Consider the following 123,815-nt stretch of genomic DNA (forward strand, 5'->3'; position numbering starts at 1 on the left):
CGAGACACTGAGGTAATCAGACTGGGTGGCAGAGTGGATGTGGAGGGAGAGGTTGTGAAAGGAGAAAGCAGAGGAGATAGAGGGGGTGAAGTGAAGGTTGAAGTCACCGAGAATGAGGAGGCGTTCCGAACAGAGGCAGAGGGAGGCTAGGAGGGTGGAGACATCAGAGATGAAGGTGGGGGAGATTCTTTTGGGGGAGAATTTTGAGGGAAAGATTGGAGGGCTGGTAGAGCGTAAGGTGCTTGAATGAGGGGAATGAGCCGGAGGAGTAAGGGGATAGAACAAGTGAGGTTGTGGAGATGAGGGCCACACCACCGCCACCGCGGATGGGACATGGGGTATGGTGGGAGGTATAGCCGGGTGATGTGGCCTCAGTGAGGGGCAACATGTCACCTGGGGTGATCCAGGTTTCAGTGAGGCCATGATGTCGATATTTTCATCAACAATGATGTCGTTGATGACAAGAGCCTTGTTGCAGAGAAAGTGGACATTTTGTTGGCCAGTGCGGAGGGGACAGTTGCCAGGGGAATGTGTGAGACTGGAGGAGGTGATGGAGGGATTGGCAAGGAAGATAGGAATGAGGAGGAGGGAGGAGAGGTTTGCCCCCAGGGTCTGGGTCCAGCGGGGTTTAGGGTGATAATGGGGAATGGGGCAGTCAGTGTGGCTGCTGCTGGACAACCAATAGTGAGTGCCACGGTGAGCCTGATGAGCCTTTATAGTGTGTAAACACATTAAAATGTCTGAAGTGATTCGCATATGTAACAACTATTTTTGTAGGCACCACAATAGCCATTTGTAGTAGGGTCTCCCAAACAACCATGATGTGAATGACTAAATTATTCAACAACAACTTGCATTTATATAGCGCCCTCCATGCAGGATAGCATCTCAGAGCGCTTAACAGTGGCGGAGCCTGACTCTGAACCGGGGGGAGGTGGCCATAAGCACGGTCGAAGAGGAAAGTTTTCAGGCGGGACTTGAAAGAGGGGAGAGAGGGGGCAAGGCGGAGGGATTGAGGGAGAGTGTTCCAGAGTTTCAGGGCGTAGTGGCTGAAAGCACAACCTCCGATGTTGGGTGGAGGACGCAAGGGATGAGCAGGAGGCTGGTGCCAGTCGAGCAAGGCGCCGGGTCATGGATTGGGGAATGAGTACGTCGGAGAGATAGGGAGGTGCCAGGGAGTGAATGGATTTGAACATGACAATGAGGATCTTGAAGTCGATCCGTTCAGTGATTGGAAGCCAGTGGAGCCTGGCCAGAACTGGTGAGATGTGAGTAAGGAGTTTGGTCTGAGTCAGAATGCGGGTGGCAGAGTTTTGAATGAGCTGGATCTTGTGAATGGTGGAGCTGGTGAGGAGTGAGTTGGAGTAATCTAAGCAGGAGGTGACAAACATATGCACAAGGGTTTGGGCTGCATTTGGGGTAAGGAACAGTCGGAGGCAGGCAATGTGGCGGAGGTGGAAGAAGGCGATCCTGGTCAGGGGACCGGATCTGGGGGAAAAAGGCCAGCTGGGGGTTGAACCGGACGCCTAGATTGCACACTGGTTCGGTGAGTCTGAGGGAGAACCCAGGGAGGTTGAGCAGTTTAAATCCGCAGGAGTGAAGATGTTGACTGGAGCCAAGGAGTATAGCTTCTGTCTTGTCCATATTCAGTTGCAGGAAGTTTACACTCATCCAGGCCTTGATATCTGCCAGACAAGCTGAGAGAACATCGGCGGACCTGGAATTGGTACTGGAGGAGGCAAAGTAAATTTGTGTGTCATTCGCATACTCGTGGAAGTTTACGGATGAGTCTTGAGTGTGATTCGTATCTGTGGAAGGTATTGCCAAGTGGGAGCATATAGATAAGGAAAAGAAAAGGGCCAAGGATAGAGCCCTGTGGTGCCCTGCAGATGACTGGGCGGGGATGAGAGGAGAAACCATTTACTGAGATGAAATGGAAGCGATTGGTTAAGTAGGGCTCAAACCATGTGAGTGCGGTTCCACTAAGGTAGATGTGGGAGGAGAGCTAATGGAGGATGATGCTGTGGTTGACTGTGTCAAACGCGGCAGAGAGATCCAGAAGGACGAAGAGGCAGAGGGAGTTCTGGTCACAGATGAGAGAGAATGTCGTTTGCGACTTTGACAAGTGCTGTCTCTGTGCTGTGGGCAGGGTGAAAACCAGACTACAGGGGTTCAAGGAGGGAGTGGAGGGAGAGGTGTGACTGAAGTTGACCTGCAACAATGCACTCCAGGACATTGGCAAGGAAGGGTAGGTTGAAGATGGGACAGTAGTGTGAGAGATTAGAGAGATAGAAGGTGGGTTTTTTGAGGAGGGATGTGATGACAGCGGTTTTCAGGGGTAGTGGAACAGAGCCTGAGGAGAGACACTGGTTGACCATGTCAGCCAGCAGCGGGGAGAGACGAGTGAGTTGAGTGACCAGCAGCTGGGTCGGGAGGGTGTCGAGGCAGCAGGTGGTGAACTTCATCTGGGTGATTGTGGTTGAGAGGGAGGAGGGAGAAATGGGGGCAAAGGAGTGTAAGGAGGGGGAGTGGCAGGAGCCGTGGTGGAGGGAGAAGGCGATGTGGATAATCTGGGTGGGGTGGAAGGCAACATGGTGGGGGGAATGATGGAACCAAGTGGACGTTTTCAATTTTTGAGGCAAAGAAGTCTAGGACCTCTTCGCACTTGGCATTTGACGTGAGGATAGAGGGGGCTTGAGGGGTTGCACGGTGGAGGAGGTGATGGACGATGGAAAACAGTGTCTTAGGATTGTTATTTACTTCCAGGATGACCTTGGAGTAAAAGTCAGTTTAGGCCTGTGAGAGGGAGGAGTGGTAGGTGCGGAGGTGCTCAAGCCTCAGCTGGCAGTGAATCGTGAGGCCAGATTTCTGCCATCTGCGCTTGAGCATCTGGGTTTGTGGGTTGAGTGAGCGGAGATGACTGTTGTGCCAGGGGGAGTGGGTGGTTTCAAAACAATCCTGGATTTCAGGGGAGCCAGGGCATTGAAGATTGTGGAGAAATGGTCATTCAGCAGCTTGACGGCTGCATCTGGATCGCTGCAGGTGGAGAGCCAGAGGGATAGGAGGTCCCAGGAAGAGAGGGCATTTGTGAGGGACTCAGAGGGAAGCTTTTTCCAGGGGCAGAAAAAAATGGTGGAGGGCTTGGAAGAGGGGAGGGGGATGAGGGAGGAGAGAGAGATGAGGAAGTGTCCGAGATGGCCTTGTCCACGATAGACAGGTCAGAAATGTCAAGGCCATGTGTGATGACGAGTTTGAGGGAGTGGCCACAGTTGTGGGTCGGCAAGTTGATATGGAGGGTGAGGTTTAGGGAGGAGAGGAGGGCAGTGAAATCCGAGGAGGTGGTGCAAGGAGAGTTTAGGTGGAGGTTGAAATCACCCATTATGAGCAGGTGTTCAGTGCAGAGCGAGAGGGATGAGAGTAGAGAGATGTCGGTGAGGAAGGAGCCAGAAGGTTTGGGGGGGTGGGGGGGGGGGCGGTAAACTAGGAGGATTTTGAGAGAGAGGAGAGATGGTGGAAGGTGAGGTGCTCAACGGAGGAGAAACAGCCAGAGGAATAGGGAGGTAGACCAAGGGAAGCTTGTGAGATGAGGCGGGAACTGTGGTGAAAAGTGCAGCCAGGAAGGGAGGCTTCAATGAGGGGGACAGGGTCACCGGGGAGAGCCAGGTTTCTGTAAGGCCAAGAATATCAATGTGCTCATCCAGGATGAGGTCATAGATAGTAAGGGCTTTATTGGAGAGCGAGCGGACATTTTGGAAGGATATGAGGATAGGTTTGCTGGTGGTATAGAGAGGATTTGGGGTCGTGGGAAAGAAGTGACCATGGAGTTTGAGGAGCAGGGAGAATTGGAGAGAGTATGGATGAAGGAGGGGAAAGGGGTGTTTACTTTCAGAGGTGGTTGCTGCGGAGAGTGAGCGATGGGACAGTTGGGGTAGTTGCTCTGGGACAACCAACGCCGGGAGCCACTATGGGCCTGGCGGAGGAGCCCAGGCTGGAGTAGAGGGAGGTAATGGTGGTAATGGAGAGAGAAGGCAAGAGGGCGATGGGAGAGAAGGGCAGAGTGGGAGTAACTCAGTGTGGGGGGTGGGAGCAGGAACATTTTCAGGGGAAGTGGCTCAGGTAGGCAGCCAAAACACTCATACAAAGACCAGGAGCGAGCGATCATTGGGGCAGCATCAGCCCACGGGCTACAGGCTATTCCAAAAGAAACCCCCTTCTTTTTTCAAACAGCATCATGGAATTCTTTGCATCACCTAAAAACAGGCAAATAGGAACTCAATTTAATATCCGATCTGAAATATGGCATTTCCGTCAACATCTTCCCACCTAAGGCTCCGACCAGCTCAACTTCTCTGGCCTATCCCGACGATTTACCTAATTCAAACTGTCAGTTATGTAACTAAACCAGTGAAGCCAAACAAACAAGTTAAATATTAAAATACAATGAGATATTATGAATATGGTTTTGCACGGCTGTGCATTTTCACTTGTATTAACCAATTATTCCTTCAACTATAGCATATTTAAACTAACTAAAATGTTCGCTGCTGCCATCATGTGCACTGTTTAAAAACTACAATTCTTAAATTGTGGAAAGGGATTTCAAGTGTTTAACTGTCTTAGAAGGCATATTAGAATTTCACTGTGAACGAGGAGTTTTAGAATTGCAGACTAAAAGAGCAATGCTATGTGACACAAAGGCTTTCTGTAAACTATAAACAAATAAGGACTTTGCAGAGAACTGTAGCTCAGTGGTTTGAGCAATAGCCTTAAGTGAGAGACCTGGATTTGATTCCCAGCAGAGCGAAATGTTAGGCAAGTTTCCTTACTCCACACGCCTCTGTTCACCTAGCAATAAGTAGGAACCTGGTTGTTAATCGATTGGTGGGTCACATTCCGGGGGTAATAATCCCGCGCCCCCGCAAAAATAATAATTTGGTCACTTCAATCCATGACTGTTTGTAGGACACTGCTGTGCGCAATTGGCTGCCGCGTTTCACCCACAAAATATAGTCAATTCACTTTACAATATATTCTGCAAAGCAGTTTGAGATGTCTCGAAGATGTGATAAGGCGCCATATCAAATGCAAGGATAAATTCATGTCAGTGCAATCAAAAAATGAAAGGCTATGTTAGAAACAAGAGTTTTTTCAATATCCTTAAGCACTAAAACTAAACATTCCTGTGCTTCATTCTAAATTGTCTTCCTAACTGGCATCCTGCAAAATTGAAATGTTGTAAAAACATGGGTTGCAATGAAGTCTTCATAAATGCCCACATATTTAGTACATATCAGTACACTAGAGATCCAAATCAGCATTTTAGAAAATACATTTATTTTCAAATGATGCAAGCAATTTCTTGGCATTTTTTTGTCACAGCAAAGTAAAAAAATCAATATCCACTCAAAATATCTTGTGAAAAACAGAGAACTCTCTTTCAGTTTCCATTATACAAATTACAAATACGGTCATACATTTTGATCTCCAACACCTGGCAACATGATCTTGACTTCGCCTTTCATTACAACCTTCTCAGATTCTTTTACGATACATGAAACCGCAATCCAGGCAATGGATCTTTTCACTTTAATTATTTCTGCAATTGCTGAGACTGGTTCACCTATATATAAAGGTGCTAGAAAACGGATCTCCTGGGACAGAAAAATGCACCCAGGCATTCTGGTCCCCAGAAGAGCAGACAATAATCCATTAACAAGAAGACCATGCACAATTGGCTTTCCAAACTTGCTGGCTTTGGCATATTCTTCACTCAAATGTACTGGGTTGGTGTCACCTGTTAATTCCGAAAAGCTGAGTACATCACTCTGTGTAAAAGCTCTCGTAAGCTCGGCCTTTTCCCCAACCTGAAAATTTACAGATCGAAGAAAGATATTCTGTAGATTTAAGGTATGGTCTGCTCGCCACTTACTCATCTTGAGTGAGCTCTTAAAAATATTAGGTACAATTATTTGATAGCTAAAAGGCATTTCTTTAAATTACAAACCAGCTTGTTTCAACAACGCCTTTTCGAGACTCTTGTTTTAAACATTAATTGTCAAAGACGTTAGTCAACAGCAGTTCTCTACTATCTCCTGATAGTGCAAGAAGAAATGGAGAGACCTGCAAAGTAGATAAGTTAAAAATAAAATCAGTAAACATTAACCATATTGAAATTATTTTCACAAATTCACCATTTAAGAGACATAAGAATGCAATAACAAGATTAGTTTCCTCTTTACACGTATTCCTAAGGTAATGTGATTTTTGATCAACATTGCTCAGCAAGGTTGTATATAAATTCCTTTCTATGTTTATAAAATGAAATGCTACTGTACTTTCCGTAAAATGTAAATGCATGTTCCATACTATAAATTTCTGTACTATTACACAAGTACAACACCCAGCAAATTTAACCAAATAACACCTATTGCATTTTTATTCTTTAAGAATAATTAGTTAATTATAACTATTATTTCTTGCATACTATACCTGTAACACTCTGAAAGCACATTTCTGACCCTGATAGCATCCCAGGAGTGTCAACGCACTCCAAAGCTTCACAAGACCCCTGTTGTGAATAAACAGCGATATTTTTACCATCTATCACATATTTACATTTAGTGCAGTATTTTGCTAAAAAGTAAAAAGTGAATGCAAGCATTCTTAAACTCCCAAAATGATACATGCAGTTCTCTTAAGAATAATGTATTTATTCTTGTATCAATGCTGGCTTAGTTGGTAGTGCTCTTGTCTCTTAATCAGAAAGTTTTGTTTTAAGCCCCATCTCACGACTTAAAATGGTTGATATGCATATCCCACCTGTTTTGTACTCTCAGAATGGCTGATAAGATCTCTTCTTCAAATGTCAGTACATCAACAGGCAAGGCAGCTCCAATCTGCAAAAAAAATAACAGCACTTTCAAAATAATAGTTTTTAATCTGTTACATACATTTTGACAGCATATTCAGGCTAACAGTTAAAACAGTCTTAATAATAATAATAATAATAATCCTTGCATTTGATATAGCGCTTTTCACGTCGGGAGGACGTCCCAAAGCGCTTCACAGAACACACTGTAAAGTGAATTGACTGTATATTTGTGGGCAAACGCGGCAGCCAATTGCGCACAGCAATGTCCCACAGACAGTCTTCTTAAAGTCATTGCGGTAATAGTAAGAAACCATTCAACAACTAGCTTGTGGTTATTCTCCATTTGAGCATCCATCCCTCCTAATCTCTCCCATATGCCTCTATTTACGTCATCCTCATGTATGCATCAAGTTATTATTATTATATCTTATTACTGAAGAGACATAATGAGTTGGTTAATATAATGATATCCTACAGAACATCATTTGGTCTGCATATTTTGTGGTACACATTTTTTCAATTACTTCCAAAAGTTAATGAAAACTGTGCTAATCTTAACAAAGGACTCACATTTAAATTTGTAAATGCATGTAAAAACAATTTGAAAGTATATTGTTTTATTCTGATAACTCATTTTTCCTATGCTTCATGATTTCACCTGAACTACATAAAATACTAAAAAAAATTATTGCCTCCACTACAAACCCGCTAAAGAAATGAAGTTTCTGGCTCGGGCCAGAACACACACACTGAGCTCGCACTAATTATCCAATATTACTGTGGGTGGGGTGGCTTCAGATGGGCAGGTGTGGTGCACCGCTCCACTCGGAGCTCCTGTTGTGTGATTGTCTGTGCCTCTCTCTATATGTGTTTGTGAGTGAGTGACACTATGTGAATATGTGTCTCTCCCTCTACTCGTTTGAGAGTGACTCTGTGTGAGTCTCTCTCTCTCCTCTGTATGTGCTTGTGAGTGTCTGTGTGTGAGTGTCTCTCCTCTGTATGTAGGTGTTTGTGAGTGTGTCTGTGAATGTGTATATGTGTGTCTCTCTCTCCTGTCTGTGTGTGGATATGTCTTATTGTGCTTATGAGTGTGTGTGTGTGTCTCTCTCTCTCTCGCTCTTTGAGAATGTGTGTCCCTCTGTGTCTGTGAGTGTAGGTGTCTCTCTCTGGGTCTCTATGTCTGTGTGCGGTGCCGGACCCTGAGAGGCAAGAGGTGGTGAGCTCCTGTAGCCCCGCAGTCAGGACACTGGTCCTGAGTGTTTTTTCGCGGATCTCCAGGTGCCCCCCCCTCCCAAATGGGCCACCCAGTTTTTGTTAAAATTAATTTTTTTGCAACAATCAGTACCTATGTTTAGCTTTTAATCAATAAAGTGAAAAAATGTAGGTTAGCTGTAAAATGTACCTCTGAATAGCAGAAATCAACACCCCCCTCAATTTTCCAAAAACCTGCCAAATTCCCCCGCAATTTTGGGTAAATAATTCCTCATTTTTCTATTGGCCCAGGTTATGACTGAATCATGGTCTCTGAGACAATGTCTGAGCTTTTCATAAATGTTCTCTCAACTGAAATTAATTAGTCTTATATTTACTTTCTGCTACCTAGCATACATAATGTTAAACTGTATATTTCAATTTCATAAAAGAACAGTTCCAATGACAATTAAAAATTGTGGTGAAATTACGTTGATGGAAGACTGAGGTGACCTCAGCAGGCAAAATAATGGCACATGAATCAAGGGAGAACACGATCATTTAGCAGTCTAAAGTAGAAGGAACTAACTCATTGTGCAAACAGGGTAGTGCTAACTAATCTTTAAACAATCCTGTCAAATAATTTATATTACAATTGCTGTTTTTTTTCACAGTACAATACTTAATCATAAATAACTAAATGAAAGAAGGTGGCCAGTGAATCCATCAGTCATTTAGTAGTACAATAGTAGAATAATATCACAACAGCCCATTTGTGGAGGGTACCATTATTTGCTGCAACAGAATGCAATCCAATAGACATTCACTCAAGATTACCCAAATGGTAAATTCTTGCCAGACATGCTATTTGGGGAGCTATGAACCGAAGATTAAGGGTTTTGATTACAGCAAACGAGAGCAGGGTACACAATGCTAATGCTGTGAATTCTTTGTTAATTATATGGTGATGACATGACCTTCATGTGGTGTGGCAAATTTGAATGGAAAAATTAATGACTCACCTCTCCATGCAAATCTCTCAGCGCTGCAACGATCAGGTGTTTGAATTGGACAGCATTCAGTTGGACACTAGTTTCATCAAATTCACTAAATTAAAAAAAAACATCAGTGATGAATGATTCGAGGAGTTAGAGCTGCCCTTGACTCTGTCTCAAGTCGGTCTCGGTCTCAAATTGTGGAGTCCTGTAGCCTTGCAAGCGAAACACCTGGGTTCAATTCCAGGCAGAGGGCGAAACCTTGGGCAAGTTTCCTTACTCCACACAGAGCCTAATAATAATCCCTCCAAAACCAAAAACAATAATAAATTGGTCATTTTCAATCCACGACTGTTTGTGGGACATTGCTGTGCGGAATTGGCTGCTGCGCAATTTGCCCACAAATATAGTCAATTCACTTTACAAAATATTCTGTGAAGCACTTTGAGACGTCGAGAAGACATGAGAAGTGCTATATCAAATGCAAGGATTATTATTATTATAAGTCCCTCAGCACAGCCCCGTGAGTTGCTGCATTGTTGGGAGTTACTGACATTTCGATGGGATGTTAAACTGCGGTCGGCTTGTTCTGGTGAATGACATTGTAGGTAAAGAGAAGGCAGTTTCTCCCGGTGTCTTGGCCAATAAGCCTCCAGACTAGTAATTTGCCTCATGGCTGGGAACTTGCCACCGACAACAAAATATCGTGACACTTGACTTGTGAAGCACTTTCAAGCATTTCAATGTAATAAATGTAATAAAGCACTTATAGAACGCGTTCTTTTTCTCAAGGAACTAATGCTCTGTCCCATGTCCCGATGTGTGATCCCCCCCCGGACCCCCTCCCCCCCGACCGCACTCACAGCCTAACTTTCATGTACTGGTAGTCAGACAAGTTCTTATAAACGCGCCTTTCGTAGCTCTCGCCCTCCTCTGAGCGGATCATTGTTACATTAAACACAAATATTCATCGACTTTTTAAAAAAAAAGCTTAACTCGAATTCTATTTAAAAAGCCCGTCCGGTTGCAGTGACGCTCGGTGCCGGCGCTGCCCCCGGGGCTCGGCTGTCGGTGAATCCGGGTCCCGCCGTCTCCAGGCCCCGAGCGGTGCAGCAGCGGCCCCGCTCCCCCGGCAACGGCAGCCGCGACCCCAGCGGCCGCTTTCACTGACGCTTCTGTCTTCTTTACCACCATTTGATAAAATTGCTGAAAATAAGTCGCCACTTGTGAACTGGGAGATATTGCGGTGCTGAATGCTGTAGAGGAACTGTTGTGGCAAATTTATTTTAGCTTTGATTTTGACACCTTCTGGCAACTTTCAAATGCCTCCGCACTCTCGTCCCTGACCTGACCTGACCTGACCTGACCCGGTCCAACCTTCCTCCCCCACTGCCTCTTCCTCTCGTTTGCTCCACATCCCCCGAACCCTTCCTCCACCTCCTCCTCAGCCCTCTCTCTGGAGGGTTCTCCCTCAATCTCATCTGCACAATCCACTCACATTGAAATCCCACCTTAAAACCTCCCTCTTTGACTGTACCTTCAGACATCTCCTGTCTCTCACCTACAGGGCCACAATATGTTATCATACTGCTCTCACCTCTGACCCCGAGCACTCAATTTACATCTTTTTAACACCGACACTTTTTTTTAAAGTTTAAATATGTTGTCATAACACCTGACCTGGCAATTGCTTGTGATGGTTACTTAATGAGAATCATTCAGTAGACTATTTTGTCCAGACATTTCCCATTAAGAAGCTTCCCCTTGAGTTAAATTATTTAAATGCACTTATGTCATTTGTTCATAGAAGCAGAATTTATTTTGTTGATACCACTGGAACAGCTTATAACTTTGGAGCTACGAAAGGTACATTAGAAAGAAGTGAATATGCATTGACCTGCGTTCAAATCCTTTCAAGGATTCCAACAGAACTCACTGAGCAGCAAAACTATTTGAAGCTGCTGCTGCTCACATTGGGGCAGCTCGAGTGAAAGATTATTACGAATATTTCATTTAGAACACACGACAATCATGTTGGCATCATTGTTGCTCAAGCATCTTACCGTTCTCTCAGTTCAGCTTTCATTACCATTCTACCAAGTAAGGATTTATCCCAGTTTGATGTTTAGTTTAACAGTATTAACATTGCCTTCATGGTAGTTTCTCATGCTGGTATGAATCTGAAGCTGTGGATTTACACTTCAAAGTCAAAATTATCAAATTTCAATGAGATTATTAGGCACCATGCCTGTGGGCTGACACTGCCCCGCTGATTGCTCTGCTCCCAGTCTCGGTGTGCGCACTTGGCTGCCGCCCCTGACCCGAGCCAACCACTCCCAAAATGCCCCACTCCTACTCCCCACCCTTTGTTATTCCCTCACGCTCCTTTCCTATTGCTCTCCTGTCTTCTCTCCTTCCTTGCTCTGCTGTAGTCTGAGCATCCTCCGCCAGCCTTACCGTGGCACTCGTTGATGGTTGTCCCAGAGCAGCCACCCCGACTGCCCCATCGCCAATCTACTCCACAAAGCCTCCCCCACATCCAACAGGTAAATCCCTTCTCTCATCCACATCCTTCCCAACTCTCTCACCTCATACTTGACAGTTGTTCCGCCTCCCTCAAACCCTGCCCCATCTGCACCCCCATTCGCATTGGCCTCCAAAATGTCCGCTCCTCAAATAAAGCTCTTATAATCCACAACCTCATCCTGGACGAGCAAATAGACATTCTTAGGCTCACGGAAACCTGTCTATCCCCAGTGACCCCGTCTCCCTCCCCCCCCGCTACACTTTTCACCACACCTCTGGCCCCAATCAACGCACCTGCGGGGTGGCCCTCATCTCCCAAACCTCCCTTGGTCTATCCCACTATTTCTCTGGCTGTATCACCTCTTTTGAGCACCTCACCCTCTAACATCCCTCCTCTCCTTCAAAATTCTCCTAGTCTACCGCCCCCTCCAAAATCTCCTCGCTCCTTCCTTGTGGATATCTCCTGTCTCCTCTCATCCTTATCCCTCTGCATAAAACACTGCTCATAATGGGCGATTTCAACCTTCTTCTCAATTCCCACTGCCCCATCTCCTCTGACTTCACTGCCCTCCTCTCCACCCTAAACCTCATCTTCCACGTAAACTCCCCGACCCACAACCGTGGCCACCACCTCAACCTCATCATCACCCATGGCCTACACCTCTCTTATCTGTCCAGCATATCACTCGCCCTGCCTCCAAGCCCTCCACCATCTTTTTCTGTCGATGGAAACATCATCCCCCACCTCCCCCCGCGAGTCCCACACAAATGCCCTCTCATCCTCGGACCTTCTCTCCCTCTGGCCTTTAGACCCGCAGTGATCCAGATGGAGACACCAAGCTGCTAAATGATCACCTCTACTCAACTTTCAATTCCCTTGTCCCTCTGAAATCCAGGACCATCTCCAAACCTATCTGCTCTCCCTGGTCGAACAGTCATCTCTGCTCCCTCAAATCCCAAACCCACCACCTCCTCCACACCCCCTCTCAAGCACCCTCGATCCTTCCCCACTTCTGATGCTATGTGCAAAGAGGTCCCGAACTTCTTTAGCTGTAAGATAGACAACATCAGCCTAGCTAACTCTTCCCCCGCCCCCATGCCTCCTCATCACCCTCTCCTTCCAAGGCCCCCACCCTGCACTCTTTTGTCCCCATCTCTCCCTCCTCCCTTTCCTCCACAATCACACAGATGAAGCCTGCTGCCTCAACCCCCTCCCCACCCAGCTTCTGGTCACTCAACTTCCCCTCCTCTGCCCACTGCTCGCTGACACAATCAACTAGTCTCTATCCTCAGGCACTGTCCCACTCCCCCCTCAAAACCACTGTCATCGCTCCTTAAAAAAACTATCCTGATCCCTGCAACTTTACAAACTTCAGACCCATCCCAAACCTGCCTTCCTCACTCAAGTTTTGGAACGCATCGTTGCAAATCAACTTCGCTCACACCTCACCCTCCACTCCCTACTTGAACCCCGTTCATCCTGTTCACAACACAGAGACAGCGCTCGTCAAAGTAACACATGGAGTCCTCTCTCTCTCTGATCAGGGCTTCCTCTGCCTCTTCATTGTCCTGGGCCTTTCTGCTGCATTCGACACAGTCGATCACGCTGTCCTCCTCCACCACCTCTTCCCTCCACCACCTCTCCCCCCTCATCCACCTTAGTGGGACCACACGCGCATGGTTCAAGTCCTACTTAACAAACCGCCAATACTTCTCGACAGATGTTTTTTTCTACCCCCCCCCCCACCACCTGGTCACTTATGGGGTACCCCAAGGCTCCACTGTTGGCCCCCCTTCTTTATCTGCATGCTCCCACTCGCCAATGCCATCCGCAGACGTGGGGTCAACTTCCACATGTATGCGGATGACACCCAAATCTACTTCTCCTCCAGCTGTGATTTCCAGTCTGCTGATGTCCTGTCAGCTTGTTTGATGCAGCAAGGCTGCAAATTTCCTGCAGCCGAATGTCAGCAAGACGGAAGCCATACTCTTTAGCTCCCATCAACTTCTTCTCTCCTGTGGGTCTGAATTCCTCAACCTCCCAATCACTGAACCTGTGTGCAACTTAGGCGTCAGATTCGATCTCAGCTTTGCTTTCTACCCTTCTGTTCCTTGACCAGGACTGCTTTATTCCACCTCCATCACATTGCCGCCTCCGTCCGTACCTCATATCCACAGCAGTCGAAACCCTCATCCATGCCTTCGTTGCTTCCCAGCTGGACTATTCCAATGCCCTCTTCGTGGCTCTTCCCAGCTCCACCATATACAAAATTCAATTAATTCAAAACACCGCCACCCAAAATATACTCATTGCACAAAACTCCGTACCCCCATCACATCAGTCCTTGCCAGGCTCCACTGGCTCCCAATTAGCGAACTGATTGATTTCAAGATCCTTTAACTTGTTTTCAAACCCCTTCATCCACCTCCCTACCTAGGAGAAGCCACAAAATAAGATTCACTAAAAAGCAGCAATTCAGCACAATTGCAAAATTTACTAAGGCTTTAAATGTAGAGATAACACAAGGCCAGTAATTTCGCCCAGTCAAAGCCTGTTAGACTGCTTAGCATTAAAATTTAAGATTTCAAGGCAGAGAATTGTAGAAAATTCTTACATCGAGCCTAATTTGGAAGCTTTTTTTTACTTAAAGCTGAATTTAAGAATTTTTCTGAATTGTTTACAATCTTAAAATTTAAAACATGTTATAGGCCAAGACTTGGTGTAATCTCAGGGCGGGATGACAGTATTTGCTAAAAGGGCAGAAACCTGGATGTTAGCATGTGTTGTCATTACCATGAGTATCCTCAGGAATTTCATGCCCAAAGCCTACCAATTTTTTTTTACCAGTTCAATGCAAGAATAGAATGCGATACTGGCAAATCTAATTTTATGGAACAGGGGCAGCTTCTTCCATTAATAATAATAATAATACTTGCATTTGATATAGCGCTTTTCACATCGGGAGGACGTCCCAAAGCGCTTCACAGAACACACTGTATACTTGTGGGTGAACGTGGCAGCCAATTGCGCACAGCAATGTCCCACAAACAGTCGTGGATTGAAAATGACCAATTTATTATTGTTTTTGGTTTTTGGAGGGATTATTATTAGGCTGTGTGTGGAGTAAGGAAACTTGCCCAAGGTTTCGCCCTCTGCCTGGAATTGAACTCAGGTCTCTCGCTTGCAAAGCGAGTGCTCTAACCACTGAGCTGCAGGACTCCACATTAATAAGTTGCATGAAATAGGCAGCTCCTCCCATGTCAGTTGTGACCTTTGAATTAGCGAAAGCCTGTTGCTGAATGCTATCTGTGCCAATAATCAATAACAAACCCCCTCTACTTTGTCTCTTCAAATGATTTGCTTCCCACCCTTGCCCGGTCACCTGCGGCATACCCCAGGGCTCCATCCTTGGCTCCCTCCTCTTCCTCATCTACATGCACCTTCTTGGTGATGTCATCTGCAGACATGGGGTAAACTTCCCAGGTAAGTGGATGACACACAAATCTACTCCTCCTCCACCACTAGCTGCGACTCTAGGTCACTGACAAGGACCCCCTTCCTCCACCTCCTCCACGTTGTCTGCCTTCGACCGCACCTTACTCCAAACGCAGCTGAAACACTCATCCATACCTTCCGCCTCGACTATTCAAATGCCCTCCTCGCCGGTCTCCCCAATTCCACCGTACACAAAGTCCAGCTGATCCAAAACTCCGCCGTCTGCACACTGGCCCACTAAACTCTGTATCCCCTTCAAATCAGTTCTGGTCAGGCTCCACTGGCCCCCTATTGCCGAACAGATTGATTTCAAGATCCTCATACTCGCTTTCAAATACCTTCATGCCCTGGCACCTCCCTACTACTTCGATCTGCTTACTCCCCAACCCACTACCTGCAGCCTCGACTCAACTGATTCCAGCCTCCTGCAAATTCCTCATGCCCTCTGTTCCACCATCAGTGGCCGTGATTTCAGCCACTTTGCCGCAAAACGCTAAAACACTCTTCCTCTATCCCTCCACTTTCCCCCTTCCTCCTCCATCTTCAAATCGTGCCTGAAGACCTTCCTCTTCGACCGTGCCTATGGTCACCACCCCCCTGCCCCCGACTCGGTGTCGTGATCCGCCACTGTCAAGCGATAGGGAGGCTTCCCTGTGTGAGGGGCGCTGTGTAAATGCGAGTTGTTGTTGTAATCAACCCAGCAGAAATTAAATATTTGCTCAGGCCAACAGACTCTAAATACAGCAGCAAAATGTTGTCCACTTACACCACAGTGCAAGCTCCTACCATTTAGGAAGGAAGAGTACCTATCATACGCTTTAAACCCTTGTTACAGGAATGATTAAAAGAGATGGGTTCCACTGCTACAAAACGCTCTGTCCAAGATAGCGTAAATTATTTTCATTTAAGATATTCTTAAGAGACAAAACAATTTCTGCACAAATGGATATTTTTGCTTGTCAAGGCCATTCTTGCCTTTCATACAAGGATCAAGCTGGATTGGTGTGGAGTGCAAAGATATTTATGGAAATTCAAAGGTATTCCTGGAGGGTCAAGTGCAGTTGGGACTCCTGTTGATGCAAATCAATGCAGGGAAGCAGTAAGAGACCTGTGGAAGCGGTTTCCACCCACTAGCAGTACGTTTTGGCAATTTTGAACAAGGACCCTAGATGGACTACCTCCCTCGTCACCCCACAAAGATACAATTTGTATTGGGCCTTTATGTCAGGACATCAGAAAGGCGCTGGACAGTCAGGGATATTGACCGATGAGTGTGCAGCTCTGACTGATTCAGATCAATGCTAAAACTATTCTTTCTGGCTTATTTTCTAATTTATTTTCATTGTCTAACAGAAGGAATAAACTAACTTGAAGGGAGTTTCACATTACCGCAGATTAGTTTACCCTTTCTGTCCGACTATGAAAATAAAATGGAAATAGGGCAGGAATAAATGTTTACAATGCAGATTGAAAAATGCCTGTTGCAGACAGAAATCACTGAGTCTTTATCCGGATATCCGGAGTTGTTCGAATTTGGAATGATCTGCCTGAAAGGGTAGTGAAGTCCGATTCGATAACAGCTTTTAAGAGAGAACTCGATAGGTATCTGGGGAAGATGGGTTTACAGGGTTATGGGCAGAAAGCTGGTGATTGGGGTTAGTAAAAGTGACGCTCTGTCAAAGAGCCGACACAGACTCGATGGGCCGAATGGCCTCCTTCTGTGCCGTAAAATTCTATGAATCTATGAATATTTACACTCAAATTCACAGAATTCTTTACAAATTTTACAGCATTAATAACAACAACAAAAGATTCCACTTATAGAGCGCCTTTCATGTCGGGAGGACGTCCCAAGGCGCTGTACAGTTGGATCAGGACCCGAGCGGGGGGGGAAATGGTCAGGGTGAGGGGTGGGAAGGGAGGGAGCGAGGAGGGGGTAGAGAGTCGAGAGGGGAGCTGAAGGCACGGTCAAAGAGAAAGGTCTTGAGAACGGCCTTGAAGGAGGAAAGGGAGGAAGCGGCGAAGGCACTGGGGGATAGAGTTCCAGAGCCTAGGGGCTGAGAGGCTGAAGGCCCGGCCACCGATGGTAGGGCGGTTGGGGCCGGGGATGTGGAGCAGACCGGAGCCAGAGGAACGGAGGGTACGGGCAGGTAGGTAGGGGGATAGTAGGTTGGAGAGGTAGGAGGGAGCAAGGCCGTGAATGGCCTTGTAGGTGAGGATGAGGATCTTGAATTCGATCCTCTGGGGGATGGGGAGCCAGTGGAGGCGAGCGAGGGTGGGAGTGATGTGGTCCCGAAGCCTGGTGCGGGACAGTACACGAGCTGCAGAGTTCTGAATGACCTGCAGCTTGTGGAGGGAGGTGCCGGGAAGGCCGGCGAGGAGAGAGTTCCCATAGTCCAGCCTTGAGGTGATAAAGGCGTGGACCAGAGTTTCAGCAGCGTGAGGGGTGAGGTAGTGCCGTAGTCTGGCGATATTCCGGAGGTGATGGAAGGCGGTGCCAGTTGTGGCGCCGATATGAGGGAGAAAGGACAGCTCAGGGTCGAACAGAACACCGAGGTTCCTGACTGGCTTTGAGAGGTGGAGAGTGCAGCCTTGGATGCTGATGCTGTCAGCGCCTGAGGTGCGGAGGCGCTGACGTGAGCCAATCAGGAGGGCCTCAGTTTTGCGCACGTTGAGCTGAAGAAAGTTGTCTCTCGTCCAGGACTCGATGTCGGACAGGCAGGCTGTCAGGACATCGGTGGTCGTGGAGTTGAGGGTAGAGGAGGAAAGGTAGAGTTGGGTGTCATCCGCATACATGTGGAAGTTAACCCCATGTCTGCGGATGATGTCACCAAGGGGGAGCATATAGAGGGTGAAGAGGAGGGGACCGAGGACAGAGCCCTGAGGGACACGCACGAGACAGTGCGGGGTGGAGGAAAAGCCATTCGTGGAAACAAAGTGAAGACGGTGGGAGAGGTACGACCTAAACCACTCAAGGACAGTGCCTTGAAGGTTGAGGTGGGAGGACAAGCGGTGGAGGAGGATAGCGTGGTCGACCGTATCGAATGCTGCCGATAGGTCGAGGAGGACGAGGAGGCAGAGGGAGCCCTGGTCACAGATGGTCAGGATGTCATTGGTGACCTTGACCAGGGCAGTTTCTGTGCTATGGGCAGCACGGAAACCCGACTGAAGGGGTTCGAATAATGAATGGGTGGAGAGGAAAGAGCGCAGCTGGGAGGCGACAACTCGTTCAAGGACCTTGGACAGGAAGGGGAGGTTGGAGATGGGCCGGTAGCTTGATAGCTGCGACGCATCAAGGGAGGGTTTTTCAAGGTGGGAGTGATGGTGGCAGTTTTTAATGGAATGGGAACAGAGCCGGAGGAGAGGGACAGGTTGACGATGTCTGTGATATGTGGGGCAAGGAGGTGGAGCTGGGAGATAAGGAGTGGAGTGGGGATGGGGTCAAGGGAGCAGGTGGTGGGTTTCAGGGATAGGATGAGTTTGGTGACAGAGGGTGGGGAAACGGGTACGAAAGTGTGTAGGGGAGGATGGGTAGGAGTCGGAGTGTGGGAGGGAGGGGGAGGGGGGTGGGTGCATGTTGGTGGGGACGTGACGGCGGAGCGAATTCCCTTGATTTCGCAGTGAACGTTGGAGGAGAGTACCTGCGCGGGGTGGCGGGGGGGAGGGAGGATGAGTCGGGATGGCGTGGAAAACAGTAGCCTGGGGTTGTTCTTCGCCTCCAGGATTATCCTGGAGTAGAAGGACGACTTGGCCGAGGCTAGAGTGGAGCGGTAGATTTTGAGGAGGTCCAACCAGATTTGTCGGTGGACCGTTAGGCCAGATTTATTGCAGGTGCGTTCAGCGGCCCGCACCTGGCTCTTCAGTGAGCGGAGGTGGGTGGTGAACCAGGGGGAGGAGCAAGAGTAGGAGACAGTACGGGAGGTGATGGGGGCAAGAGTGTCGAGTGTGGAGGAGAGGGTGTTGTGGAGGAGGGTGAGAGGAGAAGAGGGGTCAGTGAGGGTTGAAGGCCAGAGGGAGAGGAGTTCAGAGGACTCCAAGGCAGCGGTTAGGGATTGTGGGGGTAACTTCTTCCAGGGGCGGTAGAAGATGGTGGTGGGTCTGGTGGAGGTGGGGAGGGGGGTGGAGGTGGTGAAGGAGATGAAGTGGTGGTCGGAGATGGCCTTGTCGGTGATAGTGACATCCGAGACACTGAGGCCCCGGGTGATCACCAAGTCGAGTGGGTGGCCGTGACTGTGAGTGGGGGAGTTTATGTGTAAGGAGAGGTTGAGCGAGGAGAGCAGGGAAGAGAAGTCTGAGGAGATGGAGCAGGAGGGGGTGAAGTGCAGGTTAAAGTCGCCCAGGATGATGAGGCGATCAGAGCAGAGGCAGAGATGTAAGAAGTGTCGAAATATCAGAGATGAAGGTGGGCGAGGTTTTAGGGGGCCGGTAGAGGAGGAGGATTTTGAGTGAGAGGAAGGAGGGGTGGGAGAGGGTGAGGTGCTCAAAAGAGGGGAAAGAGCCAGAGGAGTAGGGGGATAGGGCAAGTGGTGTCCTTGAGATAAGGGCTACACCACCGCCACGGCGGTTGGGGCGAGGGATGTGGTGGGAGGTGTAGCCGGGTGGTGTGAGGGAGCGGACGTTTTGTAGTCCGATGTGGAGGGAGCGGTTGACAGAAGGGTGTGTGGGAGGGGAGGGGGGTCCAGGTTGTGAGGCAGGGGTGGGGGAAATGGGGATGAGGGAGGAGAGGTTGGCTCCATGGATCTGTGTCTGGGGTAGCTGGCGAGTGCGGTGGGGAATGGGGCAGTCGGTGTGGCTGCTGCTGGACAGCCAACGCCGAGCCGCGGTGAGCCTGGCGGATGTTTCCAGGCTGGAACAGAGAGAGGTTGTGGGAGGGTCAAGTGGGGATAGAAGGCGAGAGGGACGGAGAGAGAGGACAGAGCGGGAGAGATGCAGAGGGGGGAGGGTTTGGGGGTAAAGAGGGAGGAGGGGGTGAGGGGGCTTGGGGGTCAAAGCGGCAGCCATAGTGCGCACGCGGGGACCGGGAGCGAGCGGTCAGGTGGATGGCATTATTCCACAGGCTGGGGCAGCCAACCCAACAGGACCATGGTGGGCTCTGATGTGAGCCCTGGGGGGGGGGCTCCTGAAAACTAAACTATGACGTCAGTGGTTCCCCCGCTCCGCCCCCACCCGTTCCCTCCTCAGCCCCGCCTAGCTGCACTCCCTGCTGCCTCGTGCTTAAGTACCTGGGTAGGTAGGCCCAGGCTCCTCCCCGCGCTGTCCTGCCGCCGCTCCCCGTGAACAAGTCACAAAATGTTTCAGCAGTTTATTTATTTGACCCATAACATGCATATTTAAGGTCCAATAAATTACACACTATGTTATTACCTAGATACAGGCAAAATGGAACTGGTACAAAAGAAAGTTTCAATCTGTTGCAATATGAAAAACCGTTATTAATATGCAATATGTTCCTATTTTCTCTCTTCAGGTACATCTCCTTGATTAGCCTGTGAAGAAGAATTCACTTCTTCAGAGTATCTGTTTAATACTAAACCAGGTCATGAAAACTAGAATACATGAAATATGCACCAGCTACTGTCACATTCACTATTCTATGCAGTTGGGACATCTTTGTAAGAATGGCTTAAATTCGTCCAAGAGGCCACAATCATAAAACACCTTCTTGAGAGTAATAACAACTTTTAGTAATAACTTATCCATAAATTCAGTCAACATGCAAGGCTTTTTTTGAGCATTTCAGCCACATTTCTCTTTTATTCACAGATCCATCCTGTACAAAATAACCAGTGTATTTGATGTAGGGCTATAATTGTTGTACAGAATAACAGCAGCTAGAAAAAGATTTCCATAGGTGGAAAAAGATCAGTGTGACCAGTGTTTATACCACACCGTTTTTCAACATCCATAATCAGGCAATTTTTCTATACTTGTGTACTATATCAATGCAATTTGTTGTTTCTGTGCTCATAAAGATGAAACAAATTGTTGACAAAGAACAAGTTCACAGTGTACAGCCAGTAACAGCATCAGAGACAGTCGGAGTGGGCATAGTCCTGCGGAGATGTGATCGAAAAGTGCCCTAATTCACCCTGACCATATGCCTGAATGCTGACAACAGTCTGCTTCCATCAGGAGTTCTCCATTACCTTGACTGCTTGTCACAACCAACCCATGCAAAATTGACAAAATAGTCATTGGAGGTGATGCATTTAGTGTTTGCTCACAATATCCCCTTGTCATGGGGAAACCCCATTACCTAAGCAGATCGGAGTGTGCAAAACTTACCAACAAATGTAAAATCACCCCCACTGGGTTACATTTGAGAGTAGCTTTGATGTTGGAACACCACTGAATTCAGCCTCGCTTTAATTCCCTGTACTTTGTGTCATTTGCTACTGAATAGAGGCGGCTGTCTTTGGTAGATTCAATCCAAGTCACAGAGAAAAAACTAAAGGATACCATCAATCATTACTAATATTACAATACTTCAAGCAAGAGTTAGTCTTCATGGTGAAGCCCTTTGTTATGTCAAGCTAAGAAAGATTATCTTGATCTGAACGTGTCCACTGACACAGGAATGGTATTTGAGTCTTGGTAATAATGTACAATATTCACAGTGAGCCAAAGAATGTATTTGTTTCCAATAATTGTGCTGTGAAATATATTATTTCTCACTACATAAATGAATGAAACAGTGGACATTGTCGCATTATATATTACAAGAACCAGGTTTATCATCATGTCTCCCACAGTGGATCCACAATGTCTCGCTTCTGCTCTCATGCAGGAGTGAAGGAAAGTCTACCCTGTGAATGGCTCTACCACTGTCCACATCATCTGAGCATTGGCTGGCTTGAAGCATGCTCTGTGGGTGCTGTGTGGCAAAGACGCAAAAGTTTTGTCTTCCACCTTAGAGCAACCATGACGGGAATAGTACTCAAATACTGTTTGTGCCTGTTGCTCAAACCCAGGCACTCCCAATGGGATCGCAGCGAACAATTACTTGGGCCGATTTCCATAGATGTTTCTTAGGCAACTTGCCTATCATCTAAACAGTCATGCATTATAAATGTTCAGTAACGTATAGCTATTACAATAACATCTGTGGAATTCACAGAATTCATTACTCACTGACAAAGTACTCCATGTTGAGGAAATGTTATTCAAATCTGAAAACTGTCACAGCCTATTTGTGCAGTGCTACAACTTTCCTATCTGTAATTGTATGCATTAGAGGCTCTGTAGACTTTCAGCAAGAGAAGTTCTTACAGCACCATGCTGAAGTGAAAGCTTAATGTGCAACACAAGCATAAGTCAGCTGAGCAACACACTCCGAGAATTTTATTTTACACTACGTTTGGACAATGGACTGAAGCGCACATATGTTGGACAAAAGAAGCATACTTATTTATAGTAATAATCCTTGAATTTGATATAGCGCTTTTCATGTCTTCTAGACGTCCCAAAGCGCTTCACAGAATATACTGTAAAGTGAATTGACTGTATACTTGTGGGCGAAACGCGGCAGCCAATGTGTCCCACAAACAGTCCTGGATTGGAGTGACCAATTCTATTATTGTTTTTTTCTTGAAGGATTATTATCAGGCGTGTGGAGTAAGGAAACTTGCCGAAGGTTTCACCCTGCTGGGAATCAAACCCAGGTCTCTCGCTTGCAAGGCAAGTGCTCTTAACACTGAGCTATAGGACTCAAGATAGCATAGCAGGCGATGCAGTATATTGGGGCTAATGTATCAGAATAATGTATTCTGCATTGAAATTTACTAAGGAAAAGCTTTCCTATTTTTCTTGTTGAACTGTTTTTCTCCTCCCCCACCCTTCAAAACTCACCTCAAGACTTACTTCTTTGACTGTGCTTTCAGTCATCTTTTCCCTCGCCACCATCTTGAGCTCTCACTCCCTCGGCATGAGTTCCCAATCAGTTGTGTAAAATGTTTTGAGACAACTTCCCAAGCATGAAAGGTACTATATCAATTATATTATATTATGTTGATATCTGCTGTAGATAAATAAATCGATTTAACTATTGCCTTCTTCACAAAATATGAAGATTGGAAAATGTGTGCTGCTGTGTTTTCACACCTCAAATTGATGCTCACAAAGTTACTACAATTTCTTGTCCCTAACCTTTTCTGTCTCTGGTAATTTGGTCGTAATGTGAGGTAATTCCCAGAACTGGTGCAAGCCACCTTTGTGTTAACCCTTTCGGTGAGAGTGATAAATATCTTCACAATATTTTACCATTGTGCAAATTGAGCAGTTTTCTAACGGAGGATTACCATAAGAAGCCAGGTGTACTGTGCTACACACAAATAAATAATATAAATGTATGAATGCATTTCCCATCCCACCAAATCTCTGCAAAACATTCATAATGTTAATTGTTCCCCTTCCAGTCACACCAAGTTACTATTGTGCCAAAGAGATTGAAAACCTTGGAGAATATCTCCAGCAGATTAAACAAAAACACCAAACAACCAAATGAACCACAGAATAATAATTTTGATGGACAAATACAAATGGTAGGTTCAGCAAATTATGCATATGCTTTGTGTAAGATTATAAAAACTGGAACCTAACAAAATCTGGAAAACATTGCTACTGCCAATATTTGTATGTTTTTTAAAGTCAGCATGAAAACATGGAAATATGACAATCAATATCAGTGCAGTTCTGTAATTTATCTTACTGCTCTCATACTCCAATGCTTTGAGTCTTCCAAAAGCGTGTTCACGGAATTTTACTGCACAACCAAATATTGTTAACCAGCTCTCTTTTAACTACTGTATAATCAGCACATTGTCCATTCTTAACATTCCCCCATTGAGAAGAATAACAGCGTCACATTTTTAATTAGGATATCTGAGGGGCAATAATGACGCAACTTCCGTTGGTAAATTTTAGGCTAATTTCTTATTGCTTTCTGATCTTAGCTTTTGCAGGGAAGATGAAAACTCCACCACAAGCTTAGCAGTTTTCCGAGGACGTTCCATCACCACGGAATGACCACAGCTTTCAAGGAGATCCACACGACAGCCAGAAATAGCTTCTCCAAGGACCTCAGCGCCAGAAACATCCAAAACCTGGATAAGGGAAAAGGACTGGAAGCAGATGCAGTAGGAAAACAACAGCAACAACAAAATTACATTTGTAAAGCACCTTTCAAGTCAGGAGGACGTCCCAAGGCGCTGGACAATCAGTGTTTCAGATCCGAGCTGGGGGTCAGGATCAGGGAGGGTGGAGGGGAAAAAGGAGGGTGATCGAAGTCTTGGTTGAAAAGGAGTCTTGAGACAGGTCTTGTAGGAAGCAAGGGAGGGGGTGAGCCGAAGGGACTGCGGTACGGAGTTCCAGAGGGTGGGGGCAGTGTGGCTGAACCCCCACCCACCAATGGTGGGGTGGGTGAGGCGGGGAACATGAAGCAGGCTGGAGCCCGCTGAGCGGAGGAAGCGGGCAGGCTGGTAGGGGGTTAAGAGGTTGCAGAGGTAGGGGGGAGCAAGGCCACGGAGGGCTTTGAAGGTGAGGACCAGGACCAGAACTATTTTATAATGCATCTCATTGTAATGCGGGTTTATTTATAGTGTGCATCCTGACATTTATTCACTCAATAAGTCCAAATACTAACAAAATAGGTAAATTTATTGAACCTACCATTTGCACATGGTACAGACACTTAAGTCACTAATTTAGCAAACGCATTGATCTCATTGATGGTTCTGACGAAAATTATTGACTTGAAACATTAACTAATTTTCCTCTTTCCATAGATACTTCCCAGCGACTTCTGTTTGATTTCAGATTTCCAGCATCTGCAGTATTTTGCCCATTGATTTCCCTACCTCATCCTGGATCTTAATATGTACTTCATTGAATGAACCTACCTGGATTCAAACCCATAACTTCCTAGTCCCAACGTCCGATACTCAAACAGCTGAGCTACACAGGACATTAAATACAGTAGAAGATTCAAATTGTTGATAAGTATTGTGGATTTTACCTGATCCTGTTTTCCCCAAATGACCTGTGTTGGAGCCGAGATCATACCCATATTTTCCTGTAACGTGTGCCTTGATTTCTCCCCTACTATTTGCAGGAACACTATACACAGAAGACAAAAATGTGCAGGAAGATTTTTAATGAAGTATCCACCGTTTACGAAGATATCTGCCGCGTTCACCCACAAATATACAGTCAATTCACTTTACAGTATATTCTGTGAAGCGCTTTGGGACGTCTAGAAGACGTGAAAAGCACTATATCAAATGCAAGGTTTATTATTGTTATTATTATTATCATTTCAGCAAACTATATCACAAAGGAAGGTAGGTCACCTCACACAGAGTTCACTTTTAAAAGCACCTATGCAAGTGATTCTCAGCAGAGTGGTACATTTACTGACTTGAGTGGCATGAGGTTATAACTATAAAAATCTCATTGTAAGGTCACACTGTCAAACGTAGGGTACAGTGGACAATCACCCCAATGTGTCGTCAAACAAACCTGTACAAAAATCACAGGAAAGTGTTTTGCACACAATAGCCACTGGAGGGAGTGGGTGAATTAATATTTCACAATAACTACTAAATTAGATTTGGAAAAAAAAGGAAATCAATCCCTGCCTTGCACATTGTCGGCCAATCTTTGCCTATGTTATGTTCTCACAACTCAAATGTAGAAATCACTATTTTATTCTCAGCTCTCAAAACACTATCCAACAATGCAACCAAAACCCCTTCAGTTAGTTTGCCTGAATCCTTGCTTTATACTTCCTGATCCCCTTTTATTGGTTCCCAGTTAATTGGTCATTTCTTCTTAAAGGGTTTACAACATATTCCCCTTTTTGGTTTCTTGTTTCTCTCTGTGTCCCAGTCTTGTTCAATTGATCTCCACATTTGTTTTGCTACTCTTCCTGAACTGGTGGTTCTCGATTTTTTTTCTTCTGGTTAACAAATCTCTAAACCATCTTGACATCAGTACTTGTGCTGGTGATTGTCCCTCATTGTCTTTTGGCGTGTTTCTATAGGCCAAAAATGCCAGGTGCTTTGCGTTTTCTGTCTTCTTCCACATTTTCTTTGTTGTCTGTATTTCCCACTCCACCATTCTACTCTGGGGATACCCGGGTGAAGTTGTTTTATGGTCTTCTGTCTCCACTCTCTGAATTCTTTGAGCAACCCCATTTCAATGATATTTTGCAGTCCAAGCAGAGTATGGGCTTTTAATTTTACAATGTGAAACTTTATCTTGTATGATCTGTCTTTGTACACCAACTCTATAGCTACTCCGCCCACTGTCTCAATTTCTCTTTATTGTAGGCCAATAGTCTGCTATTCCCCTTTTCCAATTTGTCTTTATTGGGTTCTCCCAGCTATATGTTCTCTTCTAACAACATTACCTGAGCCCCTGTATCCAAATTGCACCTTAACTATTTCCTTTCTTCTGTGCATTATACACTTTTTTAAAATTTTCTGTATGCACGGTCTTAATGATTTTTATTGCATCAATATTATACTTCTCTTATAATTGTTCACTCACTCCAGATTCCATATCAGAATTATCCCTTATTTCATATTGCGTTGATCTTATTTGCTTTATTCTAGTTCTCTGTGGCTTATTTGGTCTTCTGTAATCATTTTGTCCTGTACACCTTTTCTCTTGGGTTCCTCTGCCATAGCTCCTTACAGGTTCTCATAGTCCACTTCTGCATTGTCTTGCGAAATACCCATACCGATGACACTCATAACTCTCTTTTCCTTCCGTTGAACATCTCCGAAACAAATGCACTAATCCACTTCTTACATGTTTCCTCTATATTTGTTCACCTTTTTGGCCTGCATATCCTCCGTATTCCATATTCCTCATCTGAATCATCCCAGCCTTTTCTTTGAGCTAATTCATCAATTTCCATCTTCTGTTATGCATTTCTATCAATGTCCCTCATGTGTGTTTTGGATACTTCTTCCATATCAACTACTTCCAGAGCTTTTTGAAGCGTTAAAGTCTCCTGCTTTAGGAGCTTGCTGCATATTTTACTATCTTTCAATCCTATTACAGTTTGGTCCCTGATCATCTTCTCCTAAAGTTCCATAATTACATGCTTTACTTAGTGATCATACCGCACAGTATTGATGAAATCATTCCATAGACCCTTGTTTCTTTGTTCCAAATTTGTATCTATCTATTGTGACATTGTAATGTGCACAACATCTTTGCTACATGACTTCTATCATCGCATCTAATGGCATGTCCACATTTTTCTCTGCAGTTGCAAAGTAATCCCTTGCTTCTTCTCTTGCCACATTTAGGAAAATAGCCAACTGCTGTATTTTGACAATTTCTTCACATTTGTGGCTAGCGCAAATATTTCAAAATCCTGCTCAAATCTTTGCCAATTATGTTTTAAGTTACCTTCTAACCTCAATGTTCATAGTATTTGCATATATCTTGGTATGGCATCAGTTTCTGCTTTTCCACAACTCATTTGGTCTCATTTATTGTCCCTGTTCAATCTCGTAGTCTTTTCCAATTCAGTTCACTTTCACTTCTGACACCATTTTATGTCACAACACAATACAACCAAAACCCCTTCAGCTAGTTTTCCTGCACCTGCTTTATACTTCCTGATCCCCTTGCATTGGTTTCCAGATAATTGGTCATTTCTTCTTAAAAGGGTATACAACAGCCTGGGTGATACAACTCAATCTGGATTATAAAGCAGTTTTCTGGATCCAATATCTCTGAGGTTGCGCTATGACGAAGCACAAAAAATGTCCGACTTCCAGATCGTTGCTCACATCACTTCCTGTGTGCAAGAAGCTTTTGTGAAGTCACTTTCTTTGCAAAGCAATGTAGGCGATACATCCATGCATAGTGCATATGCTTTCAATGCAAAAGAGTGATATCAGCGGTAACCTCATGGGCCAGAAGATCGCCATTTTTAGCACAGGAATCCGGATTCACTGTGCTTCTAGTGGAGTGTGAACATTACATTTGTATAGGGCTTTTCACGTCAGGAGTTCATCCCAAAGTGCTGAACATAAGTATTTGCTAGGAGAAAGAAGACCAAGGTCCATCCAGTTCATCTTCCACCATCCTGGCAGTCACACGCACATGTCGTGCCCCAAACTATATACTGTATTCCAAGATATCCACAATGGACCCTACTGTCAACCGTGGCAGATTCTAATGGGGTCACTCTGCTGTAGCATGCTAAGGCCATCCTGGTCTGGGGATGGGGGAGGGAAATTTGCCATTGTTTCTGTTCCTGATCTAGTGTTCCTGATCCCATGACGCCTGCTGGAAACTTACTTTCTTGGATGTCAATTTCTTGGATTGAACCCCACGGCTGAACAATCTGCCAACACTTTTCCTGGCAGGGTCCCTTTGTTTTAAATGCAGATCAATATTGATTAACTTAATTAAATTATTTTATCTCAATTTCAAATATAATCGCATATCAAAGTTATTCATGTGTTTAATGACAAGGAAAAGTCAGCACTAAAATATTAATCTGACAATCCTAAAACTATTTTAAATTCACGTCTGATGTGAATTCAAAACATGTAGAGGATTCGTCTCACTCTTAATTCTTACTGTTGCCTTTTTTCCCTCTAGACAAGACATTATTGATAGATTGCACATCGATGGCCTAGTTGTTAATGGCACAGCCAAGACATTCACTGAGACATATGGATTGGGAGAAACAATTCCTGTTTTGGGTTAAGAGAGACTTTGGGCGTGGGGAGGGGGAGAAATCAATCAGGCTCCCTTCTCCTGATGAGTATCCAACATTCGCTGCTGGAGCCTGTGCTTGTGTGGATATCATGGGAGAAGAGGATCAAGATTGGCTACCATTGGTTAACGTGCCACCATTCAGTGTGGCCATGAATTGGAAGAGTCTTGGGCCTGGTATTAGGAGAGTCAATCCCATTCATACACATTTACTGTTAGAATTCAGACCAAAGTTCCTTAGCCTTTCCTCATTACCTGTGTCTGAAATCAACCTTATTATTTGTCTCTCTTCAAGACAATAATAATATATTACAATGAAGGTCTAAAATCTATCTGTCATGGAGGATAATGCTATCCTTGGGCACTAATCATAAGGAAATAAACAAACAGAATCTTTGGGTCAACATCTTCAGACCAACTCACTCGTATCTGAATTATGAACAGAGCACTGCATATTCAAAATACATATTAAATAAAATACACTTAATAAACACTACTTACATTCCTGGTAGAACTCATTGTGAGGCAGTCGCACATCTACAAGACCCTGAAGAATCTGTGAGAAAAATGTAGCGTTCATGAGTCGAAGAGAAATTTGGTCAGAATTAACTTTGTACGACATTTAAGAAGATGATTTTTTTTGATTGGTTACTGTCTTTGGTCAAATTGTATTTTACAGTAACACATTTTGTTTTCCCTGTTGGGTTTTGGGAGATGTAAAATCTGAAATACCATGAACGTAAAGTATTTCCCCACTGAGTCCCCATAGTGATCGAGAAGCTCTCTGTCCTGAGCAGCAGAGGTACTTTGGAATATTGAGGTCACATACCTGATGAGGGACTTTGAAGCGTACATAGGAACAAAGCTTCAGCATCTCTTCCATCTCTTCAGGGGTTGATGGGATTAGAGGCACTTTGCTGACGTCTCGTGTTTGCTCCAGTGACTTTAGTTCTTTCACAAACTTACTTTCATTCGGATATTGCAGACCTGCACCCAGGGGAGGAATTCATACGGTCAAAATGAAGCAAATTTGCATACTTTCCTGGTCCAAGTCAACTTTAAAGAAATATTTTCAAGTGTATTCACAAAGAGATAAATATATTAGCACAATAAGATGCATTTCTCCAGTTTTAAGGGTTTAGTTGGTAAAGGTTCCATCCTGGTGAAGGCCTGATCCATAGAGTGAAGTTTCGAATTCTGGTGGTTTGTGATATAAAATGGACAAACAATGTGAACATTGTTTCGGGATACTATCCTGCTGAAGGGCACTATATAAATGCAAGTTGTTGTTGAACAGACTTCTCTTCCTTGCTCTACTTGTAGTTACTGTGCTCACTGTACCTGGAAGCCAAGTGCATCCAGTAGAGTCCTGTAGCTCAGTGGTTACAGCACTCGCATCGCAAACGAGAGACCTGGGTTTGATTCCCAGCAGGGTGACATATTGGGCAAGTTTCCTTGCTCCACACGCTTCTGTTTATCTAGCAGTAAGTAGGAATCCGGTTGTTAGTCAATTAGCGGATCACTTTTCCGGGGGTAATAAATCCTTCAAAAAAAATAAAATAATAAAAAACTGGTCACTCAATCCACGACTGTTTGTGGGACACTGCTGTGTGCAATCGGCTGCCACATTTCGCCCACAAAATATAGTCAATTCACTTTACAGTATATTCTGTGAAGTGCTTTGAGACATCTCAAAGATGTGATAGGGCGCTATATCAAATGCAAGGATCATTATTATTATCTGAGAGAACCAAATTCAAGTCAGCTACTAAAAGACTATGAATGCTGGCATAACGCTATGTACCCAAGTCGTCAGGTTGCTTAGCAAGATGTTCCGAAAAACTCTTAAAACTGTAAGAAGAGGGAATGAAGATCAGTGAGCCACATTTTCTCAGTTTGAAACAAGAGTTCGGAGCCTGGAAGGGCTTACCTGCAGGACAGATGAGAGTTAAACCACAGATATCCGTCGGGTAGTGGGCTGCATACACTCCAGCTACATTGCCACCCATCGAGGTGCCAATCAAATGGAATGGTCTCCTGTTCAACCCGATGCATTCAACAAACTAAAACAAAAGAACCAATACTCAGGACACGGTGGGAAGATCTTAGAAACTGTGCCACAAGTTGGGGAGGACAAGTTTGCAGGGCTATGGGAAGAGAGTGGGAGAGTGGGATTGAATTGGATAGCTCTTTTCAAAGAGCCGGCACAGACACAATGGGCTGAATGGCTTCCTTCTGTGCTATAAAATTCTACGATTCTGGATCGATTTCTTATTGCAAAAGGGATTAAGGGATATGGGAATAAGGCAGGGTTATGGTATTAGCTGGAGTTAGATTAGAAGATCAGCCATGATTGAATGGCGGGGCAGGCTCGAAGGGCCGAATGGCCTACTCCTGCTCCTACATGTTATGTTATGAAGTTAAAATGATATTGCATGCTCACATTGTTAGATTCTTGGGTACTTTCAGAGTCACTCAAGGACAAGGGTTTGTAATAATACTGAAAAAACTTAATTCTTGTTTAGACCGGCCAAGTTTGGTTTGAGAGCTGGAATTATATTTTCAGAGAAAATCAATTTCCTGAAATAAAAGTACCCTTAGTTTTCAGGTTCAAGCCTGTGGTTTAGGAGAAGGGAAATACTGTTAACCATAGTAAAACAGGAAGTGACTTGAAATGAACCCTTGTTAGCCACAAAAGGAGTTCTGCATTTTAAATAATCACATGATTTTACTATCAAATAAATCTAGACCACTTTTGGATACTTTTTATGTGACAGACATTAAACCTAAATGGGAATTTAATATCAGTCTCTGCAGAGGCTCCAAAAATAGGATTACTGGGTAAATGATAGTGGATTCCTTGTGCATTTCTCTTTTGGATTGCCCTGAGTGTGTCCTATTATCTTTCTTTATTGGTTACGATACATGACCTTCAGCACTGTGAGACTCCACCAACACTTCTGCACTAGAACTATCATCATACTTTACTTTATTTAATACAAAAATACTGTGAATTTACAATAATAATCATTCAATTTGATATACTATATTCACATCGGGAGAATATCTCAAAAGTATTTCATAGGATTTACTCCTAATCTGTGTTTACTATAAATTATGTAGGTGATTGTGGCAGCCAATTTTTGTTGAATTTTTATTGATTTATGGAATTTTTTTCTTGACACAAAGTATGGAGAAACTATTTCATTGAGTTTGTCAAATATCTCATTCCTGCGGAGAGTAAGGTCAACAACAACAACAAGATTCCATTTATAAAGCGCCTTTCACGTCAGGAGGACGTCCCAAGGCGCTGCACAGTTGGGTCATGACCCGAGCAAGGGGGAAATGGTCAGGGTGAGGGGAGAGAAGGGAGGGAGCGAGGAGGGGGGAAATGGTCAGGGTGAGGGGAGGGAAGGGAGGGAGCGAGGAGGGGGGAAATGGTCAGGGTGAGGGGAGGGAAGGGAGGGAGCGAGGAGGGGGGAAATGGTCAGGGTGAGGGGAGGGAAGGGAGGGAGCGAGGAGGGGGAAGAGAGTCGAGAGGGGAGCTGAAGGCTCGGTCAAAGAGAAAGGTTTTGAGACCGGCCTTGAAGGAGGAGAGGGAGGAGGCAAGGCGAAGGCACTGGGGGATAGAGTTCCAGAGCCTAGGGGCTGAGAGGCTGAAGGCCCGGCACCGATGGTAGGGCGATTGGGACGGGGGACGTGGAGCAGACCGGAGCCAGAGGAACGGAGGGTACGGGCAGGTAGGTAGGGGGATAGTAGGTTGGAGAGGTAGGAGGGAGCAAGGCCGTGAATGGCCTTGTAGGTGAGGATGAGGATCTTGAAATCAATCCTCTGGGGGATGGGGAGCCAGTGGAGGCGAGCGAGGGTGGGAGTGATGTGGTCGCGAAGCCTGGTGCGGGACAGTACACGAGCTGCAGAGTTCTGAATGACCTGCAGCTTGTGGAGGGAGGTGGCGGGAAGGCCGGCGAGGAGAGAGTTCCCATAGTCCAGCCTTGAGGTGACAAAGGCGTGAACCAGGGTTTCAGCAGCGTGAGGGGTGAGGTAATGCCGTAGTCTGGCGATGTTCCGGAGGTGATGGAAGGCGGTGCCAGTTGTGGTGCGGATGTGAGGGAGAAAGGACAGCTCAGGGTCGAACAAAACGCCGAGGTTCCTGATTGGCTTTGAGAGGTGGAGAGTGCAGCCTTGGATGCTGATGGTGTCGGCGCCTGAGGTGCGGAGGCGCTGACGTGAGCCAATCAGGAGGGCCTCGGTTTTTCGCACATTGAGCTGAAGAAAGTTGTCTCTCGTCCAGGACTCGATGTCGGACAGGCAGCTGTCAGGACATCGGTGGTCGTGGAGTTGAGAGTAGAGGAGGAAAGGTAGAGTTGGGTGTCATCCGCATACATGTGGAAGTTAACCCATGTCTGCGGATGATGTCACCAAGGGGGAGCATGTAGAGGGTGAAGAGGAGGGGACCGAGGACAGAGCCCTGAGGGACACCACATGAGACAGTACGGGGGGTGGAGGAGAAGCCATTCGACGAGACAAAGTGAAGACGGTGAGAAAGGTACGACCTAAACCACTCAAGGACAGTGCCTTGAAGGTTGAGGTGGGAGGACAAACGGTGGAGTAGGATAGCGTGGTCGACCATATCGAATGCTGCCGATAGGTCGAGGAGGACGAGGGAGCTCTGGTCACAGATGGTCAGGATATCATTGGTGACCTTGACCAGGGCAGTTTCTGTGCTATGGGCAGCACGGAAACCTGACTGAAGCGGTTCGAAAAGTGAATGGGTGGAAAGGAAAGAGCGCAGTTGGGAGGCGACAACTCTTTCCAGGACCTTGGAGAGAAAGGGGAGGTTGGAGATGGGCCGGTAGCTTGATAGGGTCAGATTACAACAACAACAAAATTACATTTGTAGAGCGCCTTTCACATCAGGAGGGAGATTAACATGGATGCCATGACCTACTTCCTACGCTGAAACACAAATATGACCTGATTGAGAGAGACCAGTCATCTATTTAGGGCTCATTTGCTAAAACTGTTGTTTAGGCACACAGGGGTTATAAATGGCTTTAAAAAAACAGGGCAAATTGATGAACAATTCCTGCAATTTTTAGTGTGCAGGATTTTATAAAATGATTCTGAAGGATTAAGAGTGGCAATGCAGCTTTTTAAAAAAATATATTCTGGAGGATTCCTCTGTAACATTATCTTATTTGGAAGTTCTGTTATGTGTCTGTAGATCCAGGATTTTTTTTGCTCTCTTATTGAGAAAAGATCAAAGGATGAACTTAATCAGTTTACCTACTATTTGAGAACAAAATCGAATTATATAAATCTTTTAATTATCATGAGGGTTTAAAAATCCAATATAAGAAAGCTCGCTGCAGGTTTACGTCATTTTTTTAGAAAGACAAGTACATTGCAACAACCCCTAACTGCAGTCAGTAAGTGACTAGGTGGCCATAGTTAACCATTGAGATCAATCATAACAAAGGTCCCAATGTGAAGGAATCATCAAGAGAAAAATCCATTTGCAAATATTTCCTGTTTGGAAGAATCAGGACCAACACCAAAAACAACTTACACTTAAAGAGCCTTCCACATTAAGTGGTAAATGGGGGGCTTCTGCATCGTTAGGGTCATCATTGATGGCACTTCCTGTGCATCGCGTGTTCACAGCTCACAGGAAGTGACATCAGCAAAGTGCTGACCTGGAAGTCAGCTATTTAGCTTCTCACACACTAAAAATGGCGATCGCCTGGTCACCAGGTCACCAGCAATAGTGCTTTATGCTCAGGACACAGGAAGTGATATTGGCATCAAACTGAAGACCTGGAAATCAGTCATTCTTGTTAGCTCTGTGGCCGACTGGGACACAGGAATTTGCTTTGTTATAAGACGTTTTGGGATTCTATGGTCGCCTAACTCACTTTAAAACAAGACTTTCCTGTATTTAAAAGATGTAAAAGGTTAGAGATGCAGTAAAAAGCCACCAACCTGGTGAATCCTAGTCACTTGTCCTTCTATTGAATAATCGTCTATGCACGAACGGGTTGTGCCTTCATGGCCCGGCATGTCAACACAGATCAGGTGCATGGTCTTAGGAAGGAACTGTGAAATCATAATACACATCCTAAGCAGCAGCACCAAGAGAAGCAGTAATCTTAGTACTGTACCCAGTCACCTGTCTTATGAAAACTCTTCATCAAATTAGAATCACCACGGTAACAGAAGAATCACCTGATACAGCCTGGTCCACTTTAAATTTGGGGAAGACAAGTTTGCAGGGCTATGGGGAGAGCGCGGGGGAGTGGGATTGAATTGGACAGCTTTTTNCAAAGAGCCGGCACAGACACGATGGGCCGAATGATCTCCTTCTGTGCTCTATAATTCTATGAAATGAACACTTTAAATCAAACTGCTTCACCTTTACTGCTCTATGTTTTTGCCTTATGCTGCTTACAATTAATGTACTTTAAAAGTGCATCATACACTCTCCTCTCTTGCAGCAATGTTATTTAATCTTTCAACCACTTCTCGATTCCTTCCAACAAAAAGATGAAAACCCACCATGGTAGAGCAGTGTTAAGTGACACAGAACTATGTTCCCATGTTTGATCCTTGTTCTGTCCTGAGCTGGATGAGCACTGACTAGAAGTACTGCAAATTGTCCTCGATTGTTTCGGGGGAGGTGAGGGGATGAATTACTTCTAAGTAGGAAGTTACTGAAACACAAACCCATTTCGCAATATCATTGTGAACTCAGAAGGATGGTGCGAGGGCAGGTAGGCTGTTGAACTAGCTCTATGAAGACAAGGACCTTCAGGGAGATCTGCATTAATCCAAATTATTAGTAATGAATGGTTAACCTGGCGGTGTAGACAAATCCTCAACCCTGAGAGACAAACCCTGACACTTAGGGCACTTCTAGCTACATGAGTCTGTTAAAGCTGTGGTTTTGTTTTGAATTATGCTTGCAAAGAAATGTATTTCCCTGATTGTTCACAAAAGCTTGACCATTCTGTTCTTTGGAAATAGCCTCCTGCTGACAGATCAAAGTAAACCTCAGGTAATCTACTTTCCCACTCATAGTAGATTAGGTCTTTGGTAAAGTGTGGTTGTGACAGGCACTGACCTTGACTATAGACAGCCACATATCTTTGTGAGCGGAGAATCCGTGTAACATCAGAATGGAAGGCTTGATACTAGGTTTCCCACGAGATGAATAAGAGAACCGATAGTTGCCGTATTCGGCATATTTAACTTGCATGCCTAATGTCATCCTCCAGTACCTGTGCAAAACACAATGTACATGTCAACTGCAAGACCAGTGCTCACATTGCTACTGAGATTCAGAGACACGTTCTGCAGCAATGGTTCTGGTGTAACTGATTAGAACGCAGAGGCCTTCATCATGGATTTATTATATCAGTGTCTTTTTTGGGGGTCAGCCGAGTGTCTGACATACATGGAAATCCATCACCATGCTTAAGAAAATCCAAACCCAACTGGACATTCCACATCCAAATGCCACCTACACATGGAAATTGCTCTTTGTCTGTTTGCCTAGGATAGAGTGCACAACCTCTCCCTGGAGGGAGCATCACTTACCTAATTCCAGAAGGTACTACCATGCAGTCAGGCAAGTATTTTGAGTATGGGGGAAGTGTAAAGTGCCAAAGCTCTGCAGGTTCAATGTCCGTGTGAACTTCCTTAAACATTAGAACGAAACACACATTTGGGGAAGTTTGCAAACTTTGTCTTTTTAACACAAAGCCTTGAGGATTTTTTTTTACAATAACAACAACTTGCATTTATGCAGCGCCCATCATGCAGGATAGCGTCCCAGAGTGCTGACATTGGTGGAGCACGACTCCGAGCCGGGGGAGGGGGAGATGACCATAGGCACGGTTGAATAGGAAGGACTTCAGTCATGATCTGAAATTGGGGAAGGAAGTGGCAAAGTGGAGGGATAGAGGAAGAGTCTTCCAGAGTCTTGGGGCGTAGTGTCCGAAAGCGTGGCCACCAATGGTGGAACACAGGGCACAGGGGACATGAAGAAGGCTGGAGTCAGTCGAGTGGAGACAGCGGGTTGTGGGTTGGGAGGAAAGCAATTTAGAGAGGTAGGGAGGTGCCAGGGTATGAAGGAATTTGAAAACGAGTGTGATAATCTTGAAATCGACCCGTTCAGTGATGGGAAGCCAGTGGAGCCTGGCTAGATCTGGTGAAATGGGGGTAGGCATTTAGTACAGGTGAGTATGCGAGCGGCGGAGTTTTGGATCAGTTGGATCCTGTGCATGGTAGAGTTTTGGCGATTTTTTTTAATATCAATTGACCGGATCACCAGTTTTTGTTCTAAGTAAATGTGGTATGCATATATTTGAGAAGCATAGTGTTTACAATTACATCTTAAGTAGAAATAGTAAAGTATTCTCGTATACTGGGTCAGTGTTATCTGTAGCATCAAGTTTCTTTTGAAACTACTGTGACCATAAAATATTCAGAAAGAATTGAAACTAAAGCCCCGTAGGGCCTGAGAATATAAAGATCACTCAGCTGTCCGGCAGCTACAACACAGCTTATTTGTTCAGAAAGTCAGACATCAGCAACACCCGTGATCTAAATATATAGACCAGTGGGATATTCAGAGCAATATTTTATATTTGGAGGTATATTTTAATTTTAGAATTAGAGCAAAACTTTATATTTAGGATATTTTATATTTAGAATATTTTATATTTAGAATAATATTTTTAAATTAAAACAATATTTTATGTTTAGAACATTATCTTATATTTAGATGATTGCAGCAGAATTTAAAAAAAGCCCTGAAGTACAGGTTGTGAAGATACAAACATCTTTCAATAGGAAGACATCCAATATCTCACACGTGACAGCAATACTCCAATAATCCTACATCAAAATTAATATCAGAATATCAGGATGCTTCGATCACATGTAACACCCGTGCAAAATTACTAATATCATAACAATGCTCCGTTGTGTGTTATGCTAAAATAAGGACTGAGGCTGATTAATATATTTAAATCCCTTCTTTTATTGATGCCCTTTCCCTAAATAAAGTTCTTCTTTTATAATCACGTGAAAAGCATACATTCCTCTTGAGGACAAATCACTTGCCCGTAATGGGCAAATAGCATACCAAACGGCTGTGAAGAAGTGGACACAGCAGCTGCAACAGTCCTGAATGTGACCACAAGCCTTTACCCCAGATAAGCGCCTCCGTCAATCCATCCAACAGTCTGGTTTGACTCATCAGTTTGCCTCAGTAACAGAAAAAATAACATAATTTAATGAAACAGGAACTACTCATCCCATAATGAACCAAATAACAAATAATCTAATGTTCGCACTCTATTTAGCACCATCTCCTCCATGGGCCATCTGACAAAGGGGAACCAGAACCCTGCCAATAAACCCTGGATGAGTTGCAAACAAACTGCACAAAGCATCCCTAAGCACCTGAATTTCCTCCTCCTTCTCTGAACTTAAATAAATGAGCAAAATGACTGCAAGATTTTGGAATCAAATGCATGAAATTGTATATCAGAAGTGCGTTTACTTAAACACCAGCAATGAAAGCAAACTTACCAGTAATAGAATCTGATGAGTGCTGCGGGACACAGCAAAAAGGAGGCAACAAAAGCCAAAATTGGTATCGCCAGGGTACCTCCAGCTAAAACAAACATGTTCACTAAATCCAAATCCATATTCTCACTGTCACACACCTGAAAGAATAAAACATTAACAAAGAATGAGTGTGACAGCCAGAAAGGGGTTGTGGTTTGACTTAAGAGTCAGCAGTCAATTGATGTTAGACACTGTCATGTATTCCCCATGGAGTACAACAGAAGCTCATTGTGAACATGAACCACAACTAAGAGCATTAAGAGAGCAAAAGAAGACTCCTGAAGTAATAATAACTTATGCAGCTTCTTTTTCAAAAGCAAGATACTTTTGCTTTGAACTGGTGAACAAATTACAAACATTCACAGTTCTGTAGCCCAATGCTTAAATGCACATGTTATAATCAGTAAAGAAAAGCACATCCAGTTAATATCTGCACTGTAATATAATGTACTTTTCACAGTGCTAAGAATTTCTTGGGTGGTTGGTGCACTGTACAATTCTGAGCTCCCCTTAGACACATGCTACACAATAACTGGATTAAATGGATTATGGGACTCTGGAATTTGGATGGTGCCTGGTTCTTTGAAGCAGACGTTGATGGGAAATTTCTTGCTTTTGAAGGAGCCCCTGAATCTCTGGAGTGGATAAGGCATTCCCCTCCGTCACCCCAATGGCCTAATAGGTAAAGACATTGCACACACTGTAAGTCCTGCTCTGTCCAGGTTAGCACAAAAGAAGCCATTGCTAGATACCAACCAAAACTGGATTCCAGTCTCCCACTTGTGGCCTGACCAAAACACTGCTATTCAAGTGAACTTGAGAAATATTGGGGTCTAATGGGGTCTAATTAGCAATATTTCTTAATGGGATTTTATTCCCGTTGATTCACAGGAATCAACATCAGCATCAGATTGCATGGGAGCGGAGCACAAGACACAATAGCACTTGGTTAAGGGAAGGAGCCCCAATTCTTATTTAAGGAATTAGAATCCCGTTGAGAAATACCATTAGTTTCACCCCATTAATTACACTTGTAACCTGTATTACCCCTTACTTGAAGAGGTAATCAGAAAAAAAAACTGTTTAAACAGAAATCAAACTTCATAGAATTGATGCAACCCTAAGCACATAACTCTGAAACAACTTCAACAGCTCAGAGCTCTGTGTTCCAGAATCTTCTACAATTCAACAACAACAACTTGCATTTAGAAAGCGCCCCTCATGCAGGGTAGGATCCTAGTGTGCTTGACAATGGCGCAACCTGAAGAGGGGGAAGCAAGGGGCAAGACGGAGGCGATAGAGGACGAGTGTTCCAGAGTTTTGCGGGTTAGTGGCTGAATGCGCGGCCATTGATGGTGGAACGAATGGCACAAGGGACATGCAGGAGGCTGGAGTTAGTCGAGTGGAGGCAGTGGGTAACGGGTAATCAGGTCAGAGAGGTAGAGAGGTGCCAGAGTATGAAGGGATCTGAAAACAAGTGTGAGGATCTTGAAATCAATCCGTTCGGCAGTAGCCTGGCTAGGACTGGTGTGTTTAGTACTTTTAAACATGAAAAGGATAATCATGCCATTAAATGAAAAAGACGTAACCTTTGCCTAAACACTAGATACCAGCTTGCTTTAATAATAAATTATTGTAAGCACATTGCAGGATGGGCTTCAGCCCACATTCATTAGCTGTCTTGCCCCTCCCAGCTTGCTGGACATTAGCTTGACGTTTCCACTTCCATCCGTCCGCTTATTATTTTCCCAGACTTGGCTGATGTACTTTGCAGACATTAGCGTGTCAGCATTGCCAGGCTTCACCACCAATATACAAATAGATGAACATCCATCAATTTGGACAGACGACTCAAGACAACAAAAAAGGTCACTGAGTCACTGGCACCGAGCTGGACCTCTGGGACTCAATGGAAAGGATCAGATTAGTTTCTCACCTCAGGAATACAAATGAGTAGTGATGATTTCCTGGAACAACAAACAGCATATTCTACAGTGGTGGGACCACTCTTGTGTCTCAATTTATTATATAACTATATGTCTCATCCTCAACCACCATCCAACTTCTAGATCATTCCAATGTCAGAACAAACAGATTTCTGACCTGACAGGGCCACGGCAGCTCAAAGAGCAGAAATTCCTCTTGGTGTTAACATAAATCCATAAATCAGTCCCTCTACTCAGGCTCAGTCCCATGTCCCTTCAAAACAGTTGTCATCACTCCTCTCCTTAAAAATCTACTCTCGATCCCTTCAACCTCATGCACAATTCCATGTTAAACCTGCCTTTCCTGGCCAAAGCCTGGAACGCGTTGTTGGAAACCAAATTCGCTCACACCTCGCCCTCTACTTGCTACTCGACCCCTTCAGTCCGGTTTCCACCCAGCCCACAGCACAGAGAAGTGCTCGTCAAAGTAACAAATGACATCCCCTCTCTTTGTGACCAGGGCTCCCTCTGTCTTCTTGTCCTCCTGGACCTCTCCGCTGCACTCGACACAGTCAATCATGCCATCCTCCTCCACCGCCTCTCCTCCCTCATCCACATTAATGGGATTGCACTCACATGTTTTGAGTTCTACTTAACCAACCACCAGCAATACATCTAGGCCAATGATCTTTCCACTCATCCCCACCCAATTATCTGCAGGGTATCCCAAGGCTCCATCCTTTGGCCCCCTTCTTTTTCTTATCTATATGCTCCCTCTCGGCAATGTCATCTGCAGACGTTGGGTCAACTTCCACATATATGCGGATGACACCCAAATCTACTTCTCCAGCTGTGACTCCACTAATGTCTTTTCAGCTTGTTTGATGGACATCAAGGCCAGGACGAGCGCAAATTTCCTGCAGGTGAATGTCGGCAGGAAGTCATAATCTTTGGCTCCCGTCAACGTCTTCTGTCCCATAGGTCTAAACTCCTCAACCTACCCGGACTCTCGTTTAGACTCTCCAAACCTGTATGTAATTTAAGCGTTAGGTTCGATCCCCAGCTTTGCTTTCTACTCCACATCCATTCCCTGATCTGGAATGCTTTTTTCTGCTTCCATCACATTGCTCGCCTAAATCCGTAGTTCACAACCGACGCAGCTGAAATCCTTGTCCACGCATTTGTCACTTCCCTGCTGGACTATTCCTATGCCCTCCTCGCTGGTCTCTTCAGCTCCACCATACACAAAATCCAATTATTTCAAAGCTCCGCCGCCTGGATACTCACCTGCACAAAACTCCGTACCCCCATCACACCAGTCCTAGCCAGGCTCCACTGGCTCCCAATCACCGAACAGATCAATTTCAAGATCCTCTCACTTGTTTTCAAATCCCTTCCTGCTCTTGCACCTACCTATCCAACCTGCTTATCTCCCACTTCACCACGCACTGCCCCACTAAGCTCATTCCGGCCTCGTGTCCTCCGTTCCACTATCGGTGGCCGTGCCTTCAACCACTACACCCTAAAACTCGGGAACTCTCTCCCTCAATACCTCCGCCTTGTCTCCTCACTCTCCACCTTCAAATCCCACCTAAAGACTCTCCTTTTTGATTGTGCTCCCCCTCCCTCTCCCCCCGGGTAGGGGTCAGACTCTGCCAGTGTCATGCCCTTCCAGACGCTACCCCGCGTGAAAGGTCCTATATAAATGCAAGTTATTGCTGTATAATGACCGTGATCTTAAAATTTGAAGATTGTCTAAATTTTGGAAGCTGGCAATTTTTTGGGTTAAGACTGAAATTTTCCCAAAATTCGCTCAAACGCTTAGGGCCAAGATTGTGATAAATTTCAGGTCACTCAAGTAGCTAATCTATGACAAAAACTATATTCAACATGGAAATCCGACAAATGTTTTCTTATATTGTTTCTGGCTTGTAAGGCAAGTGTGTGATTGCATGTTCAGAGAAACATTTCAGAGAAAGTTCCTGTCAACCACAATCAGTAATGTTTGTTTCAAACTGTGGAGTTTGCTTACAGATGCTTCTGTTACAGTAGGTGTCCCACTCCTGGCTGGTTCACTACTATCACTCTCGACTGTGACAGGAATCAGCTGCTAAATTGCACTGAACTGATCATATTATCCTAGCCAGTATCAATGACGATATCTGGATCATTAATCACAAAATAGCATACCGTTTACCGTTGTAAAGATCACTCATGTAGCACTCAGTATAAAATAGCTCCCAATTATTCTGACCTTATCTTCAGTTAAATAAACATAATCCCGTTTTTTTTAACCCAGTCTTTAAATTGATCTGAAGCACGCTTAAGCGCTGTCATGTCCAACCAATTAGCTGCATATTCAACAGGCTAGGAATGAAGGCAGTATTTGCAACTTCAAGCAAGCACACCACAGCATGAAGTCAAATCACAAGCCTCCTTGTCTGCAAATGAAAACTTTTTGCGCAAAATCTAATTTATAAGGCTAATATTTCCTATTTGAATGTTATTGCTGATCTTTAGTCGGGCCAGTAATATGTAACATTGCATAGTCTCAGCTGTCGCCTGGTTCAATACAATAAGGAACAAAATTCAGATCTTCCAAGGACTAAATCATTCATTTCTACCAAGTCTTTTCTATTCCAGCACCACTGAATATCATCTGAAATGTAAAGCATAGAAGCATAGATTAATAATAATAATGATCCTTGTATTTGATATAGCGCTTTTCACGTCTTCTCGAAGTCTCAAAGCGCTTCACAGAATATACTGAAAAGTGAATTGTCTGTATATTTGTGGGCGAAACGCGGCAGTCAATTGCGCACAGCAGTGTCCCACAAACAGTCATGGATTGAAGTGACCAATTTATTATTGGGTTTTTTTTCTTGAAGGATTATTATCAGGCGTGTGAAGTAAGGAAACTTGCCCAAGGTTTCACCCTCCCAGGAATCGAACCCAAGTCTCTCGTTTGCGAGGCGAGTGCTCTAACCATGGAGCTACAGGACTCCATATTACAGCGCAGAAGGAGGCCATTTGGCCCATCATGCTCTTTGCAAGAGCTACTCAATCAGTCCCACTCCCCCGATCTTTCCCCGTATTCTTGCAAATTTTTCCTATTCAAGCACCTACCAATTCCCTTTTGAAAGTTGTTATAATAATAAATAATAATAGTCCTTGCATTTGATATAGCACTTTTCACGTCTTCTAGACGTCTGAAAGCTCTTCACAGAATATACTGTAAAGTGAATTGACTATATTTATGGGCAAAAAGCGGCAGCCAATTGCACACAGCAGTGTTCCACAAACAGTCGTAGATTGAGTAACCAAATTATTATTATTTTATTTATTTTTTCTTGAGGGATTATTATTAGGCATGTGGGTAAGGAAATTTGCCCAAGGCTTCGCTCTGCTGGGAATCGAACCCAGGTCTCTCGCTTGCGAGGCGAGTGCTGAGCAACAGGACTCCACACATTAATCACAAAATAGCACACCGTTTATTAAATCTGTTTCCACCATCCTTTCAGTCAGTACATTCCAGATCGTAACAACTCTGTAAAAAAAATCTCCTCATCTCCCCTCTGGTTCTTTTGCCAATTATCTTAAATCTATGTCCCCTGGTTACCAACCCACCTGCCAGTGGAAACAGTTTCTCCTCTATACCTCTATTAAATCCCTCCTTAACCTTCTCTGTTTGAGGAGAACAAACACAACTTCCCTTGTCTCTCCACATAACTAAAGTCTCTCATCCCTGGTACCATTCTGGTAAATCTCCTCTGCACTCTCTCCAAGGCCTTGATATCCAGAATTGGACACAATACCCCAGCTGAGGCCTAACCAATGACTTATAAAGGGTTTAGCAGAACTTCCTTGCTTTTGTACTCAATGCCTCTATTTATAAAGCCAAGTATCCCATATACTTTTTAACAGCTCTATCAATCTGTCCCGCCACCTTCAACAACAACAAGATTACATTTGTATAGTGCCTTTCACGTTGTGAAAGACCTGTATATGTAAATCCCCAGGTCTTTCTGCTCCTGAACCCATTTAAATCTGTACCATTTATTGTATATTGGTAAATGTATCTTCTGCAATGTTGACAAGGTTAGTAGTAAGGGCACAACCACTATCAATTTCCTAGTTTATGGGATACTGTTATTCACAGTTCAGCAAATATATAGGCCAGCTCCAGCTTTCACTGCGGCAATGCTCTGAAGTGCTGCACTGCCGGAGATCCTTAGCAACCTTGTGTCATAGCAGTTTACCGCTGGCATTGTTGTGCACAGCAGTAACAGCTTACGTTGCAAGGTTCATCAGCAGAGCATCCTTTTCATCACAGACAAGAATTCTCCACAAGATCAAAACCAAACGCACCGTTATAGTACTAGAAAAAGACACTAGATGTTTCTGGTGAGAGTTACACAAAGCCAGAAATGACAGCGGCATTGTGACCTCTACAGTTTCTCATAAAGCTGGAGGTATTCAATTCAGAATCTGCAAACACCTGCAGTGTCCTTCCAGCATAATAACCGTACTATAGAAATATAGTATTTGACCCAAGTGCATTTTTGAGTTAGAGCCATGTACACTTTCATGGAAGAGACCTGTGACAGAGCTGCACAGCAAATAATTGCGGATAGTCAAGTCTCTAGGCTCAGGAGCCTCAAACATTTTAAAAACAGTTTTATTTCCTTTTACCACCCCATCCCCCTCCACCCGCCACAAAAGGCCAAGAGCTAAAAAAAAATCCTGGAATAATGGATAACATTATAATAATCCTTGCATTTGATGTAGTCTTCAAGACATCTCAGCACCCTTTGCAGAATTTACTGCACATTGTAGTAACTGTGTATTTTGGGGATGAATGCAACAGTTGTAGAAGAATTGGAAATGGTTTTGGGGTCAGTCATTTCCATCTTTTCTGCATGTCAAGAGTAATTGTTCATTTCTTTCATTGAAATCAGAAATCATTCACTACCTTCACTTTTTGCTTCCTCTTCCCCCCCATCCCCACACTTCCTCACAACGATCACATCAGAGCTTCCTATTTAAACAAGGAACGTTCAGGGAATCTAGGTCACAGACCTTGCCAATATCACTCAGCTATCGAATTTAATGAAGTGTCCACACGCAGCCATGGTTGGGCTTCCTAAATATACGGGTTGAAATTGAAGCAAACCTGGTTGCTTCATTTAGCAATGACCAAGCCAAACAAACCTGCCGTGACCCCATTGAAAATATTGAACAATTCCATGAAACAGTCATAATAACTGTCCAATGCATCATCATGCAATATTATTATTGTGTTAATAATATAATATTAATGAACATATTCAGGCATGTAAAATTAGTAGCAGTTTCTAGGTCAAATGCCTTTGTAAGAAGCATAATGTAGCAGACATGATATATTGAGTGAACGCAGAAGCATCCCGCGCGTACCTAATATACAGGGTGACCAAAAAGTCTAGATGCCATTACAATGTGTAATAAGTCTCAAAGAAATGATGAATTTTTTTTAGATAATAGGGTAACTGAAAAATAAGAAAACTGATCTAGTTATGGAGAAATGGAATAATGAACATTGCTCTGCATTTGTGGAAATGTACTTGTACTTCACGAATGGAAATTCGGTTGTTGCTGCACAACAGCAGTTTTGGAAAAAAATTGGATCACGTGATAGTCCATCAAAAATGTCCATATTGCGCTATGTTTTTGTATTTTGTGGTACAGGAAGTGTTAAAGATGCACAAAGAAGTGGATGGCTTTGAACAGTTAGAAATATAGTAGTCAGACAAGAAGTGATTAGGAGCCCTAAAACATGTGTGCGATAGCCGTCTCAAGAACTTGGGTCTAAAAAAGAGAGTCTGTGCGAAAAATACAAAAACGTGATTTGAAATTATTCCCTCACAAAATCCAACAGTTGTGGCCTACTGACAAAGTGATCCGGCCACAATCAATATTAGCACAATCATTAATGGCACTGAAGGACAATATCAAAGAGGTTGTGCAGTTCATTCCAGCTGAAACACTCAGGAAAATAATGGAAAATGTCATTGTTCGTTGTGGTGAATGTGTACAGAGAAGTCATCTTTCCAGTGTTATTTTTAAACAGTAGTTTATTTAATTTAATAAGAACATAATAGCAAAGTCTGTACTTTTGATTTTTTATGCAATGAACATTGTTTTTGGAGAAATAAAGTAATTATTATTAAAATAAATGGTATCACAACTTTTTGGTCAAGACCCTAGTTAAGAGTGGATCTCAAACAGGGAATCCTGTATTAATCCAGCTCCTGCCCACTGTCGGTCTTAGAAACTCTGTCAAAGGAGTATCTTCTGAAGATGGTACAAAACTAGCATCCATTTGGGTATAATCACGTGCCGATTGCTAAAAAATTATTGATCTCTTCATTCTGTGCTTCTAATGGGATTTCCCGATATAAGCAAGCATTGAGAAGATTGCGAGTTTTAATGATGATGCATGATAGACATTAATCTATAATAAGGACAAAATGTCTGTGTGTCTGCCTGCCTGCCAAGAACGCAATAACCAATTGATGTAAAAACATGATTTATACCTCAATGGAAAAGTCTTGCATGGGAGAGTATCATGGGCATATTTGGGGGGGAATCTCCTATTGTTGATGAGCTCTATTAAAAAATTCTTTAATTAAAAGCACCCCAAAAGTATACATGGTATTCTGCAACAAAGTAGCGACAGAGGAAATCACACACCCTTCTAGAGAAATACATCCATACTAAGAAAGACAAAATGTCTGTCAGTGTGTCTGTCCGCCAATAACGCAATAACCGATTGATGTAGAGACATGGTTTATACTTCATCGGAAAAGGTCTTGCATGGGGGAGTGTGATGGGAATATCTTTTAAGACAAGCTCATCACACAAGTATGGACTCCAACAAGGAGTCCTCCCAACAGGAATCCTACCAACAGGAGTCCACCCAAAAAGGAGCTCTCCCTACAGGAGTCCTACCAACAAGTTTCCTCCCACAGGAGTCCTCCCACAGGAGTCCTCCCACAGAACCATAGAATTATACAACAAAAACAACAAAATTACATTTATAGAGCGCCATTCACGTCAGGAGGACGTCCCAAAGCACTGAACAGTCAGGTGTCGGGGCCAGAGCATGGAGGAGGGGTGGTGTAGGGGTGAGGGAAGGCAGAGAGGTGGGAGGGTGACCAAAGATCGAAGATAAGGGTTTTGAGACCGGCCTTGAAGGAGGCAAGGGAGGAAGCGAGGCAAAGGGAACGTGGGATGGAGTTCCAGAGTGTGGGGGCAGAGAGGCTGAAAGCCCGGCCACCGATGGTAGGGCGGGTCGGGCGGAAGACTTGGAGCAGGCCAGAGCCCGCTGAACAGAGGGAACGGGCAGATTGGTAGGGAGTCAGCAGGTCAGAGAGGGAGGGGGAAAGGCCATGGGTGGCCTTAAAGGTGAGGACGAGGATCTTGAACTCGATCCTCTGGGGGATGGGGAGCCAGTGGTGTCGGGCGAGCGTGTGAGTGATGGGGTCACGGAGCCTGGTGCGTGAGTACACGAGTTGCAGTTTTGGATGATCTGCAGCTTGTGAAGGGAAGAGTTGGGAAGGCCGATGAGGAGCGAGTTCCTGTAATCGAGCCTTGAGGTGACGAATGCGTGGGTGAGGGTTTCGGCAGCCTGAGGGGTGAGGCAGTGACGGAGTCTGGCAATGTTGCGGAGGTGGTTGTAGGCAGTGCCGGTCATGGTGTGGATGTGGGGGTGAAAGGACAGTTCAGGGTCAAACAAGACCCCCAGGCTCCTGACTGGCTGAGTGAGGTTGAATGTGCAGCCATGGAGGCTGATGCTGCCAGCGCCTGAGGTGCGGAGGCACTGGCACGAGCCAATCAGGAGGGCTTCGGTCTTGCTGATGTTGAGTTGGAGAAAGATATCCTTCTCCCAGGACTTGATATCGGACAGGCAGTTGGTCAAGACGCCAGTAGTCCTGGATGGGCCATTTGTGTCTGTGCTGCTCTTTGAAAAGAGCTATCCAAATCAATCCCACTCCCCCGCTCTCTCCCCATAGCCTTGCAAACTTCTCCTCCCAAAACAATTATCTACTTCTCTCTTAAAAGTTTTTATCCCAAAAGGATAAGTGTGGAAATACGTGAACATGCGATACTAACGAGTTCAATAGCACATTTTCTTAATTTTAAGAGCCTAAGAAGCAAAGATCAAGCCTTTCAAGGATAAATAAAAATGCCAGATGAAAGAGAAAAGGCCAATTAAATGAAACTGGTTGCAAGCGTGGCTGCAGTGGGTACAGCTGGTGCTTAAATAAAAACATATACAAATTAACAAATGGACAGAACCAAATGGACATTATAGTTAATCATACTGTAAACTACTTGAAATTTTTAGAAATCATTTCTGCGACACGCAGGCAATGCTGGCACGCTGCCAGCTACAGTTCAGTTCATTGTGCCACTTTAAATGGAGTGCCTGTCTTACATGGTGTCTGACGCAGCTTTTCATTCTGTCAATGTTCTGCCACTTTGTCAGCTTTTTTTTGACATCAAGCACCAGCATCTGAATTCAAGGGCAAGCGCACATGACCTTTCTTCCTGAATGAGTGTGTGCACTCATTCAATTCGTTAATTCACGTGGATTGTCAAGCCATCATTATCATATGCCTCCTGTTAAATAATTTAGTCATTATGTCCCACCATGTCTCAAATGGAGCCAGACACACGCACACGCATATAAATGTCACTGTCTGTAGCTGCCATTGCCAGTGTGTGGCAGAAATTATTTCTCAAAATAACCAGTAGTTTCCAGTATGATTAACACTAACACACCATACAGACACACATACACATTTATATAGCGTACAGACATACACACATAAATATATACTATGATAAATAATCTTTGAATATATATAGCACCTTATCACGTCTTCGAGAAATCTCAAAGCTCTTCACAGAATATACTGTAAAGTGAACTGACTGTATAATTTGTCAGCGAAACTGTACACACTACACACACCGCACAAATACACACAGTGCAGAGGTAGTTCTGCTAATTTACTGTACAGTAGGATGTAGCACAAACATACTGCTACAACGACAACAAAATTACATTTATAGAGCGCCTTTCACGTCGGGAGGACGTCCCAAAGCACTGAACAGTCAGGTGTCGGGGCCCGAGCATGGGGGAGGGGTGGTGTAGGGGTGAGGGAAGGCAGAGAGGTGGGAGGGAGACCAAAGGCACGGTCGAATAGAAAGGTCTTGAGACCAACCTTGAAGGAGGCAAGGGAGGAAGCGAGGCAAAGGGACCGTGGAATGGAGTTCCAGAGTGTGGGGGCAGAGAGGCTGAAAGCCCTGCCACCGATGGCCTGACAGTCCACCGCCAACTGTGGCTGGAGCATCTCCACAGCTACCGCCATTCTTTGACACGCGCAAAAACAGCTTTCTACTCCAACATCATCTTGGAGGCTAAACACAACCCTAACATCCTTTTTTCCCACCACCCACTACCTCCTCTGTGCCCCCCCTCAGGCCTCCTCAATCTTCATATCAAGTGCGAGAAAGTCATGGACTTCTTTCGGATGTTGTGTATCTAAAATACACAACATTCACCAGGCAGCCTCATCCACCTGCCCCTTGTCACCCACCACCACGCACTCTTTGTCACCCTCACCCTCCCCATCATCTGCTCCTGCTACCACCCCCATCCTACGTTCCTTCCTCCCCATCTCTCCCTCCTCCCTCTCACTCATACACACATAAATATATACTATGATAAATAATCTTTGAATATATATAGCACCTCCTTGAAACCCACCACATGGTGCCTCGAGCCACTCCCCACCAACTTGCTGGTCACCCAGCTCCCCCTCCTCTCCCCACTACTGGCTGACGTCATTAACCAGTCGCTCTGCTTCGGATCAGTCCCTGCCCCCCTCAAAACTGCTGTCATCACCCCCTCCTCAAAAAACCTTCCCTAGATCCCTCAAACCCCAGCCATCAACTGTCCCATTTCTAACCTGCCCTTCCTCGCAAAAATCCTAGAACGCGTTGTTCCCAATCAACTTGGCGCACACTTCGCCTCCCACTCCCTCTTCGAACCCCTCCAGTCCGGTTTCCGCCCATAGTACACAGACTGCTCTTGTGAAAGTCACAAATAACATCCTCTCTATCTGTGACCAGGGCTCCCTCTGCCTCCTTGTCCTCCTGGACTTCTCCACTGCGTTCGACACAGTCGATCACACCATCCTCCTCCGCCGCCTTTCCTCCGTCATACACCTCAGTGGGAGCGCACTCGCCTGATTCGAGTCCTACCTCACAAACCGCCAGCAGTACATCTGCACAAACGGCTTCTCCTCCCGCTCTCACCCGGTCACCTGTGGGGTACCCCAAGGATCCATCCTTGGCCCCCTCCACTTTCTGATCTACAAGCTCCCTCTTGGGGAGGTCATTCGCAGACATGGCGTACACTTCCACATGTATGCGGACGACACCCAACTCTATTTTTCCACCTCTCTTTGCGACCCCCAGTCCCCTGATGTTCTGTCAGCTGCCTGTCAAACCTCAGGAGCTGGATGAGCGCAAATTTCCTTCAGCTGAACGTTGACAAGACGGAAGCCATACTAAAATCTCACAGTTCTCACCTCCTCCACCTACCCGACCTCCCCCTAAAACTCTCCGCACCTGTACGCAACCTAGGCGTTAGGTTTGACCCCCAATTATCCTTCCCCCACATCCGGTCCCTCACCAGCACTGCTTTCTTCCATCTCCGACGCATTGCCCGTCTCTGCCAATACCTCTCGCCGAAAGCCGCTGAAACCCTAGTCCATGGCTTTGTCACCTCTCGGCTGGATTACTCTAACTCCCTCCTCGCCGGTCTCCCATCCACTATCATCCATAAAATAAAACTCATTCAGAACTCTGCCTCCCGCATTCTCACCCGCACCAAACTCCGCTCCCCGATCACCCCAGTCCTGGCCAGACTGCACTGCTGCCTGTCCCAGAGAGGATCAGCTTCAAGATCCTCACCCTTGTATTCAAATCCCTCCACTCCTCTGCACCCCCCGACCTCTCTGACCTCCTCTCTCCTCAAAACAGCAACCGTTGCCTTCGTTCCTCCGGGTTTGGCCTCCTCCTCGTCCCCCGAGTTCTCCGCTCCACCCTCGGCGGCCATGCCTTCATCCACTATGCCCCGAGGCTCTAGAACTCCCTTCCTCACTCCCTTCACCTTGATCCCTCTCTTCCTATTTTCAGGTCTCTGCTGAAGACCTTTCTCTTTGACTGCGCCTTTGGTCACCTTCCTCCCTCTCTCCCTGGCTCGGCCCCGGGATCCGTTACTGTGAAGCGCTCTGAGTCGCCGTACGGCGTTGAGGGCGCGATATAAATCCAAGTTGTTGTTGTTGTTGTAGGGCGGGTCGGGCGGGAGACATGGAGCAGCCGGAGCCCGATGAGCGGATGGAGCGGGCAGGTTGGTAGGGAGTTAGCAGGTCAGAGAGGTAGGAGGGGCCAAGGCCATGGATGGCCTTAAAGGTGAGGACAAGATCTTGAACTCGATCCTCTGGGCGATGGGGAACCAGTGGAGTCGGGCGAGGGTGGGAGTGATGGGGTCATGGAGCCTGGTGCGTGACTACACGAGCTGCAGTTTTGCATGATCTGCAGCTTGTGAAGGGAAGAGTTGGGAAGGCCGATGAGGAGGGAGTTCCCGTAATCAAGCCCTGAGGTGACGAATGCTTGGGTGAGGGTTTCAGCAGCTTGCGGGTTGAGGCAGTGGCGGAGTCTGGCAATGTTGCGGAGATGGTGGTAGGCAGTGCCGGTCATGGCGCGGATGTGGGGGTGAAAGGACAGTTCAGGGTCAAAAAAGATACCCAGGTTCCTGACTGGCTTAGTGAGGGCCTCGGTCTTGAGCCAATCAGGAGGGCCTCAGTTTTGCTGACATTGAGTTGGAGAAAGTTGGCCCTCGTCCAGAACTTGATGTCGTACAGGCAGTCGGTCAGGACCTCAGTAGTCCTGGAGTTCAGGGTGGAGGCAGAGATACTGCAAGAAAGCATCCCATTAAGAAAGCTGTAATATTTCACTCCAGTGCAGCAGACATAGTTTATATGGATTTTCAAAAGGCATTTGACAAAGTGCCACATAAGAGACTTATAAACAAAATAGAAGCCCACGGTATTAAAGGGACTGTGGCAACATGGAGCCAGAACTGGCTTGGAGACAGAAAGCAGAGAGTGGTAGTAAATGGTTGCTTTTCTGACTGGAGGGAGGTATGTAGTGGTGTCCCTCAGAGGTCGGTATTGGGACCTTAACGGTGAGGAGGATAGCACCAGACTCCAAGAGGACTTAGACAGATTGGTAAAATGGGCAGAAACGTGACAGATGAGGTTTGATGCAAAGTGTTGCATTTTGGTAGGAAGAATGAGGAGAGGCAATATAAGCTGATGGTACAATCTTAAAGGGGGTAAATGAACAGAGAGACCTGGGGGTCCACATAAGCAAATCTCTGAAGGTGGCAGGACAGGTAGAAAGCTGTTAAAAAGCATACTGGATACAACGCTTTATAAATAGGGGCATAGAATTCAAAAGTCAGGAGGTTATTTTGAATATTTATAAAATGCTGGTTAGGCCTCAGTTGGAGACTGCGTTCAGTTCTGGACACTGCACTTTAGGAAAGATGTTAGGGCATTGGAGAGGGTGCAAAGGAGGTTTACCAGGATAGTACCAGGAATGAAGGACCTTAGTTATGAGGAGAGGTTAGCGAAACTAGGATTATTCTTCCTCGAGCAGAGAAGAGGATTTAATAGAGGTTTTCAAGATCATGAGAGGATTTGATAGGTTGAACCGGGAAAAACTGTTTCCACTGGCATGTGGGTCAGTAACCCGAGGACACCGATTTAAGATAGCTGTTAAAAGAAACAGAGGGGAGGTTAGGAAAACTTTTTTCACCCAGCGAGTTGTTCGGATCTGGAATGCATTACCTGAAAGGGTAGTGGAAGCCGATTCAATAACAACTTTTAAAAGAGAAGTAGATGGGTATTTGGGGGGGACAGGATTGCAGGGCTATGGAGAGAAAGTAGGCCAATGGGATTGAGTTGGATTGCTCTTTAAGGAGCCGGCGCAGACACGATGGGCCGAATGGCCTCCTTCTGTGCTGTATGGTTCTATGATTCTGTGATTTCAGCTTCTGTCTCTCATAGGAATCCTTATACACTGCTGCAGGCCCTTCACAAATGCCATTTAATTTGCTATCATGCATTTCAAATTTGCTAATAAAGTATCATTTTAACTCATCACTTCTACACAAAGGTCATTTCAGCATTTTACCCTGGCTGGCATTGCACAGTTTCAAACTACTCAGTTAACACTTCCAGTCCACTCCAGGCCTTTTTTCAAGCTCCCTACCACAGAGATTTATTTGTCAGACTGTCACTTGTGGACAATTCCGATAGATTTGTATTGACTATTAAATTAAAAGCTTTGGTTGCAAGCGAAGCTGTACCCGTTGCAGCTTTGCTTGCAACCAAAGGATCGAATATGGAATGTGTAGAATGACACACAGACTGACAGACAGGCAGACATTTGGTCAGCTGGGAGAACTCTGTCGGAGGACTCCTTTTGGGAAGACTCAGTGGGAGGACTCCTTTAATATATTTTCTCATACTAGTCTCTCACTGTCTCTCTCTCTCTCTCAGTCTTTCTCTGTCTCTCCCACAAGTCACACTTGTACACTAGCACTATATTCTCTCTCCCAGTCTCTTTCAGTCTCTCTTTCTGTCTCTCTCACTATCTCAGTCTCTCTCTCTCTCTGTCTCTCAGTCTTCCTCTCTGTCTGTCTGTCCCACATAGGAGGTCTCTAGCTCCCATGACAACCAGAAAAAAGTGCCATACCTTTGTTGCAGAATATAGATGTATCTCTCTGAATGATGTGTGCTTTCCCCTGTGCAGAATAGTTGCAGTAGTTGCAGAATATAATACCTCACATTTTGGGGCTTAATTAAAGTATTTTTAAATATAGCTCATCAACAATAGGAGATCCCCAAACAAAATATGTCCACGCCACTGCCAGATCCAAGACCTTTCCAATGAGGTATAAATCATGTCTTTACCTCAATCAGTTATTGCGTAGAGTCGCTTGTCTCTCGGTCTCTCACAAATGCTTCTGTCAGTCTCTCTCCCAGTCACCCTTTTGGTTTCTGTCTCAGTCTTTCTCTCTCTTTGTCTCTCTCTCTCTGTCTCTCCCACAAACACACAGTCACTACACTTTACAATATTTTCTCTCACAGATTTGTTGTCTGTGAGCCATTATTATACACTGTATATCACAATGGACATGACATCACAGTGGGTATGATGCCACAATGGATGAAGTCACAACTGATTGACGTAGAGACGTGATTTAGGATAACTTCATATTTTGGGGCTTAATTTTTAATATATAGCTCATTAACAAGAGGAGATTCCCCCGATAAAATATGCCCACGACATTGCCAGACGCAAGACCGTTCCAATGAGGTATAAATCATGTCTCTACATCAATCAGTTATTGCGTGATTGTCAGATACACTGACAGACCGACAGGCAGGCATTGTTGTTTTATTAATATAAAGAAGATAAAAAGCATGGAACAAGAGCTGGTAATTCAGCCCATCCACTCTACTCCTTCCACAATCATGCAAAATTACGGACTTCATTCCAACTGCAGGACGCATCTTACCCCCTTGAAGAAAGTATTAATAATAATAATCCTTGCATTTGATATAGCACTTTTCACGTCGGGAGGATGTCCCAAAGCGCTTCACAGAATATAATGTAAAGTGAATTGACTGTATATTTGTGGGCGAACGCGGCAGTCAATTGCGCACAGCAATGTCCCACAAACAGTCGTAGATTGAAAATGACCAATTTATTATTGTTTTTGGTTTTGGAGGGATTATTATTATTATTGTACAGAGAAGCCCAACATAGATCAGGTTTTGCATCACCTATGGCTGGACTAGGTTCAATGAGCTGAATGGGATTTTTTTGTGAGTGCTACCAAATGAATCAACCTCCCTGATCATCACATTCATCACATCTCAGATCATTGGTGTAGGCTCCAAGCCAGCATCTAATTGCTGTTTGTAGTTGCATGGTCTACACTGGAGACATTATATTACATACAGCAAGAACAAACTAATGACCTGAAGTGTAACAGTTTTCCTGTACAAAGATTGCCCTGACAACTGCACAACCAGTAATGGGGTCACTAATCACTGACCAATCGTCTCTCCCCGTTGGGAATACTCTTTCCATATACAGGAAATCTATTAACAGACATGAGAAGAGTGTAACGAAATAGCCAAAATCATTGTTTGATTTTTATACAAATCAAACAATGATTTTTACAGTGTATAAAAGAACTAGGAGGAAAATCTTGATTGATCTTTAAGGAATGTGAGAAAGAATTTGAACCAAAGGGAATTGAGGCCCGTGTCTTTGGATTCTGTGACATGTTTGATCAAAACTTGATGGACAGATGTTATTCCTTCCTTATTTGGAAAGATGGTGCCTAGCAGTCTCTCAAGGAAATTAAATGGAGATTGTTTGGATGAGATTCTACAATCAACTAGGAAGACCAAAGGGTTTTTTGGATGTTTCATGAAATCATCACATTAATCACATCTAAGATCAACTACCCCAACTCACTGATTGTTGGCCTTCCCAACTCTTCCCTCCACAAGCTGTAATCATCCAGAACTTGTGTAGCTTGTGTCCTCTCCTGCACCAGGCTCCGTAAACCCATCACCCCCACCCTCGCCAGCTCCACTGGCTCCCCATCCCCCAGAGAATAGAGTTCAAAATCCTCTCCTCACCTTCAAGGCCCTCCATGGCCTTGACCCTCACTACCTCTGAGATCCGCTGACCCCATATCAACCCGTCCACTCCCTCCGTTCAGCAGCCTCTGGCCTGCTTGACGTCCCCCGCACGACCTGCTCCACCATCGCCTTTGGCCTCTCTGCCCCATCCCACATCGCCTTGTTCCCTTCGTTGCCTCCTTCAAGGCGCGTCTCAAAACTCTACTCTTCAACCCAGCCTTCGGCTCCCCTCCTACCCTCCACACTCCCCAATCCCAACTCCCAGCTCAGGTCCAAATCCCTGACTGTCCAGCGCCTTGGGAAGTCCTCCAGACGTGAAAGGCACAATACAAAAGTAATTTTGTATTGTATAAATCAGGAATGTTAGGTTCTCTTGGATGTCACAATTGCTCCTGATTTATGTAACTCTTCATGCTTGGAAGTCTGTTTGGAGACCTCTTGAAAGGATTTTACAACTTTGTCAAGGAGCAAAATTAAGGGTCAAGATTAACTTTTCACAATTGGTATCAGGGACGTCAAGAGGAATTCCCAAATTCCTGAGATTAAACCCTGATAACCTATGGGCACCCTGAGTAAGGAAATGTGATTAGATGTATCAATTCAGGAATATGATTGGACAATCAAACTATGAACTTTGATTGGGTGGAATGGCCTTTGGTTCCACCCTCTTATTTTATCATCACGTGTCCAAACTTTGGGTTATAACAGAAACTAAACAAATGTATGAGGTTGGACACTGTGGGTTAAATATATTAGACAAAGGATTATAAATAACTTGTTGTATGAGTTGCCACTGATGTCTCCAGGGAAGGTTGAGATGAGCCTGAGCCCTAAATGATCTTCTGCAGTTGTAAGCATGAAACTTGTAACTGTTTAATAACCATCTTATTGATTAATCCATCGTCTCTTTCTACTATCTTACCTCAGGGTCAACCACATTAAACCCGGCAAGAAGAAACAAATAATCATTAGACAATTTTTGCTGCGCATTCATTAATGCTTATGCCTAGAGTGAATTCTAATGAAAGTTTCTCCTACACATTAGGAACTGGAATGGCTCCAAATCTCTGAGCAAATAACAGTTCACAGGGTGATGTTATTCCAATGTGACAGAGGTAAGAACCAAGATAATAATAATAACTCCTGCATTTGATATAGCACCTCATCACTTCGTTGAGACATCTCAATGCGCTTCACAGAATATTGCTTAGGAGCAGTTGGCTGTATATTTTGTGCAGCAGCCAATTGTATCTCACAAATAGTTGTAGATGTGGGACACTGCTCAAGATCAGCACAACATGGTGGGTTTGTTCAAAAGAGTGCAAGGCAATTACTTTCCAGGGTATGCCGTGTTTTGGAATGATGTACAATGATGTTAGCAGGTGGAATTATATGGAACATTAGTGCAGAAACAGGCCATTTGGCTCAAATAGCCCATGCTGGTATTTATACTCTACATAAGCCTGCAACCCTCCTTATCCTATCTCACATATCGCTCTATTTCCTTCTGTAGTTTGAGATTTTGAAACCAAACTGAGTTGGTAACTGGTAGGTTGAGTGCTTCAATGTGCTTTCACTGCCAACATACAAACTGCTGTGAAATATGTATTCTCATTTGGGTTCAAGTAGGAGGGGTAAGGAGGAAGAAAGAGCATTCCTGATAACCAAATCAGGTATAAAAAAGGAATTATTTTACATGGCTCTTCAGCAACTGAAGGGCATTACTTAAGGAGAGTGGATTATCAATCAGTGATTTGGCTTAATTTTAAAATGTTAACAGCTCCTCCAATCTTGACCCAACACAGAGAATATACATTTCTAAACAGGACATAACCAGAGCAGGCTTCATCTTCCCTACTCCAGCGGCCAACTCAGCTAAAGTATCTCAAAGGGACTGAGCCAAATGGACATTTAATTACCATCTTGTTTAATGAACAGCAAGCTAGTGGAAAAGTCTCCAAATGGGTTATCCCTACCGCTGCCAATTTTCTTCTGTCCTAGTCCTTTCTTGCTACAGGAAATACTGTACTATTGGGTTTAAATTATCGGTCCAGAAGACCCAATCTGCAGCTCCATTAGATGATGGTCATGCTCCAAGTCCCCTAGTTCTCAGCTCTCAGGGCAGTGCAATATAGATTATCTAATAATGGACCAGTTAACCTGACAACCGGGGACATAACAGGAATTGAACAAAAGCTGAAGCTATTTGGAAGAAATCTGAAATTTGTAAGTATATGAGAAATATACTCAGGTTACTGAATTCAGGTGTTGTTTCTGAATCTCTCTGAATGCAAACTGCCTGACATGGATGCCATTTCAGGCAAGTTAATCATTATAAGTCACTTATATTATACACTCCAGGGAGCTGAGTGACTTGGGGATTGGGAACAAGATCCTCAGCTCATTGTCCAATGCACTGCATAAAATTGTGTGTGCATTGTCAACATGGCTCTGCCTTGTTTCAGCATGAGGTGCTTAGAAACTAGCCTAATCGCTGAATAAAGCTTGCTGAGATTGATATACATCTTGAGAAATGGATGTTTCTGCAACTACTTAGTTTGTAATGAAAATAAGAATCCTTGCATTTGATATAACCCCCTTTCACGTCCAGAGGTTATTTCAGAATACAGTAATTACTGTAAAGTGTAATAACTTTAATATTTTGTAGGTGAACAGGACAGCCACTTTGCACACATCAATGTTCCACAAAGAGCCTGAAAGTGAATGACAAATATTATTTGGGGGATTGTTGGCCACGACAGCAACTGAATAGGCAAATGTGGGATGTTGGTTTAACATCTCATCCAAAGGATGGCATCTCTGACAGTGTAGTGCTTCCTCAGCACTGCCTAGATCATCAGCCTGGACATTAAACCTCTGTTATTCATTGGGAACTGTCGTTCTCCTAGTGAAATACATGACAAATTAGATACCACCAACAGCAGCAACACTGCTCTTCCCAGCTGGTCCTCTCAAAATTCCATTAAGAACAAGTAGGAGAGATAATCATATTCTGACCCAAATAGCCTGATGTAAACCCACATAATGATATAAAATGTGTAGTTGCCATGGTAACACCTTTTACCTTATTTAACGGAGCAGGGATCAATGATATGATCAGTGGTGCAGTGACCTCGTAGTCTTGCTATACGACTACATATTTGTTCTTTCAAACCTTTGTTTAACAAAACTTAGTGCTTCTGCTGCAAACATTCCTGGACAGCCAAACCGAAGTCACAGCATTTGGAGCAGAGCATTTAGAGACTCCCTATTTAGATAACAATAATCCTTTAAAAAAAACCAGGGCTGTTTTATGCTGGGTTAGTCATTCTCAGGAAGGACAGCAGACTCACTAGACTTTTGCTTTTCAATTGTCAAAAGGTCTGAAACATCTGCCAGAAAAGTCCAGAAAGCAAAACCCAGGGCAGGTCAGCAATTTTGGAGATTCAAACTCAGCATTTGAGAACTTTCAAAAACAATGAACCAAAACCGGAAGGCAGGGATGTCCTCCCGAAGTGAAAGGCGCTAACAAATGTTTTATTGTATTGTAAATAACAGATTTTCAATTTGCAAATATTGCATTTTAGATCCCTTTCTCTTTAAATCGACCATGTGTAGTAATGGTAAATAATCCTGTTACCTCCTACTCTCACATATGCTTTATCCTCAATCTACTGTACTTTAGCCTCAATCTATTATAATGGATACAACAGGAAATTGATAGTTGGGAGTCTACAAAACAATTGCTAAGAAGAGGCCATCCACCTTCCCTAACAGATTCCTAAATCCACAGTGGATGAGACACTCCCACAGAAACCACAGCACAATTGGTGGTTTGATTGTATTGACACTCGGAGAGAACTGGAGTTTGAAAACCTGATTTGAGTACTGCATATAATGTGCTGAAGTCCAAAATGTGTTCTTTTGCCCCCCCCACCACCCACCCACCCACTCCCAATTAGTTATGACTAGGAAAACAAAATATACGAGCTCTGTTTAACATCTATGGTTTAAAAGAAGCACTTGGACAGCGGAACGTTTCATATATTGGCTATTTATGTGTGCCACTTCTGATTCTTTAGCAGGCTGTGTGTAACACATTCTGGGGCCAACAGAGGATGTAGACAAAAATGTCTGGAGGCAATGTTAATGAGTTATACCAGTGTCGTTTTTATTATTCCTACCTACAACAAATGTTAGTGCCGTACTCAATTTCAGTAAACTTAAATCACAGAATTCAGCATCAGGTGATTTTATCTCTGTACAAGTTCCTCCTGTGCCTTAGTAGTTAGAGCGCTCACCTGGCAAGCGAGAAGCCTCGGGTTTGATTCCCGGCAGGGCGAAACGTTGGGCAAGTTTCCTTACTCCATAAACCTCTGTTTACCTAGCAGTAGGTAGGAATCCGGTTATTAGTCACTTTTATGGGGGTAATAATTCCTTAAAAAATAATAATAATTTGGTCACTTAATCCACGACTATTTGCAGGACACTGCTGTGCACAATTGGCTGCGTGTTTCGCTCACAAAAAAGACAGTCAATTCACGTTACAGTATATTCTGTAAAGCACTTTGAGCCATCTCGAAGTCGTGATAAGGTGCTATATCAAATGCAAGGATTATTATTATTATGATCAATATAGCATTGACCATTAGCTCAACGATATATAGATAGGCTCAATGATTAATTGCTGTGGCAAATTCACCTCAGCAAGGTAAAGACTTTTTTTTTGGATGTATCTCACTAAATCTGCCACAAAATGAATTTGCTGAGTTTAGTACGGGAATCAAGTTACAGCCAATTTCAACGTGAACATCAGTGCAATGACATGGCCAAAGAGGGGCGGTGCACTCAGCTGAACTTTTTCAAGCAAAACATTATGCAAAAAAGACATCCATTTTGCTCGGAGTCCTGTAGCTCAGTGGTTAGAGAACTCGCTTTGCAAGTGAGAGACCTGAGTTCAATTCCAGGCAGAGGGCGAAACCTTGGGCAAGTTTCCTTACTCCACACAGAGCCTAATAATAATCCCTCCAAAACCAAAAACAATAATAAATCGGTCATTTTCAATCTACGACTGTTTGTGGGACATTGCTGTGTGCAATTGGCTGCCGCGTTCGCCCACAAATATAGTCAATTCACCTTACAGTGTGTTCTGTGAAGCGCTTTGGGACGTCCTCCCGACGTGAAAAGCGCTATATGAAATACAAGGATTATTATTATTATTATTGGAAAATGTATTAATGAGAATACTGAGTTCTGGTAAAGGATTACATGCTAAATATCAACTTACTTGTCACTATCAAATGCAATGTCAACCAGATGTACATTTACAGTATTTCTGTTTTAATTTCATATTTCCAGCATTAGCACTTCTACTTTTTATTTCCAGCATAAATGACAGCATGGCTTCGTTGGTAGCACTCTTGCCTTTGTTAGAAGGTTGTGGGTTCAAAGTTAATGTTGGGACTTTTGAGTTCACAATTTGGACTAGTATGATGGGGAGTGCCACAATGTTGGAGGCGTTATTCTTCAGATGAAACGTTAAACTGAGATCCATCTGCCTATTCAAATGGATGCTAAAAATCCAATCACACTACCTGAAGAGAAGGGAGTTGATTTCTTCCAGTGTATAGGCCAACAATCCCCCACATTCAAAAAAAATGGTCATTCACTTCTTGGCTGTTTGTGGGATATTGATGTACTTTGTACACTAATTGTCTATAACGCATTTGCATACAAATATACAGGTCACCACGCTTTACACAAATCTCTGTGATGTGCGTTTTGAAGTGATAAGGAGCTCTATCAAATACAGGCATTATTATTATTATGTAAACATACTGATTTCGCCCACAAAATTCACAGTCACTTTATAATATATTTTGGGAAGCATTTTGAGACGGCTCAATGACGTGATAAGGTGCTATATCAAATGCAAAGATTATTATTATTAAAACTATATCCCTCTTCTGTTTTTGATTTTTAAAAAGCTAACAATAGTAGTACAATGTTAGCTCCAAATTTGGTCATCTGATTCTCAGCAACTTCTGTTCTCCACTCAAGTGTGTGGTCCATATTATGGCTGGCATGGGTACTGTTTGTTAGCTGAAACCTCTACAGGAAAATTACACAGTATTTGGCCAGTGAGTTATATAGTGTTCACGCTACTGGTATCATGTAATCACCTGCTTCACTTAGCTGGCATCAAGTTTCTCAACTGAAAATCCAATGACATTTGTTATGTGTGCTTCTGTCCCATTCTATCTATTCATCAGCATAATGCACTGTATAATTAGCTTAATCAATGAAGCAAATACTGGGAAACAGACTTTAATTTGAATATAGTGAAACTCAATTAGTATCAAGCAATTACGATCAATGCTACATTTCACTTGTCTTGAGTTATTTGCTGCTTATGAAAATTTGAAAATGAATGCATTCACCTTTATTGTTTTGTGCATAAGGTGAAGTGGAATTTACTTCAAAGACCAATGACTAGAAAGGATATAATCCTTAATCTAGTAAAGGCCATCTGATAGACCTCCAGGGTATCACTTGCTCCCAGACCGCTTGACAGCAGTGGAGCTCTGCATGAGGAGCGCTATATAAATACAAATTGTTGTAGTTAATCTGTGTTGCTAACACATTGATAGTCTTACCACAGAGCTAGTCTATAAGTAGTTTGATTCTTTTTAAACAAGTGGTACCCTGGAGCTCGATCAAATAGCCTTTACTCTGCAATGTTATTCCAGTTCTATATTCCTCCAATTTAATTTTCATTCATTCTCATTCAGGTTATTATAATTATTAGAAATGGTTCACGATTGCAATGTGCATATCCATTGACCTGCGGTTCAGATCCACCTGCAAAACCACCTGAACCAGGTGGGTTCAGGCATGAGTCGATGTACCATGTTGCAATATAATTGTAAGCAGTGATTCCATGTCTTCTCCTTCTCTAAAATTCTCCTCCCATTCTAGATCTCTTCCCTATGCCCATATTCCAAATCTCTATTCTTCTCTACTAACGCTCCCTACCCCCCCAGCCCTCATCTTAGAAAGGATCTGAACAAGGCTGGCAATGTTTTACAATACAGTACAGCCTGACAGACTTGTCCACGTGCAGGCATCGTTTCTGAAACAACAACTTGCATTTATACAGCTCCTTTCACATGGGGTAGCGTCCCAGATACCGAGCCAAGGGGAGAGGGAGGGGGGAGGTGACCGTAAGCACAATCAAAAAGATCTTTAGGTGGGATTTAAAAGTGGGAAGCGAGGGGATTAGGCAGAGGGATTGAGAGAGCTCCTGAGATTTGGGGCGTAGTGCCTGAAGGCATGGCCACCGATGGTGGAACGGAGGGGACAAGGGACAAACAGGAGGCCGGAAACAGGCAAGCAGAGGCAGCGGGTGGTGGAGTGGGGGGTAAATTGATGGGATAGGTAAGGAGGTGCGAGGGCATGAAGGAATTTGAAAATGGGAGAGAGAATCTTGAAATTGATCTGTTCAGTAATTGGGAGCCAGTTGAGCCTGGCAAGCACTGGTGTGGTGAGAGTTTTGTGCAGGTGAGTATCCGGGTGGCGGAGTTTGGGATTAATTGAATTTTGTGTATGGTGGAGCTGGGAAGACCAGTCAGGAGGGCACTGGAATAGTCCAGCCAGGAAGGGACGAAGGTGTGGACTCGTGTCACTGGTTGGTAGGAAAAGTCCACACACCCACTTTCAGTCTTTCAGTGAGTGGCCTTTGGCCATGTCACCTGGTTATGTGTGGTGTAAAATAACAGCACAATGAGCCACCACGATGTTCCTTAACTGTGGGATCTTACAAAACCAAGTGCAGGAACTGCTTGGGTGCAGTAAGACAGGGCAGAAGGTGTTCAGAAAGAGTCTTTCACATAACACACCAATGCCAGACTGCGGGATAACAGGAGAAACAGAGCCGGGATTTGGGAAATCAGTACTATAATTTGTAATTGAGTCAGTACCGCGGTCTCTCTGCTCTGCTCCAGTGCGCATTTCCTTCGGTTAATTTCGACGTGAAATCACTCAAATACGTCTCAGCCGCTCACTGCTCCCGATCCGCAACAAATCCAACCCAACCGCAGAGTGTACATGTTAGAGACAGGGAGCGGGTGCCGGCAAACTACCCCCCCCACCCCGACCCCCCCCACCCCGCCCCCTGCCTCCCCCCCACCAACCCGACCCCCCCCACCCGCCCCCTGCCTCCCCCCCACCAACCCGACCCCCCCACCCCGCCCTGCTCCCCCCCACCAACCCGACCCCCCCACCCCGACCCCTGCCTCCCCCCCACCAACCCGACCCCCCCACCCCGACCCCCCCCCCCCGCCTCCCCCCTCCCGCCTCCTGCCCCCCCCCCCGCCTCCTGCCCCCCCCCCCCGCCTCCCCCCCGCCTCCCCCCCCCCGCCTCCTGCCTCCCCACCGCCCCCCGCCTCCCGCCCCCCCCCCCGCCTCCCGCGCCTCCCCCCGCCCCCGCCTCCTGCCCCCCCGCCCCTGGCCCCCGCCCCTCCCCTCCCTCCCGCCCTCTGGTGCCAATGGGAGGGAAGAGGGTGACGATCGTAGGCGATTTCAAGGGTGAAACTGATTTGGACAAAGATCAGTAAACATCTGATAGAGACGGTGACAAATTACATAAAGTCATTGCATATACCTCTCTCTCTCACACAAACACTGCTGTGTGTACGCAGCCCAGTCCGCTGCTGTGTGTACGCAGCCCAGTCCGCTGCTGTGTGTACGCAGCCCAGTCCGCTGCTGTGTGTACGCAGCCCAGTCCGCTGTTGGCTGTATATTTGCTCCGAGGAAGTGCACACGAGATGTAACCGTTTTGTTGGGTGTGAGAATGTGAGCGGAATGCGGGTCCCGCAGTGGGAGCGGTGCTGAGCGCCACTTACCTGCGCTGCGGCGGTGACTGCGGTCCTCGCGCTCCGGATCAGATCTCTGTAAATCCTCTCTTTCTGATCAAAAAAAAGTGTTGCAATAATTCCCCATAAAACACTTCCGGTGCAGAAGTAATCTGTGGCCTCGTGGACCCGATGCAGCAGCGATCCTGTGATCCACCGCACCCGCACCGCACCCGCACGGGGTCGGCGCTACAAACGCAAAATACACCGTTCAGCCCCTCCTCCTCCCGCAGCTCCGCTCTGACCCTCCACTCAAACATTCCCGTCCAGACCAGAAAATAAACTCCCCCCAAACCAAACGCTCCTCATCGCACAACATCCAAATACTCCACCAATTTAGTCATTTAAATCTCACCTCAACTCGTCATTTAAACTCCGTGGAGTCCTGTAGCTCAGTGGTTAGAGCACTCGCTTTGCAAGTGAGAGACCTGAGTTCAATTCCAGGCAGAGGGCGAAACCTTGGGCAAGTTTCCTTACTCCACACAGAGCCTAATAATAATCCCTCCAAAACAAAAACAATAATAAATTGGTCATTTTCAATCTAAGACTGTTTGTGGGACATTGCTGTGCGCAATTGTCTGCCGCGTTCGCCCACAAATATACAGTCAATTCACTTTACAGTCTATTCTGTGAAGCGCTTTGGGACGTCCTCCCGACGTGAAAAGCGCTATATCAAATGCAAGGATTATTATTATTATAATAATAATCCTCACATTTGATATAGTGCCTCATCACATCGTTCAGACATCCCAATGGCTTCACAGAACATACTGTAAAGTGAATTGACATTTTTAGGCAAAACACAGCAGAAACCTACACAGGAGTGTCCTACAGACCATCACCAATTGAGTGACCAATTTTTTTAAGGGATTGTTAACTCCCAGAAAGCAATCGGACAATCCACAAACAATTGGGTTCCTTCTCACTGCTCGATAAGGAGTGTGTGCGGTAGGAATCGTGCCTACAGTTTCACCCTAATCCAAGCCTTTGATTTTAACTTAATCCAGGTTTCTAATCCTTAACCTAATCCTAGTCTCTGACATTTAATCTAGCCTTAGTCTCTTAACCTAATACAAACTATTCTAACCTTAATTTAAGAGGAATCACAGTCAAATTCAACGTAAATTTAACCTTAACATAATCTGCCTTGAGCCCCCACCGTAAATGTCAGGAGTGGTATAATAATCAATAAATGTGCTACAGAGTAAATCCATTTAATCATATTAAACTATGTGCTTGTTTTTAAAAGTAACATACACCAAAACAATCACTGAATGAGAGATTTGTCGCTTGTGATGGGTGACAGTTTGGGGTTCTGCAAAAATAAAAGCTGTCATCAGTGTGTCATCTCCAGCTACCATTGTCACAGCCGCTCAAACACCTTACATAAGCTGAAATATAAGACCAGTGTAAGTGAGGGTGGGTACACCAACTCAGGCCAAGAACAGCAGAATAGACAGACAAACAATGTAGATCTGCACCCTGTACTCCAAATGTGGTCTAACCAAGTTTTACATTACTTACCTATTTTTGTACTTGCATTCTTTATGACAGTGTCCACTGTAAGATTACATTTGTGATGCTTAATGTTTTTTAAGGCTTTTAATTAATCTTTGTATACTTTTAGAATGTAACCTACCCATAATCCTTTAATAAGGTTGTTTGATTTAAAGACTAGTTTAGCTGGGGTTAAATATATCTTTGCTGGACCAGGTTGATTTCAGCTTCTGATATTTTCCATCTTTAGGTTCCTGAGAAGATGTTCCCTCCTCTGAGATTTGAATAATCACGTCCTTGAGTACAGATGTGGAAACAAAGGGGCTCAGAAAGATGAGGCATTCCTCAGACATGTGGGTATTTCAAGGCTGAGAAACGCGCAGGCTGCAGAAGCCTCCCTAAAGTTGTCCATCGCTCTCTCTCTGAAAAACAGCTCAAGTCTACTGGCAGCTTGAGGAGGGATGGGCTCCATTCTCAGAGAAAAAACTGAGGACAAAAACTTGTGAATCAATACATGGAAGAGAAGGCGGAGTTAAAAAAAAACACTTAAAAGAGAGATGTAACTTTGGAAGGATCGGAGGCAACGTAGAGTGTCAACACATCTTCGCAGTGGGATGGAGCAAAATTGATTCTACTGTACTAATGATAATACAATAATATTAATCCTTTCTCTTTGACCGTGCCTTCAGCTCTTCTCGACTCTCTACCCCCTCCTCACGCCCTCCCTTCCCTCCCCTCACCCTGACCATTTCCCCCTTGCTGGGGTCCTGACCCAACTGTACAGCGCCTTGGGACGTCCTCCCGACATGAACGGTGCTCAATAAATGGAATCTTGTTGTTGTTGTTGCATTTGATATAGCGCTTTTCACGTCTTCTCGACGTCTCAAAGCGCTTCACAGAATATGCTGTAAAATGAATTGACTGTATATTTGTAGGCGAAACGCAGCAGCCAATTGCGCACAGCAATGTCCCACAGACAGTCGTGGATTGAAAATGACCAACTTAGTATTGTTTTGTTTTGGAGGGATTATTATTAGGCGTGTGGAGTAAGGAAACTTGCCCAAAGTTTCGCCCTGCCTGGAATTGAACTCAGGGCTCTTACTTGCAAAGCGAGTGCTCTAACCACTGAGCTACAGGACTCCACAGAAAAGACTAAAAGGGAGATTAAGTGACACCCAAAACCACCTTCAAATCTGGAACATCATATGCAGTGTCAGATATTATTACAACAAGAACCGATTATTACAACAAGTTGTACCGATCGAGCCCTGAGAATAGCTAAGAAGTTTGTTGGCCATGTTGGACTGGAAAAAAAGATCAGTTGGTAGAATAGTAAACAAGCAATGGGAAACCTTCAAGGGGGAGATAGGTCGGAGACAGAACAAATACATTCCCACGAATAGGAAGGTAGTACATCCAAAACTCCCTGGATGACTAAAGAAATTGGGATTAAAATGAAACAGAAAAAGGAGGCTTATGATAAATGTCAGGTCCAAAATACAGAAGGTAATCAAACAGAATATAGAAAGTACAGAGGAGAGCTAAAAAAAAGGAAATGAGGGGAAAAGAGATTGTATGTGAAAAGATTAGCGGGTAACATAAACGGGATCCCTAAAGTATTTTAAAAGCATATAAAGAATAAAAGTAAGGGCGGGGCTGAATCGGGACCAAAAAAGGGCATGGCTGACGTACTGAATGAGTACCTTGCATCTGTCTTCACAAAAGAAGAAGATGCAGCCAATGCCATAGCATCGGAGGAAAGGGTAGAGAAATTGGATAAGATAAAAATAAACAGAGAGGAGGTACTCAAAAGGCTGACGGTGCTCAAGGAAGTATAAGTCATCCGGTCCGAACAGGATGCATCCGAGGTTACTGAGGGAAGTAAGGGTGGAAATAGCAGAGGCTCTTTCAATCCTCATGTGGCCTGAGAGGACAAAAGGAAATGTTACTCCCCTCTACAAAAAGGGGGAGAAAGATAAACCCGGGAACTACATGTCAGTGGTGAGGAAACTTCTGGAGATGATAATCTGAGACAAAATTAATTTTCACTTAGAAAAATATGGGTTAATAAAGGATAGCCAATACAGATTTGTCAAAGCCAAATCATGCCTGACAAACCAGATAGAGTTTTTTGATGAAGTAATGGAGAGAGTGGATGAAGATAATGCAGTTGATGTAGTATATATGGGTTTTCAAAAGGCTTTTGTTAGTAAAATTGAAGCCCATGATATTAAAGAGACAAAGGCAGCAATGGATACAAAATTGGCTGGGAGACAGAAAGCAGAGGTAATGGTGAATGGTTGCTTTCCTGACTGGAGGGAAGTATACAGTGTCCCCCAGGGGTCGGTATTAGGACCACTGCGCCTTTTAATCTATTTTAATGACCTGGGTATAGGGAGCACAATTTCCAAGTTTGCAGATGATACTAAGCTCGGAAAAGTAGTAAACGGTGAGGAGGATAGTAGCAGACTGCACAAAGACTTAGACAGACTGGTAACGTGGGCAGACACGCGGCAGATGAAATCTAATGCAGAGAAATGTGAAGTGATGCATTTTGGGTGGAAGAATAAGGAGAGGAAATATAAGCTGATGGTATAATCTTAAAGGGGGTGAAGGAACACAAAGACCTGGGGGTTTCATATAAGCAAATCTTTGAAGGTAGTAGCATAGGTAGATAATAATAATAATAATAATAATAATCCTTGCATTTGATATAGCGCTTTTCACATCGGGAGGATGTCCCAAAGCGCTTCACAGAACACACTGTAAAGTGAATTGACTATATAACGCTGTTAAAAAAGCATATCCTTGGCTTTATAAATAGGGGCATAGAATACAAAAGGAGATTATGATGAGTCTTTATAAAACACTGGTTAGCCCTCAGCTGGAGTACTGTGTTCAGTTCTGGACACTACTCTTTAGGAAGGATGTCAAGGCCTTGGAGAGGCCAAATGAGATTTACCAGGAGGTCCCAGGAATGAGGGACTTCAGTTATGGGGAGAGTCTAGAGAAACTAGGATTATTCTCCTAGGAGCAGAGAAGGTTAAGGAAAGATTTAATAGAGGTGTTCAAAATGATGAGGGGATTTGATAGAGTGAACAAGGAGAAACTATTTCCACTGGTGGGTGGATCAGTAACCAGAGGACACAGATTTAAGATAGTTGGCAAAAGAACCAGAGGGGAGATGAGGAGAATTTTTTTTACAGAGTTGTTGCGATCTGCAATGCACTGACTGAAAGGATGGTGGAAGCAGATTCGATAACAACTTTCAAGAGAGAAGTGGATGGATATTTGGGGAGGACAAATTTGCAGGGTTATGGGGAGAGTGCAGGGGAATGGGATTAATTTGGACAGCTCTTTCAAAGAGCTGGCACAGGCACTATGGGCCAAATGGCCTCCTTCTGTGCTGTATAATTCTATGATTCTAAATATGGCGAGGAGGGTGATTGTGACATGGATTGAGATGTGCTAAATTATGAGGCGCTAATTACCAGGAGGCTAAGGGACCTCCATCTTATAATCAATTAATAAATTTCCCACCATTACCTACTACCCCCATTTGGGAAAGTAATTCCCCTCTCAATGAGAACCCGATGCCAGTAGCAGTCATAGTAAGAACTGACAGGTTTGATAATGCCAGAGTACGACAGGGTTACACCATTGTAAATCAGCTGATAGGAAATATGGGGATAGAAGCGTTGGCATTGGAGTCATATGTATGCTACTGACCCAGCTGATGCTCTGCACCATATGGTATCCATAGGGACACAATTAAGTGATGAAGAGAATGGGAAAGTATTGATGGCTGCATGTTCGGGAGATATCAGGAACGCCATCCCAGTTGATTTACATGCTCCAGCAACTACTAAACAGCAAGATATTGAGATGGGATCAGGAATGTTAAATGGGAAAGACTAATAAAATGATTCAGGAACCAATGGGCTTTCGCAGCATGTCTATTCAATGTGTATGAACTAACTGCAGGTAACCCCAGCCTTATCAGCTGCAGCTGTGGCTGCAGGAGTGAATGCCGTTACTGGTGTTATCGTCAGACGTGTCCCTACAATGGCAGACCCTCAGTTTAAGTTAACCTTCTTTAAAATAGCTATTGTGAGTATTAAGGATTTTTCTAGTTAACAAGAATATGTTATGGCTGGATTGTATAAAGGCATTTACCCAGGCATGGGAATGATGGCAACTTGGAGAATGATGAAATAGCAGAAGGGATCTAAGGTAGGAATAGTGGCAGCAGTGGAGGGACCCCTACTAGAATGCGACTAGGATTGGGAAAAGGAAGTCAGGGTTCTGGGACAAGATCAGGAATATGTTATAAATGTGGTAGACCCGGGCATTATGTCCACGAATGTTGGTCAAGGAGACCAGGGGGACTACCCTCTGGAGAAGCTCCATGGAATGATATTTATAATGAAATTCGCTGGTTGAGACAGCAAAATGAGAAATTGGAGGCTCTGTTAAATGTTAAAAGAAACATAGTGGCGGCAGTTGATTATCGCAAATTAAATGCAGTAACTCCAGTGTGTTCACCTATTGTGAGGGAAACTCCTACTCTGTTATCACAAATATCAGAACAGGCAAAGTGATTTTCCACTCTGGACATACTAATGGAGTATTCCTGTGAAGCGGGAGTACCAGTATAAATTTTTATTTACTTTTGAAGATCGAATATATACCTGGACTTATTTGCCTCAAGGATTCCATAATTGTCCAACAATATTCCACAAGAGGATGGCTGTGGTAATCAAGGACTTTTCTGCATCACAATGTTTATTACAGCATGTGGATAATAAAAATTGTTGGTGACCAAAACGATGCAACATATGATCCTATTACAAGAATTGTTACAGCTGCTACAACAACAACAACTTGGATTTATATAGCGCCCTCCACGCCGGACGGCGTCTCAGAGCGCTTCACAGTAATGGATCCTGGAGCCGAGCCGGGGGAGGGGGAGGAAGGTGACCAAAAGCGCGGTCGAAAAGAAAGGACTTCAGCAGAGACCTGAAAAGGGGAAGAGAGGGGGCGAGGCGAAGGGAGTTCCAGAGTCTCGGGGCATAGTGACTGAAGGCACGGCTGCCGAGGGTGGAGCGGAGGACTCGGGAGAAGAGGAGGCCAGACCTGGAAGAACGGAGGCAACGGGTACTATTTTGAGGAGAGAGGATGTCAGAGAGGTAGGGGGGTGCAGAGGAGTGCAGGGACTTGAATACAAGGGTGAGGAAGCAGGCAGGGTTAAACATAAACCCAAAGAAGGCACAACTCATGCAGAACTCTGTGGGATTCCAGGGAAACAGGGTCTCAGGTGAGGGGCTTAGTTCAGGCCAGCACAAGGTTGACCTCATCGGTCAATTACCTCTGCCTGCATCGAAAACTGCATTGCAATCCCTATTTGGTTTAGTCGGATATCAAAATAGTCAGAGGTTGGTTCTTCATGCACTTTACATTAACTTCATTAGAAGTGGTTGCTAACAGAGTAATATAAGTGTGATTAATGTTTCTTATCTTATAGTTGTGTTTGTTGATATTTATCTTGTTGTTTAAGATTTAATGGCGAGGATTGTGGATTTCATTGAAATCGATAAAATTCACAATACAATAAAATTCTGTTGAGAGCTAACGTAACTGTGCTTAACTCAAGCTTTCTGTATAAATCAAAGAAGGGAATACACAAATAGGTTCAGCCTAGGTCACAGATGTGTAAAATATAAACAAACAAACAAACAAATAAATAAATTGACTGAAGCTTCCCAATTTGCTTTAATTTAAATAGCAATTGATAGTATCTGTCATTGTGGAAGAACTCATTAGTCAAGCTATACCTAGTTATAGGGACTTCCATTCATTTGTGAAGATGGCCACTGCGAGAGAGAGCAAGGGAGAGCGAGCCATATCGTGGGTGTACATATAAGGGTGATATGATAGAACCATCTCGACTTTTAGAATGTAACCTACTCATAATCCTTTAATAAGGTTGCTGATTTAATGACAAGCTTAGCAGGTGTTAAAGATATCTTTGCTGGACCCGTTTGAGGTCAGCTTCTGATAGTGGTTCATCTTTTCCTGGGAAGATGTTCCCTCCTCTGAGATTTGAGTAATCACGACCTTGAGCACAGATGTGGAAACTGTCACAGTTACTTTATTCTTGCATACTCTATCCTGTATAAAATTGGTTGCCTGTCCCTTTAACAGCAACAATAAAATGACATTTGTATAGTGCCTTTCATGCCGTGAGGATGTCCCAAGGTGCTGGACAGACAGAATTTCCGACCCGAGCTGAGGGTCGGGGAGGATGGAGGGCGGAGGGGAAGCAGGGAGATCAAAGAACGGTCGAAGAAGGAGTCTTGAGATAGGTCTTGAAGGTGGCAAGGGAGGGGGTGAGGTGGAGGGACTGCAGGATGGAGTTCCAGAGGGTGAGGGCAGAGTGGAAGAAGGCCCGCCCACCAATAGTGGGGCGAGCGAGGCGGGGGACGTGAGCAGGCTGGAGCCCACCAAGCAGAGTCTTCAAAACAAGATAAACATGCCTTGTCTTGCAAGCAGCTTGCATGAAGACACTAAATCTTGGGGCTTAGACAGAGAAACAGTTACTTGCAACAAGTTGAAACACATGGTGTTTAACGCTGATATTTTGTTTAATGGAAGGAGCCATGTGCCTATATAAGAAGAAGGCTTGGCTTACCTTGTGGTCACCGGCTCTCTCAGCCCAACTTTTAATGGAAAGTACCTGACTTTAAGGGGGCAACCTCCAAGTCAAGATTGGTCTTTTTTTCTTATTTTTACTAACATTATTAATTGCTGCCAGTTATCACAGTCAGTTGGTGGATATTGTTGTATCTGTTTCATTGTTGTATTTATTTGACTCACCATGGCCTAGAAGTAAGATAGGGGGACATATATCTGTCTTTAAGTTAATAAACATGTTGTATCTGCTCAGTATTGCCTTCAAGTATCTGTTATGTTCTTCGGGAGGGAGGTAGATAAAACACATTAAAGCAGGAAGTTGCCATACCTGGTAGCGCAGTAAGGCAATGGGGAAAGCCTCCCGATCGCAGGGTCAGTAGCCGATCAGGAATACCTCCAAAATAGTCAAATTGCCCGAGGACAGGAATTTGCACTCATGGTGTTGGCGAGGCCATCCAGTACACTTGCGTTACTGACATTTGCTGGGCACATGGAGGGGTCAAAACCGTCGCAAAACAAAGGGGCTCAGAAACAAGAGGCGTATCTCAAGGCTGAGAAACGCGCAGGCTGCAGAAGCCTCTGTAAATTGTCCATCTCTCTCTGCAAAACAGCTCAAGGTCACTAGAGGGAGACGGTTGCAGCTCAGTTTTCTCAGAGGAAATACTAGAGACAAAGACAGGGAGATTTGTGAATCAGAACCATGGAAGAGGAGGCTGAGTTAAAAACACTTAAAACAGATGTAATTTTGGAATGGTCGGAGTCAACATAGAGGATCAATGCTTCTTCGCAGTGAGATCCGGTAATATCGATTTTACTATCTATGGTCTCAGTTAGCTGAATAAGATAGGCTAACTTGTTTGACTTTCTGACTGTTTAAGTGATTGCTTAAATATACTATTGGATTATTATACAACAGTATTGGTTGTTTGGATCCTTACACCACCTATGCTGCTACTTTTAAAGTTTTGTCAATCTTAATCCCAAGATCTCTTTGCTCCTCTAGACCCTTAGTTCTTACCATGCTTTATTCTTTATTCATCCCACCAAAGTGAACCACTTCTCTATATTAAACTTAACCTGCTGCCCATGTCCATGCCGGTTTATTATAGAATCATAGAATTGTACAGCACAAAAAGAGGCCATTCGGCCCATCAAGTCTATGCCGGCTCTTTGAATAGAGCAATGTGATGTCAATCCCACTCCCCAGCCCTTTCCCCATAACCCTGCAAACCCATCCTCCTCAAATACCCGTCCACCGCGTTTTTAAAAGTAGTTATCGAATCAGCCTCGACCGTCCTTTCAGGCAATGCGTTCCAGATTCAAACAACTCGTTGCGTGAAAAAATGTCTTCTCACCTCCCCTCTGCTTCCTTTAGAGACTATTTTAAATCTGTGACCTCGAGTCACCGACACACCCACCAGTGGAAACAGTTTTTCCCTTTCTAACCTATCAAATCCCCTCATGATTTTGAAGACCTCTATTAGATCTCCTTGTAACCGTCTCTGTTCCAATGAGAACAATCCTCGCCTCTCTAGCCTTTCCTCATAATCGAGGTCCCTCATTCCTGGTACCATCCTCGTAAATCTCCTCTGCACCCTTTCCAATGGCTTAACATCTTCTCTTTGACCGTGCCTTCAGCTCCCCTCTCGACTCTCTTCCTCCTCCTCGCTCCCTCCCTTCCCTCCCCTCACCCTGACCATTTCCCCCTCCTCTCTCCCTCCCTTCCCTCCCCTCACCCTGACCATTTCCCCCCTGCTCGGGTCATGACCCAACTGTGCAGCGCCTTGGGACGTCCTCCTGACGTGAAAGGCGCTCTATAAATGGAATCTTGTTGTTGTTGTTGTTGTTGTTAAAATCCAGGATTGCACCAACACAGTCAACCCTGATGAGAGCTGATATTTTGGTATGGATGGAGTTCCTTATTCCCACTAAAATTCAGTGAGTGATGAACACAGGTAGCTACCCTGCCCTAGACCACCCTTGTATTGGAGGGAACCTTTGGGAAACAAGTAGAGACGAGTCAAATTTTCCCATAGAAATAGAGGAAAGTGGAGGTGTGGGAAGAGTTGTCACTGAGTAGCTCTCTGGAAGCTCAAGAGCAACTTCAGCAGAGTCCTGAAAGCAGCTCACAGGCACGCTTTTGGCTAAAAAATGCATAGGGTAAGAAGACAGAAAAAGGAAGAGATTTCCCCTCATCTAAAAGAAGATATTTTATGAGCAATTGAGCCAATTTATGGTCGACAGTAATTGATCAATGCAATATAGTTAGCTTTCCACTGGCTGTTTGAATCTGTCAGTCCCAACTACGCCCACAATTTATTTTCCCAATCTGTCCATTGTAGTCCTGTAGCGTAGTGGTTAGAACACTCAACTTGCAAGCGAGAGGACCTGGGTTTGATCCCCGGGTGGGGCAAAATGTTGAGCAATTTTACTTAGTTCACACACCTCTGTTTACCCAGCAGTAAGTAGGAACCTGGTTGTTAGTCGGTTGGCAGTTCGCTTTTCTGGGGGTAATAATCCCTTTTAGTGCAAGGTCTTCAGGCGCAACCTGAAAATGGTGAAAGAGGGGGCAAGGTAAAGGAATTGAGGGAGTAGTGGCTAAAGGCACAACCGCCGATGGTAGAGCGGAGGATTTGAGGGAAGCCAGGAGAGTGGAAGCAGTAGGTAATACTGTGAGGAAAGAAGAGTTTGGAGAGATGGGAGGTATGCTTAAGCATGGAGGGATTTAAACGCTAGACTAAGGATCTTGAAGTCGATTCGCTCTGACATGAAGCCAGTGGAGTTTGGCAAGGACTGGGGCAATCAAGGTCTGGGATTTAGTGCAAGTGAGAATACGTGCGGCGGAGTTTTGGATGAGTTGAATTTTGAGAATAGTGGAATAGGAGAGAGCAGTGAGGAGGGCGTTTGAGTAGTCCAGCCTAGAGGTGACGATGGCTTGGACAAGGGTTTTGCAGCTTGTGGAGTGAGGTATTATCGGAGAAGCGCAATGTGGTGGAGGTGGAGGAAAGCGATCCTATTCAGGAACTGGATGTGGGCGAGGAAGGATAACTGGGGATCGAACCTGAAGCCTAAGTTGCACATGGGTTCAGAGGACAGATCAGGTAGTTTGAGGACATCAGAACTGCAGGACAGAAAACATCGACTGGAGCCAAAGCGTATTGGTTCCGTTTTGTTGACGTTTAACTGCAAGAACTGTGCGCTCATCCAAGGTCATCCAGACAATCTGATAGAACATCAGATATAGCTGGAGGAGCTATATCAAATGCAAGGATTATCATTATTATTAATATTGAGGTGCAGTCAGTTTTATCGGATGATGGAGTTTACATTTTTAGTACTGAATTAGGACAAAAGTTCTGGGATCGAATATCATTATTTAAATCCTCATGGGGTGGGGGAAGGGGTTTGAAGATAAGAGTAGTATCCCGTGAGTAGATCTTGGTATGAAAAGATACCCAGCAATGCAGGTCTACCAAATTCCAAGGCACTTGTTCCAAGGTGGAGTCCTGTAGCTCAGTGATTAGAGCACTCGCTTTACAAGCGAGAGACCTGAGTTCAATTCCCGGCAGATCAGGGCGAAACCTTGGGCAAGTTTCCTTACTCCACACAGAGCCTAATAATAATCCCTCCAAAACAAAAAACAATAATAAATTGGTCATTTTCAATCTACGACTGTTTGTGGGACATTGCTGTGCGCAATTGGCTGCCGCGTTCGCCCACAAAGATACAGTCAATTCACTTTACAGTTATTCTGTGAAGCGCTTTGGGACGTCCTCCCGACGTGAAAAGCGCTATATCAAATGCAAGGATTATTATTATTATTATTATTATTATCCTTCCTATAGTGTGGTGCCCAGAACTGGGCGCAGTATTCTAACTGAGGCCTAACCAGTGTTTTATATAAGTTAATCATAACCTCCTGACTCTTGTACTTGATGCCCCTATTTATAAAGCCTAGAATCCCATATGCCCTTTTTACAGCTTTATCTACCTGTCCTGCCACCTTCAAGGATTCATTTACCTGAACCCCCAGGTCTCTCGGTTCTTTCACCCCCCTTAAGATTGTATTACCAGCCTGTATTGCCTCCCCTCATTCTTTGTTCCAAAATGCATTACTCGCATTTCTCCACATTGAAACTCATCTGCCATGTGTCTGCCCATTTTACTATTCTGTCTATGTCTTCCTGCAGTTGGCTCCTATCCTTCTCACTATTTACCACCCTACCTAACTTTGTGTCGTCTGCAAACTTGGAAATGGTACTTCTTATACCCAAGAACAGATCAATTATGTATATATTAAGAAGAGCAGTGGTCCTAATACCGATCCCTGGGGGACACCACTACATACCTCCCTCCAGGCAGAAAAGCAGCCGTTCACCACAACTCTCTGCTTTCTGTCTCCCAGCCAATTCTGGATCCATGTTGCCACTGTCCCTTTCATACCATGGGCTTCTATTTTTCTTACAAGTCTTTTATGTGGCACTTTGTCAAATGCCTTTTGAAAGTCCATATAAACCGCATATAACTGCACTGTCTTCATCCACCCTCTCCGTTACCTCATCAAAAAATTCTATTAGATTTGTTAGACCAGATTTGCCTTTAACGAATCCATGTTGGCTGTCCCTAATTAACCCATATTCTTCTAAGCGAAGATTTATAGTCTCCAGGAGTTTCCCCACTACTGATGTTAGGCTGACTGGCCTGTAGTTCCCAGGTTGTCCTTCTGTCCCTTTTTGTACACAGGGGAGTCACATTGGCCACTCTCCAGTTCTCTGGCACCACTCCTGTGTCCAACGAAGATTGAAAAATTGTAGCCAAAGCCTCCGCTATTTGTACCCGTGCCTCCCATAGTACCCTTGGCTGCATCCCATCCGGACCGGGCGACTTGTCTACCTTGAACCCAGTCAACCTTATCAGTATTTCCTCTCTGTTTATACTTAACCTATTCATTACCTCTACCCTCTCCTCCGATACTGCGGCATTTGGCGCATCCACTTATTTTGTGAAGACAGATGCAAAGTACTCATTCAGTACATCAGCCATGCCCTCTGCCTCCACAATAAGATTTCCCCCTTGATCCTTAATTGGCCCCACCCTACCTTTGACTAACCTTTTTATCTTGATATGTTTGTAAAATATTTTAGGATTCCCTTTAATGTTACCCACTAACCTTTTACGTATAATCTTTTTGCCCCTCTTATTTCCTTTCTCAAACCTCTTCTGCACTTCCTATATTCTACTTGTTTGTCTTCTGTATCTTGGGTTTGACATTTGTCATACGCCTTCTTTTTCTGCTTCATTCTAGATACAATTACCTTCGTCATCCACGGAGGTTTGGATGCCCTTTTGTGGGAATGTATTTCTTCTGTCCCTGAGCTATCTCATCCTTGAAGACTTTCCATTACTCTTTAGTTGTTTTACCTGCCAATCTTTCTTTCCAGTCCACCTTGGCCAGGTCCCCCCTTAACTCACTGAAATTAGCCCTCTTCCAGTTGAGTATCTTCACCTTTTATATCTTCCTGTATATCTTTGCAATCCTCTTCATTATCTGCCATACCCCCAGTTTTGTGTCACTTGCAGATTTTGTTACGTTCATATATCAAGAATGGACATTGGGAGAGAGACCAGAAGATAATCTTGTGACCCATTTCATGTGAAATACAATCCATGCTATCACACAAACACACACACACACACACACAAACAAACAAGTCTGACAGATCAATGAATTGAATAATGGATTGTAGTGTCTCAGTGTTTGATTTCCTCCACTGGAGGACCCTATAGTATTTGTAACCTCACTCGCATCTTCTAGTAGCAGAACCTAAGCACAGTTGTGATCATCTATTCTGATGAAGGTGAACAGGGTAAAAGGGAAAAACAAAAGTCACGTTGAAGAGAAGAGCAAAACTTCTACAAGATAAGCATTCCTGGGTCTTAGAAACATCTATTCTTTCGTTAGTCTCGCACCATTGCCTTCTTTTGCCTTTACCATCAGCACCTCTGATCTCATCATCTTCTGTTCTCCACCTAAATGTTTCCTTTATCTTTATTTCCCCGCCCCCTTCTCTGCTTGTCCTTATAACCTGCCCCCTTCAACATCCCCCAGTTCTGATGAAAGGTCATAGACCTGAAACATTAACTTATTTTCCTCTCTCCATAGATGCTGCCTGACCTGCTTCGTGTTCCCATCAACTTCTATTTTTATTTCAGATTTCCAGCATCTGCAGTATTTTGCTTTTTATTTTGATTAAAACTCAGTTTAAAATGAATTTTCCCAAGTACAAGTCCATTCCAACTTACCTCAATGAAGCTTAATATAGAGGATCAGTTGTAAAAAGACTAAATCATGATTAATGCTACACTGCTCCAAATTGCTTTTTTTTAAAAATCCAACTGTAGTTGGAGTTCCCCCCTGTACGGGTCCCGACCCAACTGTCCAGCGCCTTGGGACGTCCTCCCGACGTGAAAGGCGCTCTATAAATGCAATCTTGTTGTTGTTGTAGTATCGTGCAACTTTGTGAGTGTTTTCAGTGCATCTGTCCAGAAAGAATTAAATGGATTCTCTGGGCTGTCCATAGATATTTCATGTTCGTAAAGAACATTAATCAATTTCTTCGGGCTTTGGTCAGTGAAACTCAAACTGCCCTGCTACAAGCACTGGATCGACACAGTGCCTGCTGTGGTATAAATGACCCTCAGTGTACTGTACAGTGAATGTGATGTTTCTTTTTAACAAGGGTCCTTATCTATTTGCAGGAAGTACTTGGATGTAGTAATATACTGTAAATATTAATGACATGGCCATACACATAGTTGTTGAAGGATATATTTTTCTCTGATATCTCAGTTGATCAATAATTCTTTTGAACTAATACTATATTCAGCTGCTTTGAGAAATTCATTTGTTTATACATTACCAAGAACAGTAATATAGTCAGCATGTTCTGAACCACGTTCTATCAGCTTCATTACATTTCGATTATTAGTTTGCCAGATATGTAGTCAATATGTTCGCCTTATATGCTCCTAGCTCATATTGTTCGGATCCATTATGAGCTAGGAGCATATAAGGAGAATACTGAATGAATGGCATGTATGATATCTGAGCCATTACACAGCAATACAATACAAAATTACATGTGTAAAGCGCCATTCACATCGGGACAACATCCCAAGGCACTGAACAGTCAGTGATTAGGACCCGAGCGGGGCAGGGGGAATAATCAACGAGGGTGGAGGGCAGAGAAGGTAGGGAGTTGGCTGAAGGCACGGTCGAAGAGGAGGGTCTTTAGGCATGCTTTGAAGGAGGCAAGGGAGGGAGCGAGGTGAAGGGAATGTGAAATGGAGTTCCAGAGGGTGGGGAAAGAGAGGCTGAAGGGCCCGACCGCCGATGGTGGGGCGGGCTGGGTGGGGGTCATGGAACAGGTCAGAGCCTGCTGACCAGAGAGAGCGGACAGGTTGATAAGGAGTTAGCAGGTCGGAGAGATAGAGGGGCAATGCCATGGAGGGCCTTGAAGGTGAGGATGAGGATTTTGAACTCAATCTTATGAGAGATGGGAAGCCTGTGGAGCCGGGCGAGGAAGGGGGGAATGGGGTCACGGAGCCTGGTGCGGGAGAGGACATGAGCTGCAGAGTTCTGGATGATAATAATAATAATCATTGCATTTGATATAGCGCTTTTCACATCTTCTCGACGTCTCAAAGCGCTTCACAGAATAGACTGTATATTTGTGGGTGAAATGCGGCAGCCAATTGCTCACAGCAGTGTCCCACAAACAGTCATGGATTGAAATGACCAATTTATTATTTTTTNGAGGGATTATTATCAGGCGTGTGGAGTAAGGAAACTTTCCCAAGGTTTCACCCTGCCAGGAATCGAACCCAGGTCTTGCGCTTGCAAAGTGAGTGCTCTAACCACTGAGCTATAGGACTCCACAAGTTTAAGGTTAATTGAAATTTGTGCCTCAGTTGATGGACTAGTTTAGGATGAATGGTTCTGTGGCATTGAATGATCAGATGTAAAGACCAAACTTCCTTTTTGGTGAGTTCCTTAGTTCTTCTGGCTCATTTGTGGATGGCACAAAGTGATAAGGAAGTGTACAAAGTGTACTTTCCCTCAAAAATGTACACCATTCTCTGCATCGCAGCAATTTTTAAAAGAAAACTTTACTTGCTATCAAAGCTTATTATAGTTTTAACACTTAGAAAATAATGTTGAATTATTAAATGTTTCAATTGTATAGAGACAAAGGAACAAAAGCATGGATGCCGGGGAGAAAGGACAGTCGAGGGTCGTATAAGAGCCTAAGTTCCTGCCTAGCTCAGTGAGGTGGAGTGTGCATCCGTGGTTGCTGATACCGCCAGTGCCTGAGGTGCGGAGGCACTGGCGCGAGCCAATCAGGAGAACCTCGGTCTTGCTGACGTTCAATTGTAGAAAGTTGGCTCTCATCCAGGACTTGACGTCTGACAGGCAGTCTGTGAGGACATCAGTGATCCTGGAGATAGAGATATTGAGTTAGGTGTCATCCCCGTACATGTGGAACTTGACCCCATGTCTGCGGATGATATCACTAAGAGGGAGCATGTACAGGTTGAAAAGGAGAGGACCGAGGACAGAGCCCTGAGGAACACCACACAAGATGGTGTTTGTGGAAGCCGTTTGTGGAGACAAAGCGGAGCCAGTGTGAGAGATAGGGTCTGAACCATTCAAGCACAGAACCTTGAAGGTTGAGGTGAGAGTAGAGGCAGTGGAGAAGGTCAGAGTGATCCACAGTAATGAAGGCAACAGAGAGGTTGGGGAAGACGATGCGACAGAGGGAGCCCTGGTCATAGTTGGACAGAATGCCATTTGTCACCTTGACCAGGGCTGTTTCTGTGCTGTGGGCAGCATGGAAACCCAATTGGAGGGGTTTGTAAAAGGAGTGGCAGGAGAGGAAGCAGCAAAGTTGGGAAGCAACAACTCTTTCAAGGACCATGGAAAGGAAAGGGAGGTTGGAGATGGGGCGGTAGTTTGTGAAGAAGGATGGGTCCAGGGAAGGTTTTTTAGGATAGAGGTGATGGCAGCTGTTTTTAGGGGGGTGGGAACTGTGGAAAGTGAGGTAATGTTGTTCTTCTTTGGGCAATCGCAAAAGTTACAGAATAAGCAAAGGCAATGAGACAAAACATGTTTTCGCATTTGGTGTAAGCTCAGCTTTGTTTTGGTTTCGCAACTATCAATGCTATTGATAACAATGTTATTGTGCTAAGGAACCCGGGACCCATATCTCTTTTTATGAAAGAAACAGACATCCAATTATGGGAAAATGGAACATGTATAAAGGTCAGATGTTGTTTTTCTCTGGTGTGCAGTGTGGGGAGCAGTACCTTGGGAGAGTTGTTGCTACCGCTCTGCACCTCATATATATATGAAATAAAGCTTTTTGAATGTATACTGCACTGACTCCGTGTTGAGTTTTCAGGTCTTTAAGAGCAATCGCACATCGCAATTTGGAATTTAACAGGAACCATGCCAATTGACAGGGAGAGATCTGAGAATAAATGGGCGAGGAGGTGGAGCTGGGAGGTAAGGAGAGGAGTAGGGATGGGGTCAAGAGCGCGGGTGATGGGCTTCATACAGGTTATAGTGGTGGTGAGAGCGGACGGGGAGATAGGTTTGAAGGTGTTGGGGTTTCCGATCCCTTAGTTCGAAATATGACTCGACAACCCAAATATGGTGCAGCAGGGTTTATTATGAACAGAGTGAACACAACATGCATTAACAAGCTACTACAAATGTCTAACAAATTATACTACCAGTCTTTGTAGACAGTCACGGAACATCACGGAACACCTTCCTTGTGATTCTTAAAGGGACCTCTCCACACTGGTCTCTCTCTCTCTGGACCCTTCCTGTTCTTCTAACCGTTCTCACCTAGAGGTGCAATAGTTATACCCTTTTTCCAAGTGTCCTTCCTAGGGCCCCTCTACCCCCTCTTGATAAAGTCATGTACTCAGGTTAATCAACCATTTGGCTTGGTGGCAGCCTGACTGAGTCTCCACATGGTCTTCCCTTTGTCCTGTCTAAGATAGGAGATTGATCAGTTTAAGTCTGTATCTGGTGCTTGTTATTTTGTTATGTGGAATCATTAGTATATTCCTTTTAAGTGACTGGTTATTTCTTATCAGTATCCCAGGATGCTACCAAAGTCCTCCAGTTTAAAAACTTGCTCATTAGCTGCTATTCTTGAGGGTTGCCTTTTGTTGCTTGGCAGGCCCTGTCAGAATCTAACGAGTTATTGCTAAGTCGAGATCCTGTGTCGACCGGCAACTTGGACCGTTATCTCTGTGGGGTTTGTTGTTATTTACTGATAAGTGGTGACCTCCTGCCCTTTTCCAAGGCTGTCTTATTACTCAGAGAAAAGCAGATGTGTCCTATCTCATGACTGTCACTATTTCCTGCACTACATTTGATTAATATTTCATTCTCATTAAACTACAACATCTACAATCTTAACAGTGTGAAGGGAGGGATGGATAGGGGCTGGATTGTGAGGGAGAGATGGGGAGAGGGTAGTGGTTGGGAGGGTGGAGGTTTTGTAGAAAAATACATTTTCCACTTTATACAATTTATAGAAATTTTAATGAATTTGAAATTGTTGGAAAGGAAGCAAATCATTCTCGTCATGATTTGGAAGGCAGATAGCTGCATTATTTAATGGCATCGTTTTTTTTGGATTATTAAGGAGCATTTATACTGGACTCGAAAGGCGCTATACATTTTTAATTTTGTTTTTGTTGTTGTTTAAGGAGCCCTGTTCCTGAACCCATGCCCGAGGAGGTTACTTTGGAGTAAATTGATGAATTGTGTGTAAATTGGCTGTCACTTTCATCTACAAAATATACATTTTTCAGTATATTCTGTGAAGTACTTTGAGATGTACTATAATAAATGTAAGGATTATTATTATAAACCTCATTAAACAATGTGCTATCTGCATCACTTGACAAAGACTTGTTCTTAACTCAGCATAAGCATGAAATCACACAAACAGCAAGAATTCCATTCCCAGTAGGTCTGTGGACATTAACAGAAATATGGTGTGGGTGGGGCATGAAGAGACGATACTCATGGCAGAGTACTGGTAATTTCAATGAGAACATCATCAGTATCTCAGTAAGTATAATGTGAAGCTTAGTTGATTAAAGCTTGATTAATACATCAATTTCCAGTTCTCTTCACACTGAATGATTGCCAGATTTTAGTTCCCAGTTTTTCAGTCGGATTAGATGCCATCAAATGGTTTTATCTTTTAATCACATCCCCCGAAGGAGAGGAATGTGTGCAATTAGGGTGCTGCTGTTCATGCACACGTAGTTAGTATCAGCCTTCACACCACTCATTCATTGTTGAGGTGACAGCTTTTCAAATGGTTTCTCCTCCCGCCCCTGCTCGGTCACGTGCTGAGTATCCTAAGAATAAAGCATCCTTGGCCCCCTTCTTTTCCTTATCTATATGCTCTTTCTCGGCAATGTGATCCGCAAACATAATAATAATAATAATCCTTGCATTTGATATAGCACTTTTCACGTCGGGAGGACATCCCAAAGCGCTTCACAGAACACACTGTAAAGTGAATTGACTGTATATTTGTGGGCGAACGTGGCAGCCAATTGCGCACAGCAATGTCCCACAAACAGTCATGGATTGAAAATGACCAATTTATTGTTTTGGGTTTTGGAGGGATTATTATTAGTCGTGTGGAGTAAGGAAACTTGCCCAAGGTTTCGCCCTGCCTGGAATTGAACTCAGGTCTCTCGCTTGCAAAGCGAGTGCTCTAACCACTGAGCGACAGGACTCCACATGTCATCTTCTACACGTATGTGGATGACATTCCAATCTACTTCTTCTCCAGCTGCAACTCCCAGTCTGCTGATGTTCTGTCAGCTTGTTTGACGGACATCAAGGCCTGGAGGAGTGCAAATTACCTGCAGCTAAAAGTCAGCAAGACGGAATCCATACTCATTGGCACCCATCAACGTCTTCTCTCTTGCAGGTCTGAACTCCTTAACCTCCCTGGGCTCTCCCTCAGACTCTCTGAACCTGTGCGCAACTTGGGCATCAGGTTCAATCCCCAGCTTTCCTCTCTACCCCACATCCGTTCCCTAACAAGGAACGCTTTTTTCCATCTCTATCACATTGCCCGCCTCCGTCCGTACCTCACACCCACAGCAGCTGAAACCCTCGTCCAGACCTTTGTCACTTCCTGGCTGGACTATTCCAATGCCTTTCTTGCTGGTCCACAACACACAAAATACAATTAATTCAGAACTCCGCTGTCTGGATTCTCACCTGCACAAAACATCATACTCCCATCACACCTGTCCTTGCCAGGCTCCACTGGCTTCCAATCCCCTCCGCTCCACTATTGGTGGCCATGCCTTCAGCCAGTACGCCCCGAAACTCTGGAACTCTCTTCCTCAATCCCTCCGCCTTGCCCCCTCCATCCCCACCTTCAAATCCCTCCTAAAGACCTTCCTTTTTGATCGTGCTTACGGTCACCTCCCCCCACAACCGCTTTCCCCTTGGCTCGGGGTCAGACTCCACCACTGTCAGGCACACTGGGATGCTACCTTTCAAGGAAACTGAGCCTGGCGCAAGCAGCAGATATTTTACTGGCACATTTCAGAGAAAGTACCAAGGCCCATGTAATAAACAAAAAGATAATTCAGATTTAACTAATGTCAAATGCTGCCAGTGTCATACACTTGCAAGTTTAATGGCACTTGTCTAGCTAGAACAACCTTCCCCATTACAGCTTTGCTTCATCTACCCTACCTAATCAGTGACCTTGTATTTGTAAGCTAATGTGGCAGCCAATTTGCATGCAGCATTGATCCATAAATAGCCATGAAATGAATGACCAATTTTATTTGGGGGAATTGCTGGCCAGGATGCTGGGAGAAACTTCCTTTTTTTTCTGAATAGTGCTTTGGGATCTTTAACATTCACTTGAAAAGGCAGACATGATCTCAATTTAATTTCTCGTGAAATAGCACCAATTCTAACAGATACAAATACATTGGTAGCAAATACTGGATGGGGGCTCATAGGATTAATAAAACTACATGTTTATTTCTCCCTCAAAATACAAGCACATGGTGTCATGGCTACAGGTCACGCCCTAATTACTTTATGTTCAGTTGCAGTATATTCCCTCTTACAAGAAGACTCAACTTGTTTATTTCCAGTTCAGCAAGATTTTCCCACTGCACTAACAAGAATAACTTCATTTGAATGTTACAACAGCTTTCATTTGAATTGCCAACTCCACCCTTTGGCACACAGAGAGGAGGGAGGTAGCAATAGATTAGTGGTAATAGGAAGATAAGCAGCAACAAGAGTATTCGCAGCATGTAAATATATTGCCACCGATGAACAGCAACAAGAAACATCTCATCCTGGCCAGCTGACGATGGGGACAGCACTGTTTTTACATGGAATACTCTTTCTTGCCAGTCTTAATGGAATTCAGCCACTGAAAATATGCTCCTTCAATGTGAGAACATTTGGAGAAGCAAAAGTTGCTAATCAAGAAGTCTTGAACTTGCTTGTGAGGGTAAGTTTGATTTGTTTCACTTTGCAGACACTTGTAGCTGTTTATATTTATGTGATTTGAAACAAGTATTCAAAACCTGCTTGTCGACCTCCCCATCTCCTCCCTCCATAGGCTGCAGATCATCTAAAACTCTGTAGCCCGTGTCCTCTTCTGCATCAGGCTCGGCGAGACCATCACCCCGATCCTCGCCTGACTCCACTGGCTTCCCATCACACAGAGGATACGGTTCAAGATCCTGGTCTTCACTTTCAAAGCCCCCCATGGTCTTGCTCCCCCCTACCTCTGAGACCTCCTAACCTCCTACCATCCCACTCACTCCCTCCGCTCAGTGCCCGCCCCACCAATGATGAGGTGGGCCTTCATCCTCTCTGCCCCTCTGGAACTCCATCTCGCAGTCCCTGCACCTCGGCCCCTCCCTTGCCACCTTCAAGATCCATTTCAAGACCCTCCTCTTCAACCATGCCTTCGGTCACCCTCCTTCCCCCACTGTCCTCCAACCTCCCCGATACCAACCCTCAGCGCGGGTCTGAACCCCTGATTGCCTGAACTTGGGATGTCCTCCCGACGTGAAAGGCATTGTACAAATGTAATTTTGTTGTAGTTTGTCAGTCATTTTATCACCACTTGTGAGATTTGTTAGTGCAGCTGATATACATGGTAACATAATTAATACTTCACAATAATATTTTTTAATTATGTCGATGTGATAAGGTGCTGTATCAAATGGAAGTATTATTTTAATGTTTGCAAACAATTTTACTGAACTCCTTGAGCTGGAACATAAGTCTGCTCTGTATACCTGAGTCCTGCGCAAAATTTCTTTCCTTGGAAAATGTTGGTCACTGTTGATTTTCCATTATAATTCCACCCTTTGGTGATGGTTCCACGATTACACAAAGGCGTTCCATTTAACGCTCCCTGGGATTTTCGCCCGACAAAAGATACAGGGTGAGAATCATCTACATCCTATCGTATTATCTTTGGACTGTACTTCCATTCCTAATGACAGTCTTAATCCAGAACGTTTGTAATTTCAAGGTCTTCTGTGAAAGGAGAAAATATAGTGAATTTTGTTACACAAACAGTTGTGTGTTGCAGTGTTTGGGTTGAAGAAATGCCCAACAGAATGCCTTGCTGACCTGTGGCGGTTTCCACAGCTATATTTACTTTCAGGTTCGATGCCTGAAAAGCTTCCCCTTGGCAGTGGGCGAAAAAGAGGAAATGCATGAAATCCTAAATAAATTCTCAGGAATTTGCAATAAAAAAAATCACAACATCACAAGAGATTTATTTTTAATACATCTGTTTCACTTTGTATAATGTAACCTTTAGGACTCGCTTGCACCCATATTGCTTTGTGATATAAACACTTTCACTCAGTAAAGAAAAACAATTCATTTCTTCATCAGACTAATTGTTTTTTCAGTTTCCTTTATTGGAAAAAAAGTTCAACATTAATCGACAACTCAAATCTTAAAGATTACACACCAAAATACAATAGATGTACCATCCAAAAATAATTTCTCAATCACTGAATCAATGTTTTGTGCAAGAGCACACACTTCTAGATTCTTAGCATTTTTGTAAAATTTCTATTGAAATATACTCCATGTAGCTAGGAACCATAGAATCATAGAATTATACAGCATAGAAGGAGGCCATTCGGCCCATTGTGCTTGTGCTAGCTCTTTGAAAAGAGCTACCTAAATCAATCCCATTCGCGCGCGCTCTCCCCATAGCCCTGCATCTCGTCCTCCCAAAATAATTATCTACTTCTCTCTTAAGAGTTGTTATCAAATCGGCTTCCACCACGCTTTCAGGCAATGCATTCCAGATTCAAACAACTCACTGTGTGAAAAAAATTCTCTTCACATCCCCTGTTCCTTTTAACAACTTTAAATTTTAAATCGCTGCCCTCGGGTTACCGACCCACCCGCCATTAGAAATAGTTTCTCTTGTTCAACCTATCGAATCCGCTCATAATTTTGAAAAGTTCCATTAAGTCTCCTCTCCTTCTCTGCTCCAAGGAGAATAATCCTAGCTCTCTAGGCTCTCCTGATAACTGAAGTCCCTCCTGGGTCTGAAGTACCATCCTGGTAAATCTCCTTTGCTCCCTCTCCAATGCCTTGACATCTTCCTAAAGTGTGGGGCTCAGAACTGAACACAATCTCTCGCTGAGACCTAACCAGTGTTTTATAAAGGTTCATCATAACTTCCTGACTTTTGTATTCTATGCCCCTATTTATAAAGCCTAATATCCCATATGCTTTTTTAACAGCTTTATCTACCAGTCCTGCCCCCTTCAAAGATTTACTTATATGACCCCCAGGTCTCTCTGTTCCTTCACCCCTTTAAGATTGTACCATCAGCTTATACTGTCTCTCCTCATTCTTCCTCCCAAAATGCACCATTTCACATTTCTCCACATTGAACATCATCTGCCACCTGTCTGCCCATTATACCAGTCTGTCCCCTTGCAGTCTGTTACTATTCCCCTCAGTGTTTACTACTTTTCCTATCTTAGTATCATCTGCAAATTTGGAAATTGCACTCCCTATACTCAAGTCCAGGTCAGTTATATAGATTAAAAATAGCAGTGGTCCCAACACTGACCCTGGGTGACACCACTGCACACTTCCCTCCAGTCAGAAAAACAACCGTTCACCACCACTCTCTGCTTTCTGTCTCCCAGACAGTTCTGTATCCGCTGCCACTGTCCCTTTAATACCGTGGGCTTCTATTTTGCTTACAAGTCTCTTATGTGGCACTTTGTCAAACACCTTTTGAAAATCCATATAAACTTCATCAACTGCACTATTTTCATCCATTCTCTCCGTTACTTCAACAAAAAACTATTATCAGGTTTGTTAGACATGATTCGCCTTTAACAAATCTGTGTTGGCTGCCCTTTACTAACCCACATTTTTCTAAGTAAAAATTTCTGGAAAGCCAAAGAACTTTCTTCAACAAACATATCTTGTGAAGTCTTGAGAAGACTTAATCCAGCAGAGAAATGACAGTGAACCTAACTTGAACAAAGCACAGCTGGGGTTGTATTCTGGAAGAACCACCTGAACACTCAGTGAAGACTAGTGAGAACACTAGGATTTTCCTGAACAACCTATTTGTGAAAGCCTTTTTGACTAAAATATTAAAAGCTGAAAGATTGAAGATGGTCAACAACAGCCTTATACAAATCATTCTCTTTGTCAAATGATATGGTTGTGTGTCAGATTACATATTAAAGTCTAGTACTGTAGTAAAAAAAACATACACCTTACAAACTTTTCATTGTTAAATAAGAAACTCCAGATGAAAAGAAAAGAAAGTGTGTGGAGTCTGCCCAGTGACAAAGGGGAATAAGCAAATCTATCTAAGCAATGGATTACATGGGAGATTCAGTGTAAAAAGTCTGCTCCACCCATTTAATGTCCTTCCTGTTGTCTGTCCTCAAATTGGCCTTTGTAATCCTTCAAAGACTTGAATCTGCATCCTTCTGCTGCTTCAACGTTTCTGAAAGTAAACATCCTGAGACTGTAAATCTCTGCTGAAGTTCCTGTCTGCTTCCTCTTGTAATGTAGTCCTTTGAGGATAGTTAGTCACAGCTGCTTTCTCATGCTCACATCATTGTTCTTGTTCTTGGCAAGTTCCCCAGCTCCGTGAGGAGCCCTTGATTGGCAAGTGATTCTGTTGCGGGCAGATCTGGTGAATGTTTTTAATCCATCGCTCCTCACAAGCAGGATGTCTGTCAGGATGTCGCTGATCTTGGCTAACCTTATCTGCCACCGTAGTTCTGCGTTACAGTCAGGAACATCTGCAGAATGTGTGTCACATGTTTCGATTGTAAAAGCCAGAACCAATGTTTGTTGTCTCTTGCCACCACATCCGAGGGTTTCCAATTAACCTTGGTGGATCCACAATGCATAATTGGTGGCTTTCTATCTGCCAAGAGGGTGTCGTACCAGTGAAACTCTTTATTTCCAGTTCCCTTGTGCAACTCAGGCCACACTTAGAATACTGTGTGCAGTTCTGGTCCCCACATTATAGAAGGGATGTAGAGGCACTGGAGAGGGTGCAAAGTAGATTCACAAGGATGATCCCAGAACTGAGAGGTTATACCTATCAGGAAAGGCTGAACATACTTGGACTCTTTTCTCTTGAAAAGAGGGTAAGTGGTGACTTGATAGAGGTCTTTAAAATTAAGGAAGGTTTTGATAGGGTAGACATAGGGAAGATGTTTCCACGTGTGGGAGACCCAAACCAGGGGCCATCAATATAAATAGTCACAAATAGATCAAATAGGGAAGTTAGAAGAAATTTCTTCACACAGAGAGTAGTGGGAATGTGGAACATGTTACCACAAGTTGTTGTTGAAGCAAATAGCATAGATGTATTGAAGGGAAAGCTCGATAGATACATGAGGGAGAAAGGAATAGAAGGTTATGCTTGAAGGCTTAGTTGAGGAAGGGCAGGAAGAGGCTCATGTGGAGCATAAACACCGGCATAGACCAGTTAGGCCAAATGGCCTGTTTCTGTGCTGTATATTTTAATGTATTCTAATATATAACTCAAGCAAAGAGCCCAGCAGCATGAGGAAGTAACTGAGTGAAGTGGAACAGAGTAGGAATTCTGTGCAGGAATTTGGTGAGAGCGGGAAGTAAGTGCAGAGGGGAACGAAGGTGCATAATTATTAAATAATTAATGTTAAAAATGTCTGGGAATATGGCAGGGCTGCTAAAACCGATTGCATGCACATTGTGTGCCATGTGGGAACTCCAGATGCTTAGGGTTTCTGAGCTCAAGGAGAGGCTGGTGTCACTACATAGCATATGGGAGGCTGAAGAGTTCATGGATCGAACATTTCAGGAGGTGGGCACCCCAGACTCACAGAGGGTTCAGAAAGAGAGTGAGTGGGTGACTTCCCGACATGATAGGAAGAGGACACAAGCAGAGCAGAAATCCTCCGAGAGTGTGGCACTCACAAACCGGTTCTCTGTACTGAATAACTCCCCTTGCACCACATTCTCAGAATTCATTGACCTCTTCTCCTCCCTGAACCTAACCCTCCACATTAACTCTCCAGCCCACAACAGTGGCCACCCCCTTGACCTCGTCATTACACATGGCCTCAACATTTCCAACTTGTGCATCACGAACAAGGCCATCTCGGACCACTTCCTCATCTCCTTCTCCTCTCGCATCCCTCTCCCCTCCATCAAGACCTCAACCATAAATTTCCGCCCATGGAAAAGGCTTCCCCCTGAGACCCTCACAGAGGGCCTTTCATCCTCAGACCTCCTATTCCGCTGGCCTTCCACCCGCAGCGACCCTGAAGCAGCTGTCAAGCTGCTCCATGATTGCCTCTCCTCCGACTTCAACTCCCTCGCCCCCCTGAAATCCAGGACCATCTCCAAACCCACCCATTCCCCCTAGTACAACAGCCATCTCCGCTCTATAAAATCCCATCACCACAATGAAACCCACCAGCTGCTGCCTCGACCTCCTCCTCACCCCACTCACTGTTTGCGGATGACACTCAACTCTACTTTTCCACCTCCAGCTGCGACCCCCAGTCCCCTGATATTCTGTCAGCTTGTCTGTTGGACATCAGGAGCTGGTTGAGCTCAAATTTCCTGCAGTTAAACATTAACAAGACAGAAGCCATACACTTTGGCTCCCACCGACGTCTTCTGTCCCACGGTTCCGACCTCCTCAATCTATCCGACCTGTCCTTAAAACTCTCTGAACCCGTGCGTAACTTAGATGTCAGATTCGATCCCCAGTTATCCTTCCTCCCCCACATCTGGTTCCTGACCAGCACTACTTCCTTCCACCTCCTCCACATTGCCCGTCTCCGACAATACCTCACCCCAAAATCTGCTGAAAGCCTTGTCCATGCCTTTGTCACCTCTCGGCTGGACTACTCTAATGCCCTCCTTGCCGGTCTCCCCTCCTCCACTATTCACAAAATCCAGCTCATTCAAAGCTCCGCAGCCAGCATTCTCACCCGAACCAAACTTTGTACTTTGATTACTCCAGTCCTTACCAAATTCCACTGGCTCCCTGTCACAGAACGGATCAACTTCAAGATCCTCACTCTAGTGTTTAAATCCCTCCATTCCTCGGCAACCCCCCTATCTCTCTAACCTCCTCTCTCCCCACAGCAGTACCTACTGCCTCTGCTCTACTGGATCTGGCCTCCTCCGCGTCCCCTGAATCCTCCGCTCCAGCATCGGTGGACATGCCTTCAGCCACGATGCCCCGAAACTTTGGAACTCTCTCCCTCAATCCCTTCACCTCGCCCCATCCTTCCGCATCTTAAGGTCACGCCTGAAGACCTTCCTTTTTGACCACGCCTACAGTCATCTTCCCCCTCCCCCTGGCTCAGCCTTGGGCTCCACCATTGTTAAGGGCTCTGAGACGCCACCTGGCATGGAGGGCGCTATAAGTGCGAGTTGTTGTTGTTGAAAACTTCATGGAACAGGTGCAAAACATTCTACAGGGGGAATGGGAACTTCCATAAGTTGTGGTCCATGTTGGAAACCATGACATAGGGAACAAAAGGGCTGAGATCTTACAGAGAGAGTTTCAGAAGCTAGGGAGAAAACTAAAGAGTGGGACTTCAAAGGTGATAATCTCTGGATTACTCCCAGTGCCGTGTGTAAGTGAGTATAAGAACAGCAGGATAAAACACATGAATGCATGGCTGGAGAAATGGTGCAGAAAGGAGGTTCCTGTTCAGGTTCCTGGAACATTGGACCAGTTCTGGGGCGGGTGGGATCCGTACAAGATGAATGGGTTACACCTGAACAGGGCTCGGACCAATGTCCTCACAGGGAGGTTAGCTAGTGCTGTGGGGAAGGGTTTAAACTAATTTCAAGGGGGGCAGGGAACCAGGATGTAGCATCAGAGAAGGAGAAACAAGTTACATAGAGGAATGGGAGAGATGAACAACAATGCAATAAAAAGAAAAAAGGAGGGATTAGATAGGGGGAAATGCAGAGCAGAATAAGTAAATGTGTGTAAATGCATGGAGTATGAGATTGGTGAGCTGCAGGCTCACGTTGACACATGGGGTTATGATTTGGTTGTAATAATGGAGATGTGGCTGAAACAAGGGTAGGAATGGGAGCTCAATATTCCTGGATACAATGTATTCAGGAGGGATAGGGAAGGAAAAAAAAGGGGTGGGCTTGGCAATATTGATCAACAACAAGGTTACAGGCCTGAAAAGGGAAGATGTGCAAAAACAGAATCTATTTGGTTAGTTAAGGAGCAGGAATGGAGCTGTTACTCTGTTAAGTGTATTCTACAGACAACCAAATAATGGGAAGGAGGTATAGGAGCAAATCTGCAAGCAAATTTCAGAAAGAAGTAAAACCAATAGAGATAATGGGGACGTCAATTATCTTAACAGAGACTGACAAAAAACAGTGTAAAGAGCACGGAAGGGGAAGAATTCCTGGAATGTGTGCAGGAAAACTTTCTTGACCAGTACGTTTCCAGCCCAATGAGGAAGGAAGCAGTGTTGGATCTTGTTCTGTGGAATGCAGTGGGGCAAGTGGAACAGGGTTCAGTGGGGTAGCATCTGGATGACAGTGACGACAGCATCATTAGGTTTAGTGTACTTATGGAAAGAGATAAGGAGCAATCAAAGGTGAAGATACTCAACTGGAAGAGGGCTAATTTCAGTGAATTGAAAAGGGATCCAGCCAAGGTGGACTTGACTGGAAAGAAAGATTGGTAGGTAAAATGGCTAACGAGCAATGAGCCTTCAAGGAGGAGATAGTTCGGGGACAAAACAAATACATTCCCATAAAGAGGAAAGATAGGACATTCAAAGCTCCCTAGTTGACTTAGGAAATTAGGATTAAAATAAAACAGAAAAAGGAGGCTTATGATAAATGTTAGGTCCAAAATACAGAAGATAATCAAACAGAATATAGAAAGTACAGAGGAGAACTGAAAAAGGAAGTAAGAGGAGCAAAGAGATTGTATGAAAAAAAGATTAGGGGGTAACATAAAAGTGAACCATAAAGTATTTTATAAGCATATAAAGAATAACAGGTTAGTCAAAGGTAGGGTGGGGTAGATTAGGGACCAAAGAGGAAATCTTCTTGTGGAGGCAGAGGGCATGCCTGACGTACTGAATGAGTACTTTGCATCTGTCTTCACAAAAGAAGAGGATGCAGCCAATGCCACAGTATCAGAGGAGAAGGTAGAGAAATTAGATAAGATAAGAATAAACTGAGAGGGGTACTAAAAAGGTTGACAGTGCTCAAGGTAGATAAATCACCTGGTTCCAGAAGGAAGGGAAGGTGGAAATAACGGAGGCTCTGGTCACCATCTTTCAATCCTCCTTCGGCACCGGAGTGGTGCCAGAGGACTGGAGAGTTGCAAATGTTACTCCCCTGTACAAAGAGAAGGATAACAACAACAACAACAAAATTACATTCGTATAGCGCCTTTCAAACCTGGGAACTACAGTAGTGGGGAAACTTCTAGAGATGATAATCTGGGTCCAAATAAATTTTCTCATATGGTTTAATAAAGGACAGCCAACACAGATTTGTTGAAGGCAAATTATGTCTAACAAACCTGATAAATTTTTTGATGATGTAATGGAGAGGATGAATGAAGATAGTGCAGCCTTAGGTGACGTGAAAGGTGCTATATAAATGTAATTTTGTTGTTGTTGTTGATGTAGTATATATGGATTTTCAAAAAGGCGTTTGATAAAGTGCCACATAACAGACTGGTTAGAAAAATTGAAGCCCATGGAATTAAAGGGATAGTGGCAGCATGGATACAAAACTGGCTGGGGGACAGAAAGCAGAGGATGGTTATGAATGGTTGTTTCTCAGACTGGAGGAAAGTATACAGTGGTTTCCCCAGGGGTCAGTATTGGGACCACTGCTGATTTTGACCTATATAGGCAGACTGGTGAAATGGGCAGACACATGGCAGATGAAATTTAATGCCGAGAAATGCGAAGTGATGCATTTTGGGAGGAAGAATGAGGAGAGGCAATATAAGCTGAAAGGGGGTGAAGGAACAGAGAGACCTGGACCACAGATTTAAACTAGTTGCCAAAAGAACTAAGCGGGAGGTGAGGAGAATATTTTTCACACAGCGAGTTGTTCGGATCTGGAATGCATTACCTGATATGTCTAATGCATTAGACATATCAGCTATTACTGCCTAAAAAGTTGCTGGAAGCCGATTCGATAACAACTTTCACGAGAGAAGCAGATAGATATTTGGGGAGGGCAAATTTGCAGGGCTGTGGGGGAGAGTGGGGGGGAGTGGGACTAATTTGGACAGCTCCGGCACGAACACAAAGAGCCGAATGGCTTCCTAGTGTGCTGTATAATTCTATGAATTATTTATAGCTGTGCCAAACAATGGTCACATAATATCAGCTATTACTTTCTCATCAGATTATCTCCCGCTGTGATCTGATGCTAATTATGGAAATCAAGGATTCCAGCAACAGGTCCTTTCCTGTGCTTATGGGGAGCCTGAATCGGTAAGAGTGCACGTTCCTAGACCTCTGAATAGCACATTTTACCTGCAGTGCCCTCCCACTTCGGAGTTTGGTTCAAGTGACAAGTTTTTCCTTAGATTCACTCAAAAGGAAGAAGTGTCTTCCAAAAATAAAATGCATTTCAGTTAACACAGATATCTCAGCATCTCGAGCTGTTTTAATAAAATCACACAGTTAACAAAAACCCAAGGCATTAAAAACATTGTGGCAGTTAATTGGTGTTTCATTAATCTCCCCATTTACGCAGCACAGCGGTATATCAATTGAATACATCAAATGAACAGTAAAAGCTTGTTTAAGTGATTCTGGATCCGAATCCCTGATGGAATGGAACTGACAGTGTCAGTGTCTCAAATATTTGCCCTCACTGAAACATAATGACTGACCAAAACAGGAATGTCACTAGAATTTAATACCAATTATCCATGCTAGGATCACTATGAGTGCAAGATAGAACGACATGAACTTAACTATAAAAATGTATAGTCCGAACTTCAAAAGGCATGTATAACATTTATTGTGAGGGATTAATAATTAATCAGGATTTCTTTAATATTTAGGGATAGAAATTCTACCTAGATTTATTCTATTTTCTTAGTATTTCAAATTGTGCAGAATTTGTCAAATTCTTAAATAATTTCTTTGAAGAAACTACTTCCGGCGTCAAAGTTAAGATTCAATTTAACAATTCACCAAATTCTGGACACTCTGTAATGCTAAGAAAATAGACTAAGTCTAGAGAATGGGGCAACTTGTGGAGTCCTGTAGCTCAGTGGTTAGAGCACTCGCTTTGCAAGCGAGAAACCTGAGTTCAATTCCAGTCAGGGCGAAACCTTGGGCAAGTTTCCTTACTCCACACACCTAATAATAATCCCTCCAAAACCAAAAACAATAATAAATTGGTTATTTTCAATCTACAACTGTTTGTGGGACATTGCTGTGCGCAATTGGCTGCCGCGTTCGCCCACAAATATACAGTCAATTCACTTTACAGTGTGTTCTGTGAAGCGCTTTGGGACGTCCTCCCGACGTGAAAAGCGCTATATCAAATGCAAGGATTATTATTATTATTATTATTATTATTATTAACTTCTTCCCCATTTGGCTGTAGATTTCCTATGCAATGATAAAATAAATACATTTTCCAATAAAATACTGAATAACTAAATGTCTCCATTTTAGATCACCATTAAACTACAGAAATTCATTCAGTTACATCATCAGTGGGCGTCTAGGAAGAAAGACCTACAAGGAACAATATGCTTTTATTTACAGGTACTTCAGCAATATTTGCGCATTCAAATTTAAATATGGTTCTCACTGCAGATTAATAATTAAAAACAATAACCAGTTTCCAATTTCTAAGCACCAGAGTGGTTCAATAGATGGTGGCATTTTAGCTCATCTGCAGAGTAAACACTGAGCTAACATTTTTTACTGTTGTTTTCTAAAGGCTGTTATCTAAATATACTGTAAATGTCACAAGGTTCTTTTTGTAAACTTCCTGTTTTTTGCTCAGCAGAACCGTGCTCTTTAAAGATATACTTGCGAATCATGCCCCACCCCATCACCATTGTAGCATTTGAGCAACTTAATGAATAAGTTATTGCATTTTGAATAGAGAAGGGAGTTTCTCCCGGTATCCTGACCAACAGTCCTCCAAATAAAATTGGATCTTCATTTCAAGCCCATTTGTAAGATATTGCTGCAGACAAATGCTGCCGCATTTGCTTACAAAATACACAGTCACTACACTTTAGATTCCTGTGAAGGTTCTAAGCCTTATTCAAAATAATTGCAATCTATTCAGTACATTACCCAAAGGGCAGCCCTGAGGGTGGCATGGGTCTGTGTATAATGTAATGTCTACCACATAAATTACCTTTATTTAGAAAAAATATTTCTTTGTTTCCATGTGGATTTCAGAAATAACCTATTGTCTGTGAAGAAAAGCTACCAATATCCTGATAATCAGGAAGGAGATGAAGATGCTTTTGCAAGAGAGCCGTTTGTCGTTTGGTTTTCATCTATTCGTACAAGTAAGCTCATCTTGTTCATTTTACACTCACACGCTCTGCCCCACAATTGGAGGTATTGCTTTCAGCCACTACACATCAAACTCTGGAACAATCTCCCTCAATCCCTCCGCCTTGCCCCCTCTCTCCCCTCTTTCAAATCCTGCCTGAAAACTTTCCTGTCCGATCGTGCTTATGGCCACCTCCCCCTTACCCCGGCTCGGAGTCAGGCTCTGCCACTGTTAAGCGCTCTGAGATGCTACCCTGCGTGGAGGGGTGCAAGTTGTTGTTGAGGTAAATCTTTAATGAAAAAGGAGTTGATTACAGAAACCAACAGGTAAAGCAACATAACCCAGTCAGTTCTCTACTCCCAGCCTCAGACCTGCGCTCCTCGCAATTTATCAAACACAATCTACAGCTTGCCCAGCTTCAAATGCCTGCAAAAATCTCACAGCGACTTGCAACAGTCCTACCCAGTATCAGTCGTCAAGTAAGAGAAAAGAGAAAAACGAAAGAAGGAAAATGTTAAAAGGAGAAGTTGAGCTCAGATACCTGAGACAGGTGCAGTACAATTGCTACAGAAATGAAACAATAAAGAAATCTGATTGGAGACAGATGAGGATTATTGATCGAAATGGGCTGAACGGTTTAAAAGGGCTCCAGAAAGCAACTGCCCATTCGATTTAATCTGTCCAGAACATCCATCCTACTGCCCTCCTATCACAGCACCAAGCCGTTTTTTAAATTGGACTGCAGTGTCCTGACCTCAGCCTTCTTGGCAAAGTGAGAATATATTCACAGCATAAAGGCAATTATTACAGTAATATTTTTCTTTGTATTCTTTAAGATCCACGTGACTTTGTCATAATCCCTCAACACACGAGCCCCGAATCGTCAGTACGTGAAATTGACAAGCTGTACGATGTTTACATGGCAATGAAATGTCGCTGGAGAGCAAAGGTACTTCAACCCTTTTTTTCTAATGAGATTGTTACAAGTCCCTTTGTTTCACCTCCTTTAGGATTCATCTCAAGACCTTCCACTTTGTCTGTGCCTTTGGTCATCTTTCTCTCTCACCCCCGTCCCCTTGGCCCCCATCCCTATCGAATCCAGCCCTCAACTCAGCTGCAAACCCTCAATTGTCCAGCTCCTTGGAACCTCCTTCCGACGTTAAAGGTCAAATGCAATTTGTTGTTGTTACTGTTACAACTGAATTGTTGCACTTTGAGCAGTATATCCTTAATCAAGTTAACTTCTGTAGCCTTTAAACTTCAAAACACCAGCAGCTAGATTTCATCAATTTCAATTGAATTTATTATCACAACCTCTGCATCACTGCTCTTAGAATCATGGAATATTACAGCACAGAAGGAGGCCTTTTGGCCCATTGTACCTGTGTCGTATCTTTGAAAGAGCTACCCAATATCCTTGCAAATTTTTCCTTGGCATGGAGAGTTCAAAATCATTATCCTGTCTTTCAAGGCCCTCCACGGCCTTGCTCCTTCTTACTTCTGTGACCTGCTAACCCCATATCAACCTGTCCGCTCCCTCCTCTCAGCAGGCTCCTGCCTGCTCCACATCCCCGCCCGGCCCACCCCATCATCGGCAGTTGTGCCTTCAGCTTCTCTGCCTCCACCCTTTGGAAATCCCACAGCCCCTTCGCCTTGCTCCCTCCCTTGCCTCCTTCAAAGCAGTTCTCAAGACCCTCCTCTTCAACCAAGCATTTGGTCACCCTCCTACCTCTACCCTCCCTGCCATCCACCCTCCCTGATCCCAAACCCCCTGCTTGGGTCCAAATCCCTGACTGTCCAGTGCCTTGGGATATCCTCCCAACGTGAAAAGTGCTATACAAATGTAATTTGTTGTTGTTGCTCTAAGGAGAACAATCCTAGCTCCTCTAATCTCTCCACATAACTAAAGTCCCTCATCCCTGGTACTATAACGGTTAGCGTCACTTATTGCTAAGTGGCCTCTGTCACAATATTTCCCTTTTACTATAACAGTACCTATAACTCACTCGTCCATGGGTTCGGCAACCCCCAACTTCTCAAATGCCCTCTTTGCCGGTCTCCCCAGTTTCACCATGCATAGAATCCAAAACTCAGCCGCCCGCATTCTCACCTGCATTAAACCTCGTACCCCCATCACACCAGTTCTAGCCAGCTGCACTGGGTCCCTATTGCCGAATGGATTGATTTCAAAATCCTGACACTCGTTTTCAAATGCCTTCTTGCCCTGGCACCTCCCTACCTCTCTGACCTGCTTACTCCCCAACCCACAACCCGATGCCTCCACTCGACTGGCTCCGGCTTTCTGCATGTCCCTCATGCCCTCCATTCAGTCACTATGCCCCGAAACTCTGGAACACTCTTCCTCTATCCCTCCGTGTTGCTCCTTACTTCCCACCTGAAGATCTCCCATTCAACCGTGTCTACGGTCACCTCCCTCTTCCCCCTGGCTTGGTGACGTGCTGCGCCATTGCCATGTGCTCTGGGATGCTACCCTGCATGAGGAGCGCTAGATAAATGCAAGTTGTTCTTGTTATTGCTGTAACAGAACTCGAGCAAACTTTAGAGAAGTTCAGAAGTAGTTTTTATTCAATCCCCTGGCCTAACTCAATCACGATAACATAAACTGTCGCAATATTCAACAGTAAAATTTCAATCTAAGAACTAATATAATACTATGCTCAAGACTAGCAGCAATTCCCCAAATAATAATTAATTACAAAAAGCCAATTTTGACTGGGAGTTATGCCTCCACTCAGGCACCTTAATCCCCACGTCAGCAGATGGAAGTGACCCCAAAAGAATCAATGACCTTGATTCCTTCCAATCCACGTAATTTATAGCTCTTTTGTCCCTCCCTCTTTTGTCTCTTTCCCGCCAAAAAGATGTCAGCCTCCAGCTGTCTGCTCAATATTTTGTTTGAATTCCGCTTCCGGAATTTTGCCCACAAATACACTGTCAATTCAATTTACAGTCTATTCTGTGAAGCGCTTTGAGATGTCGAGAAGATGTGAAAAGCGCTATATCAAATGCAAGGATTATTATTATGGATGTTGCGCTGTCACGTATCTTCCCCTCACTTTTTGTATCTATTTTACTTGGACCCCTCCCCCCCACTGATGCCAAGATTCCATCTTGTTTCATGGAATCATAGAATTATACAGTACAGGAGGCCATTCGGCTCATTGTGCCTGTGTCGGCTCTTTGAAAAGAGCTATCTAAATCAATGCCTCTCCTCCCCTCTCTCCCCATAGCTCTGCAAACTTGTCCTCCCAAAACAATTATCTACTTCTCTCTTAAAAGTTGTTATCGAATCGGCTTCCAGCCTTCAGCACCACCCTTTCAGGCAATGCATTCCAGATCCGAAAAACTCACGGTGTGAAAAAATTTCTCCTCACCTCCCCACTGTTTCTTTTAACAACTTTTAAATCGGTGCCCTTGGGTTACTAACCCACCCGCCATTGGAAATAGCTTCTCTTGTTCACCCTGTCAAATCCCCTCATAATTTTGATAACTTCTATAATTCTCCTCTTAAACTTCTCTGCTCCAAGGAGAATAATCTCAGCTTCTCCAGCCTCTCCTGATAACTGAAGTCCCTCATTCCTGGTACCATCATGGTTAATCTCCTCTGCACCCTCTCCAATGCCTTGACATCCTTCCTAAAGTGTGGTGCCCAGAACAGAACACAGTCTCTAGCTGAGGCCTAACCAGTGTTTTATAAAGGTTCATCGTAACTTCCTGACTTTTGTATTCTATGCCCCTACTTATAAAACCTAGTATCCCATATGCTTTTTTAACAGTTTTATCTGCCTGTCCTGCCACTTACATGAACCCCGGGTTTCTCTGTTCCTTCACCCCCTTTAAGATTGTACCATCAGCTTATATTGCCTCTCCTCATTCTTCCTCCCAAAATTCTTCCTCACTTCGCATTTCTCCACATTAAACTTCATCTGCCACGTGTCTGGCCATTTTACCAGTCTGTCTATGCCCTCTTGCAATCTGCTACTATCCTACCCACTGGTTACCACTTTTCCTAGCTTGGTATAATCTGCAAACTTGTAATTGTACTCCCTATACCCAAGCCCAGGTCATTTATGTTGATCAAAAGCAGTAGTGGTTCCAATACTGACCCTGGGGGACACCACTGCACACTTCCCTTCAGTCAGAAAAACAACTGTTCACTACCACTCTCTGCTTTCTGTCTCCCAGTCAGTTCTGTATCCGTTGCCACTGTCTCTTTAATACCGTGGGCTTCTATTTTGCTTACAAGTCTCTTATGTGGCACTTTATCAAACGCCATTTGAAAATCCATATAAACTACATCAACTGCACTCTGCAAACTTGTCCTCCCAAAATAATTATCTACTTCTCTCTTAAAAGTTGTTATCGAATCGGCTTCCAGCCTTCAGCACCACCCTTTCAGGCAATGCATTCCAGATCCGAAAAACGCACGGTGTGAAAAAATTTCTCCTCACCTCCCCACTGTTTCTTTTAACAACTTTTAAATCGGTGCCCTTGGGTTACTAACCCACCCGCCTGCACTACATCAACTGCACTACCTTCATCCACCCTTTCCGTTACTTCATCAAAAAACTATTATGTTTGTTAGACACGATTTGCCTTTAAGAAACCCATTTTGGCTGTCCTTTATTAATCCATATTTTACTAAGTGAAAATTAATTTTGTGAAAATGTATTACAGTCTCTAGAAGTTTCCCCACTGCTGACATTAGGCTGACTGGGCTGTAGTTCTCGGGTTTATCCTCTGCTCCTTTTTGTACAGGGGAGTAACATTTGCAACCCTCCAAGGCTCCAAGGCCTTGATATCTTCCTCAAAGTTTGGTGCCCAGAATTGGACACAATACTCCAGCTGAGGCCTAACCAGTGACTTATAAAAGTTTTAACAGAACTTCCTTGCCTTTGTACTCTATGCCTCTATTTATAAATCCAACAATCGCATTTGCTTTTTTTAACAGCTCTATCAACCTGTCCTGATCCAAATGATAAACTATCTAAAGGCCATTAATAAACGAAATTAACATGCCCTCCAACTTCCCATCACCAGTACTTCTATGGAGAAGTATCTTGATTCCATGAGGTGCTTGCCTTGTTATCAGAAAATTATGAAAGCAATACTAGGTGTGGGCCCAAGTCATACCACTCTGTCACAGAGTAGACTGGTACTTTAAAGCACTGATCTACATTGCAGAAGTCAAATGCAATAAACAAATAAGTGCAATTAAACCCTTTCTTCATTGAACTTTGTATATTTTCAAATACTAACCTTATAATGGCACCAAAATTAATTTTCACCCAGATCTTACTAAGTGAGATTGTTGACAAAAGACACTGACATTGAGCATGATGAGCATGATTTCACAGATTCTCATTTTAAATCTGCTATTCAACACCACCTGCTGAAATGACACTTATTCAGATAAAGTTTGCATTTTCAGGCTAACAAGTGAACACATGCTTTCACTAGCAATCACTCAATGATGTAATGGCACTGATTTGATATTCAGAAGGGATAAAGGTAATTTATGAGTTAAAACAAAGGGAATTATCATGTGATTTGTTAAAACTAATTGTTATTGTTATTGTTAAACCACAACACTCCTGATACAAAAAAAAAGTATCAAAAGGAATCATGAGTATCACGAGATGTGAGAACTCAACGGGTATTATTATTTTAGTAAGAGATTTCCTTATCAATTAAGTGTCCTTGCTGTAGGTTAATCAACAAGCAGTAAGACACCATCTTCAAAGACAATCACAGGGTGCATCACTCCTACAACACTCCTGTTGATAGCATCTTTGGAGATACCCCATGTACTGTCACTATGCCACTGCTTGGTGCATCCTAAAGTATTGTTCTGTTTACTTTTTCAACCCAAAAAACATAAAAGGTGTATGTCACCGGAAGAACAAACTCAAAAAGGGTGGCTGCTTTCTGGTGTTTTGGCTTTCTAATAACACCCCTTTTTGTCTCCAACAGAACTTCATAATTATGGGAGACTTCAATGCAGGATGTGACTATGTTCGAAAGAAGCATTGGGCAAACATCCGTCTGCGAAATGACTCCAATTTTAACTGGCTCATTGGAGACAACAATGACACGACAGTGAAAGAAAGAACAAACTGTGCATATGACAGGTGAGAAGGCAGATGTACCTGGAAAACAGAAGGCAGCAAAAGAACCAGTACTGGGACAGAGCATATAGTGCAGTGGGGTTAGTACCTCTTTATTTTAAACAAGTTTAAAAGCTTTTCACTCACATTCTGGTGGAATTTATCTTATTGCTTACTAGCTGTACCCGTTGCAGCTATGTTTGCAACCAAAGGATCCAATATGGAATGTAGATTTCAATATTATTATACTTTATATTATGTTATTATACTTTATATGTGTTACTTTATATCCTTATATTTGATTATTATACTTTATATTTGATTATTGTACTGTTATAACAATAGGAAATGCCCCCCCACCAAAAAAATGCCCGTGACACTCCCCCATGCAAGACCTTTCTGATGAGATAGAAATGTCTACGTCAATCAGTTATTACATTATTGGCAGACAGACAGACATTTTGTATATTAGTAGATGCATATTAGTAGATGCATCTCTCTAGAAAGGTGTGTGATTTCTTCTGTCACTACTTTGTTGCAGAATACCAGCTGTTAACATGTCTGTAGAGTTTTGTCATCAATGTGGTGGTAAAATCTAATTTTATAACCATTCTTAATTTTTTAAATAGGATTGTAATGCGTGGAGAAAGATTAATCCAATCCATTGTTCCAAATTCAGTCAATATATTCAATTTCAAAGAAGCCTACAAAATGACTGAAAATGAGGTAATTCTCAGCTTTTTAGATTATACCCTGTTCTATTTAATAATTACATTTTCAGTTTCTTCAGCAATTTTATCTTCTTCTCTCAAGAAAGAGTTTGATTTTATTTATCCTTCTACTGGGGTGGGGATCCTCACCCATGGTACTCAACATTCATGACAATGAGTGTTGGCAGGCTATTCAACTGCAGAGGATACAGGTGGGACTATTCCAACGAAACCTAATGCTATCCTTATACCAATGCTCCTCCAGCAGGGTTCCTGAATAGCAAATGGGAAAGGGAAAGGAAACGCTGGCTGATAAACGGGTAGGGGTATAGGAGGTCGCAGAGGTAGGGGGGAGCAAGACGATGAAGGGCTTTGAAGGTGAGGATCAGGATCTTGAACTGGATCCTCTGTGTGATGGGAAGCCAGTGGAGTTGGGCAAGGATGGGGGTGATAGGGTCGCGGAGTCTGGTGCAGGAGAGGACACGGGCTGCAGAGTTCTGGATGATCTGCAGCCTGTGGAGGGAAGAGTTGGGGAGGCCAACAAGCAGTGAGTTTGCATAGTCGAGCCTCGATGTAATGAAAGCATGTATGAAGGTTTCTGCGTCCTGTGGTGTGAGACCGTGGCGGAGCCGGGCAATGTTGCGCAGGTGGGGGAAGGCAGAGCGGGTCATGGCGCAGATGTGGGGTAGAAAGGGTCAAACAAGATGCCAAGGTTCCGGACTGACTAGCAAGGTGGAGCGTACAACCATGGATGGTGATGGTGTGCAACCTGAGGTGAGGAGGTGCTAACAGGAGCCAATCAGGAGAGCCTCGGTCTTGTTGACGTTCAACTGAAGAAAGTTAGCTCTCATCCAGGACTTGATGTCTGATAGACATTCGGTCAGGACAGCAGTGATCCTGGAGTCAAGGGTGGAGGCAGAGAGGTACAGTTGGGTGCCATCCGCATACATGTGGAAGTTGAGCCCATGTCTGCGGATGATATCACCAAGAGGGAGCACATAGATATTGAAGAGGAGGGGACCAAGGACAGAGCCCTGAGCAACACTTCACGAGACTGTTCAAGGGCTACCGGAGAAGCTGTTTGAGGAGATGAAGTGCAGGCAGTGTGAGAGGTACAATCTGAACCAACCAAGGACAGCGCTGTGGAGGTTGAGGTGAGAGGTGGTGGATGAGGATAGAATGGTCAGCGATGTCGAAAGCAGCAGAGACGTCAAGGAGGACGAGGAGGCAGAGGGAGCCCTGGTCGCAGATGGACAGAATGTCATTTGTCACTTTGACCAGTGCGCTTTCTGTGCTGTGGGCGGCATGGAAGCCCGATTGGAGAGGTTCGAGAAGGGAGTGGTGGGAAATAAAGTAGTGAAGCTGAGAAGCAGCAACTCATTCCAGGACCTTGGAGAGGAAGGGGAGGTTGGAGATGGGGCGGTCGTTAGGGAGTAGAGAAGGGTCCAGGGAGGGATTTTTAAGGATAGGAGTGATGACAGCAGTTTTTAATGGGATGGGAACAATACCAGAGGACAGGAAGAGGTTGACGATGTCAGTGAGTAGAGGGGCAAGGAGGTGGAGCTGGGAGGTAAGGAGAGGGGTGGGTTCGAGGGAGCAGGTGGTATACGAGTTATGGTGGTGATGAGTGAGGAGGGGGAGACAGGTGATAGGGTAGATGATTGGGCAGGTAGGTGGGAGCTGAAGTATAATGTAGGGAAGTGCGAAGTCATCCACCTAGGTAGCAAAAACAGTAGAGCGGGTTATGTGTTAGAAGGGGAGAGATTGGAATGTGTTAGTGTCCAGAGGGACTTGGGTGTCCTTGTACACCAATCACAGAAAGTTAGTCTGCAGGTGCAGCAAACAATTAGGAAGGTGAACGGTATGTTAGCATTCATTATGAAAGGATTAGAGTATAAGAGTAGGGAAGTCTTTCTGCAACTGTATAGGGCCCTGGTGAGACCACACCTGGAATACTGTGTGCAGTTTTGGTCTCCTTATTTAAGGAAGGATGTACTTGCCTTGGAGGGGGTGCAGCGTAGATTTACTAGGTTAGTACCAGGGATGAAGGGGATGAGTTACGAGGATAGGCTGACCAATTTGGGCCTATATTCTGTAGAATATAGAAGAATTAGAGGGGATCTTATAGAAACCTATAAGATCATCAAAAGGCATGATAGAGTAGATAGTGGGAGATTGTTTCCCCTGGTTGGAGAAACTAAAAGCAGGGGTCACAACCTTAAAATCGGAGGCCAGCCCTTTCGCACTGAGTTGAGGAAGAACTTCTTCACTCAAAGGGGTGAATGTATGGAACTCACAACAACAACAAGATTCCATTTATAGAGCGCCTTTCACGTCGGGAGGATGTCCCAAGGCGCTGTACAGTTGGGTCAGGACCCGAGCAAGGGGGAAATGGTCAGGGTGAGGGGAGGGAAGGGAGGGAGCGAGGAAGGGTTAGAGAGCCGAGAGGGGAGCTGAAGGCTCGGTCAAAGAGAAAGGTCTTGAGACTGGCCTTGAAGGAGGAAAGGGAGGAGGCGGCGAAGGCACTGGGGCATAGAGTTCCAGAGCCTAGGGGCTGAGAGGCTGAAGGTCTGGCCACCGATGGTAGGGCGGTTGGGGCGGGGGATGTGGAGCAGAGAGGTAGGAGGGAGCAAGGCCGTGAATGGCCTTGTAGGTGAGGATGAGGATCTTGAATTCGATCCTCTGGGGGATGGGGAGCCAGTGGAGGCGAGCGAGCGTGGGAGTGATGTGGTCCCGAAGCCTGGTGCGGGACAGTACACGAGCTGCAGAGTTCTGAATGACCTGCAGCTTGTGGAGGGAGGTGGCGGGAAGGCCGGCGAGGAGAGAGTTCCCATAGTCCAGCCTTGAGGTGATAAAGGCGTGGACCAGAGTTTCAGCAGCGTGAGGGGTGAGGTAGTGCCGTAGTCTGGCGATGTTCCGGAGGTGATGGAAGGCGGTGCCAGTTGTGGCGCGGATGTGAGGGAGAAAGGACAGCTCAGGGTCGAATAGAACGACCCCAAAGGGCTGTTGACGCTCAGTCCTTGAACATATTCAAGACTGAGATAGATAGATTTCTTATTGGAAAAGGGATTAATGGATATGGGGATAAGGCAGGGTTAGGTTATTAGCTGGAGTTAGATTAGAGGATCAGCCATGATTGAATGGTGAGGCAGGCTCGATGGGCCGAATTGCCTACTCCTGCTCCTACATGTTATGTTATGTGTGGAGAGAGGGATGGGTAGGGGCTGGGGTGGGAGGAGGAGATGGGGAGGGGGTAGCAGATGCAGTGGCAGAGGCAGCTGAGCGATTCCCTCGACTTTGGATTTGAGGAAGTCCAGCATTGCCTCGCAGTTGGCATTTGAGGTGAGGATGGGCGAGGCATGAGAGGGAAGGTGGAGGAGCCAGTTTGTGATGGAGAAGAGGAGCCTGGGGTTGGCCTTAGCCTCCAAGATTGTATTGGAATAGAACGACGATTTAGTGGAGGCGAGAGCGGAGCAGTAGGATTTGACATAGTCCAGCCAGATGGACAGTTAGGTTTGATTTAAGCCAGGTGCACTCAGAGGAACACACCTGGGCTTTAAGGGAGCGGAGGTGAGTGGTGTACCAAGGTGATGTACGTAAATAGGAGACGGTTCGGGAAGAGAGGGGAGGGAGGAATCGAGAATGGAGGAGAGGGAGCTGTGGAGAAGAGTGACCAAGGAGGATAGGTCATTGCATGAGGACACCTAGAGGAGAAGGGGTTCAGATGACTTCAAGCCAGCCGGGAGGCGGGGATTTTTTTCCATGGGTGGTATGAGATGGAGGTGGGTTGGATGGTGGTGGGGAGAGGGATTGAGAAATTAAGAGAGATTAAGTGATGGTCCGAGATCGCGTTGTCGATGATGGTGAGGACAGAGACCGTGAGGCCCCAAGTAATCACTGCAGATGTGACTGCAGACGTGTGTGGCGGAGTGGATGTGGAGGGAGAAATTGAGGGAGGAGATAAGGGAGGAAAAGTCAGCAGAGGTCAAGCAGGAGGGGGTGAAATGAAGGTTGAAATCGCCAAGGATGAGGAGGCATTCAGAGCAGAGGGAGATAGGCGGGTGGAAATGTCAGAGATGAAAGTGGGGGAGGTCTTGGATGGGGTGGTGGATAAGGAGAATTTTAAGGGAAAGATTGGAGGGGTGATAAAGGGTAAGGTGCTCGAAGGAAGGGAAAGTTCCAGAGGAGTAAGGGGATAGGCCGAGTGGGACCGGGAGATGAGACCCACACTGCCACCACGGCAGTTAGGTCGTGGGATCTGATGGAAGTTGTAGCCGGGTGGTTTGGGCCTCTATCAGGGGGAAAGGTGTCGCCCGGAGTGATCCAGGTTTCGGTGAGGGCGAGAATGTCGACGATGAGGTCTTGGATGGTGAGTGTTTTGTTGGAGAGGGAACGAACGTTTTGTAGATTGGTGCGGAGGGGACAGTTGGTGGCGGAAAGTGGAGGCGAGGCGGGGGACTGACAGGGAAGGTTGGGATGTGGATCAGGGAGGAGAGGTCTACCCGAGCCACGGGGAGCCATCGTGGGATTCGCCGCCGCGGCCATCGCTGACTCTCCTGCTCAACAGCCAACCTGAGCCCGGCTGCTGTGTGTCATAACATCCGCCCGCCACCTTTGAATCTCTCAGCCTGGACTGACTGGGACTATAACATTGTTCCCTCTCCCCATGATGACTCTCACCAGTGGGCTAACCGTGCCTCACTGACCCCCCCCCATCCCCGCCACTTGCGTTTAGTCTTGGTGTGTGCGCTTTGGCTGCCGCCCTGACCTGAGCTGCTTCCCCACAATGCCCTGTCCTCTGCCCTCACTTACTCCCGCTCGGTCCTCCTCAACCACCGCCCTCTCCAACTCCTATCCCTGCTCGACTGTCCCACAGCCTCCCTCTGCTCCAACCTGCGAATCCTCCGTTGGGCCCACCGTGGGAGTCGTCGCTGACTGTCCAACAGCAGCCACTCTGACTGCTCTATCCCCCATTCTCACCGAAAGGTCCATTGGTCCCTGACCACGGGGGCAAGTGGGCCTCAGGCCCAGGGTTGGATCAGGGTGCTGTTTGGGGCATTGGACTCCGCGCCCGTGCTGGCCCTGAACCCTGTTCGGCCTCACTTGCGTGTAGGTCAGGGGCTGCTCCAAGCGTCGAGTTGCGACATTGCTTGAGGTGTCGATCTAAGCCTCGCTCCAGGCCATTCGGCGCATCGTGTCTGTGCTGGTTCTTTGAAAAGAGCTATTCAAATCAATCCCGCTCCTCCGCACTCTCCCCATAGCCCTGCAAACTTGTCCCCCCCAAATAATTATCTAATTATAGAGAAATTGAATAGGATAAAAATAAACAGAGAGAAAGTACTAAAAAGCTTGACGGTGCTCAAGGTAGATAAGTCACCCAGTGAGGACAGGATGCATCCTAGGTTACTGAGGGAAGTAAGGGTGGAAATAGCAGAGGCTTTGGCCACAATCTTTCAATCCTTCTTGGAGACTAAGGTGGTGCCAGAGAACTGGAGGGTTGCAAATGTTACTCCCCTGTACAAAAAGGGGCAGAAGGCTAAACCCTGGAACTACAGTCAGCCAAATGTCAGTAGCTGGGAAACTTCTAGACAGTATAATAATTTTTTAAATAAATGCTTTTCCCCAGGGTCAGTGTTGGGACCACTGCTGTTTGTGATCAATATAAATGACCTGGACTTGGGTATAGGGAGTACAATTTCTAAGTTGTAGATGATACTAAGCTAGAAAATGTAGTGAACAGTAAGGGGAATAGTAACAGACTGCAAGGGGACAGACTGGTATAATGGGCAGACACGCGGCAGATGAAGTTTAACGTGGATAAATGCGAAGTGATACATTTTGGGAGGAAGAATGAGGAGAGACAGTATAAGCTGATGGTACGATCTTAAAGGGGTGAAGGGACAGAGAGACCTGGGGGTCATATAAGGAAATCTTTGAAGGGGGCAGGACTGGTAGATAAAGCTGTTAAAAAAGCATATGGGATACTATGCTTTATAAACAAGGGCATAGAATACAAAAGTCAGGAAGTTATGATGAACCGTTATAAAACACCGATTAGGCTTCAGCGAGAGACTGCATTCAGTTCTGGGCATCACACTTTAGAAAGAATGTCAAGGCCTTGGAGAGGGTTCAATGGAAATTTACCAGAATGGTACCAGGAATGAGGGACTTCAGTTATGGGGAGGGCCTCGAGAAGCTGGGATTATTCTCCTTGGAGCAGATAGGGTAAAGAGGAGACTTAGGTTTTCAAAATTATGAGGGGATTTGATAAGGAGAAACTATTTCCACTGGTGGATGGGTCGGTAACCCAAGGATACCAATTTAAAATAGTTGTTAAAAGAGGGGAGGTGAGGAGAAATTCTTTTACACAGCGAGTTGTTCGGATCTAGAATGCATTGGCTGAAAGGGTGGAGAAATCCAATTCAATAACAACTTTTAAGAGAGAAATCATTATTTGGGGGTCTATGGGGAGATAGCAGGGGAGTGGGATTGATTTAGGTAACTCTTTTCAAAGAGCCGGCACAGACACGATGGGCCGAATGACCTCCTTCTGTGCTGTATAATTCTATGATTCTATCCCAAGTGTACTAAGCAGCACTCCAAAGATCCTAACCTTTGTGCAAATGCACACATTTCACATCACTTGGCTTGGTAACTTGCTGATTCATTATTTCACTCGGCATTGGATTAGATGGTAAATCCTTGCAGGTTCTGATGGTATTATTATTATTATTATATTACTGACATTGTGGACGTAGTGAAATTGATGTTTCCACAATTCATATCATTACGAATCAGAATCTATTGAAATAACAGAACTGGTTGTTCTAATAATAAGTAACACGAGTAACTTCAGAACAGTATTCCGGGAGACTGAATACACAAGTCAATCACATGTCCAGTTGACTGCTATTTAAGACCTTTTCCTCAACAGTTCTTGCAGCTCCTCTCCTGAACACATTTGACTCAGTCATGTGCGACAGTGAGTTTCCCAGCTGAATCTATCTTTCCTGTCATCCTATCCGGCCACATGATGATATGGTGCACAAACACTGGCTGATTTTCAGCTAACTTAACACAGACTGGACTGGATAGGCTTGCTGAACTTTGAACTTGCTGTATTTCTAGAACACCAGAATAATTATAAAGTAGTTTTCGGAAGCGTCAGGCAGGTAAAGGAGGAAAGAAATTATAAAATCATCATCTGAAGAAGTTAAAATCTAAGCATTCTAAATGCTGCTGTCATATGTAAAGACAAACACTCAGACTGATCTTTCCCCTTTCTGTCATTTCCAGGCGTGGGCTGTGAGTGATCACTTCCCTGTGGAGGTAGAACTTCAAGAGGATCAGAGCTTCTCCTCCAGACTTTTTTCTCTCAGACGATAAAGCCAAAAGCATCAGCTTCATTGTGGCTACACTACTTTTTTAATGAATTTTGCTTCTGTAGCCATCATCAAACTCCACCACTTTACCATGAGGCCACCATTTTGTGAAACAATTACTTAGTTTGAAATGCTATATGAAATCTGTGTAATTCGAGGAAGGCAGCAACATTCAGATCTGCTCCCATCAACATATTGCTCAAAAACTACAGTTACTTGCATGTGTATAGCAACATTCAAGTAGATAAATGTCTCTGAATGTTTTTCAGAGACACTGGCAGATGACTGAGTCAAAGAGATAGGTGCTCAGAAGAATTTTCAAAAACAGAGAGGAGGGTACAAAGAAGAGATTTAGAAAAAGGGTTCCCGAGAATGGGGACAAGGTGGCTGAAGGCTCCTCATCTAATCATCATCAATTATAAATAATAGTGGAATATAAAAGCCGGATATGCCAGTAATATAATGGGATGAAAATTATGATGTGCTGAGTTAATTAACACATTGCTGAAAATGCACCTTGTTGATAATTAACTAATTTACAGCTAAACAATTGCCAACAGGCTGGCAAAGCAAATTGTGACCGTTGGCCAGTTGACAACAACTAGCATTTATATAGCACCCTTCACGCAGGATAGCACCTCAGGGAGCTTCATATCGATTAAGAGGATGCTTGGCATCAAGGCTGAAATAAGAAGTAAAAGAAAAAAACGGATTCCAAGTTCCGATTTTTTTAAGCACACATAATTTCACTTATGTATTTCACGTATATTTTTCTACACTAAGAGGTTACTTAGTTATGTTTGAAAAAGCTTACTGATTTAACAATCTTTTCGATTATAATGTAAGTCAATGCAACTTTTTAATATGCTTTGGAATTGAACAGGTATAAAAGATGTTCATTCATAATATAATAAATATAATTCTTGGAAATAGTGTAGACAATTTGTATTTTTCAACAGCACACCACGCTCGTTCTTTTATGGGCACTGAGCCCCTCCCTGAATTAGTACCTAATGGTAATTGTATTGCAGTCCACTAATTACTTGATGTAATTGGTGTCTTTTTTATGGTCCAATCAGATGCCCCCCTCAGTTGCCCAACAGGGGGCACGTACACTTCCAATCCTTTATTTGCATATTGGAATAGTAATTTACCGCCAAATTGTTGCAATCGACGCTAGAATCAGACTTGAAGGGCACCATAAGTATTAAAAATATTGAATAAAAGCACTACTCTATTTAAACAACAAACAGGTATAGAAAGCAAAAGGGGTGACAATTCTGTATTATAAGGTAGACCCAGCAACAGAGACAAATATTTTTGTAAAGGAGAAGGCTTTATAAAAACACTGCACAGCAGTGCATTGAGTTACTAAGAAACAACTTGTCCATCAAACGTTACAGGATACATTCACGACAGTATTTGTATTCCTGCAAAAACATAAACAATGTATAAGTATTGAATTAGGAATTTGAGCAACACCCATATGAATCATGCAGACCTTGATTTGGCTAAAATCAGATTAGGAACCTTCCCCTAGGGTGTGATCTGTTTTTTCAGGTTTCTCCTTGTATCACATGCTGCTGTGGAATGAGCAATGTGTAAAATCCCATAGCAACCAGATTATTTGATGGCACAAGTTTCATTAAAGGGTTAAAGTGCTGGCTGGATAGTCCATAAATTATTTATGAATTAGAAAATGGTGGCATGTGGGAACACATTAGTGATGGGAGGGAGGCAGCTTTTCTAAATTAAAATATATATAACATGCAGTGAAAAGGAAAAAAAACCTGATTTCTCTCTTGTTGAAGATCAGCTGTCTCTTCCAATACTTCCAATTGGCATGAACTCCGCAAAAGCCAAATTAAATTCACTGAAACTTTGAAAGATTCTTTTTTATAAAATAACCCCAGCCTGGTGCAAGTCTCTTGGAAATGAGAGCGAAGGTGAAAGGTGGCGGTCAGCAGAGTTCCTCATCTGCTGTCTGTAATTCACAAATGGGATTTAAATTCTCCTAGCCTGCCATTGTATTTGCTTACAACCCTATGTACTTATTAGTCTCAAAGCATTCAAATGTAGTATTTCACACACATTTAGGTCACAATTAATTAGGTCATTGCATGTCTCAAAATGGTACACTACAATCTGGGGGTTTAAGACAGCGAGAGGACTGAGCTGGTGTAATAAACAACAAAAAGATCACATTGGCACAGAGGGTGTTGTGAATTGGGGATTAAGGTAGATTTTGAGGGCAGCTCAGAAAGAGTTTTACTGTTGCAAATAGCTGACCCGAGGGTCTTTGACACTAGGGACAGGAAATTCTACTAGTCGTAATTATAATGGGAAATTTGGTAGCACAAAAATATTACTAAAAAATAAAGTGGAACAATATTACTAGTGATATTGCATTTTCAATTTTACATGATTTTCAGATAAATTAAAAAACATTTCATTTCCTTCCCCCTCCCCATACACACGCACACCCATGACCAGAAAAGAACCAAGATAATGACAGAAGAGAGATATGGATCACTGCGCTTGAGTTTACATATCTGAACAGCAGATGAAAGAAAACATCTACACCACATGGCTGCACTTTTCAGTGATGTGTGTGTTTTGTGTGGCAAATTTAAGGTGAATGAACTGTGGGGGAAGTTTGATCAGCCTGGTCCAGTGAATGTTTATATCTTTCTCGCTCTCTCTCCCTGATACTTATCAAATGCAGCTGCGAGGATAAACAAGCTATTACCAATCTGCCTGCGATGCAATGGCTCTCAGGTGTGTTAGAGTTACCAAGCAATATTCAACCAGGAGAAATTAAAGAGAAGCATAATAAATCCAGATAAAAAATTTAAAAACACAACCATAATAAAATACACAGTTCAGCCAGAATCCTTTCAGATATTTTGCTGCAGATAGTTTTTTTTTGCTGAACATAATTAACATAACAATCTTTTTAAATAACAATGTTTAAACACACATTCTATTGTTAATTTAGTTTAAATGCTAGAATGGGTTATCAGAATGGATCATTGATGCCAGGATACTGGACTTGTTTAAGAAAGCTTGACTCTGCATTGGAAAGACTATATTCTGGAAAACTGAGATCAAATGGGTTGAAGGGCCTTCATCATTCGAAGCCTGTGCACAGGATGTGCACTTTACGGCAAAAATTATTAATTGATTGCACGTTATTTAAATGTTATTTGTGAGCGTATTGTATTCTGACATTTAAATTATTAAAAATGGAACAGATTCAGAATTGACATTCACCATATAGGAACATCTTTTCTAAAACAGGTCTGCTCAGACATCAAATTCAATTGATATAAAAGCAGCTCATACAGCAGGTTAGCACAAAACTGGACCATTGAAACCAATCTTTAAAGACACATTTATTGAAATTAAAATTATAAATGTAGTGAATGTAAATCAAAATATAATTCTGAAAGTGCCCGTTTTCAGAGGTTCCATGAGATTATTTTGCTCAATAATAATAATAATTCTAGCATTTGATATAGTGCTTTTCACGTCGGGAGGACATCCCAAAGCGCTTCACAGAACACACGTGTTTTATCAGAGAGATCTGAAGAGGGAGGAGTTTTATTATCTCTCCCCCTGCCCGATTGTTCAGGTTAACCAAGCATCAGTTGGAGACGTTTTGCAGAAGACACCATTTCTTGTGCAGAAGGTGTCCTGTACAATCCTCAATCGCCCATGACTGGGTATTCCATATTCTGTGGTATTTCCATCTGGCGAACAAGTTAGACATTAAGCATTTAAACAGTTCTGACAAAGGGTCATGGACCCAAAACGTTGACTCACTTTCCTTTCTCCAAAAATGCTTCCTGACCTGCTGACGGGGCCTCACCATCTTGGACCTCACCATCATCGACAAAGCGATTTTGTACCATCACTTCAGCTCCCTCAATTCCTCAATCCCTTTCTCCACCCAACCCACCTCCATCTCATACTGCCGCTGGAAAAAAATCTCCCCCCACCACCCTCGGCTTCCTTGGAGTCATCTGAACTCCTTCCCCTCTGGGTGTCCTCACGCAATGACCTATCCTCCTCGGTCACTCTTCTCCACAGCTCCCTCTCCTCCACTCTCGATTCCCTCGCTCCCCTCTCTTCCTGAACCATCTCCTACTCGCGAAATCACCTTGGTACACCAGCCACCTCTGCTCCCTTAAAGCCCAGGCATGTTCGCTGAGCTCACCTGGCTTATATCAAACCTAACTGTCCATCGGCAGATCTGGCTGGACCATATCAAATCCTACTGCTCCGCTCTCGCCTCCACTACTTCGTCGTTCTATTCCAAGACAATCTTGGAGGCTAAGGACAACCCCAGGCTCCTCTTCTCCATCACGAACCAGCTCCTCCACCTTCCCTCTCACTCCTCACGCATCCTCACCTCAAATGCCAACTACAAGGAGATGCTGGACTTCCTCGAATCCAAAGTCGAGGGAATCCGCTCAGCTGCCTCTGCCACTGTATCTGCTACCCACCTCCCCATCTCCTCCTCCCACCCCAGCCCCTACCCATCCCTCCCTCCACACCTTTGAACCCGTCTCCCCCTCCTCACTCATCACCACCATAACCCGTATGAAACCTACCACCTGCTCCCTCAAACCCATCCCTACCCCTCTCCTTACCTCCCAGCTCCACCTCCTTGCCCCTCTACTCACTAACATTGTCAACCTCTCCTTGTTCTCTGGTACTGTTCCCACCCCTTTAAAATCCACTGTCATCACTCCTATCCTTAAAAATCCCTCCCTGGACCCTTCTCTACTCCCTAACTACCGCCCCATCTCCAACCTCCCCTTCCTCTCCAAGGTTCTGGAATGAGTTGTTGCTTCTCAGCTTCACTACTTCCTTTCCCGCCACTCCCTTCTCGAACCCCTCTTTTCGGGCTTCCATGCCGCCCACAGCACAGAAAGCGCACTGGTCAAAGTGACAAATGACATTCTGTCCATCTGCGACCAGGCCTCCCTCTGCCTCCTCTTCCTCCTTGACTTCTCTGCTGCTTTCGACACCGCCGACCACTCTATCCTCATCCACCGCCTCTCCTCTCACTTCAACCTCCATGGCACTGTCCTTGATTGGTTCAGATTGTACCTCTCACACCGCCTGCAATTCATCTCCTCAAACAGCTTCTCCGGTAGCCCTTGAACAGTCTCGTGAACTGTTGCTCAGGGCTCTGTCCTTGGTCCCCTCCTCTTCAATATCTATGTGCTTGGTGATATCATCCGCAGACTTGGGGTCAACTTCCACATATATGCGGATGGCACCCAACTCTGCCTCTCTGCCTTCCCCCTTGACTCCAGGACCACTGCTGTGCTGACAGAATGTCTATCAGACATCAAGTCCTGGATGAGAGCTAACTTTCTTCAGTTGAACGTCAACAAGACCGAGGCTTTCCTGATTGGCTCCCGTCAGCGCCTCCTCACCTCAGGTTGCACACCATCACCATCCATGGTTGTACACTCCACCTTGCTAAGTCAGTCCAGAACCTTGGGGTCTTGTTTGACCCTCAACTATCCTTTCTACCCCACATCTGTGCTATGACCCGCTCTGCCTTCCCCCACCTGCGCAACATTGCCTGGTTCCGCCACTGTCTCACACCACAGGGCACTGAAACCCATGCTTTCATTACATCAACTCCTCCCTCCACAGGCTGCAGATCATCCAGAACTCTGCAGCCCATGTCCTCTCCTGCACCAGGCTCCACGACCCTATCAATTTGCCTAACTCCACTGGCTTCCCATCACACAGAGGATACAGTTCAAGATCCTGGTCCTCACCTTCAAAGCCCTCCACGGTCTTGCTCCCCCCTACCTCTCCGACCTCCTAACCCCCTACCATCCTGTTTGCTCCCTCTGCTCAGCGGGTTCCGGCCTGCTTCACGTCCCCTGCCTTGCTCACCCCACTATTGGCGGGCAGGCCTTCCGCCACTCTGCACCCACCCTCTGGCACTCCATCCCATAGTACCTCCATCTCGCCTCCTCCCTCACCACCTTCAAGACCCACCTCAAGACCCTCCTGTTCGACCGTGCTTTCGATCTCCCTACTTCCCCACCCCTCCACCCTCCCCCACACCGACCTCCAGCGCCTTGGGATGTCCTCCCGATGTGAAAGGCGCTATACAAATGTAATTTTGTTGTTGTTGTTGAGTTTTCCCAGCGACTTCTGTTTTTGTTTTCAGATTTCCAGCATCTGCAGTATTTTGCGTTTTGTTGTAAGCATTTAAACAGTTCCTCTGAAAATTCAACTACGTACCTTAAGACCTTTAGAATGGAATTAATGGGAACCTGAATGCAGTTTAAAGGGAACATTAAATTGGATTAGGAACTGGCTGAGTGACAGAAAGCAGAGGGTGATGGTTAATGGGTGTTTCTCAAAATGGAAGGAGGTGTGCAGTGGTGTCCCCCAGGGATCGGTATTGGGACCATTGCTCTTTCTAATATATATTAATGATCTGGACTTGGGCATAGGGAGCACTATTTCCAAGTTTGCAGATGATACCAAGTTAGGTAGGGTAGTAAATAGTGAAGAAGATTGTGACGGACTGCAGGCAGACATACACAGAATGGTGGAATGGGCTGACATATCGCAGATGGATTTCAATGTAGATAAGTGTGAGGTGATACACTTAGGTAGGAAAAATGATAGAAGGCAATATAGACTTGGTGGCTCAATCTTAAGGGGGGTGAACATACAGAGAGATCTGGGTGTTCAAGTAAGCGAATCATTAAAGGTAGCGGGCCAGGTAGATAAGGCAGTAAAAAAGGCATTTGGTGTACTGAGCTTTATTAGTAGGGGCATAGAGTATAAGAGTAGGGTGGTTATGGTTAATCTATACAAAACACTGATTAGGCCTCAGCTGGAGTACTGCGTCTAGTTCTGGGCACCTTACTTCAGGAAGGACATTAAGGCACTGGAAAGGGTGCAGAGGAGATTCACGAGAGTGATACCAGGAATGAGGAACCTTAGCTATGAGGACAGGCTGGAGAAGTTAGGACTTTTCCCATTTGAGCAGAGAAGGTTATGCGGGGACCTGATAGAGGCCTTCAAGATCATGAAAGGTTTCGACAGGCGAGATAAGGAAAAGCTGTTTCCGCTGGTAGGTGTGTCTGTGACTCGTGGTCACAGTCTTAAGATATCTACCAAAAGAAGCAGAGGGGAGGTTAGAAGACATTTTTTCACTCAGCGAGTTGTTTGAATTTGGAATGATCTGCCTGAAAGGGTAGTGAAGTCCGATTCGATAACAGCTTTTAAGAGAGAACTGGATAGGTATCTGGGGAAGACGGGTTTGCAGCGTTATGGGGAGAAAGCTGGTGATTGGGGTTAGTGAAAGTGACGCTCTGTCAAAGAGCTGGCACAGACTCGATGGGCCGAATGGTTTCCTTCTGTACCATAACATTCTATGAATTATGTCAACTTCAGATCTTTCCATTCTAATGGATGATCGTTGTTTTATAAAAATGCTTTTGGTCATAAATGGAATTTGGTTCGTAAAAATCAATAAATATTTGAAGAGGATGGATATAAACTGTTATGGAGAAAGAACAGCGAATTGGAATTAGAGGAGTCGGCTTCAGTGGATGAACTAGCAGCCTTATAGGCTTGATGGTCTAAATGACCTCCTCTTATTCTGCCGTTTCTGTATGCTATGAAATGCAAGAACTTCACTTCAATCGTCAGCCCCATCCATATACAATCAATCAAGCACTGAATCGTGGTGCTCACCCATCCCACACAGCTGAAATAGAATTGGCAACACAGGACAAGAGAACTAGAAGGACTTTACAATAAGATAGAGATATTGTAAGTGGAACTTCGCTGCTTACCAATTTATTTTACTTACCCAGCCTCCAGCCATAGTCCCAGGATGATAGGAGAGGATATGGGAATTTTTCAACTGGGTCTTGTGCTTTTCTCTCTTGCAGGTACTGGTACCTGCCTGTCTGCTCTTGAGAGAAGCCTTCATAAAGCAGCCGTCGAATTTGAGGGGTCACTGGGCGCATCTCTGCCACCAATAGGTTAGGCTTTTCAGGTGCTTTCTGGGCTGGATATTTCCTTTGTCCATGTTTTTTGGGAATAGCTGGCAAGACAGCAAGTTTAGGAACGTCATACTTCTTCCTGTGTATAATGGGCTGAATCCCGGCTTGCTCATTCCCGTACTTGGTTTTCCAGGCTATCCGAGTACAGATTTCTTTATTAATGAGTTCGGTCCAACACTTCTGACTGTGAGCATCAATCAAATCTTTCATCTCTGTTGTTCTGATAAAGTTTAATTTGTTCTGAAGTAGTCGCTTTCAAGTGACCCAGTTATAGTGCCAGTGCAGTTGTCAAGTAAAGCAAGGCACTGTCTAGTTTACATTCATCACCACAGTAACAGCCATGGTTACCATCAAAGAGAAGTTTACAATATCCGAGCAAGTACTGCATTTGACTTGTAAATTTCCTGGGCACTCCTACTGGATGGAGGACTTTTCTGCGGGAATAGCTTAAGGCTGCTGCTACTGAATGGAAAGCTTTATTTTTGGCCAACCGAGAACATCCCTTTGTAAAAGTTCAATCATAAACCAAAACTCAGGGAATCAAACCTCAACCATAAACATATTTTCAGGAAATGTTTGTTTGACTGCTTCAGGTATTACTAGGTCATTTTAGTTCTTTTTAATAATTACTTTATACATGATCATTGTTGCTGTGGCGTTGTCTTAAGTTCTGCTCCATTCCCAACCTAATATCCAGATTTTGATATGAAAAGGTTCATCCAGGAATTTAATACAGTTCTCATCATGAAAAGTACAGAATACTAATCACAAGATCACTAAATTGGCTCTAATGAAGAAAGACCTTTGGCCCATTTGATCTCATCCTTCCAGAAATACGAACCCTACCATCTTCCCATCACAGCATCGAGCTGTCATTTAAGTGATTCCAGTGTCCTGCATTCAATCACCTCTCCTGGCAACCAGTTTCAGTCATTAATTACCCTCTGGGAAAAGAAAAATTTCCTCATTTCTGTTCTCACATTGCTCTTTGCAACTCTAAACCTATGTCCTCTTATTCAACTGCTTTGGTGCATCCTAAAGTTATCCTGCTTCCACATTCAAGAGTATTTCCACCAAAATCCAGCTCTCCATTCTGTTGAGATAACATGTCAGATTTTAAAGATAGATGAAATGTATATTTTTAAACAAATTCATTTATTTGCTTGACTCACAAGACATTGGCTCCTTCCTTTTGAAATAAATATTTTGTGAAAGATATCTAAGTTATTTGGATTGAGTAACCTTCAACTGATTTACTGTTTCCAATGATGCAAAGGGAAAAGTACTTAAACATTTCAAACAACCTTTATCACACTAAAAAACATATTAATGGGAGCATCCTGGCCTAAAGTGATTGCGTGAGCAATATATTAATCAAACTTGCCACTCTACCATTATTTAACTCAAAGTCTGTTTCACTAACTAGCTTAGGCTAAATAATCCCTCCAAAAAAACAAAACAATAATAAATTGGTCATTTTCAATTCACTTTACAGTATATTCTGTGAAGCGCTTTGGGACGTCCTCCCGACGTGAAAAGCGCTATATCAAATGCAAGGATTATTATTATTATTATATGATAAAACAAATCTGTTCTACTCCAAATGGTTACACTACAGCTGACCAGCAGATGGAACTCTCACTACACAAATCTGTGAAAATCGCTGCAACATGATAGGTACCATTCATACCTCTGAGATAGACGGTTGTGAGTTCAAGCCCTGTATCAGGACCTTTACCATATTGGGGGAGTGCTGCATTGTCAAAGATGCCATCCTTCCGACAGAAGATCGATGACACTTTTTGAAAAGTAAAAGGAGTTTCTCCCAGTGTCTTAGCAAACAATTCTCCAGTTAGTCACTCATAGTTATTTGCGAGGCATTAATGTTGGCTGCCATGTTGGCTGCCTACAAAATATACAGTGACAACACTTTAGAGTAAATTCTATGAAGCCTTTTAAGACCTGATGTGAAAATTGTTATATCAAACACAAAGATTATGATTATTTATCATTATGAATGAATATAAGCAAGCAACAATAAACAAGTTTGTTTCATGAGGTTCATGCCATGCCCTTCACAACCCTGACAAAGACTAATGATGTTCAGTACCCCAGCTCGGGTCTGAAATGCTGTACTCTGTCCAGCGCCTTGGGACGTCCTCCCGACATGAAAGGCTCTATACAAATGTAATCTTGTTGTTATTATTGTTGTAATCAGCATTTTACAAATACTATATTTAAAATGAATTTCCATCTGTAACTGGTCACCTTGGGCTGGAATTATGTATAAGCAATTCCTCTCCACCCACCTCCCCACTACCACACACACACCTACACTTACAAATTCAAATTCCCAGAAAGCCTCAGCTGTAATTAGCTATAATTATCTCTCATGGGGTATCTAACCCATTGAGCCTCACTGCCACCTTAAGCCACTTATTACCTCAAGCACTTTAACCACTCATTAGAGGCTGAGAACAGTAGAGTATTAATTCCAGAATATAGATGAATACACAATATACACAATATAGATGAAGATTTGTAATTTATATCAAATGCAAGGATTATTATTATTATTATATGATAATGGCCCACTCATGGTTGTCTAACATTAGAATTGAACAAGATATACTGCACTCTTGGGATAAGCCTAGAATCCAAAAGCCTGGTGTAAGCTGGTCCATTCATTGAGTGTATTCATTAAAGTCATTCCTGCAGCTGCTGAGCAGCAATAAACTTCAGACAGATTACCTGTCACAGAAAGGCTTATCTTCTGGTTAAATTCTGGTTCTGGTAGGGTTTAGAAGCCAGAAATACAAGTGCTGGAAGTATTTTTTTTAATTATTCAGAATTTTTCTTTGATATATCAGTGATTTATATCGCTTTACTTTTTTAAAACCAAATGAGATGCGGTGAAGATTCGTGTACAGTATGCCACCAAGGTAAAATTGAATTGGATAGAAAAACAAGAGGAGGAAAGATATGGTCACGTGATATCAAAATTAAAAGTATGCAGACTGTAGCAAGTACGGTA

The 123,815-nt window shown here is 44.2% G+C and overlaps 5 protein-coding genes across 10 annotated transcripts; 1 reads left to right on the top strand and 4 right to left on the bottom strand.

The window, feature by feature from the left end:
- Nucleotides 1–5,311: 5,311 nt before the first annotated feature.
- On the bottom strand, nt 5,312–12,330 carry rpp14 (ribonuclease P/MRP 14 subunit). Of its 6 annotated transcripts, XM_007910648.2 has the most exons (6): nt 11,646–12,330; nt 9,085–9,169; nt 6,820–6,896; nt 6,490–6,568; nt 6,005–6,120; nt 5,312–5,864 (listed from the first exon to the last, which is right to left on the bottom strand). In XM_007910648.2, exons 1-5 carry the CDS (start codon nt 11,780–11,782, stop codon nt 6,049–6,051), a joined length of 450 nt encoding a protein of 149 aa, XP_007908839.1. In that variant the 5' UTR covers nt 11,783–12,330; the 3' UTR covers nt 5,312–5,864; nt 6,005–6,048. The 6 variants fall into 6 exon arrangements, with proteins under 6 accessions (XP_007908839.1, XP_007908838.1, XP_007908843.2 ...); XM_007910647.2 differs by having other exon boundaries at nt 5,312–6,120; XM_007910652.2 differs by lacking the exon at nt 11,646–12,330 and adding an exon at nt 11,121–11,503 and having other exon boundaries at nt 5,312–6,120.
- On the bottom strand, nt 5,322–6,061 carry LOC103190039 (hydroxyacyl-thioester dehydratase type 2, mitochondrial-like). Its single transcript, NM_001292190.1, is given in 1 exon segment — nt 5,322–6,061. A coding segment is annotated over 1 exon segment (519 nt). The 5' UTR covers nt 5,988–6,061; the 3' UTR covers nt 5,322–5,468.
- A 10,414-nt stretch (nt 12,331–22,744) lies between the features above and the next one.
- On the bottom strand, nt 22,745–65,448 carry abhd6a (abhydrolase domain containing 6, acylglycerol lipase a). The gene is made up of 9 exons (XM_007910645.2): nt 65,129–65,448; nt 38,420–38,556; nt 35,943–36,099; nt 34,805–34,918; nt 30,753–30,885; nt 29,652–29,809; nt 29,324–29,378; nt 25,092–25,192; nt 22,745–24,180 (listed from the first exon to the last, which is right to left on the bottom strand). Exons 2-9 carry the CDS (start codon nt 38,536–38,538, stop codon nt 23,998–24,000), a joined length of 1,020 nt encoding a protein of 339 aa, XP_007908836.1. The 5' UTR covers nt 38,539–38,556; nt 65,129–65,448; the 3' UTR covers nt 22,745–23,997.
- A 21,185-nt stretch (nt 65,449–86,633) lies between these two features.
- LOC103190037 (deoxyribonuclease gamma) lies at nt 86,634–113,418 on the top strand. Its single transcript, XM_007910643.2, has 8 exons — nt 86,634–86,925; nt 96,366–96,454; nt 97,655–97,747; nt 98,399–98,511; nt 99,335–99,447; nt 104,493–104,650; nt 105,256–105,352; nt 112,633–113,418. Exons 1-8 carry the CDS (start codon nt 86,782–86,784, stop codon nt 112,720–112,722), a joined length of 897 nt encoding a protein of 298 aa, XP_007908834.1. The 5' UTR covers nt 86,634–86,781; the 3' UTR covers nt 112,723–113,418.
- Nucleotides 113,419–115,950: 2,532 nt separating this feature from the next.
- LOC121849960 (protein ATP6V1FNB-like) lies at nt 115,951–121,119 on the bottom strand. Its single transcript, XM_042339411.1, has 2 exons — nt 120,586–121,119; nt 115,951–116,470 (listed from the first exon to the last, which is right to left on the bottom strand). Exons 1-2 carry the CDS (start codon nt 120,989–120,991, stop codon nt 116,349–116,351), a joined length of 528 nt encoding a protein of 175 aa, XP_042195345.1. The 5' UTR covers nt 120,992–121,119; the 3' UTR covers nt 115,951–116,348.
- Nucleotides 121,120–123,815: the final 2,696 nt, after the last annotated feature.

This window comes from Callorhinchus milii, unplaced genomic scaffold (assembly GCF_018977255.1).
Source record: "Callorhinchus milii isolate IMCB2004 unplaced genomic scaffold, IMCB_Cmil_1.0 Scaffold12, whole genome shotgun sequence".
In the NCBI taxonomy this organism is placed as follows: domain Eukaryota; kingdom Metazoa; phylum Chordata; class Chondrichthyes; order Chimaeriformes; family Callorhinchidae; genus Callorhinchus; species Callorhinchus milii.

Bases quoted from the DNA above. Each gene is read 5' to 3' on its own strand.
- rpp14 (XM_007910648.2), bottom strand. From the start codon at position 11,782: ATGTCTATTTGCTCGTCCAGGATGAGGTTGTGGATTATAAGAGCTTTA. The intron at 9,170-11,645 runs GTGAGAGAGTTG...TTTTTAATTTAG, and splicing joins GAACAACTGTCAAGTATGAG to TGAATTTGATGAAACTAGTG. The intron at 6,897-9,084 runs GTGAGTCATTAA...TTTTTTTTGCAG, and splicing joins TGAGAGATTTGCATGGAGAG to ATTGGAGCTGCCTTGCCTGT.
- abhd6a (XM_007910645.2), bottom strand. From the start codon at position 38,538: ATGGATTTGGATTTAGTGAACATGTTTGTTTTAGCTGGAGGTACCCTG. The intron at 34,919-35,942 runs GTCAGTGCCTGT...ATGATTTCACAG, and splicing joins TGTGGCTGTCTATAGTCAAG to TTCCTTCCTAAGACCATGCA. The intron at 29,379-29,651 runs GTATGTGACCTC...TTTTTCTCACAG, and splicing joins GCTTCAAAGTCCCTCATCAG to ATTCTTCAGGGTCTTGTAGA.
- LOC103190037 (XM_007910643.2), top strand. From the start codon at position 86,782: ATGGGGACAGCACTGTTTTTACATGGAATACTCTTTCTTGCCAGTCTT. The intron at 99,448-104,492 runs GTACTTCAACCC...TGTCTCCAACAG, and splicing joins AATGTCGCTGGAGAGCAAAG to AACTTCATAATTATGGGAGA. The intron at 105,353-112,632 runs GTAATTCTCAGC...TGTCATTTCCAG, and splicing joins ACAAAATGACTGAAAATGAG to GCGTGGGCTGTGAGTGATCA.
- LOC121849960 (XM_042339411.1), bottom strand. From the start codon at position 120,991: ATGAAAGATTTGATTGATGCTCACAGTCAGAAGTGTTGGACCGAACTC. The intron at 116,471-120,585 runs GTAAGTAAAATA...CTTGTTCGCCAG, and splicing joins GGACTATGGCTGGAGGCTGG to ATGGAAATACCACAGAATAT.